A 121,896-nucleotide genomic window follows, 5' to 3' on the forward strand; every position below is an offset into this window, starting at 1 on the left:
TTGCCATCTAACAGTCTAATAGCGGCGATCACCATTGTTAGACTGATGACGAAGCAGAGCTCCATCATTCAAGCAGGGATGCGCACGCATCGGCATGCGCGTAATCTCCTGCAAAACTCCACCCCAGGACTTGATGCCTTTTGGTGTTATGCGGTCCTGGGGCTGCCACCTTCTCGACGCAGATCGGTGTTAGGCGGTTGAGGGGTGGTTAAAATGAAATTGAGCCCTAGGAAAGGTAGTAGCTTTGGCTTATCTTGACAGTCCTTTTGCCAATCTGATGTGGGAGACGGGACAGAGAAAGGGGCAGCTGACCCCCCTGACACCCACTAGGTCCCAGGCACCTGCCTAGATTGCCTTGTGGATGATCCTGATCTGAATATATGGTATTTATTTAGTTCATCCAGGAAGGCTGGATTTCTAGAATGGCCACAAGTCAGCAAGGGACAGCTACATGGAATTTATTCATGGAAGAGGTGGCTGGACATTAAATACTTGGCATAAACTTATAGATGTGGTAAACTATCGATATCTATCTGACATTTATCATTTTTTCACAGTGACCCACTCGTTTTTAGATCTCAGCAGGATATCATCTAAGGGCTGGTTCACACATACAGTAAATGCGACATATAGTACAAAAAAAAACCCATGGTAATAAAGACAAGTCTACAAGCAGTATGACTATAGAAGGGCATGCATAAGCTATCGCAAACACTCTTGAATTATGAATCCACAACAATAAAATAGGCATATCTTTGTTTAATTGTATAAACACCGTCATAATCAGAGACATCATCCCTTGCATAGTCAAGTATAATTATAAATAAGGGGTTGTGAGAGGGTTACCTGTACGATGTGCCCCCTGTTGGTCACGTAATCTACTATTTTCTGCGACAGAACTCTCTGTCTCCTGTCTATAGCCGAATCTTTGCAGCCACTGCTAGATTTGGTACTGAAGACACAGGTGTAAGTTATGCACCCTTATTGGTTGACAGTCTGTCTGCAGAGTAATTTAAATGGTATAGTGCTGTCTGGGAGTGAGCATTTTATTCTCTTGTATTTGGCATTCAGCATTCAGGAGCAGTTGTGGGTGATTCCCCTGGTGTTGGGAGGACTGGGGATCACCTGCAGTCCCCCTTAGGTGTCAAATGCGGGGTTGGGGGTCCCTGGTAATGGCAGAGCTCGGGGCCCCCACCTGTCATATGCACCAGTGTTTGTGTTTTTAAAAATAAATAAAGGAACCGCGCAAAGCACAGAGGGAGAGGATGACCAATCATTGGCAAGGACGACTGTTGGATAGTGTTGCTGTTTGAATCTGGGTTGCCTACTTCAAAAACCTGGATTATGGCACACAACACACTTCAGATAGTGGAGAAGGGCAGGGGAGGTTACATGGTCATGGTCCACACCGCGCTTCATGTGACTCTGATGCTTCCAAGTCGTGAAGTGTGGCCCGGGCCGCGTCAGTGACCTCCACCTGCTACATGAGGTTCTGAAGTGTGTTGCGTGGCATAAACTGGATTTCTGAAGTAGGAAACCTGGATGTGAAGATGTCTCTACCCCAGTCCATGAGAAAAGCATGGTATAGCTTCAAACAAAATTGTTGTGAGGTAGGTGGGGTTAAAGAAATCCACCCCTGTGGAGATTAGTAAATCAGTACCTAAGGCTTGCTCCACCAGGGAACAAAGTGAAACGACTATACTGTAGCAACCCACAAAATGGTTACATTACCAAAATCAGAGATGGTTTTTGATTGATTGCCATGGTTTGCTATACACTGGTTTTGTTGCCTGTTCTCTTATATTAGAGAGCCTATAAAGCACTTACCAAGCTTGTATCTAATCATCCTAATACCTTACAGCTAGGATTCCTGGAAAAGAAGACCAGACTTTCACAATTGTGAATAATTTGCTTATGTTTGTTGTCCACTCAACTTAAAATAAATTCAATTAATACTTGTAATATTCACATTTGGGGAAGTTTGAAACCAGAGGGAACGCTTGTTATGATTTTCAAGTCTTGACCGCCCATAGTTTAATTTGTATCAGAGCTGACTGTCTCCCCAAGGACAGAGACCGAATTCTGTTCTTGGCGTCCATCTCACTTTCTCGTGTTGTGTAATGGGAACCGTGCCCTGCCGTGTCACATGACAGTTGCATAGCAACCTCTGCTCCGGGGCTGCACAATGTATGCTGCTGAATGAAAGAGCTGTGCAAGAAAACAAGAATGACATTTTTTGGCTTCCTGAGTGCTGCGCTCTATTATACGAGCCTATTGTGGTTGGCATTACAAGGCTATGATCTGTATTTGCATGCTTTGTACGTCTTTTTCTTCAAACTCCTTAATAAAATTTCATATTTTGAATATATATGTTGTAGATAAAGGATTACATTGTAGCATACAAAGCAGAATTACTGAGCCTGAAGCATGATTTGTATCATTCTCTGCTGTTTGCTTGCCCTATCGGGTATGCCATAACCAAATCTGTTCATTACACGCAATATAACAAAAAAAAAAGAGAATCAGCTGCCGTTCTGTACTCTGCATATGCTTATGTATTACTGTATTTGCATTTTACAAACGCTCTTAATTAAGGTGGAAGGGAGTTGACTTTTATTTACCTGTTGTTTCTTCCAGCCCCAGTAGTCTTTGCGGTCCCTCTGTGTTCTCCAGGTTTCCCTCTGTTGTGCCACTCTCATTACAATTAATATCTGTGACTGGCTTTGCCGAGGACTACGGCGCATGTGCCATAGGTCATGAACCAGCTGGGCCACAGACTTTAGTTGTGGTGACAGTGGCACAACGGAGGGGACCCGGAGGACACAGAGCGATCTTAAAGACTACAGGGGGCTGGAAGAAGCCCGGTCAACTTTTTCCCTCATCTCAGGTTTCTCTTAGAAACTTCACATATGCATTCTCAATAAACAAATATTTAAAAAAAAAAATAAAGTACAACCCCCCAACTTGACTTCTCTTAATTCCTTTAAAAAGAAATTAAAGCAAGTTTGCATGTGTAGCCTTGCAGCCATTTCCTTTCTCCTCCGGCCCCCAAACACCTCTGTGGGAGTTCCCAACCATTATGCCAATGGAGATTTCTTTCTTTTACCCTCAACAATAGTTTCCAAACACAACTTTATGTTACCAACAATCCTCTAAAACCTCCTGCATGGAGAAGCAAGGAGTACATTCAGAATTATTTAATGAATAGTATTGAGTAACCTCAGAGAGGGAAGACAAACACGGAGAACCAAAAGCCTTGTAACTGCAGTGTTTTCCTAAAAAAAAAAAAAATTAAAGTCCAACTCAAATTGGATGGTTGCCCAATTACAACTTCTTTGTTCACTTGTGGGGAAGTCTCGTCACTCGCTCGGTCTCTGTATCTTAAGTGGTTCATCTCCAAGGTGCAGGTTCTAGTAGTGGGAGGAGTGGGGGGGAGACAAGAGGTGTGCATATTGTAAAAGGTTTTAGTCATTTTGCCACATAACTTGAGGAAGTGTGCCTTGACCCATGAAACATGTTGTTGCAATAGCTGACGTCAAACACTTTTGCTTGATGAATCATTAGGAGTGACCACTGCTTTTTCCTTAAAAATAGATAAGTAAGAAGAGGGAAGACTCTGTATTCTCCAGAGGCTTCCCACATCCTCCTGGAGACCATCACTGCTGACCAGGACCCTCTCTAAGATTACGACTGTACTTCTCTTTATGCACAAGTACAGCTGTACTGCGCCTGCACAAGTACGCCCACACCTCCGTAGTAGTATTGAGCCACTTGTGTATGAGAGGCTTTCATGTACTGCGGAGGCATGGCCATACTCGCGCAGGTGCAGTACATCCTTGTTTATGCATGAGGAGTAGCGCGGACGTGATAACACATCTGACAAGCTCTTGTCAGAAATTTTACAGGCCTCTGCGTGTGCATACAGTAGGGCCAGGAGGTTGTGAGAAGAGGATCCAGAAGCTTCCCTTTGGCATGTGCTTCATTTTGTTTGTTTTTCTATTCACCTCAGATACACTTTAATGGTCATTTATTTTTCCACAAAGGTAAGTGAATTAGCAGGTGCACACACACCTCCTGTAAAATGTACGTTTAATTAAAAAAAAAATTGTAATAAATCTAGAACAACCAGGACTTATTACAAAACATTTGCAACAGTGCGTCCACAAGACTGCAGTCACATTATGGCTATTTCAGTAATCCATCAGCCGTCCTTTCCATGTTCTGACATAAGTGGGAGTTGCAAACTTTTGTCACCTCATATCAAATGTAAAAAAGCTCAGGTCTGCTGGAGTTAAAGCCAAAATAAAATAAGTCCTTGTAATTGGACTCTAAGGGCTCAATTCACAAAGCGGTGCTAACCCAGTTAGAGACTTTAGGCGTGATAACCATTACATCACGCTGGTGAAAAGCCAGTTTAGGTGTGATAAGTTTAGGCGTGATAAGTTTAGGCGTGATAAGTTTAGATAAGTTTAGATCGCGCGCAAAGTCCAGCACGCAAAGCAGCGCCGTTAAACTCTATGCGAAGTGCACCAGACTTCGCTAGCGCAAAACTTTTGATCAGCTGTGCACTGCGGTGCTAACCCAGTTGGTGCTTAAACTTATCACGCCTAAACTTATCACGCCTAAACTTATCATGCCTAAACTTATCACACCTAAACTTATCATGCCTAAACTGAGTTTAGGCGTGATAAAGGGCTTTTCACCAGCGTGCTAACTGTTAGCACCGCTTTGTGAATCAAAGTGTGGAAAGGGGTGGGGTCCTTTGTCCCCACTGTCTCCTGATACTTTCTGTCCCAGGATCCTCCATGGGCATTTAAGGCTTTGGCATGAAAATTGGACAGAAAATGAGGCACATCAATAAAACAACTTGGTGATTCTAATACTTCTTAACGTTACAAAAAAAGGAAATCATTTGTTGCTGTCTCAGACACGTTTTAAAAGATTTCCACGTTTCTTGTCTTGCAGGAAGTGATGCAAATTCTCATAGATGGTGACACTGGACAGCAATACAAATCTGAAAAGGGTTTTTGAACCCTTACCCCACTATCTCAGACTACAATCATTTTTTTCTTGGAAATGGGCTTTACAGTAAGCCTGTAGTGAGAAGGATATGAATTCTGCCATTTTTATTTATTTTTAAACAATGCAAACTGACTGATTTTTGGCTTCACTGGTGTCCGAATCTAACAGCTGAAACAGGATCAGCAGGGCAGCCAGACAACTGACATGGTCTAAAATGAAATAAATATAGCCACTCATTGGTGTGTATCCCTCTCACTAGAGGGTTGCTTTAAAATGGCATGAAACTCAACATCTGTGCTTTATTAAACACAACATAAAATGAACAGAAAGCAAAGGAAGACTGGTATAAAGTTACTGGAAGGCAAAGTCCCACTTTGCTGAAGCTACTTTATAACTTTGTCTGTTACAGGACACATTAATAAATTATCAGATTGTCTTGCAATTAAGTAACTGCTGAGCAACCCCCTCCCCTCCACTGAAAAAAATCTCCTATACAGCCAAAATACAAAAACCACAATCTGATTGTAAAAATAATTATGATTAGTTCTAATTTTTTGTGACTCTCGTGACTGATTAAGTTTAGTTTAGCTGCTCTGTATCTCCACAGTAAGCTCCATAGATCACTTCAGAAATCTGCACATGCATAAATAATGAACCCCACAACCTAAACACTGTCAGTAACTTTCTTTTAAGTGCCCTTAAAGTGAAACTTAAGTGAAAATAAACTCATGAGATAAATTATTGTATCTATCCTCCTACTTATAAAAATTACTTTTAGATATCCCACAGTTTTATGTTGTGTTTAAAAGCTTAAAACATAGATTTATCGTTTTGTCTCAGCTAAATGAAACAGTCTGTCTTATCACTGAGTGCTAAAATACATGAACTTTTTATCTATCCCCTTCTCTCAGAAGCCCGGTTTTCTGCCAGGAAAGCTGTAATTCCCTGTCAGTGAAGGAGGCTATAGCCCCACTGGGTCCTGACTGGAGAAAAACTGTCAGTTGCATAGCTGAATATTAAATCTTTCAAGTGGAGAAAAAAAGAAAAGCAACACAGCATATTTATTTGTGTGCTTGGCACTGTACTATCTCATTGTGTCACATGTCACTTAAGCTTCCCTTTAACGTACACTTTCCCCCAAAAGTAAGTTACTGACTTCAGTAGTTGGAAGTCTCTGGATGATCCAGAGGCTTCCCAGATCCTCATAAATACAACAGTTCCAGTGCAGGGACCCTCTTTATTTTCTGCATGCTCTCCTGGCTGTGGACGAGGGCATCCAGACTGGGCATGTGCAAGTATGGTCCTCACATGCTCAGTACAATGAAGCCTCTGTGCATGAGTGCTTTATTGTACTGGGCATGCTTGGACCCCGAGATAGGGTGGTAGGTTGTAGGAGCCTCTGGACTATTCAAAGGCTTCAAATTGCTGAGGCACTAACTATTTTTTTTTTATACGTTGCTCCTGGTACCCTTTAACTGTGCTGCCCCCTAAATGTGGACGTGAGTATGAAGTCAAAGGTTAAAACACTGACAATTTTAGAGGGTGATAAACTGCAGTTTTCTTCCTTTAAAACAGTACATGTCATAAAGTTCCCCTTTCAGATCTTTTTTTGACTGCTGCTAAAGGTTTCCAGTACTTTTCCATGTCATGGCTGCTCCCGCAGGTACTGGGGGACAAGGGATTGCATGAACCAGCATTTGGTTTATTTGCCTTTCTGCCGCTGCTTCTTCCAGGCTGTATCATCAGTTAATTGGAAGATATTCTACACACTGAACTATTCTGAGGAGCCATCTACTTCCTACTTAGCAGCACAACCTGGCACTGCATGTAGATAAAATCAGTAAATATAACTGTACAGTTATCGGACCCCAATTGTGTACAGGTGCAGTGAGGGAAGGGGGTGATTGTGCAAGAAACAGGGACTTTTAAGGGGGTAAGAGAAAGTGAAGGAGCCATGTTTTAATGAGTGTACTTTATAAGTACTGGGGGTTCTCAACCCAAGTCTATTTGCTTTATGCATAGCGAAATAATACGATGATCTGAATAAGCTACACTATTAGATTTAGGTTTCTCTTCTAAATTAGCACCATTTCCCCCCAAAACAACTATATAAATGACATTCTCATTCCTGAAAAACATGATGGCGTGTGCTTCCTGGAACACAACCTAAGCGTAAATTGAGAACTCTCTCTACAAATATCTGTAGAGCTCAAAATGCCAATTAACGATAAAATATTTTCATCAGACGTGATTATTTGCTTAGATTTGTGGCATCGTAAGTAATCAGAAGGTAATTATCAATTGTTCCCATGAACCAGACTTTTGCTCTTCGGATATAATCACGAAATCCAACATTCTGACCCATTAAATTTTCTATTCCAATCGACCATATAATCGTTTACATTGATTTTCTCCACTTACTGTGTGGTTTTCTGTACAATTCGATCATAAAAATCTGAGATTGCATCGGAGGAAAATATTGAGCCATTAATGGGCACCCTGGAAAAAGTCTGAAGGGAAATTAAAAAACAACAACAAATACTTACCTAAGGAGAGGGAAGGCTCTGGGTCCTGTAGAGTTTTCCTGTTCTCCTCACAGTGTCCTCGTTCCCCCGCAGGCTCCTCCATTTGAATCTCCCGGCGTTGGAGACTTCAGAAGCCTTTAGAAGCACTCGGGCTCCCGAAGACTGGCGGCTCTGTACTGGCACGCGCAAGTGTGTGAGAGAGGGCCCTCATGCATGCACAGTACGGAGCTGCCCGCCTTAGAAAGCCAGAGTGCTTCCAAAGACTCCTAAAGCCAGCCCAATACAGAAGAGAGAAATCTACAACCCATGGGTAGTAGATTGTTAACGGAGGAGCCTGCCGGGGAATGCGGGGACCATGAGGAGACCGGAAAGTCTCTATAGGACCGAGAGCCTTCCCTCTCCTTAGGTGAGTATCTGTTTTTTTTACTTTTAATTTCACTTCAGACTCCCTTAAAGTTCCCTTTTACACTTGCATTAGAAATCTGTGTTGCGTTACCCTGTTTTGCTGCATGGTAACGCAAAGGCAAAACTGCATCGCTTTGCGCCAGATTAGCTGCCAAGCCACTGCAAAGTAAACATCGCATTACCATCAGACTTCCATGTTGACGCAGCAGCGGCAGAAGTAATTTAAGTCAATGGATGATGCAAGAATTTAAAGTAAGTTGGCGGTGGCGATGCACATGTGCGTAACGATAGGAATATGATGGGAAAACTGGGAATCCCTGTGAGTACATCACTGGGGGGAGGGAGGGGGTGCTATGCATATGACCCTGTTGGCGCACTGGGCCGCAGGGTCATATGAATGATGTTTTGTGTGTTGCGGCGCGATGGGATGGGGCGGGGCATCGCACCACAAACGCAACAGCCATTTGTAAAACTGGCCTAATAGAGTTAAAGCTTCGGATGGGAAAAAAATCTCCAAGATAAGCAACTGCTGAGTAATTTGCTCACATCTATGTCTATTAAAGAGAGACTTTTAAATTTTTATATTAAATTGAAGCAGAATGTGGGAGATCCATCATGTGGCTTCATCTCAGGAGGTTTTTCAGAACAAATGAATCATTAAAAATCCCCAAGTACCTCAAGTCCCAGTGTGCATAGCTCTTCACAGACACAACATCCTGTATAGATGGCTCTTTACGAGATGACCTATCACTGACTGTATCGCAAATGAAGACCAGCCATGAAAACATACTGTACTGTACTGGATACCAATGATATTATGCAGTATGAATGGAAGATAAATTATAACATTAGTGAATAAAAATAAATTAAATCATAGATGTTGTCCAAGGTAAACAAAAATAAATGTTTTATTTATACAGCACTGTACGCAATACAAAACAAAATAAACAAAACAAATAGTGGGAAGCATAGATACATGAGGAGTTCAAAACACTGTACAATCAAAGCATCTATCAATAAAGTACAAATGCATACATAGTTGATGTGTAGTTTCAGACATCAGTAATGGATGTGTTCATATGATAAAGTACAGCAGAAACAAAAAACTTAATAGGAGGTCCCTGCCCTTGTGAAATTACAATCTAGAACAGGTATGGGCAAACTTGGCCCTTCAGCTGTTGAGGAACTACAAGTCCCACAATGCATTGCAGGAGTCTTACAGCCACAGTCATGACTCATAAAGGCAAATGCATTGTGGGATTTGTAGTTCCTTAACAGCCGGAGGGCCAAGTTTGCCCATGCCTGATCTAGAAGGTAGTGGGGTGGCGACAGTAGGGGAGAAGACAAAGGAAACAGCAGATGAGGCAGTATGTCTCCAATGTCTATGACAAGTTATACGCCTGTCTGAAAAGGAGTGTTTTGAGAGTCCAATCTTGGATGACAATCATGGGGAAAATCGCATAGCAAGGTGTTTGCTATGCAATTTTCCTTTTCCACTAGTAGTGTGTTATAATTCGAACCCAATCCATTTACTGCAGTAAAAATGGCGTTTTTCTCCAGGGAGAGAGGAAAGGCGTGGCTAGGCGCCAGAAGTTGGGTGATGGGGGATCTTTGGCACAGCTTCACGGGACAAGCCTTCTCAGGTGAATATAACTTTTTTTTACTTGCAGGCTGCAGGATTTTCTTCTTTACTCTGGAGGTCCACTTTAAGTGTTTAAGAATGTCAGTGCCGGGTGGCCCTTGATGCCGAGTGAGGCAACCTGACTGCCCCCCCCCCCCCCTCTGAGGCATCCTGCCCGCTACCCCCTCCCTCTCCGCGGCCGCCGCTCTGTTGCCTTCTGAGCTGGCAGCGGCGGCTTCCTCTATGGTCCTCCCCGGCCCCTCTCCTCCATGTAAGAAGACTTCCGATGTGCAGATCAGCCTGTCACAGCAGCATGACCCAGCTTCTGTGTGAAGAGAAAACACAATAGCAGTTCCCTTCAGCATGATATACAGGAAGTAAATACATTAGTGTATATCGCATTACCATGGGAATCGCTGTTGTGTTTCCTCTTTACACAGCAGCCGGGTCGCGCTGCTGTGACAGGCTGATCTGAACATCGGAAGTCTTCTTCCAAGGAGGAGAGGGGCCGGGGAGGAACAAAGAGGAAGCGGCGACCACCGCAGCAAGCTCAGAAGGTAACAGAGTGGCAGCCGCGGGGGAGGAGGGAGAGGGGAGCGGGCAGGCACTGGGGGCAACTATACTAGCTACACTGGGGACAACTATACTAGCTACCTATACTGGCCGGGGGGAGTTCATCGTCACAAGTTTGCCTCAGGTAGCAAAAAGTCTAGAACTGGCCCTGAAGAAAGTAATTCTTGATAAACAACAAATACCTCTGAACTCCTCACCTCTTTATCCAAATACTCCTACTGTCTTTTCTCTGTATATTCATATTTAGGTTTATTTACATATATGTTAATGTATGTATTTGTTAGACTGCAAGTATTAATCCACAGATTATTTGTTCAGTAATACTTCAAAGTCCCTCTCCATGCATTAAAAAAAAAACACAAAAAAAAACAATAAAAGCAAATACTTGTTTTTTCCAGTGTTTAATAGTAAAGTCAAGTGACCTGTGGCGGTGTGAGTATTTTTCTGCCAAAACACAGGCTTCTCCCACAACCTCTGGGAGCTTGTCCATGGAAACCTTTAGGGACAATTTCCACTAGTTATCGCGAATATTTCAGATTCGGCCAGGGCACCCGAGCATCCGAGCAAAACCGGGGCATTTGAGCCGCAGCCCGAATCGCTTGGCTCTGCCATAAACGGCTTTAGGGATTCGTGTGTGTGCTGCAGAAATCTACAGCATGCCATCCAGATCTGCACTGCAGTGTGAACTGGCCGAGAAGCCATTACAGGAATAGGCAGAGTTTCCCCATGAAGCTCACATGAGGGAAAAGGGTGCAGATTACAGGTGTAGTGGAATCGAGCCCTTAACCCCACCACTTTTCTTCCATATACAGCAACAGCAGGGAGGCCACATGCCCCTCCCTGATAACAAACTGTGAGGAAAGTAATATAGCAGCCCATATCATGCTTCTCTCCATAGGTGAAAATGAGTGGAGGACAAGTGGCAGCTGAGCCACACACCCTTCAAGAAGGCAGCATGGTGTGCTACAGAAACATAGGGCTTGATTCAGTAAGCAGTGCTAACTGTTAGCACGCTTCTGAAAAGGCCATTATCACGCCTTAACTGAGTTTGGGCGTGTTAAAATCAGATCGCGCGCAAAGTTTTGTGCGCGCACAGCGCAGTGCGCGCGAAGTACTCATTCACATCTATGCGACGTTCCGCGCGCACCGCGCTGTGCGCGTGCAAAGTTTTGCGCACGGGTCTTTGCGCGCGATCTGATTTTAGAAACAGTGCTAACCTACTTAGCACCCTGGTTAACACGCCTAAAGTCTTTAGGCGTGCTAAGAAGGTTAGCACCGTTTACTGAATCAGGCCCACAGTGTTTTAAATCCAAAAAGGAGAAAAGACAGACCACATGCAGCAGCCAGTGTAAGTCACGGAACAACGCAATTAGAAAACTATGTAGACATATCCACAATTTTTCTAAAAACAAAACATGTATATTTATAGCCTCAATGTTCTAGTCTTTCCTAGAAGAGAACTGCTGCCAAGGATGTGAACATAATTCCCAGATGTACTCTTCTATGTGCAGGTATGTGCAGTGAACCATCACCTATTCTGAAGTACCCACTGCAAGACTGAATCGCTGGAAACTGCCGATTAACTAAGTTTCCATGATCTTTACACTCAAGCTCTTTAGTAATTGGATGTGGACAACCGCAATAGCAGCACCTTGCTGTTGCCTGCTGTCTGCTGAAACACCAGCAAAGGATATCATCTACATGAAGATGTTTTCATAGGTATGCTAATCACTGTAAGCTTGGCTCTCTGTTTTAACATGAAACCTTATGGAAAACCTCAGTCAATCAATCTCAATTTACCTGGGGGCTATATTCTCATAAGCATTTCTCACACTTTTTAGCTTTTAGATGTGTCTGGAAAATAACCATGAAAAGTGACGATTGCCTTCAAAGTATTCGGAAAGCTTGCAGACACCTTGCTGCAAGTGTTTTGTAGGTGTCCTCCAACATCCACAAAGCCACCAAAGTAGAACTGATGCATCTTTTTCTCAGCTTCCAGAGCTTAGCAACCAAAATATTGTTCAGAATGAGTTGTCTCAGTTACACATGTTTAAAGTTACTTTAAAAAAGTGTTGAAAGAATATTACCTTAATATAGTGTGAGAGAGATGAGAGGCGGTAACTCATGAGAGAAAATCTACGATCAGAGCCATATTAAGGAGGTATTCCTCTGCTAGATTTGGTGCTCCAGCCTGCCCTACCAATTCCGGGGCCTCTATAGCCTTTACCCTCTGAACACCACTCTCCCATGCTTTTCAAGTCAGTGTGTTGCTGTGTAGTCAGAGTGTGGATTAAATCTCTTCCAATGTTAATTGTGTGGTCAGATTCTCCATAAAAGGGCAGTTAGGGTGCTTGTCTGTGGTCAAAGTGAAGTAATAATCTCGGTTGGTGGTCACAGAGCGCACACAGTCTCTCTTCTGGGGAGGAAGGACATCTGACAAAAAACAGGGTAATGAAAACAGTCTTGACCAAAATCAGTTGACCTGCCACTTCCTGGACCCAAATTTTGGATACAGGCTAGATAGAACTCTGTGTATCTGGGCAAGAGCCAGAATCTAGCATGTGTACAGGTGTTCCCCGAGTTGGCTTACACATGAAGCGTGGATTAGTATAGGTTCATACCCACCAGAAGATTTTCGCATCGAATCGTTAACGATAATTGAAAGTTTGCGCAATATTGCGTAACATTGTTTAACGAAAGTTATGTAAAGAGAACCCGAAGTGAGTTTGAAAAAACCTATTAGGTACACAGGCGGGGAGCCACGCTATAGAGGAGGCTGGGGAGCGACGGTGACTAACAGCCTTCAGGTAAACAGCCAGCTAGCGACAATCTGCGTGTGGCTAGCCTGGCGGGTTTTTTATGGGGGACAGCAGAGCCCGGGGAGAGCCTGGAGACAGTGTGTAAGGACACAGAGGCTGCTCATTGTATACAGGACTTGTCTCTGTGTCCTAATAGGATTTTTCAAACCCACCTCGGGTTCTCTTTAAACGATGTTCAGCGATGGCTGATTACCTGCGACAAGCTGTTTGTTTTGAAAGACCATCATGACGGATCCTGTCATGGACAGTTGTTCCGATCCCCATTAACCTCCACACAAATTACCGCGATTGTTCAAAGTCACGTTTTTGCCCGTCATTTGTTCCTGTGGTACGCAATTGCGGAAGATGTATCACCTCACCTGATAGAAGCAACTCCATTGTGCACTGCCCCTTTGCCCCTCCTCCCCTTTCCATAGAATTAGTACAAACAGTACAAACTGCTGTATATAACACTAATTGCCCACAGTGTTACCCTGAATATGGAGCACATTCCTTTTAAATGAAACTGACTGAAATGATATGTATAGATAGACCTTTACAGAGATCTCTAATGGGATCCCATGTAAACTTTTATATTTGCTGCCTTGAGACAGTAATAAAATAATTGTAAAATAATATAAAAATAAACGTTACTGCTGTGCAGGTAGTGATTAAGCTAACTTGGCATTGCTGATTTTTAAAAAGAAATATCTCATCCAAGTGCCTACTAGTGTACACTTATAAATCGCCACCAGATTCCACTATCACATAGATTCCTGTCAAATAAAATCCGACAGGGATCTGTCTGATTTGTGTCACACACTAGGAACAGATTTTCAATAGATTTCAGAATGAAATCTATTACAAATCTATCGAACAGCAGTGTTGTACTGTTCCATCCAGTGCAACACTATGACCCACAGATCTGCCAACGATCTCGACCTGCCACGGATTGACTTAGATTTTCCTTGTGGACCAATTCATCTGCTAAACCGATTTTGGATGAAAATCAGGTGGGTGATCAATAGATCAGGCTGCCTGCTGCATCGATTTCTAGCAGATATGATCAAAGGGATAGAGTCAGACTGTATATAGATGGCAAGAATTAATGGGAAAATATCAATGAGTGTATGGCCACCTTTAGAGCATACCAGAGACTGTGCTATACAAAGATACCCATGGCTTCCTCCAGCCCTATAAGCACGTCTGAGTCCCTCGCCGTACTCCCGTGCTCCTCCGTTTGTCTGCAATCAGCCCCGGTAACTAGCTCAGTCGCGTCAGTTGGGGTCTTCTGCACATGCATGGGAGGTCCGGGAGGTCTGCGCATCCACAGAAGACCGCGACTGAGCCAGTTACCGGGGTTGATCGTGGCTGCAGCAGACCGTGGGAGGACGGCGAGGGAACCAGACCTGCTTATGGGGCTAGAGGAAGCCCCGGGTAGGTATCAAATCTTTGTTTAACACCATCTCTGGTTTCCTTTAATCAGAAAAATTATCATTCTGCTTTATAACTGAATGAACAGATTTAAAAAATCATTTTCAACTGAAGTAATCACATAAATTGTTTGCGAAAATTGTGTTGAAACACTCATTAATGGACCAGTGTAGATAACAGTAATGCCCTTTTACACTTCTATTCTATTTCTTGTTTTTATTGCGTTTCCAGCTAGAAATAAGGATGCCATTAATATAGTTGAAGAGGTTTTAATGCGTTTTTTTTTCTTCAAAGCAGTGCATTGTAAAAAAAGCTTCAGTTTTTCAGCATATAATGTGAAAGAGGCCACAGGGAAACATGGACACTGGACTGTACATCAGTTGTCCTTGTCCTTTCAGTTACAACTGACAACAACTGATACAGTGTAAAAGGACCCTAAAGCTGAAATAATAGAAATATGGATACTACCATTGTTATCCCATCTGTCATAGTGAATGTTTGCCTTGAGTGGCTTTTGGCTTACAAGTGTGTAGGCAGGGAAGTCAGCCTGGTATCAAATCACCTGATCTGCATATGTTTTATGGTTCAAGAATTCAGAACATTTTAGAGGCAGAGGATTGGCAGCATGGTAAGCAGCATTTTTAACAGGAAGTCAGCAATGGTGCCTTCTATAATTAACTTTTAGTTTATATAATACCTGCATTGCACTAAAATTTGTACTTTTATATGTAAAGTAGAAATATACTTCCCAAGTTAATTGGCTTCCTAGTAGTCTTCCATTAGGAACGATGTGAAAAAAGCACTGTTCTGTTCAGTTCTGTAGTAAAAATCCTCCTCATATATCTAATTTTACATCTAGGCAGCTTTGAATGAGGGACTGTTCACTGTGCAAAAACAGGGGAATAAGTGTTACATGTCTGTAATGCAGGTATTAGAACAGCAAGTAAAGGTCATCCATCAATGTACAATCACTGCCATAAGCATGTTTCCCAACACATGATTTGACATTATCTACAAAGCTGTGTTATTCTAAATAATTGCACTTTAAGCACACTGTGATCTTTGTTATATGATAAGCTCCAATATCTGTGTGACTGGAGTTAACAGTAAAAGTCTAGTTTTGTTAGAAATGTTAACAGTAAAAGTCTAGTTTTGTTAGAAATGTATGTAACATTTGTCCATGCAACATAAACCATTTTTTACTGCTCCACTGCTTGGAGTACAGAAGATACCACAATTCCCACCTTCCTGCGTAAGGCTCCCAGCAATGTAAATAATATCCATACACCCAAGCAAAAGTCCTATGCTTTTAGCAATGTGTACTTCATGTATAAGAGAAAGGAACATGCCCATCTAAAGAGATTTTACAGAGATGCATCTTCTTTGACATAGCCTCGGAGTAATTATGGGCCAATAACTCAAAACTATCATTGCCTCTCTGGTGCACTGCTCATGTGTCTCAAAATATTTAAAAAGATAGAAGTAAAAAGCATGCTGAAATCATGTTTAATTGTTTTGGATGGATCTTTTTCAAAGCAGATCAATTAAGCACCAAAAGTGTTTCGGTCAAATAGGTGCAGATATCACCGAGGGGTGTGTTTAGCGGTGAAAATACCGCTAATATTGGTGGATATTAAAGAGGGGGGGGGGGGGGTGGCAGTTAGGATTAGGCATTGGTACAACGACGGTTAGTGTGAGAATAAGGTTAGGTGTAGCGATTGCAAAATATCTGTAAAGAATTGCAGATATTCTATTATAGTATTACCCATTGTCTAGTAGCAAAATATTGGTTATTGTACCGATAGTCTACTACTCTACTAAGGCCTGGTTCACATTATACCCACTGTTGTGCACATTGTGGAAGCGCGCAAGAACGGCAGAAGTGCATAAACAGCACCTCTGCCGCTCAGATCATAAGCTCTGCACAGCAGTGCGATGCACTATCGTACTGCTGCATGCATTCTTCGTCCATTTTTCGTGCAGTGCAGCGCACAGAGGTGCAGGTGGCATGCGATCGTGCGCATTGTGTTCCATCCACACAGCCATTCTGCGCTAATGATGTGAAGGAGGCCTAACAGCTTACTAGGGCCCAAATTACCATGGCGCCCTTTTTAGATATACACATTTTTTTCTCTGTAAAAAAAACCCTCTATTATGCCTACAAAACTTCTCGGAAATTGTCTCCAAGCAGAAGGCACATGGATGCGCAGAAAGTTCATTAATCAAATAAAGTACCATGTTTACACCAAGTCTGTCATTGCCTTGATTAATGTTACAGAATAATCCTAAATTGATTCTGGGTGCCGCTAGTAAAGTGAATCCCTTACATATGCTGTTATACAGCAAAAAGAGGACACGTGAAAATCAATTACTTTATAGAGCCAGTGTGCCATTCCTGTGCTATAAGAAGACTAATATGAGATGTTTTGGTAACTATAATTTAAAACCGACCTAACTTTTGTTGCAAAAAGATAATTACTTAAAGCGGTTTAACACCCAGCATTACAACTTTGCTTTAAAAGATTCCTTACAGCTTACAAACTATTATGCCAGATTTTTTTTTAAGCAGAAATTCACTGAATGGGTTAAACATGACATTTTAGTGTTGGATTTAACTAGGAATCCGAATCCGTTCTTATCTTTAGTTACAAATGTATCTTTATTTGGAATACAAATAGACCTTTGAAAAGCCTGCAGGGGAAGCCCTCTTTGTTCTCTCAGAGCAGTGTTTGTTTGTTACATTGTAGATAGATACATTTGTAACTAAACAAGCAAGCACGGAGGAGGATTGCTAGCTAAATGCAGCACTAAAATGTCATGTTTAATCCATTCAGTGAATTTCTGCTGAAAAAAAAATCTGGCATAATAGTTTATAAGCTGTAAGCAATCTTTTAAAGCAAAGTTGAAATGCTGGGTGTTAGACCACTTTAAAGTCTTCCCTACAACATGCTACTGGTTGGTGTGTAGAATGCTCTCTGTGTTGGTCCCAGCAGCTGCTGCATAGAATGTGGAGTATAAGGTTTAGGCATTGCCCTCCTCCCACATGACCATGCTATGACCTCCGCATCCATGCAGAGGACAGACAAGGTATGGGCAATAATTGGGCTCACGGGGGTTCACAGAGATACATTTTAAAGAGACTCTGTAACAAAATGTTCAGCCTTATTTCTTCTATCCTATAAGTTCTTATACCTGTTCTAATGTGGTCTGGATTACTGCAACCTTTCCTAGTTGCACAGTGCCTGTATTATCTCTGTTACATAATCTAATCGTCTTTCCTCTGACGGCTTTGTTGGGCTCAGGCACTCAGGCAGGAATGTGCTGGTCTGCTTGTGATAGGATAGAAGCTATACACACCCTCTCCACGCCCCCTACAGGTTCTGTGTGAGTCACAGACTTAGCTACTCTCAGCCTATCACACTCTGGTTAGAAGCCATGTCTTTTGTTTGTAAACACTGCTTAAAACTGGCAATTACAAGCCAGGATTGCAGCAGGGAGTGGCATAAACAGCACAGAGGGGCCCAGGAGAACATAATGAATAGAATGGTATGCTTTTCATTGTAAGAATTTTAGAGTACAGATTCTCTTTAAAGGCAAGCAACAAAAAGTGGTAAGTAAGCTTGCAGGCAGAAGCATCACTAGGGTTGGTCTCACCCGGTGTGGCACCTCATGATGTCACCCCTCTCTCACCCTATGAACCTCCAATTTCACCAAGCTAAACAAAACCAGTAATACTTTTTTTTGTAGTAACGTTACTTGTTAACATGTGGGTTGAGGGTGGTACATCAGGCACTAGCCTGGTCTATATTTAAATAGCCTTACTCCACTCTCCCTTCCCTGATGGTTACACCTGGTGCGGTCAGCACCTACCGCACCCCCCTAGTGACGCCGCTGCTTGCAGGTGTTGAGGTAAAGAGGGCTAACATAATTTTTTTGTTAGCGGTGTACTATAGCTTGAAAATATTTTAGCACGCATTGTTTTAGTTTTGAATATTAAATTGAACCCAAGCTAACGGGAAGTTTATTAATATGTGAGTCATCAGAATCCAGAGTCCTAAAGTGATCCTAAAGTCCTAAAGTAAAGTATGCTAATCATGGAACAAACTACAAATGACCAATAATATACCTTCTACAAAAAATGGTATAATGCTCCACTTGTGTATTATTATTTATTATTGCTATAGGACTGACATCTTCTGCAGCGCTTTACAGAGTACATTGTCTTATCACTAAATGTCCCTCAGAGGGGATCATAATCTAATTCCTATCATAGCCTTAGATGTTCATTGTAGTCTTGAGCCAAGTAACTTATTTGCATGTTTTTGGGATGTGGGAAGAAATGGGAGTGGCCGGAAGAAACCCACGCAGACACATTAAACTATACCTTTATTAAATTTACAAAGGGTGAATAACACAAAAATGAAATTAATCACACCCATGCCCTCAAGTCCAAAACAAGGCTAGAGCAGAACCTATACACAAAGTTCCCCTTATTTAATTGCCTCCATACATAGTGATGCCACAAATTATAGTGCGGCCACACCACCCCATTTATTGTGACCTCATTTATAGTGCCGCCATACATAGTACCCACAAGTAGTGATTCATTATAGAGCTTCCCTGTGGTATCCCCCTCTTTTTCTCATCAGAGTCTGGTAAGTGTTACATTTACCTTTCCCATTGCTTGTTGTATCTTGACTAACATAGAGTATTCCATCCATACCTGGTTTCTGTTACAACTCCTCAGAGTTTGGACCTGATGACATAATTCATATGACTGCTGAGGAGACTAGCTTAGATGACTAAAGAGCAACAAAACAATGACACAAGAATGGGAGATGTTAAGACTGTATTCTGGCTTGTTGATCTCTGTGAGGTAGGAATGGAATTGGACATCAGAGGGGGAATTCTAGTTTACTACGTTTTCAATCCTTGGGGTAAATTAACATGCACCCTGTCTTTATCAATGGCTACATCCAGGTATGGCTGAGGTTTAAACCTATCCGAAAGAGGAAATAAACTGATGAGATAAACTATTGTATCCATAATCGTAATCTTAAACAGAATTTTCCTTGATTTTCACTGTTTTATTTTGGTTTAAAAGGTTACATATCTTAGTTTAAAGCTTTGACTGCCTCTGGTAAATAATAATGATTACTCAGCTCCCATACATATTCAAATGCTAACTAATAAACTTTTCACCTGTTCTGTGCTCTCACAAGTGTTTTTTTCCTCAGCCACTCAAGAGATCACAACCTGTAATTACTTATTAGTAGTGATAGTTATGTCTTGGAGAACTCATGGAGAAGCATGTGATCAGTTCGGTCAGGTGATAGATATCTAAGTCTCTGATTTGCTAGTCACAATCATGTGCTATAGCAGGATGTGACCACAGCAAATCAGAGCTTTACAAATCAACTGATCAAACAAATGCTTCTCCATTAGTTCTCCCAGACATGACTATCACTACTTATCAGTGAGAGTTATGCAGTACCCACTGCAGTCCAACTTCAGAGAAATAGTTGTTAAGAGCCCTGAATTCTTAACATTAACAGCTAGAAAATAGAAGCAAGGAACACAAGCTAGTTCTAAGTAAGATGGGGACTTTACATATACATTTTTTCCTCGGTAAGTTAAATGTCACCTCAAGTACCCTTTAAATGAAATCTCAAATGGCGTGAATATAATTTACTGAAAACTGAAAGTGGTTATAGTAGAATTACAACAAGCAGAGTTCCTGTTTTGTGTGTCATCTGTTACTGGGACAGACAGTAAGGATTCATGAATTGGTATAAACAGTAAGAAACTAAATTCTAACTCTTGTGAGTGCATTAAATCATTTAGTGCAATTTTCTTTTTGAAGAATATTTACTCTCCCCTCTTGTTAGAAGAAAACAGGAAGTAAAAGGAAATGGAGGCGGAAACGGCACTCTACAGATAGTAATAATTACATATGTTTTATCCCCTCCCTACCTAATCCAATACACGATAAACAAATTCTATAGAGTTCATAGGGTTCACAATTTGCTGCTACAATAAGGGGATATGTAAATGTGCTACCCTCTTACCGTAGGCTGAAAACTAAAACATCAATAACGTACCTTCTCTGGTCTCTAATTTATGAGTTCAGCAGAGTGATTACACATCTAGATTTAAAGACATGTTACTATGTCACACATTTGTTACCCCTTGATAATGAAATGGTATAAGACTCTAGTTCTATAACAGCTATGTACCATCAATAAATGCTGAGATAAATACATTAATTATTATTCTAATTAATCATACTGTTGTTAAGGATTAAAGCAGTCCTTAAATTCCAGAATGAGTGTGTCTAAATTATGCCTTGCATAGTATTTCCCTAAAGTAACCTACATAGATAAGAAACAAAATCTGAAGCATGCCATATGTGTAGAGTTATGCAAATGAAACTGTCATCATTGTTCCTTACTAACCGCGCACACGTACGCATGCACATAGTCACATGATGCATCATGATCTTTTAAAAAATGTAAAATGATTCTTAAATGTTTATCACTCACCCCATGTTTTCATTGATAACAGTGTTACTTATTGTGACAGTGACCAATGAAAAAAAAATTAAACTGACATAGAAATATATTTTCTCTACATTAACTTTGTTTTATTTAATATGACGTTTACTGTGTTGACAAACAATATAAAACCACGAACCTGAAAATATCAAGTAACACAAAGAAACAGGAAGCTGTCACAATTACAAGTTGGACAGTGAACTGCTTAGAAACATTTATTGCATTTTTATGAAAAGAGAAGTTCCTCCATCCTGTGAACCATTTTGCAGTTTTTTTAAAAATGTTTTAGTTCTCCAAAAATTTGTGAATATGCAGAATTATACTTCCTTCTTTTAAAAGTGTCTGTATCTTGTTTTGTTACATAAAATTCAATCTATAGTTTGTTTTATTAAATTAGGAGCGTATTAAATCTTTCATATACATTCATCATGTTCGTAGCGCCACCTTCTGGTTTGACTGGCATGTTTTGTTGACAAAGAAAAATCTTGCTTTACAGTTCCGGCACAAAAAAAGTTTTAATCATTACAGAGGACAAGTCTTCTTGACTTGATAACGCATTCCCATGATCAAATTATGATATTTGTCATATTTTTATTACACAGAAGTAAAGCAATAATGATTTTCATTTTCCAACAAGCCAACAGGTGGTGCTTCATAGTAAAATGAAACGTGTATCTGTAATAGTTCATATTTTTCTAAACAAAACAAAAAAACTTTAACATCTATTTTTAGTACTAACCTGAATAAATACATTTTTAAACTACATAGAAAATCCAAACATAACTAATTTTGCTCCGCAGAAAGCTGTATTTTATTGTTTCAACAAAATGTTAAATATATTTTGTATCGTGTGTTCGGTTTTGGTATTTTGATATTTCCAATAGAATAACCAAGACTCACTATCCAGTGTCACTATATTATTGTGAAATCAAGTTTTATTGTTTTCCCAAAGTGATGCAACCTCATGACAAACTAACAACAAAGTAAAGCAAACTGAAGAAACTTGTGCAAAAACAAAACTGAGAAATAAACGTGAAATATCTCTAATCATGATTCAGATTACAATTTATTTTAGGACTTCTGTGGATAATCACTTAAAGCTGAATTCACGTATTATAAAAACATTTCAAGCAACAAAACATGTATAGAAAGTAGCAAATTTGCACATTTTTTTTTTTTTTTTAAAAAGCTGCTTTTCTCTTATCTAAAGATTCAAAAATGTCTTGTGGACTATAGGAAGGCAAAGGACTGTAATTCTGTTTCAGGAGATGTATGTTTGAGGAAGGAGACTTTGCCCCTCCCTCCTATACATTGCTTCTATTACAAGCAGATGTTGTTGTCTGAGTGAGTCATTCCCACCCCAGTCCTGACTGAGCACAGATTCCTGACCTGATGAAGACAGTAATAGGAAAATAGGTCTACCTTTACCCATAACAAAAATTCTTATGCTTCAAGTAAAATAATGTAGAATTATCTTTTGTACTTGCAGTACTAATTTGTTGAGTAACTTTAATTCAGCTTTTCCCGATGAGAAATGTATAAACATTTATTAGGAATTATTTCAAAGTGACTAAAATCTTATTGGAGTTCCTTGTAGCAATATATTTCTGTGCTAGATAATTCTCAAATGTTGTAAGCCAAAAGCTGTTTAAACAACACAATCTACAACTGCACATTAAATGGTTAAAATGGACCTGCACAGGACAGAAGGAAAACATTGAGAAATGCACCCTGTGTGTATATAGAGAGTTTAGCCTGTCTAATTCACCCTCATTTGTGTCTAATCACAAGTTGTAATTTGATTTCTCCCCTGTGGCAGCTGACTGCCATGGCAGATAAGCGCATTTGAAAGCACAGGATGTTAACAATAGGTCTGCTTCCATGAAAGCAGGAAGTAGAAACAGTACAGAATTATTTCAGGATTTGTATCAGCTGTAACAAATAAATGTTTTTCTTTAAAGGTTATTATGCTGTTGTGTATCTTTTAGAGCAGAGAGGAAGTTCAGAGTTCAGGTCCGCTTTACAGCATAATTCTACGTTTTATAAAATATAGCTAAAATATGTCTACAGTATATCAGGAAAGACTCATGTTACTTTGCAATTTAATGTTATTAAAATAATCTTTCCATTATAAAAATCCCAGTTTACAACCAGATGGGATTTTTTTTTTATTTGTCAAGGAGTTAAAATGTCACCTCTTTGCAACCATAGTAACTGAACACTGTTCGGTTTAAAGAATACCCCCAAATTGCAGCTTTCCTTATGAGGTGTGTAAAGCAAGACTACTTTTTTTTTTCTCTGCACACATATAAATAATAAAGGAATGTCAACACTTCTATCATCGTCTGCTAGGTGCCACTTGGAGCGGCTGCATTTGTATATGCAGAGAAATCAAGTACAAGAAGTTGAAATAGTGTTTGCAAACTCTTGCAATTTATGAGCGCTTATGTGGCAAAGATTGTATTTTTGTCAATAAAACCGGAGTTAGACTTTAAAGAGAATCTGTACTCTAATATTCTTACAATAAAAAGCATACCATTCTATTCATTATTTTCTCCTGTGCCCCTCTGTGCTGTTTCTGCCACTCTCTGCTGCAATCCTGGCTTGTAATTAACAGTTTTAGGCAGTGTTTACAAACAAACTAACCAGCTTCTAATAGGCTCAGCTAAGCATAGTGTGTGAGTCATTCAGAGTGTGCAGGGGGCCTGCAGAGGGTGTGTATCGCTTCTACCAATCACAAGCAGCCCTGCACATTCCACACAATCAAGCCTTAGCCCGACAAACAGGACAGAGGAAAGATACATTGATTTATTACAGAGACAGTGCAGTTAGGAAAGACTGCAGTAAGCCAGAGCAGATTAGAACAGGCATAGGAACTTATAGGATAGAAGAACTAAGGCTGAAAAATTTGTTACAGAGTCTCTTTAAAGCAAACCTGTAGCAAAAATAAACTTATGAGATAATAAATTGTACAGGTAAAGCCTAGTACACACAATGAGATTTTCAGACAGATTTTCTTCCAGATCAATTATATTCAACATGTCTGATTTGATTTTGATCGATTTTTCGTAGAAGTGAATGGAAAATCGATTGCAAAATCGATCAAAATCAGATCGGACATGTTGAATATAATCGATCTGGCAGGAAATCTGCCTGAAAATCTCATTGTGTGTACTAGACATAAGAAGTAGAACATTAGTATCAAATAAAATAGTCTCATATTGTTTTCCAGTACAGGAAGAGTTAAAAAACTTCAGTTGTTGTCTATGCAAAAGAGCTTCTATGAACTATTCGAGCCACTGGGTCAAATAGAGTCCTGTTTTCTAAAGCACTTAAAAAGCCAAGAAACTGTAAAGGATAGCTTGAGATAAGGTTTTACTGCAGGAAAGTTCAATGGGTCATTATGTCTGCTGTGTTTTATAGCTTAAAAGACAGAGACCCATATGCAATTCACTTTTTCTCTTGAGTTTTCTCCTAGTTGATTATTTAACACCTTGCCATAAAAAGCCCTTGCTGCAAAAAATACTCAACTCAACAATTTTTATAGTACTTTTTCACCAACTTTTAGGTCGTTTTTCAATTGTAAAATGCTGGAAAGTTATTTTAAAGAGAAGATAAAAAATGATCTCCTAGGAGCTAAAGTTAAAGAGGAACTCCAGCCTAAACAAACATACTGTCATTAAGTTACATTAGTTATGTTAATTAAAATAGATAGGTAATACAATCTCTTACCCACAGTTTTAAAAGAACAGGCAAATGTTTGATTTCATGATGGCAGCCATCTTTTTGGTTGAAAGGAGGTGACAGGGAGCATGAGACACAGTTCCAACTGTCCTGTGTCCTGAGCACCTCTCCCAGTTGCTAGGCAACGTGAATAACAACATAGGAAATCCCATCATGCTCTGCACAGCATCAGGGAAAAAAAGCCCGGGCTTCTTTTCTTTGATGGGTGGAGCTTAGCTAAAAATGCAGCTAAAAATGATGCTTTGGTAAGAAAAACAACGTTCTGATGCTGTGAAACTGTTAAAGAAACACTAAGCCTTTTCAGTTCTGCTGAGTAGATTTTTAGTCCGGAGGTTCACTTTAATTGCATATGGGCCAGAGTGTGGTTTTAAAGAGACACTGAAGCGAAAAAAAAATTATGATATTATGATTTGTATGTGTAGTACAGCTAAGAAATAAAACATTAAGATCAGATACATCATAGTTACATAGTTACATAGTTACATAGTTATTTTGGCTGAAAAAAGACATACGTCCACCGAGCTCAACCAGTACAAAGTACAACCCCAGCCCGTCCCCCACATACCCCTGTTGATCCAGAGGAAGGCGAAGTCTAATTGTTTCCAGTACAGGAAGAGTTAAGACTCTCCAGTTGTTATCTCTATGCAAAAAAGCCATTAAGCTCTACAACTTTCAAAGTCGTGGAGAGGGCTGTTATCTGACTTTTATTATCTCAACTGTTTTCTTTTTCTCTGCCAGAGGAGAGGTCATTAGTTCACAGACTGCTCTGAAAGAATCATTTTGAATGCTGAGTGTTGTGTAATCTGCACATATTATAGAATGATGCAATGTTAGAAAAAACACTATATACCTGAAAATAAAAATATGAGAATATTTTCTTTGCTGCTAATCTTCTAGTAATTATTCATAGTGCAAAACCAATTCATTATATCATATTTTTTTCCGCTTCAGTGTCTCTTTAAAAAATGCAACTGTGACAGTATGATGCAAGGTTATAAAAAAGCTATATAACTGAAGACAAAAATATGAGACTATATTCTTTGCTACTACTGTTCTATTCATTATCTGTAGTTCACATACAATTTATATCATAAGTTTTTTTCGCTTCAGGTTTGCTGTAAACAATATAGGTTGAGGTGATTTTTTTTTTTTGGGGGGGGGGGGGATTATTGCTATAATGTTTGAGATATTGATACACATAAATAGGAATGTTAAAAAATAATACACATTATCGCACAGTTTTCATAAATGATATGAATGCCTGTTAGGTAGTCTTAGAAGATGCACCTTTTTGAGCCCTTTAGTGCATTTGCGTGTGGGCTCCTTTCCCAGCAATGTACAGAGGTTTTAGACTTGCAGGGGTTACACACAGACATCACCTCTAAGAGTAAAACATACCTTGTTTCATTTTTTTAAATGTTTTCCTACTGGAGAACCATGAAAAACAAGCCTGTCTTAAACTCTGTAGAATCCTCTGAGGAATGGATGGCTCATGGGGTAAAGTAGGTTTTCTTCTGAACAACTGGTAAGCTTGTGCTTTTGCGTCCATGCTATTTGTTGATGTGCCATGAAGTTAAATATGTTAATAGTAAATACTCCAGTAACATCTGTATGAAAGTGTATCATCTCGAGTGTCAAAATAACTTCCTATCCAGACATAAAGCAGATAAACAAAAATTATTCCAACAAGTTGGGCAGGAAATGCAGCAGCCGCCAGAGAGATACGTAGAGAGCGCACTTCTCTTGCGCAGACTGGCCGAAGTTACGGGACCCGGTACTGGCGATACAGAAGGGGTAGGACGGCGGCATGGGAACGATGCGTGCGCATAGGGCTCGAGGAAGCCCCAGGTATGTATAAAACTTTTATTTTATATGGTCGCTGGTACACTTTAAGTAGATCAATTCATTAGCTGCCCAGGTTAAGGCTGGATTTACTCTGAAACATTTGCTGTCAGCTATAACACAATGGATAAGCGATGAGAAGGAATTTTCCATGTTTCTCTGTTAGTCAGTGTACATGTACGTTATAAGCCACCCATAGACTATGATCACAGTGGTGAATTGCAATGGCCTCTTTGTAACGCAGATCAGCGCACTGCAAGGCACCACCTATGCGACATTCACTGTGCAGCAGGTGCATTGTGGTATAATGGGTTGCAGTATGGTAACGCATTGCATGCAGTTCATTAACAGTAATAGTGTAGCATATTTTTCATTGACTGTATGCTTCACTGTACCTGATGGAAGGCAAGCATAACGTGCTGTGCCGATGTCTCGATCCATTGCGTTCCTGCCGTCACAGAGACCCAACAGCCACTGTGAACATGACCATAGATGTAAACTGGAAATATTCTTATCAGTTGTGTTATGGCTGACAGCATCTGATTCAGTTTAAACCAGCCTTATTTATCATTCGTTACAGAATTGAATGAGCCTTCTCAAACTCTGGTTCCTGTTGAATTGGTATGTGTGTTTTTTTTAATATTCACTGATAGCAACTAGTCAAAATATACTTTACATTCTTTCATACTGCAAAGGGAAAACAAGTGTGTGAAGGTTTGTTGCAGATTGGCTCTTGGAGTCCTGCCTTACAAGTTTCCACATGCCTACTTCATATTACATGCAAAACAAGAAACAATGTGATGTAGTTTGGATGATGCAATGTTCTGGCTTGTATGGGAGAGTCTTTTGATGTATTAAGGTGAGAAGGTTATTCTAAGAAACAGATAAAGGAACACAAACTGGCAGATTACCTGGTATCTAATTAATCTGGCACTACTGTGTGAGTGTGTCATTGAAACATTACACTATGTGCCCTTTTAACATAAAGCTGATGTCAAAATGCAAAGCCTACAAACATTAACTGGCCACACACAGCATGTCTTAAAGGGAATGTCCAAGCAAAATAAAAAAATGAGTTTCACTTACCTGGGGCTTCTACCAGCCCCATGCAGCCATCCTGTGCCCTCGTAGTCACTCACTGTTGCTCCAGTCCCCTGCTGGCAGCTTGCCGACCTCGGAGGTCGGCGGGCCGCATTGCGTACATTTTTAGAAACAATGGTAAAAAGAGTGGCACTCACAAAAGCAGGGATAAGGGTGCCCAAGCCTCAAAGGATCCTCACACCATTGAATCCAGATCATGTAGTAAAACAACGTTGGAGGCTGGCACTTCCAAAAATAGAAAGCTCTTTTATTGAAACATTAAAATCAGTGGTAATACAGCGACAGCCCGCTGTTTCAGGTATCAGCCTTTCTTCAAGCTGTTTCAACCATCAGTGGTTGAAACAGCTTGAAGAAAGGCTGATACCTGAAACAGCGGGCTGTCGCTCTATTACCACTGATTTTAATGTTTCTTTAAAAGAGCTTTCTATTTTTGGAAGTGCCAGCCTCCAACGTTGTTTTATTGCGTACATTTTTACGCATTCCCGCTAGTGCAGGATCATTAACACATATTTTTACGCGTTACTGATTCAATGCGTAATTGAACCAGTAACGCGTAAAAATGTATGCGTTAATGATCCTGCACTAGCGGGAATGCGTAAAAATGTACGCAATAAAACAACGTTGGAGGCTGGCACTTCCAAAAATAGAAAGCTCTTTTAAAGAAACATTAAAATCAGTGGTAATAGAGCGACAGCCCGCTGTTTCAGGTATCAGCCTTTCTTCAAGCTGTTTCAACCACTGTAACGCATACATTTTTACGCGTTACTGGTTCAATTACGCATTGAATCAGTAACGCGTAAAAATATGTGTTAATGATCCTGCACTAGCGGGAATGCGTAAAAATGTACGCAATGCGTCCCGCCGACCTCCGAGGTCGGCAAGCTGCCAGCGGGGGACTGGAGCAGCAGTGAGTGACTACGAGGGCACAGGATGGCTGCATGGGGCTGGTAGAAGCCCCAGGTAAGTGAAACTCATTTTTTTATTTTGCTTGGACATTCCCTTTAAACATCTTAAGAACAATTATTATATTTTTTAATCTACTATTTATCATATTTGTTTTCCAAAATATTTGTTCCATAATTAGTTCATAGTGTAGGAAGATTTGGTTGCTCTTCAGATATAACCACCTATTTTCCCTACTCTTTGTAACATGCAGTTTATCATCTCTTTCAAGAATTTCTTTATTTTTATCGCCTGCTCAGTTTCATTAGTAAAGCCACATCAAAGAATTCAGTTAACTTCTTTTTCCTTCTTTTTCAATTACCTGCATTAGGATATTTTTTTTCAAAAGTTGTGGAATTTGGTTAGCTTGTTGTACAGCAAGGTGGTGCAGTGGATAGTGCTCTTGCCTTGCACTGATATGGTCCCAACCTTATCTATAGAGTATGTATAGTATCCCTGTATTTGTCTAAAGTGCTGCAAAAGGTGTCATCGCTATATAAATACATATTAATAATAATACTTCATTTTGAAATCTAATATATATATATATATATATATATATATATATATATATATATATATATATATATATATATATATATATAGTAAACATTTAACTATAGACAATAATATAAACCTTTTAGATTCAGTCTTATACATGTATAGCTTTAATATGTCAAGAGGAGATTTGAGGATGCTATATTTTATACAAAATTGCCTACCAAACATTTAGAATATTATCTATGAGATGAAAAGATTCCTGAGAGGTGAAAGCAGGTGACAGAAGGTGAAGAGAAACATTTGCTGAATAACTAAAAAATAAACACACAGATTTCAAGTACACTTTAAGAAATAAGATAACAACAGACATGAATGTTTTGTGTGCTCAGAAAATCCTGCAAGTGGCTCCATTGTTGCCCAGCTGAAAAACAGCATTCAAGACCACCTTGTTCGTATTGACAAGAATATGAGGCAAAAGGATGTAAAAAAAAAACCATAAGCACAATTATTAAAACTTAATATAACAAGTAACTTGTCTATATATCTTATCTAAAAATCTAGGTGCAAATAGCTTTAATAGAATATGATTGATTATTCCTGTGATACAATGACAGCAGCCATGTTGTTTGTAAACATTACACAGAAGCAGGCTTATCTGCATCTTGAGCAAAAAAACCTAATCCCCCCTCCTCCTCTCTGCCTCTGAAATCTCTGGCTAGTAATACCTCCCCCTCCTCCCGCCCAGACTGAGCTCCCATGAGCCCTTGCTACTGTTTGAAAGTGCCTTGGCTCTCTGCAAACCTGTGGGCGTGGCATCTTTAGTTTATGGGGAATTAGAGTATTAAGACAAAAACAAAAAAGTATTTGGCTTGAGGAATGCCCTATAAACAATAGGAAAGGAACACAATTATGCAATGAGTAAAAGTTCACCTCGGATCCACTTTAAAGTGTACCCGAGGCAACATGTGAAGTGATGAGATAAAAGTTTATGTACAGTGCAAAACATTAATAACCAGGCTGTTTTACTTGTTTTATTGTGCTGCCTGAAAGAGTTAATTTTCAGGCAAGAAAGTGAAAGCTTCTGTCTAGCCGTTACCTTGTCAGGAATGTAGAAAACATCACCGATAAGCAAATTACAGCCAGAAAAGTTTTCCTGACAGACTACAACTTCTAAGAGCAGGGGGAAATAGAAAAGGGTCAATAGTTCATGAATTTTCATTTGGGGACGCTTCATACGCTGCCACTGAGCAGAGACAACAAAACATTCAATCTACTTTGTAAATGTTTAAATACAAAATAAAGGAGTTTTATGGAGTAGGAGGATAAATACAATTGTTAATTTCATTAGTTTATTTTTACCCCAGGTTTACTTTGAGTCTGTTGGCTTACAATATCCTAGGCTAGAGGTGTGCATTGTGTCTCCATGGAGGCCCGCCTCTCTCCCTCTTCCTGAAAGCGCACATTTGGCCAATAAAACATGCCCCAGGTAAGAATATAGCATGTGTACCTGAGCCATCCCTGCAGTCACCTAAAGATCTGAGCAACCTCTGAGAGCATTGGTCTCGCCCTACCCATGTGATGCTGCTCTGTCATGTGCCCCTTGTTCTCCCCCCTTCATAGCAACAGATGCGTTGCTAACCTGCAGGTCCTGAAGTATCACTTGAGGGATCGAGTCCTAATCCCAACAGTCCTCGCATGTGTGTATGAGGCTTTACACCGAGCTGTGGATTACAGCATCCCTCTGGTTCTGCCACCTGTAATCAGTGTTGTAACAATAGGGGAGCAGCCCTTGAGATTGCTGGTGTGCCGGGGGGGGGGGGGGGGGGACAAATTACTTACCTTATGTCCAATACCAGGGTCCGCAAACATTTACTATATGCAGTAATTATTTTGTCGTGAGCTGATGATAGTATTAATATTGGTAATTTTACATTAAAATATTGTTAACAATATTCTCATGTCAAACTCATCTCCCAGTCCCTTCTCTCACACTATTGCAGGCTATGTTACTGATGAGGATATCACTTACCGCCTGTGTCGAAAGGAAGTGCAACGCCAAAGTCCATCCCATCGTCCACATTACATATTGCTGTGGCCTCCCGGTGGGGAGATCATAATGAACACATTTGGTAAATGACCCCTGGCAGAAAAGTCTGTTGGCTGTAAGAGTCATCATGGGAGGAGGTGGAAATGGGTGTGGACTATGGGGAGGGGGCATCAAATTAGCTGGGGAGGTTCTATGATTTGAGGATACTTCTCTGCCTGTGGGAGTCTCTTTTTCATTAATAATGCAACATCATTCTCTCTTCTCATCGTTCCTTTTTTCTGTTCCTGCCCTGCATTTTATTAAAAAGGGCTGAATCATTTGGTTATTGTGTTAGCATATCAACATACCTCTCTTATTTGTTCATGACATACTACGGTTCATATCTAGAGTTGCACTGGGGAATTTGCATGTTAAAAAGCCATCAGATTAGAGACAGAAAAAGTATGTCTCTGCATTCTCATGCTTTGAGAATACATAAGTGTTTTATAACCATGGAGGGAAAGAAAGGAACTCTCTTGACTAATGGCCCATACTCACGGGCTACACGCGTGTTGCGGCGACATGTCGCCCGTGAGTATGGCGCGCGCGCCCCGAACTGTCGCTCGTCGCTGCGCGGTCAATCGCCCGGTGACAGTTGCCGCAACTTCGCCGCAACTGTCGCTAGTCCACGTGTGTATGCGGACTAGCGACAGCAACCAATATGCAGTGCACAGAGTTTCCGGCGGGGGGGAGGAACATCGGCGACAGCTTCCGTCGCACCACTAATCCCTCTTCCGCAGTGTGAATGCGGAGGGACCCGGCGACTAGCTGTCGCCGATCTGTCACATGCTCCCGTGTGCTAGCGACTAGCGACAATTGTAGCCCATGAGTATGGGCCATAAGAGTGTTGAGTCCCATTTTAGTGTAACACAAGCTATGGCTTCAAGGTCTACAAGCATTCAGAGAATGTGTGGCATTCAGTATGGCTCCCTCCATAATTACATCCCCAGAAAATGAAATAACGTGTAAAGCAAACACAAGTGATTGCCTATCTGATAACATCTCCCAACCGTCCCGTTTTCATCGAGACGGTCCCGATTTGGGGGGCCCCTCCCGCAATCCCACGCTGCCCCCCCTTCTGCCCCGGCCACTGGGCAAGGGGGGGGGGGAAACTGATCGAGGCACCAGCCCTGGGGATGCCGTATCCTATGTGGGATGGGTGGCCGCTATTTCTCCCTCCCTCTCTCCTAATGTGCCCCCCAGTGTGTCCACCCATGCCTGCAGAGAGTTAAATGCGCAGCGGAGCAAGCTGTCATTAATCTTACCATTGCCTCTCTCCATACCGGGATCTGGCTCTTCAAGGCTTCCTGCTTCCTGTGACATCACAGGAAGCAGGAAGCCGAGAAGACCAGATGAGATCCCAGTGCGGAGAGGCAATGGTAAGATTAATGACAGCCCGCTCCGCTGCGTATTTAACTCTCTGCAGGCATGGGGGGACACACTGGGGGGCACATTAGGAGGGAGGGAGAAATAATATTTAGTTTTACAAAATTGGTGGGCGTGACTAGGGGGTGTTGGGGGTGTGGTTAGGGGGCATGGCCTAAGTGTCCCATTTTCAGAAATTAAAATGTTGGGAGGTATGTATGATTGCTGCAATTTTGCCATGATTTTAGTGCAAGGCAATAGGAAAGGTTTATTTATTTAATTTTTAATTTATGAAATCACACTGCAAGAGCTTTTCCTAAGCGCTTGTGAAAGCTCTTGCTAATGTAATGTAATGCTATGTTATGTGTATATTTTCATTTGAGCAATGTGATTTAACCACTTAAGGACCGGGCTCATTTGCTGTGATCTGTGCTGAATGGGCTCTCCAGCCTACAGCACAGATCGTGTTTGAGCCAGGGCGACCAGACTTCCCTCCTTTTTGGGGGATGTCCTGCTGGGGGGGGGGGGGGGTCTGATCGCCGCTGGCTATCTTTGTGTTGCGGGGGGCTCATCAAAGCCCCCCTCCGCAGGGATATTGGGCCTCCCTCTCTTTCCCTCCCTCCTTCCCCTGGGCGGCACAGGACGGCGATGCGTCCTGCAACGCGTCTGATAGGCTTCAGCCTATCAGATGCCGGCGATCCCCGGCCAATCAAAGGCCGGGGATCACTGATATCCTTTACGGCGCTGCTGCGGTGCCGTATGATGTAAACAGCGTGGATTTCTTCCCCGCATGTTTACATTTAGCCTGCGAGCCGCGATCGGAGGCTTGCAGGTTGTTCACGGAGACACCCTCTGTGAACTGACATGGAAAGGCTGCTCGAATGAGCGTTTCCATGTAAAACCACTAACGACCAGCCGCCGCCTATCGGCGTTAGGCGGTCGTTAAGTGGTTAATAGAGATGACCCATAGCATTGCATTAGCAAAGGATTTTTAAAATAACTAGTGCTTAAAAAGCTCTTGCAGTGTGAATCAGCCATAAAGTGTATCTAAAGTGAAATGGGATATGATTGGATAAACATTGGTACATATAATAATAGCCCTAGTAGTGAGAAATTCTCTGTTTTCCAGTGCAGCAAGAATTTAAAAAAGTAGTTATCTATGAGCTTGTTGACAGCTTGTTGAATTCATTCTGCTTTCAGACAAACATCGAGATCCTGGGCCAGATTTATCAAAGCATTATCGAGAAACATCTCAAATCCTCTGTAATAGCGGCAATTTAACATGGATTTCTAGAGTTACACACCAGTAAAGAAAAGTGCAAATCCATCCCTAAACTGTCACAGAATAAGAAGTGCTTAATAGCAGTTCTACAGATAGTGCAGCAGTGCAGGCTAGGCATGATTTTGTGAAGTGCTCCTCCCCCCTGCTGCCAGGTGTCTTGTGAAGCTGTTCTGTGCTTGCCCTTCCAGTGCTGTGCATTGATGCAGTACAACAGATCTATTGGTTACCTCAGCAACAGCAATTTCCCTCACACACTGCACTGTCTGAAAGACCCTTTCCCTCACACAGTGCACTGTCTGATGTTCACACTGCATGCGTTCCGGACCAGTGCGGTCCGGGAACGCATGCTGCACGCATTTTTTACAGAAACGCGCGGCTGACCCAATCACTTCAGTGAATGGGATCAGCCACGCAACGCATACAAACGCGGATGGCATGTGTTCATATGCATTGCGTTCCGAATGCACGGCTGTCCGCGTTTGTAATGTGAACAGGGCCTAATAGTTTAAGAAGGAATCTGCACTGTTTAGTGATTTTTTTAGCATGTCTGAGACAGTTTTGCACGGATTTCTAAAAACCTACCAATATTTAGTCTCAGACACTCTTGTTAAGTGTTCCTCACTGTTCCCAGTGCTCAGTTTTGTTGCAAAATAATTCTGCATGTCAACTGGCATTACAGTATAATACTGGGTGTTTCAAGTCCTACTCCATACAGTGCCATGCACTGATGAGGATCAATCTGTCTGAAACAGTCTGTATGCACGTTGGAATATTTTGGCTCTGTACAATTAACAAGCTGGCACATCATTGCATTCCAGCGGATCTGGAGGTGTATTTAGCTTCTAATGGCAACAATAGTTGATTTACATATTTCAGCAGAGATGCACTGGGAGTCATCTCAGAATTATCGCAAATACTTTCTGTTTTAAGATAGCCAACTTTTGTTTTAAATAAAATAAATGCCTTTTAATCCCCCTGCAAGCAAAAACATACCTGGAATAATTTTTACAGTACTTTTTCACCTACTTTTTGGTACCTTTTTACACGCAAAGTGCAAAAGTTATTTTAAACAAAAGATGAAAAATGATCTCCTTTTCTAAGGTGCCCATGAACGTTACAATTTTTCACTAAATGCGATCTTTCGATGTGATTTGAATCATCGAAATCTGAAGGCAATTATTGAATGTTCACATTTACGGAACGATTCTTTCTTCAAATGCGATATTTTCCAACTTTCGGATCGATTTTGTCCTATAAAGCAATCAACCAAAGAATCTTTCACTATCGATTGCCTTCATTAACGGCTAATTTTCTATATAATTCGATCGTAAAAATTGCATCGAAAGATCGCATTTGGTGAAAAAATTGTACTGCTAATGCGCACCTTTAGAGAAAACATATGAGAAAAAGGGAATTTGATCAGGCCCATTGTGTGTGTGTGAACTGCAGGGACATTAAAAATGCTATATATCGTCAGACAGAGTTTGCACTTCTTCATACAGCGCAATGCTTTCACTATAACTAAACAGGGAACAAAGCTTAATAGTTAATCCTTCATTATAGCAGCCTGTAATAATATTCAATGTTATTTATGTGATTTAATAAGGTTGGAATCATCTACATTACCTGCAGACCTGTTGGAAATCCTGTTAGTGTGTGATCCTGGGCACCATCCCAACCGAGTTGTGCACATGTATGAGGAGTCTGGTGCTTCCTAGTGTGAGTCCTAGTGTGGCCATTTGCACACGTGCACAGATGTGAGCTGCCATACGTCAAAGCATTTCCTAAGGCCTGCAAAGTTATCTTGACCTTTCAAGGAGCAGGTGCTGATAGCACTGACCAGTTGTAGTTGGAACTTTACACTGTGTTCCTCACCCAGACTGCTGTCCTCAACATGTCTATTGACTTGGTTGCCAATCTCTGTCTACCTTATTATTCTGCCTGGCCTGACTTGACCATAGCCTGTTCAACAACTCTGCCTTGTCAGTTACCTGCCCTGGTCTGATTTCAACCTGTTCAACAACTCTGCCTTGACAGCCCCAACCAATCAGTCCAAAGAAATGTCTCATTGCTCGTTACCTGCAGTGTTGAATCTCCAGTGCCCTGGTGGTCACCAACAGCAAAGAACTTGCTTCCAGCTAGGTGAGGCAGTCCATTTTCCCTTGTAGAGTGCTCTAATGAAGATTGGGTTGCCCCTTGGATTAATTTACTTTGGAGAACCTGAGTCACCTGCCAGTGGCAGGTAACTACTGTCCATTTTTATGAACAGAAAACAATCTTCACCTGATCAACTATATATTGTACATTGTAAGTATTTTGGCAAACTGTGTTATACTGACATTCTCACTATGCTCTGGATCTGAACCATGCAATACACTAGATTCACTTCCTGGGATTTGCAAAACATGCGTTCTTCTTACCTGTGTAATTAGTAGGTCAGGGCAGTTGGGCTAAGTTCACAGTGGGGAGCTGCTTTGCGTTCTCTGTAAAAACAGGAACACCATGGAGGGGAACATTCGCATTACACGTTATGCGAGAGTTGTGTGGTATACATTGAAGCATGCAGCCAATGAAAAGTATGCTTCACTGGCACTTTTAAAGGGACACTTAAAGCTAGGAAAAAAAATGAGTTTTACTCATCTGGAGCTTCCACCAGCCCCCTGCAGCTGTCCCATGCTTACGCAGTCTCGCTCGGATCCTCCTGTCCCTGCCGGCAGCCACTTCTGCTTTCAGCGACAGGCGCCGACAGGCCTGGGAACGCGAGTGATTCTTCGCATTCCTGGCCGCAATAGCGCCCTCTATACTGCTGTTGTGGCCAGGAACGCGAAGAATAACTCGCGTTCCCGCGCCTGTCGCCGAAAATGGAAGTAGCTGTTGGCGGGGCCAGGAGGATCCGAGCAAGACTGCGTGGGCACCGGACAGCTGCAGGGGGCTGGTGGAAGCCCCAGGTGAGTAAAACTCATTTTTTTTTCCTAGCCTTAAGTGACCCTTTAAGGCATGCCTTATGCAGTAATACACAACAGCAGAGTCCCAGTTATCCAGAACTCAACTAACCAGAAGTCTCAACCAACCAGAACAAATCGCCAGCAGTACTCACAGTGGTGAAGGCCAACTTCTTAGGCTTTTTGTGGGCTCTGCTGAGCTTAAAGGCTGGATTCCATAGCCCTCACAAAGTTAATATACTTTCAATTACTTTATTTCATATTTATTACAGAATTCATGGTATGCATATTGAGTCGGGATTGTACTGTATTAGCTAGGCCTATTTTTAACATTCAGTCTCAAGCAACTAGAAAGCACACACATTCGACATCAGCCAATCCCTGTGCTGGATAACTGGGACTTTGCTGTACATGCTGGGCGTTGGGGTACCACATGCACTGTAAACATTGCATAGGCTTACAGCTGCTGCAGTGCAATTCTAGGAGTTCAATTTTCTCTCTGTGTGTTACAATCCGCCGGCATTTCCGGGAAGAGGCAGAGCTTTCAGCTTCAGCTCTGCCCCTCCTGACGTCAATCACAGCCTCTCCCCACCCCTCTCTGTGAAGGAAGAGTGGGAGGGGCCAGAGCTGAGACAAGGTCCTCCAGCACCCAAGGCTGAGACACCAAAGTGCGCCCCTCCATCCCTGCCACCCCAGCCATCACACACTGATTGCTATGAGACTAAGAGGGCCACAGGGCCCACAACCTCCCCAACACCTTAATATCTAGTTATATGGCTTGCAGTCACTGCCATGTATCCCCTTTTCTTATTTCTTTCTGCTTCAAACACAATTAGGAATGACAGCTGAATGAATTCTGCGCCCCCTCCTACACTGCGCCCTGAGGCTGGAGCCTCTTCAGCCTATGCCTCGGCCCGACCCTGGGAGGGGCGGGCAGAGGCGGCGATGCGCCGCAATTGTGAAATTCCTTATGCGGCCCAGCCTCATCCTGACTTTGCCTCCTGCGGCCCCCCAGGTAAATTGAGTTTGAGACCCCTGATTTAAAGGGTTCATTCATACAAAAGGTTGACAGGCAGTTCACTGTGAGCTGATGCATGTGTGGTATTTTCTTCTAAAGTATTAGAGCAAGACTGTTCCCAAGTCTGTAACATCTAAGTGTACTGAAACTGCCTACCGGAGATCACATATAATGTTTCATCCAAACGGCTGATCATCGCCCTGCAGCTGCTGGCTCCGCCCCCAACCATAAGTGTGATCGACTCCTCTGGGCAGCATGGCAGTGTAGTGGACAGCACTCTACAATTGCAACACTAGGGCCCCTTGTTCAAATCTGGGCAGGGACACTATTTGCATGGAGTTTGTATGTCCCTCCTATTTTTGTGTGAATTCACATACGACAATGACTGACTGTGGTAGGATTTAGATTGTGAGCTCCTCTGAGGGACTGGTAGTGACTTGAATATACAGTATATACACTATGTAAAGTGCTGCAGAAGATCTCAGCGCTATATACATATACAATAATATTTTGGCTGCATATGTAACAACCAGGTGGTAGTCTTGCCAATGAGTGGATGAACCATGTGGTTCAACCATTTATGTAAACTAGCCCTAACAGTAGACATACATTATACAATTTGCTTATGGTAATGACTTTGTATTCAATAAAAGTATTGACTCAACCAAAAATCCAATAAAAGGAAGGCTCTCTCCACCAATGACTGGAACATGAGATTGAGGTTCCATATCTTTGTATAGTAGCTAGAAGGACAAAAGTGGCCATTTGCTATGTTTTTATATATATTTCTTTTTTCAATTCAAGAATTACAGTCACTTTTTCTGATTGATTGTAACAATTCAAAAATCTGACCAATGTATCACGTGTGGTCAAATTATCCCCAATTATAAATAAAAAAGGATTGAAAACTCTGAGGGTAGGAACACACTAGGCAGAACTGCATTTGCATTTTCCATAGCACATAGTGGAAAACGCCTATGTGATTCTGCCTAGTGAGTTCCTACCCTGAAAAAATCTGCTTAGGTCTATAAGCTAATATAATTCAATATTCATCCAGATTCATCAGAAAAATCAGTTACTCCCGATCGACTTTTATCTGAAAAAAGTAAAAAAACTTTCATTTTTTTTGCACAACCAATCATTTTTTATAAAATTTCTGTAAAATTGGATCATTTTACTGTATCGTGTTTGGCCACCTTAATATGCAGTGGCTCAATGTAACAAGTTGGTAAATGCTCAGTATCAGTATCAGGTAAATACTGTATGAATACTTAAAGAGAAGATCACATCACACCACAACACCCCACTGTGAATATAGGCCAAGCTTAAACTTCTGGGTAAACCCTGGACACACAATGATGAAAATACTGTGAAGCCCTAACTACAAATCTGTGTACTGTTTCTTTAGTTTCTAGCAGAATTAGTTATTTGTATACACATTTAAAAGTTACAGAATTTGCAGAATTAAATAGAAAAATAGATTATAACATTATTTTGTTTCCCTTTAAGGTGTTTAGAAGTTCACAAGTATTATTTAAAGTGATGTCTGTTTGACCAGTTTTGTTTTCTTCTTTTACCTTCAAGAAAAAGACCAAAAAGGCTGATGAAAATCAAGATGAAACACAGGTAAAAGGGTATGAAAAATAGATAAGCACATATTTCACATATTTCAGGTGAGCGGTACCTTTAAGTTAAAGTGAAAGAAATACGAAGAAAACTTTACACGTGCTGTAAACAATGCATGTTCATTTCCACTTTAGGTTGTTTCTGAGTCACATGATCTGCATAGTCATTCTGGGTCAGCACTGATCAACAACTCAAAAGCCAAACAAAAACATTTTTCTGAGGAAAGTCAGCAACAACACTTCCCATATCCCTCTCCAGATCTATGCAGGTTTTCTATCACTTGATGCCATCTCTACCTATAAAAACACCACTAAATAGACAGTAAAGTCATGACAGCAGAATGGCGTAGTGGTTAGCACTCTTGCCTTGCAGCGCTGGGTCGCCAGTTAAAATCCCAGCCAGGGCAGTATCTGCAAGGAGTTTGTATGTTCTCCCTGTGTCTGCATCTCACATCCCAAAACCATACAAATAAGTTAATTGTCTGCCCCCTATAATGCACATATATGACTATGGAAGGGAATAGATTGTGACCCCCTCTATTGCTGGGAATAGACGGTACGTTTGTACCGCTCGATTATGCCGCTCGCTCATCCCCGCTCGTGCCTGGATCGATTCCCGCTCGTCTCCGCGGGCGCTTCTCTAATATTCTGCTCGTTTTTCCTTATCTTTTCCCATTGTCCCGCCCGCGGTGTCGAGCGGAATTTATCAATCGAGCCATCTAATGGCTCGATTGAGCGGTACACGTTTGTACCGTCTATTCCCAGCATAAGGGCCCATTTAAACTTAATCTGTTGGTGTGCGTTAGTACACGTATTTTCCATAGCAGTGCATTGTGAAAAAGATTTCAGTTAAAACGCGTTAAGTGTGAAAGGTGCCATAGGAAAACATGGGCATTACTTTGAAAATCAGTTTTCTTTCAGTTATAACTGAGAGCAACTGAGTGTAAACGGGACCTTAGGGACCGTTAGTAACATGACTATATACTCTGTAAAGTGTCAGTGCTATACAGCTGACAGAGGAGCACTGAGCTGACCAGAGGATCGCATAATGACAGTGAGGGCACAGGTGGACTATACGGGGTTGTTAGAAGATCCAGGTAATATTTAAAACTGCTCATTTTTCAGTTTAGGTTCCCTTTAAGGCAGTGTTCCCCAACCCTGTCCTCAAGGCATGTTTTGCACTGTCCTTCAGTGCATGTTTTGTGGAAATCCACAGAGGTAGTTAATCAGCTCTGCTTATATGCTAATTACCTCACCTCTGCTCGTTTGTGGTTTTCTACAAAACATGTGCTATTGGTGGGCCTTGACCCTTGAGGACAGAGTTGGGGAACTGTGCTTTAAGGCACAGGTGTCGAAATCCAGGCTGGGCCAGATCCATGCCAGTGTTTAGGATAGACTGAAAAATGGAGAAATGTGTTCTACCTGGTGATGGACCACACTTTTCCTGATTCAGTCCCATCAATTAATTTAAGCTGTGTCGAAAATGTGTGAGGACCTCGGCCCTCGAAGGACCGGTTTGATATCCCTGCAAGTAAGGACTGCTTGAATAGGATTGCCGCTATATACCGGTATTACGGTATATCACAGTTTCAATGTGCATGGTAATCATACCATGCACATTTACAAAATACAGTTTTTTCCTGCTGCCTTCCGCGTCATCGCCGCCACCGCTTCGCATTTCTCTTCTCCCTGTCTGAAAAAGAAAGCTCCCGAAGCTTTTTCCTGGTTGCGGGAGGCTTGCTGATACAATGCACAGGCGCCGGATGCTACCTCTGCTACGGCCACCTACTACTGGCTACACATATCCCTGGCAACCTATACTGCAGCTACTTATTACTGGCTACACTTATTCCTGCCTACCTATACTGTGGCCACCTATTACTAGCTACACCCATCCCTGGCAACCTATACTGCAGCTACGTATTACTGGCTACACTTATTCCTGCCTACCTATACTGTGGCCACCTATTACTAGCTACACCCATCCCTGGCAACCTATACTGCAGCTACTTATTACTGGCTACACTTATTCCTGCCTACCTATACTGTGGCCACCTATTACTAGCTACACCCATCCCTGGCTACCTATACTGCAGCTACTTATTACTGGCTACACTTATTCCTGCCTACCTATACTGTGGCCACCTATTACTAGCTACACCCATCCCTGGCAACCTATACTGCAGCTACGTATTACTGGCTACACTTATTCCTGCCTACCTATACTGTGGCCACCTATTACTAGCTACACCCATCCCTGGCTACCTATACTGCAGCTACTTATTACTGGCTACACTTATTCCTGGCTACCTATGCTGCGGCCACCTACTACTGGCTACACCTATCCCTGGCTACCTATGCTAAGTCCACCTACTTCTGGCTACACCTATCCCTGGCTACCTATGCTATGGCCACCTACTTCTGGCTACACCTATCCCTGGCTACCTTTGCTGCGAGCACCTACTACTGGTTACACCTATCCCTGGCTACCTATGCTGCAGCCACCTACTACTGGCTGCACCTAAACCTGGCTACCTATGCTATGGCCACCTACTACTGGCTACACCTATCCCTGGCTACCTTTGCTGCGAGCACCTACTACTGGCTACACCTATCCCTGGCTACCTATGCTACGTCCACCTACTTCTGGCTACACCTATCCCTGGCTACCTATGCTATGGCCACCTACTTCTGGCTACACCTATCCCTGGCTACCTTTGCTGCGAGCACCTACTACTGGTTACACCTATCCCTGGCTACCTATGCTGCAGCCACCTACTACTGGCTGCACCTAACCCTGGCTACCTATGCTATGGCCACCTACTACTGGCTACACCTATCCCTGGCTACCTTTGCTGCGAGCACCTACTACTGGCTACACCTATCCCTGGCTACCTATGCTGCATCCACCTACTACTGGCTACACCTATCCCTTGCATCCTATGCTGCAGCCACCTACTACTGGCTACACCTATCCCTGGCTACCTATGCTGGGGCCACCTATTACTGGCTACACCTATCTCTAACACCACCAGGACTTTTGCAGGAGCAGGGTGGGCCATTTTACAGTTCCAGTGGGAGTAGGGCACCCCACACTGGGATGGGCGGGCACATTATTTAATGTAAGGGGGGCTCCCGGGTCCAAATAATTGTATAATACCGTATACCGTCATACCGTGGTATTTTTTTTTATGGTTATCATACCGTGGAATTTCATACTGTTGCAACCCTATGCTTGAATGAGTGAAAGTGTACCAGAGAAGGTTTCCTAGCCCTTATTTATACTCTCCAGGGGCTTCCTCCAGCCCCATGAGCACTGGAGCTTCCCTCGCCATCCCCTATTCTGGCGCTACTGCTCCGGATAATCTGGTCAGTCGCAGTCTTTTGCGCATGTGCGACCGCACGTGCGCCCTTTCTCTGGAGCGTACTACTGCGCAGACACAGAACGCTCCAGGGGATAAGAGCGTGATGAGGGGTGCACGCATGGCCGAGAATGCTCAGAAGCTCCAAGCACGTCATTGGTTGAAATGCGATGGCGTTACCGAGCGGCAGAGGACTGCAACATGAGCATTGCTGTGGCTGCGCTCAAATGTGACTTCATGGGAGGCTGCCTATACAGCACCAGTACTGAGTGCTAACAAGCACCTAGCGCAGGAGAGCAGCCGACAGGCCTGTTAGCTGCCCTGAAAGAGGCCTTAGAGCTCAAACCCATACGCATACGCAGGGGGATTACAGCTGTGCAGAATCACCCTCAGACCAGGGCCGGTGCAGTGTCTGGGGACAGGCACAAGTTGAGACACCAGAATATCTGTAGGTATCCTGCAGCTCACAGCACTGCCCCCTTTCTTTTCCTGCTACAGTTGAGTTTCGATGTAGCAGCAGCGTGTGTACAGAGCATAGAGCAGCTCTGGGGAACTTATTATGAGCACAGCCCTGTGCCCTGCTGTGTGAATGCTTCAGTTTCACCTTCATTACCAATGGCGGTTGTCCTAATTATTATCTGCATCCAAACTGCTCCTGATTGATCCCGTTGTCGGTCAGACAGGAAATTGCATTATGTGTACGCAGCATAATGTGCTACCATATTATTATACTGTATTGTGCGGGGCTGAGGGAGACCTTTTAGGAATCCCCCCCTTGAAAATCCTGGGTTCACCCTGAAACCCCCTAGCAGCCTTTTCTAAGCATTAGTGAATTGAAAAAGCCCTTGCTAATGCAATGCTATGGGGGATTTTTATAAAATTGCATTGCTCAAGTGGGATCACACTAGGGTGACCAGGCGTCCTCTTTTCCCCAGACAGATCCTCTTTTTCAGACCTGTCCGGGGCGTCCGGCTGGCTTTTTTAAATGTCCGGGTATGTCGGTATGAAAAGCTGTTTGGGAGCCAAACACGAACCGGCTCTTTGGGAGCCGAGCGGCCAAGCGCAAGCCAGAAGAACCGATGCTTTCTAAAGAGCCGGAATTCCCATCACTAGACTGAGTCTCAGTCTAGTGATGGGAATTCTGGCTCTTTAAGCATTGGCTCTTCTGTCCGCTTGGCTTCCAAAGAGCCGGCTCATGTTCGGCTCCCAAACGGCTCTCTCTCAGCGGTGGCTTCCCGGTTTCCATGGCTCCCAGTGTGATGTTGGTACTGCATCACACGCTGCCAACCGCAGCGGCGCTCTTCCCCGACGTCACGATGCAGGCATGGACATCACGTCAGTACGTCCATGCCTGCGAGGGTGAAAGAAGGCGCCCTCTTGCTGCTTGGGATGGACTCAGGAGCGGCTGCGGGGCTGGCTGGCTGGCTTAGACGGACGTGCTCGAATGCCGCTTGGTCAGGGTGAACTGAACTGTGCAGTGATAAGACAACGATGTACCTCTGCGCAAACACGGATATAAGTCTCCTGTATAAGATGGTGAATGCAACCAGTAAGCCCCGGGGTCCGTTACACCAAAGGCAATACAGTACCTCTTCCTGGTGAGATGTGGGTAAAATACCTCTCCAAATTCAATATCCGATCTCCTGATGTTCCTTATTGGCAATAAACTTGCTGTAATCCCGACATCCAGGAGCAGGCGGAAAGCTCCGCTCAGCGTGTAGTCAGCCTGACCGTGGCGTCTCCTGGTCAGCTGATACCCGAACTTCCTGCTTTCGTCTTCCTTGCTCTCCAGGGTGGTTCCGTCCCAATGCTAATAGTGGCGACAGCGGCACTTCCTGGCTCAATGAAGACAAACGAATGTGACAATAAGAATTTATTATGCACAGGCAACGCGTTACATCAGTCCAAGCCTGCTTCCTCAGGCCAATACAAGTGCTGTTTGAAAAGATATAAAGTCTTCTAAAGTGTTGATCCAGCGAGCTACCAAGGTGTGGTCAGTGCCTCAAACAGTCACTAGTTCCAAGCATTTATTTATCCTGTGTAGTATACACAATTCCTTATTTGTAGAGGGCTCAGATTTCCTACAAACATCCACACAGCAGAAGTTATCATCAGACTGCAGTCTGATGATAACTTCTGCTGTGTTGCTGTGTGGATGTTTGTAGGAAATCTGAGCCCTCTACAAATAAGGAATTGTGTATACTACACGGGATAAATAAATGTCTTTTCAAACAGCACTTGTATTGGCCTGAGGAAGCAGGCTTGGACTGATGTAACGCGTTGCCTGTGCATAATAAATTCTTATTGTCACATTCGTTTGTCTTCATTGAGCCAGGAAGTGCCGCTGTCGCCACTATTAGCATTGGGACGGAACCACCCTGGAGCGCAAGGAAGACGAAAGCAGGAAGTTCGGGTATCAGCTGACCAGGAGACGCCACGGTCAGGCTGACTACACGCTGAGCGGAGCTTTCCGCCTGCTCCTGGATGTCGGGATTACAGCAAGTTTATTGCCAATAAGGAACATCAGGAGATCGGATATTGAATTTGGAGAGGTATATTACCCACATCTCACCAGGAAGAGGTACTGTATTGCCTTTGGTGTAACGGACCCCGGGGCTTACTGGTTACATTCACCATCTTATACAGGAGACTTATATCCGTGTTTGCACTGAGGTACATTGTTGTCTTATTTCTATCCTTTAACTAGGGGCTTGGGATCCGCCCCCACCTCCCAGCTGCAAACTTTTCTCATAGCGCACTGTATCTTATTAGTATTATTTGAACTGTGCAGTGGCTGCAGCTGGCTAGCCTGGACGGATGTGCTTGACTCAAGACATCTGAGGTGGTGAGTCAGGCAGGTTGCGGGGCAAGGGGGGGGGGGGGGGGGATACACATACAAAGGTGAACTTAAAGTATGCTATCTAATCCTAAATTAAAGAGACCCTGTGGTTGGGGGGAGGGATATGCATGCAAGATGAACTTTGGTTTAGAGCTTAATCTTATCTGGCATGCATAACCCCCCTCCCCCCCCCCCCCCCCACAACAGGGTCACTTTACTTTAGGGTTTAGATAACAGGATTCAATGTGCTGCCAATAAGATTGCATTTGTGGGGAAATGTGCTGCCAATAAGATTGCATTTGTGGGGAAATGTGCTGCCAATCTCATAGTATTTATGGGGAAATATGCTGCCAATCTCATTGCATTTGTGGGGAAATGTGCTGCCAATCTCATTGCATTTGTGGGGAAATGTGCTGCCAATCTCATTGCATTTGTGGGGAAATGTGCTGCCAATCTCATTGCATTTGTGGGGAAATGTGCTGCCAATCTCATTGCATTTGTGGGGAAATGTGCTGCCAATCTCATTGCATTTGTGGGGAAATGTGCTGCCAATCTCATTGCATTTGTGGGGAAATATGCTGCCAATCTCATTGCATTTGTGGGGAAATATGCTGCCAATCTCATTGCATTTGTGGGGAAATATGCTGCCAATCTCATTGCATTCTGTGGGGAAATCTTTTGCGAATCTGATTGAATTTTGTGGTCGACCGGCCCTCCCCCATGTGGTCTGGAAAAAAAAACGGCCCTCCATGCCCGCGAAGTTGGACAGCACACTGCTAAGGTCTTGTATATTTGGCCCCACCCATGACCATGCCCACATACTGTTGTGATCCTCCTCTTTTTTGGAAATCAAAATATGGTCACCCTAGATCACACCTATAGAGCATTACATTAGCAAGAGCTTCTTTAAATCACAAAGCGCTCCTAGTGGGTTCCAGCCAGGCCATAATCGTGTAATTGCATTCATATGTTCACGCTACAGTAGAGATCAATACGCCTTTTTTGTTAATGAATGCACAATATGCATAATCTAATGTAACAAAGCTTCCTAGCATTAGGAAGTAATCTTGCTATAGACGGCAGCCGGTCAATATGGAGCCTCGATACTCCTCATAGATGAAAACACGTCTACTTTATCTGGAGAAGTCACGTGTCTCTCGTGGGGCTGAAATCTAAAACCTGACATCAGATTCACCCGCCAAAAACATGACAAAACGTACTACTCGGATTTCCTCTCTAGCAGAAGGCTGACAGGACGTCTCCCCGTATATTGCAGCCCCCTGTGTTGTCCCCAGGAGCAGGGACCCCGCTTGTGACAGGCAGCCCCCCATACACTAGCTGCGTCCCCCTGCACCCAGCCCATGACACGCACGGCTCCCCTGCACTGGAATGTACTTAGATAAACACTGCATAGTAAAATACCTCCCTTTTTATACTGCCCACAGACCCGCCAGCCAATCGCAGCCTCGCTCGGTTTCAAGGCTCCCCCATCACACTGCCCTGCTCTAGCAAAACAAAGCTTCATTTCCACCAAATCTTTTATTTTCCCGCCTCGGGAAGATCATAGCCTTTAATTGCCGTCCAAGCTAAAGCTCCGGGGTGCGGCTCTACCGAGCCTCTCCGCGCAGGGCAGGCCGATCCGGGGAGGTTGTTTATCTATAGTATTTGGGGGGGCCTTGAAACAGCCGATGTCCCATTTCCTCTGTTGTTTTGCTTCTCTTTAGTCTGGATTCTCCATGTTGAACCAATTCTGAGATTTGGGTTGGGACCTGCCTGTGTTATGTATGTATAGGCTTTTCATTTCAGCGACGAGCGAGTGGCATCTTCCCGGCGGCGGCGCAAGATTGCAGCAGGGAGAGGATCACGGATTAGCGAGAGAGATCAGCAGCAGATCAGAGCTGGGAAGACGAGATCAGCACTGGATCCGTGCAAGTGTTAGATGGAAAGCAGCTGTATCATCGCCCAAGTGCAGAGAGAAGAGGCGCTTGTGCATCCAAAGCAAGGTGAGCTCCCCTACAAGTGCTGCCCATTCCCCCTGCATGCTGCACCCCTCTGTTTACTCCCTGCTGTCTCCAAATTAATTGCTTGTTCTTCTCATTAACCCTTAGGGCGATCTGTAACCCCCCCTGTGCCTGTCAGTGGCAGTCTCCAAGGTAGTGAGCCTGTAAAGGTAGCCATACATCTAGCAATTTTTAATTGTTGACTAAAGGTGGCCACTAACAGACCAATTTTTAGTGAATAATCGTTTGAACGATTGGATGATTTCAAAAGCAAATAACATCATAAAACGTAATTTATTCCACCATCAGTGAACCAATCTGTACTTCCTAGCCATCACAACCGATTATGAAAAACATTTTTCCGATCTGCACTACTGCTGTCGAACGATCGCTTTAAGAATTGTTTGTAGTCGATTAGGGATATGATCGGAGTTTATTTTCTGATCGCTCCAATGATTCTTCACTAAAATTGGACAGTTAGTGGCCACCTTTAGCCATCAACTTTATTGGACGATCAAACTCCAGAGTGGTTGATCGAAAGTCGATTGACTAGTGGCCCCACCAACTACAAGCGATATCCTATGCGATTCACTAATCGATCTGACCAATTTTGTTCCTTCATGCTCTGAATGCAAAAACAGATTCAGTGTCGATAGAATGATATGTAAACAGGAGCCAGTTCCTGTGCGATCATCTAATATCTTCCATCCTGCTCGATTGACTAGATTGACATGCTTTTCATCGATCAGGCATACTGGAACACATTAGATTCTTTCTCGAATCTAATTTTTAAAGAATATATTTTCGTTCTTGTTTTATCACTGTTTATTATATGTGTTTTTATTTTGCGTTCAGTTTAATCAGTCTGTGTACAAGGAAGGAAGCCAGCAGAAGCCAGCCCCCTCCCTATTATGTAGGCTTGTGTTGAGTATACATTTTAAATAATGCTCTCTGCACAGGCTGCGTCTTTAATGAGCGCTTGCATGGGAAACATGCCTGCCCAATCATTTTATGGCCATCCTGTCACTTGTGCTTATTGTGCTGCTTCCCAGAATAGCATGCCCTGTGTATATTATTAATGGTGCACAGGTTTGGGCTCTTCTACTAGATCAGTGACAACAGGGCACTTGCTTTAAATTCGCTGCTTCCAGTGTCACTTACGCCAGGCAACCTGTTAAAATGCAGCCATTAGAGAAACGAGGGGAAATTCAACAAGGTAGTTGTTTCTGCTCTGTGGCGGAAAGTCCCTCTGGGCTGGATTGGATCTTTGCGGAGGTTAATCAGATTCCAGAGGCTTATGATTTTTTTTTTACCTGACAGCTTGTTTGATTAATCGGCTGTCGTGTAATTAATCTTTAGATTCTGAATCCGATTAACCCCGTTGCAAAGATCCGGTGCTGGTTCTCGTGGAGCTGAATCGATCAGGTTCTGCCCAGGGTATTTCTGTTTTTTTGTGGAGCAAAAAGAATATCCTTAAGAAGAATTTCAAGCTCCTCTCTAATAGCCATTCAATATACAGTCTCTCACACCATCAATCAATCAATCAATTCTAATCAGGGCGAATGAAAGTTAAATGGTGATCACAAATTAAAGATTGTGTCTTTTGGACGATTCGTAATCTATTACTCGTTCTGATCAATCCTCTAACAAGGAACAGTTAATGAAAATATGATTTGAGACAGATGAAAGCAAATTTTGCATTTGATTTTGTGGTTGATTAATACTGTAGGATCCGATTGCTCTATCGAGCATTTAGGTTGTGTTGTTTACTGGCCCAAGTGTAAATGTGTTGTATTTGTAGTTTAGGTTTCCGTTGTGGTTACCACTTTTGCTTGTAAATGTGCATCACGTGGTATAGCAGGACTGTTTACCTTGTTGCATATTGACATCTCTGTAGAAGGCAATGTTCTGTTAACCTGCATTGAGTATTTTAAATAGACGATGATGAACGCTCTTATCTGCTATCTTTTCTGATTACTTTCCATTAAACTGATTTTCTGAAGAGGCAAGGTTCTGTTGACCTGTGTATTTTATTTTCTATACTAATAAAAATTCAGCTTAATTTATTTTTTTCTTCTGCATAGTACAGTAGAAACTGGTTTTGCTGCTTGTGCAGTACTTAATAAAGGCTTTGGTAAACATTTGACCATTGATATCAGAGTTCCCTCTGCAGGAGCCTGCAATCTAATGCCTCATTATCACATGCTAACTGTTGTACTGGACATGATAATTGGGTACATTTGATAAGCATGAAGTGCAGGCTTCTCACCTATGGAGTGACAATGGCTGTGCTGGTAGCAAGTGACATCTGTACTGTGCAGAGATGTTGCCATCCAAGAGGAACTCTGCTATACTTTTCCTGTGTTACTGAAATCAGATGCATTCACTATTCCTTTCTTTAGCTATTAAAAGCAAACCTTTCCCAGAATCACAGATGTACCCGTGTTTAACAACAAATACTGTTTTGTACAGTGCCATTGAAGATGTTGGTGCTATAGAAATCACCAATGATAGTACCGGTAATAAACAGTACTGACTGGCATTTACACAGAGATGATTGTATTCCATAGGTTTTATGACACACTTTGAAATGGAATGTTTGGGCTGCCAGTTCTCAATCCTTTCAGTGTGCTGAAGTTTTCCAACTGACTTTTGTAGATCTCTCATAGAAAAGAGAAACTGACAGACTGGCAGTTTATTCTATGAGCAATGTCAGAGTGAAATGCTAACACCAGTAGCATGCAGTGTCATTTTGCTTCAGCCAGTCAGGTTGTTGACGATTCTTTCCTAAAGGTGGCCATACACGTTTAGATTGCCACCCAATTTGACAAACTGATCAGTCTTTCGTTGACCTGAATCTCATTAGATTCACTTCACACAGATTTTCAGCAGAATTCCCCTTGAAATCTATTGAAAAGCTATCGAACTGCAGCGTTGCACTGTTCCATGCCACCTCTTCCCCGCTACGTCCAATCCATTTTAAAATTTTTGTTCTTATCGTAATTTCAATTCGATCACAATGTTCTGATCTGCAGGTAAAAATTGATGCGTGTATGGGCAGCTTAAGTTGTTGCTATGAGTTACTGCACTTTTTAACTTAGTATTGTTAGTTTGCATTGAAGCTAGTCATGCATTGGTCATTTCTTGTTCTGTTTTTGACCCATCAAAACCGCATCAATTGATAGATTTCCAATTAAAGTTCAGCAACTGATGGATCTTTAGATTGATGGGAACTGCCTCTCATATGCATATACAATCTTACCAACATCTATGTACACAGAGGACCAATAGATTGGCTGTAAGGTGGTAAGATTGTATGGTGTATGTTCTGCTTCAGTAAATCTTTACGTGTTGGGCGACAGGTCAGTTTGTGGGTTACAGGCAGTACACAAAACTAGCAGGGAAGCAGGGTTGGTGATTTGTGGCTGAGATTTCTACAGAAGTGACTTAACATACATGCTTGGCTTAGCTTGGCCTTGACTGCAGATTCCTGACTATATAAGAGGAAAAACAAGGGGGGATGGGGGATTCATGTGATGTCATTAGATCGTTTGCCTAATCTGGCTGCAAATGGTCACATCAGTTGACGCTCATCGACGCTGCATCTGTATAGAACGTAACAGAGAGTCAGATTGCTGCAACTCGCTGGTATGGACAAAATGGATCCTCCGCTTAGTTTTGTTGACGTAATGGTTTCCTGCATACAGTTACATGTCGGAGGCATGGCATGCAGGCAGTTTCATAGTTAGCAGTGTTAACTGAAAATGTGATGTAAACATGTGTTGTGGGATAGTTCCAAGACTTCAGACAATGAAAGGGTCAATATGTGAATAAGTAACCTGTCCGTGTTGTTTACTGATTGATGGCCCTGCAGTCCCTTTGATGTGCTCTTATGGAGTGTGGCGGTCTGTTCACAATTTTTCCTTTTTCAATGTGCTGGAGTTAACCATCTGTCGTCCATACTGGACACTTCTGTTGCAAACAGTGTGAGTTACATGTGCCCTTATGTGTTAGGCATGCCTTTTGTAACTCGCTATGCTGTTGTTGCTTTTTTTTCCAGCAAATTACATGTGGGTGAAGTAGCTAGACTTTTCTATTGGCATTTAGAACCCACTGTTGTACAGGAAACTGTCCCACCTGTAAAAATAGTCTACTTTGTTTCAATGGCACATTGTTTGGGGAAGTCACAAAAGCCTGGTACACACATACATACAATTTGGATTGGCCAATTTTACCACTTTAATTTAGAATAAGAACTTACCCACACAACCTGTTCATAGTTTTCAGAATCTTTTGGCCCTCCTACTACATTGAAGTGGTAAAATTGGCTCTGTGATTGGCCAATAAAAATTGGATGTGTGTATACACCCTAGCCTCTTGATGTAAGAGAATAAAGCCTGGTACACACCTTCAATTATGACTGGCTAATCCCTGACCATTTTTAACCACCTCCCTGCAGTATGAGGGTCAAGAGGTATTGAATACTATGAGCAGATTGTGTAGGTAAACCCTCTTACCACATGGAGGTGGTAACATTCGTCAGTGATTGACCAATCATTATTGATAGTGTGTACCAGGCTTAAAGGGGAACTGAAGAGAGAGGTATCTGGAGGCTGTCATGTTTATTTCCTTTTAGACAATACCAGTTGCCTGGCAGCCCTGCTGATCCTCTGCCTCTAATACTATTAGCCATAGCCCCTGAACAAGCATGCAGCAGATCAGGTGTTTCAGTGGTTCAGACTTATAAGTCTGATCTGACAAGACTAGCTGCATGCTTGTTTCTGGTTTTAATCAAATACTACTGCAGAGAAATAGACCAGCAGGGCTGCCAGGCAACTGGTATTGATTAAAAGGAAATAAACATGACAGCCTTCATATACCTCTCTCTTCAGTTCCCCTTTAAGAGTTTTCAGTGACTGTGAGCAAAAATGGCACTTCTCTTTATTCCAGGAATCTATACCCTGTTGCCGTACAAGACAGCCCGGGTATTTTCCTCTTTCTCATTAGCTGCACAAAGCAGGAACAATTGTTACTGATTAATTACATTATGTAATGATACAATGTGTAGCGCTGATCCCATGGGATTTTGCCTTTTTTCTCCAAAGAAAACCTGAAGTTTCACATTAAATGCTGCACTTTATTTCCAAGGATATGATGCCTGTCTTTGCTATTTGATTGCTTTCATATGGAGTGTAATAAGCCAAACATTGCTTAATAATATCAGCTAAAGGGTACGTCCACAACACAATAGTTGTTTATCAAGCACGTCATTACAACACTCACTGCCATAATGTCTTAGTGCAGAGCTGAAATTAGAGAACGTAAGCAGCCCAGTTTATAGCGAGCTGTGTGTAATTACAGCTTTTTAGTCTTACCTCTTTAAAATGACTAAGTTTTTTAAAGCACCATTCCAGGCACATATACCCTCAGACTGGTGTAGGCACTCTACAGAGCTTATTTTGTTTGGCTGTAAGTTCCTAAGTTAGCTGATTGTAAAAGAAAGAAAAAAATAATAATAATTTTTTAAGTACACGGACAGGAGTCTGGCAGCCCCTGGCCGCTGATTGCCTTGTTGACTATCATTGCTATTGCCTGCAATCTTTTTAGAGAGATTCCATCTGTTGTATCCCCCTTGCAGCGTCAACAGCAGGATGATATAATGCAGATGCTAGGAGCAGCCACACCCACAAGCCTGAAACTGACTTTCTGCACTCATCAGCTTGTGGTCACGTGATCAGTGTCAATACAGGTAGTCCCTGACTTAGGGCTGGTGCACACCGAGTGGCTTTTTCAGCGTTTCTGCAGCCGCTTGCGGCTGCGGATACGCTTGGTCAATGTATCTCAATGGGGTGGTTCACACCAGAGCGGGAGGCGTTTTGCAGAAACGAATCCTCCCGGGGTGAGGCATTTTTTGGATTGCGGATGCGTTTCTGCCTCAATGTTAAGTATAAGAAAAACGCAAACCGCTCTGAAAAACGCCTGTTCAGAGCAGTTTTGCCGGCGTTTTTGTTACAGAAGCTGTTCAGTAACAGCTTTACTGTAACAATATATGAAATCTACTACACCAAAACCGCTACACAAAACCGCAAAACGCTAGCTGAAACGCTACAGAAAAATAATAAAGTGTTTCAAAATCTGCTAGCATTTTGCGGATCTGCTAGCGGTTTTTGGTGTGCACCAGGCCTAAAAGAACAACCTGCCAATACGAACACCGCTGATTCATCGCAATTACATCACAAAGTAGGGGACTACCTCTCCATTAAAAAGATTTCCCCTGGTAAGTTTAGCACCTTCTAGTTTCCTCCAGACCCTGCATAAGAAAATATTTCCCCTCCTGCAGGGTACTTTTTGTTGCTGCTAATAGCCTGCTATCACTCATTTTAACTGAGACCCTTTCTAGTGTTTATATATTCCCCTATACAGTAAAGAGGTGTCACTTCAGTGCCCATGTGGCAGCAATATAACTCACTGACCAGGAGGTTATCTTATGGTACATCTCTGTTGCTGTCTGAGTGATGCTCTCTACTTGTCCTGCCACCGGATGGATTGAAAGCTGCAGGTACGAATAACATACTGCCCCCTGCTTTGCAATTAATCTTTTATCGTCCTGCTTAGCTACATGACACTTATACAGCGGTGCTTTCCATGGCTTGTTATCGGTTTAGTAAATAATATTGAATGGAATTCCCCTTTTTTGTGACTTTTTAGTATGATCCATGTGCAGGTCTACCATTATCACTCTCAGCCTAATGCAAAGATATTCCTTGGAAGGATTACTCAGTGTTTGGGTAGCAAGGAGATGGCCATCATCATCAGAGGGTAGTCAAACAGGCAGGGTAGTAAGGAGCTTGCCATTACTGTCAGAGGGTAGTCTGACAGTCAGTGTAGCAAGGCGCTGGCCATTAGTGTCAGAGGGTAGTCGGTCATGCAGGGTAGCAAGGAGCTGGCCATTAGTGTCAGAGGGTAGTCGGTCAGGCAGGGTAGCAAGGAGCTGGCCATTATCATCAGAAGGTAGTCAGTCAGTCAGTGTAGCAAGGAGCTGGTCATTACTGTCAGAGGATAGTCATTTCTAGAGAACCGATCTGAAATCAAACTTTTCTAGAGACACATATTTTGGTTTAAAGGATAAACATCTAGGTTTAAAGATTTTACTGAAATCATCTGCTGCTCTTTATGTTTATTTAGTTTGCATACAGAGCATGAAAACCCACACCTCATATCCCCCCCCTCCTTTCAGGAATATTTGTCAAAGCATCATACAAGTTATTAGGTAACATTATGCTGCAATCCAACTGATTTACAACAATTATTTCCCCTTTTAGGTAGAATATAGTTCAGATCCTACTGCTTGTCACTTCAGCTACCCTTTGATTTGCAATAGCTGTAGTTTGTAAGGTGCATTGACTGGCTTCTGGGATTTTCCAAGCTCTGGGTTATACTGTGGAGTGCAGAGAAGGCAATGCATGCAGTTATTTCCAGCCTGGAGTGGCTCTGAAGCGGCCAGAACATGTAGACATTTTTGGGAAAACCTCTAGTATTGCTCTCACTCCTCCAGATAACAATCACTGGTGGTGTCTTGTGTCTGGCATCCCAAGTCTATGGCTATTTTTATTCTGTGGATGGCCATTGATAATTTCCAGCATGTCCGATCTGCTTCCGATCGAGAAAGGGATCACTACTGCACAAAACTGATTCCTTTCTTGATCTGAAAAACAGATCAGACATTTTGGAAATTTCCAGTTGATCTGACAGGAAAATTGAATTCTGCATACCCAGCCCAGCCCAGTAATTTGACCACCCCCAGAGTCCAACTCAAAACCTTTGGAGCCAGAGCCATCTGTCATGCTGCCCCTACCCTTTGGAGCGGCTTGCCACACCCAATCAAGATAACTCCAACCCTGGAAGCATTTAAATAAAAACTGAAAAACCTCTTGTTTAATCCTGGCATTTATGATCACATAACTTTTTCCCTGTAACACATCACAAACCGCAAATATGTATTGATTTGAGACAAGCTGATACTTTGAGTTCCCTACAGTAGCTATTTAGTCATGTGTAGGCAGTCAGTGTTAGATAGTTTTTATCTTTATTTAATAATCGGTTGTAGAGATACCAGGTAAAATGCAGCAGAATCTAGATGTGCATCTTCATGACGCCATCCAAACCATGTCCACATGAAGAAATTGGGTCAAGCAACATGACAGAAGACGTCCTACAGCTATTATATTTATAAAGCACCAACATCTTCCGTAGCGATGTACACAGCAATTTGTGTATCATGTGAATTTTTGGACATGATGAAAACAGTATGTGATAATAATAATGGACTATGTCCAGGCTGGATAAATACCAGGAGCTTTGTAACAAGGGCTGCTTTAAAATTACAGCTAAAGCCTAATTTAGAGCTGTTCTATAACTGTTATTACTATGTCAGCTCCTACATATTTCCTTGTGGCTCCTGATTTAAACAAGACTGGCTTCTGAATATCATATGAATTTCCCCATCCTTGGTCTGTATATTCCATAAGCTTCCCCGATTCTCCTTGACTCCTCTGCCACTAGCTGCTACCCTCTTCATGTTCAAGGCCGTGCGCCAATGCATGTGCAAGCACAGGCACCAGTAGTGTTCACTGATGTGCAGTACCATAGAGCTGTTTGTGCATGATTGACTGTACTACTGCGCAGGCTTGTGCTGTACTTTGCACCTGTGCATTGTAGCTGCGCTTGTACACGGAGGGGAGCGCGGCCGTAAACAATATTCCATATTAATAAAGGAAACGTCAGGCAATCTATGCTACCCCCAAATCCACTTACCTGGGGCTTCCTCCAGCCCCTTGCAGCCGACATGTCCCTCATTGCAGTTCTGCTCCCAGCCGCCAGCCCGGGGTCCCTGCTGGGGGACAGGCCGACCTCGAGAGGTCGTCCTCCACTGTGCCTGCGCGAGCATCACTGTCAATCGCTTGCATGTAGGCAGGGCCGGATTTAGGCCAAGGCCACCTAGGCCATGGCCTAGGGCACCACAGGAGCAGGGGCACCAAAACAGCAGGATAAATTGGTGCAGCATTTGCAAGCTTGCAAATGCTGCAATGCAGGGAGATCAGGTGAGAGCCTGACCTCGGTACTCTGCTGCCAGCCGCCTGTGCAGCAGCCCCCTTGCTCTCTGTGCACGCTTGCATTGTATGGACTTGGGCAGCATTGGAGACGGAAAGGAAGAGGAAGCTTCTGCAATGGAGACTAGTGGAGAAATGCATGACACTGATGGCTGCTGCGATGTGAAGGCGCGCTGGCTACCTATACTGAAAGGCGGGGGTGGGAAAAGGAGGGATTAAGGGAGTCATCTGGCTACCTATACTGGAGGGAAAGGGGCAGGAGTCATCTGGCTACCCTTACTGGGGGGGGGGGGGGGTCATCAGGCTACTTACACTAGAGGGAAGGGGGGTCATCTCACTACCTATACTGAAGGGGGGTGGCTGGTGACAGTGGCCTAGGGCGGTAAAGAGTACAAATCCAGCCCTGCATGTAGGCTGAAGTGTTCTGCGCAGACGCAGTAGTTCTGCAGCTGTGTAGAACACACCAGCCCACATGCAAGTGATTGACAGCGGTGCTCGCACAGGCGCAGTAGATGACGACCTCGCAAGGTTGGCCTCTGTACTGTGTATGCCTGCATGTCGGCTGCAAGGGGCTGAAGGAAGCCCCGGGTAAGTGGATCTGGAGTAGCATAGATTGCCTGACGTTTCCTTTCATGTTAAATATTGTTAAGAGGGTCCCAGCCTCTAGACTACCCAGAGGAACCTACTAAGGTAAGTGTCTAACTTTTTTTTTCTTTTAGTACGGTTACCTTTTAAGAGTGGGAGTGTATTATCCTGCTACAATGTCGGTTAATTTCATAACCATGTTAGTCTCTTGGTGGCGTCGGAAACATTCGATACTGCGCGGAAGGCTCTCTGGCGTCCTAATTCTCGAACGCCAACAGCTGTTTCTAGAAAGCAGCTTCTGTACTGCCAGTGTGACACTTTGTCTCCAACCCCCCCCCCCCCCCCTGAATGTTGGGATTTCATGGCACGGATCAGTGTTTTGTTTTCATTGATGCATTCATATTGGAAACTCAGTTTATTTGCAGTCACCTTACTGGGTATGGAGATGAGCTAGTATTTTGCACATTTCATGTACTTTGCGTATTTTGTAGTTGGCTATTTAATAAGGCAGCCACAACTATTTGTTTGCTTCGTTTTGGTATCTTGTACATTTTGTCAGTAAACCAGTCACAGGAGATTGTTTTTACCTTGTCATTACATTCTGAAAGTGTGATGAAGGAGTTTACAGTCACACTGCTGAATTGGGCACTTATGCAGAGGATTGGTGAACGGAAAGATAACCACTATGAGTAATCCGTACAAACAAGGATTGACATTCACATGTCTTATATTCAGTGGTCAGTTATTTAATGAATTCCTCTGTGCACCTTTAATTATAGGATTAATGCCAGGACTTGCAATGGCATTCAGTGTACTGTGACAGTGGCTGGTGACCTACTGTGTGTAATAGTTTGGAAATCACCAGTATTGGATTTTTGTATGATCACTCAGCTGGTTTTACATCTCTTGGAGAATTGTTATTCAAGTAGTGAATGACAGTGTTGCCTGTAGCAATCCCATTTTTCCTCATAGGCTCACATTGCATCATGGGAAAGTCAATGATTGATGTTACTTCCTGCTATGAGTAACACTAAGCACAAGTTTTCAGCCTGTACTGGGGTACAGCTGTTCATTAGTATGAATTCATCATTCAGTATAAAGACTCGACCATCAAACCACCTATAAAAAAAAAATCTGAGTATGTAAGCATCTTTGGAACAATATGAATGCAGTGTGCTCCCTACAAATGTATTTTAGTTGGGTGTGGTGAAGCCTTGTGACCATTAGTGAGTGGTGCCATGTGTGACACGTAGTGTGCTAACGTTTCAGTGTCCCCCAGGGCAGGTTTATGAAACCACCGACTCTCTAGGTACCCAAAATTGCTCCAACTCCTTGACTCCACAGCCCTTGCCGGGCTATGGGGTGGGTACAAACATCATCTGACTCCTTGGTTTATGAAACCACTGACTCCCAAGTACCCAAACATTGCTTCGCCTCCTCAGCCCTGGTGCCCCCAATAGTGTGGTGCGCTTTCCTTTGCTACATTTTTATAGGGTCTTTCAGGTCTGTCCCAAATGTTAGTGCCCCTGTATTGTAACCCAGTTTCTGCACCCCAAAATCTTTTCAGATTTAAGCCCCTATCCCCCAGAGTGTGCCCCTGCTTTTTGGGTCCCTTACAGTATGCCCCTAGCAAGAGCTCCTGTGCCTGCTGACACATTGAAGGAATGCCCTTGAGACACCTGGGTGTTCAGCGTGATGTACACTACACTGAACTGTATAGACAGTATATTAAGGGAGATGAGTTTGCTTTTAAATAGGAGATACTTTGTAAAGAGTTTCCTTATAGAGAAGCATGTAGCTTAAAGCTGAACTCTGAGAATAAATGGTTTCCAGTGTAGGCAATTGAAGGTAAAATGTGTATTTATTTATTTGTATATAAATTCATAATTATTATTATTTATTTAGAAAGCACCAACATATTCCATGGCACAGTACAAATTAGGAATTCATTATCAGGAGCCCCATTACAAGTCATTTCCTACAGCTACCAGCTGCAACCCTCTCACATAACTCTGTGCTTCTTTATCTTGCCATTGGAGTAATATGATGATGCAAGCCAATAAGCAGCAGTTGCCTCACCCACTGAGTTTTTAGTTAAAGTACCACTCCAGTTAAAAAGAAGTAGGCAGTTAAAATCTGCCAGAACCGACAGGTTTTGGACTAGTTCATCTCCTCATAGGAGATTTACAGGGTTTCTTTGTTTTCAAAAGCATTTCCTGAATAGCAGTCTAACTGCCAGAATGGTAAGATACATGCCAGCCTCCCTACTCACTTGCACATTGTTTTGGCAGTTAAACATAGCAACTGCTGTTCAGGAAATGCTTTTCAAAACAAAAAAAACCCTGAGAATCCCCCATGAGGCGATGGACTAGTCAAAAACCTGTTGGTTCTGTCATATTTTAACTGCTTACTTTTTTTCACTGGAGTTGTCCTTTTAATGCCTTTAGCTGAGCTGGTTCGGGTCATTTTAGCTGTTAAAACCTTATTTATATTATATCTGTAGTGGGACATACATAAATGTGAGAAACTGTCACAGGCTGAACTTTAGATAGGCTGACTGATAAAGCCTCCTGAACTTTGTTGTATAAAAATCATTTTAGTAGTGAGCTTTCTCCATGTAGTTTTTGGTGTTTATGACCCTAGAGGGGATCAGCTGTATGGAAATTCTAATTACAGAGCACTGAAATGAGTGATGCAGATATGAAAAGAGTCCGCAGGGGATTCATCTAATCTAATAAGAACTTAGAAAGCCAGCCAAAACTGTATTTAATTTTGCGAAGCTTGATGTTTAGCTTGTTGGTTTCTTTGTTTGGTTTTGTCAGTGTGCCCTTTGGTCACATTTCATGATGATTTTAATTACCAACATCAGAGATTCAGCGCCTTATATCTAACCACGTCTTATAATGTGTGCATGTTGCAAATAAAGCAAATGCCTGTAAGGAGGGAAATCTAGACTGGCTCACACAGACGGTGGAACCAAATGGCATCCATGCAGGTAACTGCTTATCATCTTTAGATCAACCCCCATTCAGCTGCTGCATAGTGCATGGTAATGGGGGTGGGGTTTGTGTCAGTAGTTGATGCGCAGTGCGGTTGCTGTGTGGTGGACCAACACTTCCTAGGGTTGTATGAGCAATTTTAATGTCCGGAAGTGAGATGACATCACATTTGTATTACTGCAGGAGATTAAGGGGAGAGGAGTCATGTGAGACGTTTGGAGAATTACATGATGTATGTAAAAGTACCACCATTGACACATCTGCTATTGCAAATAATCTTTGAATATTGTTTTCCATTGCTTATATTATGACTGAAAAACTTTTGAAAACTCACATTTCAGCTATTGGTAAGGCCAAGTATCATAGAATGAAATAGGCTTTCTTTTTTTACATTATCTGTTGTGTTGAAATGGCTATAGCTGTTTTTCTCAGGCATACTTTTGTGTTGAACGTAGACTATTGTCTTTACTGCTGTAATGCAGTTTATCTGTTTGTTGCACTCTCTCCATAATCATTCAGCTAGCCGTTTACTACTTTTGCAGCTGATTTGTGAAAAAAAAATGTTTTTGTTTTTTAAGGTGTACATTACAAAATACTATTCTCAATGTACAACCCTGTGACCTTTCACAGAGTTCTCCTTTAATCTTTCAGGGATATGCCAGAGTAAAACTAAATCAGTGACTAATCTCCTTTGCCATTCAAGTGTATAGAGAAAGCAGAGGAGATTACTCGCTATGAATCTGCCATGTGACTGAAATGTAACCGTGTGATTCAGGGAGAGAACTGCACATTCTAATCTCACATGTAGACCTGTCACCATAAACTATGTACAATTGGGATTTCTAGTGGAAAACAGCCCAAAGTGGCGCTGCCTGTTCTAATGACAGCCGTCAAAGAAAAGCTTTCCCATAAGGCCCTGTTCCCTCTATACACAATCCAATCCACTTCATATCGCAGACAATGGGGATATCGCAACAACATGGACTTTTTCATGTAAAGTCCTTCTTGTTGTTTCCGCCAGTGCGATACAATGCTTACTCAATTGCAAATGCACCGCATGCTGCGTTTTTTGACAAAATTGCATTTTTTGTTGTATTTATGCTAGATTCACAGGGGTCCATTGCAAAACTCATGCAATGTAAGGAGTGAGAACTGCAATGCAGACTGGACATAGAGTTTAATACAAAGTCTGCATGCAGCGAATAGAATGAGAGCCATTACAATGCAGCACTGTGAACAGGCCCTATATTTTTTTTTTTGTATCTCTAATGCTGGGAATACACAGTATGTTTTTGAGCCATTAAGATGGCTCGATTGATGATTTCCGACATGTCCGATCTCCCACCCGATCGATTCTGCACTCGATTTCCCATAGGGAACGATGGGAAAAGATAAGGAAAGCGAATGGAAGATAAGAGAATCAGGCGCGAAATCCAGCGGGGAATCAATCGGGCGGCTGAATCGGGCCGCAACCACGCACCGTGTATTCCCAGCATAAGGGCCCATTTCTACTAGCAGCTAATTTGCATCACATCAGAACTGAAGCCAATGCATGAGAATTATGTGATTCGACCCGGGCAACGAGTCGAATGGATGCTGTAGATATCCACAACACACATCCGATTCCCCTAGGCAGTAACAGACTGCCGCATCCGGATTTCTGGAAGTCACCTGAGGGTAGTTATGGCGTGATGCGATTAGATCCGAGCAGTGGAAACGGGGCCCTGAGGCCTGGGACCCACTACAAAGCGCTATCGCTAGCAATTCTAGAAATCTGTAGTGGTGATTTTGGGAGAGATTTCCCTGCTCCTATACAATACAGTAGAATGGAACGCTCACAAAATGCTGCATGTCTTGCGATTTGCCTCATCGTAATCGCTCTAGTGAAATCTGCCCCATCTCTATTTACATTGGCAGAGCGTTTAGGGAAATCGCTAGCAATTGAAATTGATCCCTAAAGACTAAAATTAAACACTCTAGTGAGTTCCAGCCCTGAGCTGTTTTTAAAGTGAAACTTCAGAGACTATGATATGGGAATACCCAAGATTGCTGGCAGTCAGTGGATTGGTGTAGGTGTCAATCATGAGCTACAAGCTCCTTCTCTGTGTAGCTAATGACTTCTGCAGCATCATGGGAAGTTTCTAGGCAGTTCACAAATAGAGGCTTGTGTACAACAAAACAAAACAAAAAAATTCCACTTCAGTCCGTTTTGGAAAATCATCAAAGCTGTCTGGAAAGTAAAAAGAGAGTTTGGCTTGAGGTTGCTATACTGTTAGTGATTGAATGGCAGAACAAAAATGTCTTTCCAGTATGTGTTGGTACGATTGGAATTAGTGTAGATAGTGATAAAGTTAATTCATGTTTTGTGTGAGGCAGGATTCTCTGCATTACTGAAGTAGAGAAATTGATGTGATATATCAGATGATATGCAAGTAATATTGTCAACAAGTGTACCTCCATTTTGTGTGTGACTGAACATGATGGCAAAAATCTTCCTATGGACCCATACATATCATATGAGGTGTGCATAAACGTGATTTCATGCATGCCTTTCCTGAAGAACGGCTTGTGTGACGAGTTCAGTTATAAGGCATATCGGCGGCCACAATGCAACCTGATGGGAAATTGTTGCATTACTTCGCAATGAGTATCATTAAAGACAAAGAAAAAAACAAAACTATTATTTTCAAAACTTGTCAATAAAATGCCTTTTCAACCACCAGCAAAGAAGGAAATACCCCAAATAATTTTTATAGTACTTTCTCCTCTACTTGTTGGTACTTTTTCAACTACAAAGTTCTGAAAAATGATTTTAATTACAAGATGACAGTTGGCTTCTAGAAGAAAACTCAGGAGAGAAAGTTAATTGCATATGGGCCATAGTATAAACAAGGGCATCAGCAATAAAGGGGCAGGAGCCCTTACCGAAAGTTGTAATTTGAAGTAAAGATGGGAAATTTAGACACACGGCCACAAATTACAGGTTTGCGGTGGAGGTAGGTTGGCGGGGGGACAAGTGTTCGGTAGAGGGAGGGTTCTGTGTGAAAGTAGGGTTAGGTTAAAGGAGTTATTAGGGAAATATGGATAAAATAAGTGCTACTTACCGGGGGCTTCCTCCAACCCTAAGCTCCCAGCATGTCCCTCACCGCAGCTCTCCCCGCAGCTCGCTCCCGGTCCCTGGCGATGACTCCAGGTCAGCCTGTACTGCGCCTGCGCGAGCGACGCTGTCAATCACCGCCACGGGGGCCGGAGCAGACGGCGCACGCGCAGTAGTTCTGCACCTGCGCAGTCCGCTCCGGCCCACGTGGCGGTGATTGACAGCGCCGCTCGCGCAGGCGCAGTACAGGCCGACCTGGAGTCATCGCCAGGGACCGGGAGCGAGCTGCGGGGAGAGCTGCAGCGAGGGACATGCTGGGAGCTTGGGGCAGGAGGAAGCCCCCGGTAAGTAGCACTTATAATATTCATTTTTCCCTGATAACGCCTTTAAGACATAGTAAAACATTGGTAAAGATTAACAGTATTTTACTATTGCAATTAAGTAGCAGAATATCGGTAAAAATTTAAAACACACTACAAGGCTTTTTTTTTTGTTTTTGTTTTTTTGTTAAAGAGACTAACAAAATTTTGAGCCTTTATTTCTTCTATCCTATAAGTTCCTATACCTGTTCTAATGTGGCCTGTCTTACTGCAGCCTTTCCTACTTGCACTGTCTCTCTAATAAATCTTATCTCCTTTCCTCTGTCGTGTCTGTCGGGCTGAGGCTGGAATGTGTGGAATGTGCAGCACTGCTTGTCATTGGCAGAAGCTTTACACACCCCCTCCAAGCTCTGCATGAGTCACACAGTAAGCTAGTTCTCAGCCTATGATACTGTGGTTAGAAGCCAGTCTTCTGTTTGTAAACACTGCCTAAAACTGTTTATTACAAGCCAGGATTGCAGCAGGGAGTGGCAGAAACAGCACAGAGGGGCACAAGAGAAAATAAGGAATAGAATGGTATGCTTTTTATTGTAAGATTAGAGTACAGATTCTCTTTAAGTCTAGGCTTCATTGTAATTTCCTGACTCGCCCAAGAGCAAAACAAAATCTGTTCACACAAGCACAAGCTTAGTCTTTAGTAGAGATGTAAACATGTACTTCCCCTTTCTGCTTTGTGTTGTTGTCAGGCTCAGTGCCCACCAAAACCTGCTAGCGTATCCGCAAACGCTAGCGTTTTTTGAAGCGTTTTTCAGAGCGATTCTAGGCATGTGCAAAGCAATTTTCTACACATGCCTAGCGGTTTTTGGAGCGTTTTGGTGTAGCATATTTTATTTTTTGTTACAGTAGTGCTGTAACCGAACAGCTTCTGTAACAAAAAGGCTTGGCCACTTTCCTATACTCCAACATTGAGGCATAAAAGCCTCAGAAATCCGCAAAAATGCTGCAGGACCCGCGTTTGCTTTTGGGGAAAAAACGAATCACTGGTGTGCACCAGCCCATTGAAATACATTAGCCAAGCGTTTTTAAAACGCTCAGAACAGCTCTAAAAGTGGCCACTAATGGTCCAATTTCTAGCGAAAAATCGTCCGAGCGTTCAGAAATTCTGATCGGAAGAAAAATCGTTCACTACGCCATCAACGACCCAATCATGGCTTCCTATCTATCACAACCAATCAAGAAAATCCAAATTTTGGTTTGATAAAAACTTAGTCGGGCGAGATTTTTTTTTTTTTAAATCTTATAATCGTTCATAATTGATTGTGCCCATCAACTAAGATTTTTTTCAACCAATCCGATCAGAATTTCTGATCGATTTTTCGCTAGAAATTGGACAGTTAGTGGCCACCTTTAGAAGTGTTCCTCACCTTTTTGTGGTACAGCCAAGGCCAGTAAGTGTGAGCAATCTCTCTAATGCTTGTTCTGCAGCACGTCACAGAGTGCATTGAGCACATGGCATCACCCCCTCAGAAGGGCTCACAGTCACAGCTCACAGTAAAAGTAGCCATGTGCACAGCTTGTCTGTCACCAGCTCACACTGGAAATATTTGCTGTGTGGCATATCTGTGTATGTGTTTCATTGCTTGCGGTTTTCCTGGTGAAAGAGTTGCAAAGCAAGTCACTGATGACAGGTTAGTGCCTCCATGTGCCAAAAACAAAACACAACACTTCTTTTGTGCCGTGTTATTGGTGTTGCTGGGTGTGCAGATATTGGTGCATCATTTGTAGGCACAAGTCAGCAGTTTGATGCAGGCTGGGCTATGGTTCAGCAATATCCACGCTATTTAGAAAATAGTTACCTATTTCCTGCAGTAATTTTTCTCCCGACTATGAGGACGTGAGGTCCCAGTTTCCATATTATAGGCAGTGATGGTTAAAGTACACCTGAAGAGAAAAACAAAATGGATTGGATAGACCGCATAGTCCTAAATAAGACTTCCCTGGAGTCTCCTAGTTTTATTTTGTATTTAAAGGTTAAACTCTGCCTTTAGACATTTGAGTGTCTTGGGTGAATGATAGTTGTATATTGTTTTCAGCTCCCACACAGACAAATGTTCAAGTACTGTATTTAATTTTTTTTTTCTTCATATCCATTCCCTGGGCTCACAAGTGTTTCTCTGCCACTGATGTTACCAGTGAGAGTTACCCTGTAGTTCATTAGACAGTAGAAAAACTATGATTTGGATCCCTGAATTCTTAAAGAGAACCTGTACTGGGTAAAATTATTTAAAATAAACACATGAGGTAACTTCAAATGAACATTACATAGTTACCTTGCCATCAGTTCCTCTCAGAAGCTCACCATTTTCTTCTTACAGTGATCCCTTCCAGTTCTGACAACATTTTGTCAGAACTGAAATATATCAGTTGCTGTCAGTTATACATCAGTTGCTGTCAGTTACAGCTGAGAGGAGAACTGATGTGTCCATGTTTCCCTATGGCTCAAGTGGACGATGTTACAGTTTAACAGTGTTCTGACCAGGAAGCTCTTATGGGGTAACAGCCATTTTCAAAATGGAGGACGGAGAATTCCATTGATCACAGTGGACAAACAGAACGCAGGAGAGGAAAAATAGATTGAAGAGTAGACTACAGAGGAAGTAAGTATGACTTGTGTATGTTTATTTTGACTTTTAATTTTCAGTTCAGGTTTTCTTTAACCCTTACAGTGAGAAAAATTAATAAAGTAATTCAGGCTAGTTTTAAGCAGGGTTGGAACTGTACACACATTTACCTAATCATGTCACGTGTCTTCCGGTACTATTTAAGTGGCTAGCACTCTCCTTTCTTACAGCGTTAGGATACAGTTTTGAATTCCAACTAGAACACTCTATGCGTTCTGTCTGTGTTCATGTGACTTTACTCGAGGTGCATCAGTTTCCTTCGACAACTCTAAAATGTAGGTTGTTATCGTGGCTAGCCAAGTACTACACATATATGATAATTGTTGTCCAAAACAATTGCCAGTGATCATCCGGGGTTGCAGTTTAGGAAAGAGCACTGTATAAATGCTGCATGTTCTGTACCATGGAGAGGGAGGGGTGGATGAGAGAGTGGTAGACCAAGGCCGGAATGACAATAGAATAACAGCTGTTGGCCGAGAATTATCCAGCTTTTCGGGTTGCGGAAGGGGAGGCTGAAAATGGGGGATGCCTGTACACCATCTACATTTTTGGCAAGTGTGATCATGAGTGATTTGTTTCTGTCAAAGGAAATCTTAAAGAGACACTGAAGCGAGAATAAATCTCGCTTCTTGTCTCATAGTCAGCAGGGGCATGTGTGCCCCTGCTAAAACGCCGCTATCCCGCGGCTAAATGAGGGTCCCTGACTCCCCAAACCCCCAACCCCCCTTCCCCCCGCAAAATCTACGACCAACTTGGTTATTGATGAGTATTGTTTTGCCCTTTCTGTGAAGTGCTGCAGGAAAAGTGTCAGCTTTATATATAAATGTGCAGTAAATGAATGGCTGGTTATGTGATTACCTTAGAGAACCTATTAGGGAGCGCATGGCACCATGCTTTGGCAGCTACTGCATGTGTCTGTCTTTGTGTTTTATCTCTTTGGGAGGGAAGTGCTTAGTGTTACTGTGAAATAGATGAAGTGCTGTTCTGGTAGCATGCATTAGCTCACCATTTGTGCAGATGGTGCTCTGTTTCACATGAGTAAGAATGAGACTTTTGGAAATGCTTCTGGACATAGCCAGTTAGTTGGTGTCACAGAGGTCCTTGTTAAAACTGTAAACATTGCTTTTTTTTCCTGAAAAATGCCGCCAATTATTTTAGTAGCCTTGTAATTGCCCTAGCCCCTGGCTGAATAAGCAGGAAGTTATACTGATGTTGTGGTATGTTACTTGGTCTGTTGTGTTTTCTGATGTACTGCACTGCCACTGCTGTAGGCTGTAGTCTCCTCAGAGAGGTCAGCTTGTTGCTCTGCCCCCTTCCAATGTGACCATGCTAAGCCAAGCCCTCCATGCTATTAAGACTGAAGTGAGAGTGATATGGAAGCTGCCATATTTATTTACTTTTAAACAATACCAGTTGGCTGACAGCCCTGTTGATCCTCTGCCTCTCATACTTTTAGCCATAGACTCTGAAAAAGCATGCAGCAGAGCAGGTGTTTCTGACATTGTCAGATCTGAATAGATTAGCTGCATGCTTGTTTCTGGTGTTATTCAGACACTACTTCAGCCAAATAGATCAGCAAGGCTGCCAGGCAACTGGTATTGTTTAAATGGAAATAAATATGGCAGCCTCCATATCCCTCTCGCTTCAGGTGTCCATTAACACCTTAAAACTCAGCTGCTGCAGTTCATCTGAACACATTTTAAGAGGTAGTTCTTTGCTGTATGATCCTAAAAGCTGAAATGTGGGCACTGTGACTACAGTTAGGAATATATTAAGATTTGTGCCTGGTGATCAACTTTACATCCCATGTTTATGATCAATAATGGTAGCACAGGATGACGTGACTGACTCTGTAAAAGTGTCCTTATTCCTAGTGATGCAGTGTTTCATGGTCATAGTTGACCCCTTCCTCAGAGCAACAACTTTGGTTAATTTATTGCACATTGAAAATAAGTAACTTGGAATACGTGACGAGGTCTGTCAGCTATAAATTTGAACACCTACTGCATACTGTCCTGTCAAATTCCTCTCCCTTGCGTTTCCTGCGAGTATTAATATCCGAAAGAAACTGCATGCAGAGAATCCATGTGTATTGAAAATTGTGTTTTTGTTTTCTTTGTTTGTTTTTTGCAATATATTTGCTTGGCAGGGACAATTTTTACTTATCCAGAAAATATTTCGGCAGAGGTTGAAAGCACTTCCACACCCGAGAGCTATATTTACACATAGAGAACGTTTTTGTAGATGGTAATTTGATCAATAATATTTATTTGCTTTCGATTTTAGCCTTATTTTAACTCAAGCCATACTTCTCCCTCAGTGTATGTAAAAGTGCAGGTAAAGATCAGCACACAGGAGATAAAGAGTAGAGAGAAATACTTTACATGTGAGTACAGGGGAGGGAACACCAAAGTGAGAAGGTTTTAGAAACAAACTTTTCAAGCAGGGATTACCGCAGTTTTAGTTTAGGTATGGAATATAGTAGTATTTGCTATACAAATATATAGTATATCAGAACCCAGTTCTGAGACCTGAAAAATTGTATCAATTCATGTTAATTTTAAATATACTAGTCTAAAGTTAGGCTTAAAGTGGACTTATGTCATTAATAAATGTTAATGTATACACCTAAACTTGCTTAAAGGGAACCTAAACTTAGAAGGATATGGATTTTTCCTTTTAAAACAATACCGGTTGCCTGACTCTCCTGCTGATCCTGTGTCTCCAATACTTTTAGCCACAGCCCCTCAACAAGCATGCAAATCAGGTGCTCTGACTGAAGTTAGACTGGATTAGCTGCATGCTTGTTTCAGGTGTGTGATTCAGCCACTACTAAGGTTGCATAACGTGTACCTAACGCAACGCATAGTGAGCTAGAAGCTGGACGTCTGATCGAGCCGCATTAAGCGGCTCTTCATGCGTCCTGTGATGCGTACTCTTGCACGCATGCGGCATCACGTGGTCCTTCCGGCCAATCGCCACACAGAGCGGCGCTCCAGGAAGTAAACACTGCACGTCACACCGTGCAGTGAATATTAATTAGCCATGTGCCTGGCCGTGGAGGAGGAGGGGAGACCTCCTCTTCCAATATCACTGAGCATGTGCAAACAGTCTAACGTGGCTTAGCCGCGTAGAATGCACAGCATGCAGCACTTTGGTTTTAGCTGCTGCGTTTACATATGTAACACAAAGTGGGCACTGTGAACAGCCCATTGATTTTTCATTGCTGTGCGGTGGGCTGCGTTACAGGCTGCACTAACATGCGCCTGTAACGTCTCACCTTAAAGTAATATGAAGCTCAAAAATATATTTTTGCACTAAGCTACTAACACCGCAAAAAAATTAGTAAACCTGTGATTATGACACAGATTACACATCACTAAAACTAATTTATAACTTTTGTAGAACAAATGATCAGATTGACTTTTTAATGAATTACTGTTTAAAGGAATGGTCCAAGCAAAAAATAAAATAAAAATCCACTTACCTGGGGCTTCCTCCAGCCCCTGGCAGCCGTCCTGTGCCCTCGCCGCAGCTCCGGTGGCTCCCGGTGTCCTTCGCTGAAGAGGTCGACTTCGCCAGGTCGGGTTCCGGGTCGGCTTCTTGTGCGCACCACGGCGCTGGTCACATGGTCCCGCCGACGTCATCAGGTCTGTACTGCCCAGGCACAGAACTAGTACGTCTGTGCAGTACAGACCTGATGACGTCGGCGGGACCACGTGACTCGCGCCGTGGAGCGCATAGAAGCTGACCTGGTGAAGTCAGCTTCTGCAGTGAAGGACGCCGGGAGCCACCGGAGCTGCGGCGAGGGCACAGGACGGCTGCCAGGGGCTGGAGGAAGCCTCAGGCAAGTGGATTTTGACTTTATTTTTTGCTTGGATGTTTATTTTAAACAAAATAGAGAGAGTTCTCTGCTTCCCCCTTGGATACAGCAGTAGCTACTTTGCATTGTTTACACAGCTTAGTATGGCTCAAGTCAATCAGATTATGGTATTTTAGTAGGTACTCTGGTAGATACACTGTAAGTACACTGCGGACAACGTGGACTTGATTGACAGCGGTGCTTGTGCAGGCGCAGTGGAGGAGGTCGGCTTCTGCACCAGAGCCCCTGGGCCGGCGGTTGGGAGCAGAGATGTTGCTTGGGAGGGCTGCAAGGGGCTGGAGGAAGCCCCGGGTAAGTATATCATGGGGCAGCATTATTTTGGCGCTGACAAGTCTTTTAATCATAGTACATTATAATTGGTTCTAAACAATTTCCAAGCATTTACTATTGTTTTTAATTAGCTAAAATACTAATTTGGTGTTGTTTTAAATAAGATCTATCATTTTCTAAAGCTCTAGGACCCCTATGCAATTCACTTTTTCTCCGGAGTTTTCACCTAGGTGATATTTTCACAAATTGTCTTTAAAAGCCTTTTAACCATCTTAGCGGTATGGACGAGCTCAGCTCGTCCATCACCGCCGATGTCTGCCGCTCAGGCCCTGCTGGGCCGATTTTGATGAAATAAAGAGGACCACACGCAGCCGGCACTTTGCCAGCCGCGTGTGCTACCTGATCGCCGCCGGCGAAAGAGGGTCCCCCCAGCCGCCCAAGCCCTGCGCAGCCGGAACAAATAGTTCCGGCCAGCACTAAGGGCTGGATCGGAGGCGGCTGACGTCAGGACGTCGGCTGACGTCCATGACGTCACTCCGCTCGTCGCCATGGCGACGAGGAAAGCCAAACAAGAAAGGCTGCTCATTGCAGCCTTCCTTGTTACTTCTGATTGCCGGAGGCAATCAGAAGAATGCGTCGGGAGCGCCCTCTAGTGGGCTTTCATGCAGCCAACTTTCAGTTGGCTGCATGAAATCGTTTTTTTGTTTTTTTTTATAAAAAAAAACCCCTCCCGCAGCCGCCCTGGCGATCTTAATAGAACGCCAGGGTGGTTAAGCCACTAACCAGTTAGAAAATACGCAAAATAAATTTGATGGTACTTTTTCAACAACTTTTGGGCACATTTTCAATTGTAAAATGCTGAAAAGTTAGTTTAAAGAGAACATGAAAAATAATCTCCTAGAACAGTGATGGCTAACCTCGGCACTCCAGCTGTGGTGGAACTACAAGTCCCATGAGGCATTGCAATACTCTGACCCCTCTAAGCATAACTCGGGGAGGCAGAGGCATGATGGGATTTGTAGTTTTGTCACAGCTGGAGTACCAAGGTTAGCCATCACTGGCCTAAAAGATAACTCAGGTGAAAAAGTTATTTGCATATGGGCCAAAATTTGTTATTCTTGGTTAAGTATATCAAGCACGAGTACCCCCAGAACCAATCTGAAGTACCCCAGGGGAAGGAGTACCACATGTTGAGAACCTAGGCTTTAGAGCATACATGAGATTTTTTTTTTTTTTTTACCACTTTAATGTGGATGTGTTATTGCAGGGCTGGACAGATCCCAAGAGTCAGGTAACCTAGTACTGCTCTCCATCGTCTGGCTGCAGTGGTTGCCATAGACGACAATAGCATACAAGGGGAATATTCTGTGGATGACAAAACATTTTTGTCTCTTGCAGAGAGAATTCCTAAGCCTCACAAGGTATAAGTGAGGTTTTCAGTGGTACGGTACATGATTTGCTTGTTTGAACCCTCTACCACTGGTATAGGGGGAGTTGGATGAAGTAACAGAAATTCTCATGCTGATTGCTGATATATAAATATTTAGCGGAAATTGTAAATATTTAGCGGAAATTGTAATGCATTATCACATCTATGTTCAGAAGCTTAAGTAAAATTGCTCCAGATCTGCTTTAAAGTGATGATCTAGTGAGGTTAAAGTAACCACAGCACTGTGACTGTACTTAGTCAGTGCTATCCATGTACTGATCTGCACTGGTATATTGGAGTATTGCGCAGTGCCGAGCCCCATGCAAATCTGCACAGTAGCTGGAACTTGACCTTGATGTAGAGGCCGCAATCTGCCACACCGATTTCACTTCTCTTCCCCCTCCCCCGGGCAACCTGTCCATTTGACACCAGTAAATGAATATGCTTGAAGCATGAATTATGCACTGTAGGAATGTTAACTAAGGGTCCGTTCACAAAAGGTTCCATTTTATTTATACAGATACAAAAGAGAAAAAAATACTACAGAACAAAGTAGCGTTACTTGCGTAGAGGAACCAGTTCTAATACTACTAAATCAAATTGTGAAAGTGTGTTATTTGTTGCTCTAGTTTTCTTTCTACTTCTCTTGATGAATCAGATGCAAGCTGCATAGGGATGCAAATCTCTACTTCAGCTAGAGAATCAAAGTTTAGCATGCTCCCTCTACCACTTACACCTTTATGGCTTATTGCTGCCCACAAGAACATCTGTCCTGGAGTTAGCAGAGGCATAACGACAGGAGGAGCAATAACTGCAACTGCAGTAGGCCCAGAGCTGTGAGGGCCCCAATGTCTTGCCCTCACTTCTGGCAGAACGGCTGCCTCTCCAAAGCAGGTTTTGTTGTGCCCACATTTGTTATGGATGAGAGCCGTTTTCATGGAATTGCTCACATATGGGCCCTTTGGTTGTGGGGTCCTTCACAAGTGAAAGTGGGTGTGAACGGTGGGGTGGGTGAGGTGGCCGTTATACTTTTTTTTCTGGGGAGCCCATGATTTGGAGTTGCATCCCTGGAGTGTGGTCATTGCATTCTGCCCATAAATGTACAATTATTACCAGATCTGACCAAATGACAGTGTGAACACCTTAAAGCAATCTTAAACTTAAAATTTAAAAGCTAAAATAAACATACACGTCATACTTACCTCCCACATATAGTCCTCAATTCACTAAGGTTAACTCCTGTCTTTAATAACTCTTCTGAGCTGCTTTACAGTTATCACCATGGTGATATAATTGTGATAACTGTAAAACAGCTCTGAAGAGTTATTAAAGACAGGAGTTAACCTTAGTGAATTGAGGCCAAAGTCTACTCACTCCTCTCCAACGTCCTGTTTGTCCACTGCTATCAATGGGATTCTCAGTCCTCCATTTTGAAAATGGCCATTATCCCATAACCGCTTCCTCGTGAGCACACTGTTAAACTGTAATATTGCCCACTTAAACCATAGTGAAACATGGACATTACCTTGTTTCAGTTGTCTTTTCAGTTATAACGAACAGCAACTGATATATTTCAGTTCTGACAAAATCTTGTCAGAACTGGAAGGAATCGTAAAAAGATAATGGTGAGCTTCTGAGAGGAACTGACGGTGAGGTAAGTACGCAATATTAATTTACAGGTACATGATGTGTTTATTTTAAATAATTGTACTCTGTTTGGGTTCACTTTAAGCAGTACATTTTCTTGTTTTCATAAACCTTGTACCTTCCTGACCAGTGCCTGGAGGTGCTGCTATAAAGTCTTGGTAAGTATAATTCTGTGTAACCATCTGATGTGTTGAAGTCCTCATGATGTCAGCAGCAGAGCCTGTTTTGTCCTGTTATTTTTCTTATGACAACAGGAAAAGTCTTTGTTTGTTCCTGCCTTGTGGTTTCTTTTGAAGATGACACAGACTTTATTTTTGGCTTGTATAGTGTAAATAAAGCCATCTTGTGGTGACTGCACAGCGCAAGTTATTTCTGCCGCCTGTAACTCAGTTTAGCATGTACTTTTGATAGTATAGCGTGATGTTCAGTAACCAAGGCTGTTCCTGTTAGAATAAACAACCTGCTTCTTATGTCCAGACTGTTGTGGAATTTGGTATCTCCTTGCTTGCTGTCAAATGAGCGCACTAAAAATATTCTTCAGGCATCACTGGAAGAGTTCAGGATGAGCTAGGGTTACATGAATGCCGTGCAGAGTGCATTCATATCAAAGCTAATATTCTGTGTCATTTCATAGGACATCTCTATCACTAATATTGGAATAGGTTTTACTGTTACTTCTAATGCGGATTTAACTGTCTTGGACTGTGGAGTTGGTACAAAAAACATCCGACTCCTTAGTTTATGAAACCTCTGACTCCAGGTACCCCAAAATTGTTAAGACTCCAACTCCACAGCCCTGACTGAGTGTCACAATTTCTAGGGGAAAAAAACGGGAGAGACTTCTAGACCATGAGAATGCAGGTGTACATTTCATAATACAAAAAACAAGACATAATTTATACTACTATTAGAGATACCCACACTTCTAGCCTTTTTGAAGTGAATCAAAAGCGAGATGTGGGAGGAAATTTGATACCTTTAGTAGAGGGAATCCTTGGCATATTAATCTGAAGCCATTTGTACATGAAGAGGAGCATGTCCATGAATTAAAATAGGGTCCTGGCCAGAGGAGGTGGGGTTGAGGAGAACACCGGTTTCCAGAGGCTTTCCTCTTTTGGGGTAGCTACCATTTTTTTTAACAGTTTGTGTTTGCTTTCACCCTTTCTAAACCACTGTCTGATTTGGTCCGAGGATCGATTATTCCACGCCAGCTCCAATCTTAGACATATTTCAGCTAGGAGCATAATGGCTGCTGAGAGGGGAGGTGGTGTTGGAAAAAATCCAACATGATGTTAGCCCCTCCAGATCAAAGTGTCCGCCTAAATATTATGGGCATTTGAGCTGCCTGCGCCGCTGCTGAATCTAAGTCCAACACTATGATCCTCTTTGACACCTCACTGTGCCGTGTAGTTACATATTATGCTAGTGTGAGTGCAGTGTGGGGCGGAGCTTCAGTACAGGAACTGGTCACACACACACACACGGGTCACTGCCTCGCACTAGTGCACTAGACTAATAGGCAGATCACCCATGCAGCTCCATGATCGGGATTATCATTACTTTCTCTGATGAGCAACTGAACTTTACATTATAGGTTCAGTTGAGTAAATTGAGGTGTGAGGAGTATCTGCAGTTGCACAGTGCTCCCTGTACAGTCATATTTCTTGGCACTGTCGGTTTTATGGAGGAAAGTTCCAGGATGGTTCCTGCATGGGTTACAATAAGAATTGCAGTAAAATATAAAACACGGCCGGCTAAGAAAAAAGGGAGGAGAGGGGTCCTGTACAGATCTAAGACTGTCAGCCAGAAGCACCCGAAATCATAATTTCAGGTGACAGAAGTCTATCATCTGTGTGAGGCCTTGGTCTTTGATTTGAGCAGATAGCAGTGCTGTTGGTAGTCCAGTCTGTGCTTTTCTCAGCTGTAATAAAAGGGTATGTTGTAGAGCTTGGCAGGGTGCAGCGGGAACAAGACCTAGTTATGTCTGGCAGAAGAAACTTGCTTTCTAGCAATCTCTAGATGGGACCAGAGAGGCGTGCACAAGGCGAGCACCGTTTCCTGGCTGCTGTACTAAAAGTTCCTCTGTTTTAGATTTAGCCCAAAACCAAGCTAGTTCTACAAGAAGTTATACCGTATAAGAGTGTATCAGCATGTTGCACTTTATCTCGTGCTATGTGTGTGTGTAGATAGGTATATGGATTCTCCTTTCTGGGTCAATTATGGAACCTCTAATTACTTGTTCAGTTTTAAGAAGGGACAAAAAGTATGGATAAAAAAAATTGCACCCTGCAGAAAGAAAAAACGGAGACAACAGGAGCCCAAATGGTGCAGTATGTCACAGTACCAGAAGTATGTAAAATATGCGGATGAATTATGCTCACAAAGGTGGGTTGCAGAAGGGCAACTGACCACTAACCCCGACTCCACTTGGGTGACCAGATGGAGCTGGTAATGGTCGCACTCTTCATAAAAACAAACCTCAAATGACCTAAACTGGTCAAAGAGGGATGATCCCCCTCCAAAAGGAGGGTGAAGGCACGGGATAAAGAGGAGCCCAGAGAATAAAATGCGTTAAAAACAAATAAAATGAAAAAAAGTGAGGTGGCTTACCTCCAATGAAGACAAATTCACGTATTAGTAGAATTTTATTGCACTGGCAATGCGTTTGTGGGTGCTTACCCACTTCCTCAGGCCAAATAGCAATGCCTAATAATGCTTATAGCCACAAGTAATGCACCATACCCTCTTATTACAGCTGAGAAAAGCACAGACTGTGCTACCAACAGCACTGCTGTCTGCTCAAATTAAAGACCAAAGCCTCACACAGATAGTAGACTTCTGTCACTCAAAATTATGATTCCGGGTGCTTCTGGGTGACAGTCTTATATCTGTACAGGCCCCCTCTCCTCCCTTTTTTTCTTAGCCGGCTGTGTTTTATATTTTACTGCAATTCTTATTGTAGCCCTTGCAGGAACCGCCCGACTAAATAGCAGTGCATAATAGTGCCGCCACAGCCACAAATAAGGTGCCTCTTGTTCAGGGTCTATGGCTAAAAGTATCAGAGGCAAAGGATCAGCAGAACAGACAGGCAACTGGTATTGTTTAAAAGGAAATAAATATGGCAGCCTCCATATCCCTCTCACTGCAGTCGTGCATTAAACACAATGGCCTCAATTCACCAGAGAGGATTTACTAAGAGAAAAAAGGTAGGTAGTTTATCTCATGAGGTATTTTAACACTCTGGAGTCAATTCACCAGTGTGAGAGGACAGAGAGAAAAGTGTTCGATAGCAGGGGATAATGGAGAGATATGCATGAGGAAAGTGTGAGAAAGCAGAGAGTTAGGTAATCAGTATTAATGATTTACATGGGATACTTTTCCTCTCTGTAAGCTTGAAAGTGAAGCATTGTGGGTAGGAGGCGGAGTTTTACCACTACCTGACCAGAGTATTCCCGCCTTTTACTGCCGGATCATATCATAAATCATATCACGAGTGAGTCTGAACTTCTTCACCACCTCTGTCTCAGTAAAATTATCAACAGTGTTCTCTCAGGAAAAATACGAGGGGCGATTAAACAGACCCTCCTCCTGCGCCTTCGTCTCCTCATAATAGAAGCAAGCTCTAAGGCCTAGTGCACACCAGAGCGGTTCGGCTGCGTTTTGCGATCCGCTTGCGGCTGCTGATACACTTGGGTAATGTATTTCAATGGGCTGGTGCACACCAGAGCGGGAGGCGTTTTGCAGAAACGCATACTCCCGGGCTGCTGCAGATTTTGGATTGCGGAGGCGTTTCTGCCTCAATGTTAAGTATAGGAAAAACGCAAACCGCTCTTCAGAGCGGTTTGCCAGGCGGTTTTTGTTACAGTAGCTGTTCAGTAACAGCTTTACTGTAACAATACATGAAATCTACTACACCAAAAACGCTTCACAAAACCGCAAAATGCAAGCTAAAACGCTACAGAAAAATAAGAAAAAGTGTTTCAAAATCTGCTAGCATTTTGCGGACCTGCTAGCGGTTTTTGGTGTGCACCAGGCCTAACAGAGTAAGCTCAAAAGGCTCCATCTTCCTCAGCAGCAGCTGCTGTGTGAAAACTACGATATCTCCAGGTTCATTCAGGGGATAAAGAGATGAAAATATAACGAATGGCCACACCCCCTTTCTTCCCTGGTGAATTGTGATTTGGAGAAAAACTAACTATCACTCATTTATCTCCTACTTATCTCACATTTATCTCTTGCATTTCTCTCTGTCGATATTTTCCCCTATACTTCTGGAGAATTGCTATTTGGAGATATCACAGGAGGTAAATTACCTCCCAAGAGATAAATAGGTTGGTAACCTCTGGTGAATTGACGCCAATGTATGCTGACTGTGATTAGATACACTATGCCTGTGACATTTCCACAGGGAATAACCCATTTACTGTGTGCAGTTAGGACAGTGGCAGCTGCTAATCAGTGGCTGCTGCTGTTATAGTGGTGGCTGATAACCTACAGGTGAGCAAAGGGGGAGGCAGAGCAGTGACACAAGGTGGCATGGCATTAACTGTAGAGAGCTTTGGGGGCCATATTTGGCCTCCGGACCAGACTTTAGACATGCCTTCCATAAACTGTCTAGTACTCTCCACATCTAGATCCACAAGAATCAGACCAGTTATAGATTCATGTCAAATGCTCAGTTGCTTTACAGGTACTACTATATAGACTGCTTCAAAGACCAGAGTAGGTGGGTTGTGACTTGGAGATCTTGTAGGGCAAGCTTGTCCTAATGCTAGGTACACACCATGGGCGTAACAGGGGATGCAGCCAATGCTCTCGCGGGGGGCTCAGGGCCATTTTTGCGGGCCTGGAGGGGTCGCAACATGAGGGGAGAACTTGGTGGCACGTCGGGGGGGAGGGGGGATGGTCCTCTTCCAGCCCCCCCCCCCCTCACCTCGGGCTCTCCCCTCTGCATTCCCCTCCGGCATTGAATAAAGTGTATGCAGGCAGCGGTCGATACATACATTCCGTGCGTTTCAGCGCGGATGTTTCTCCCTCTAGTGTCTGACACGACTTCAGAACTTCACGTCAGAAGCTAGAGAGAGGAACATCCGTGGAGCGCACGGAAGGTATGCATCTGCCGCTGCCTCGCCGCCTGCATACACTTTATTCAATGCTGGAGGGGAGCGCAGAAGGGAGAGCCCGAGGTGAGGGAGGGGGGACTGTCCCCCCTCCCCACCGATGTGCCACCAAGCTCTCCCCTCATGCTGCGACCCCTCCAGCCCCCCAAATACAGTCCTGAGCGGGCCCCAGGGGGGAGGGGGGCCAGCTCAGAATTTCTGCAGGGGGCCCGGCGATTCCTAGTTACGCCCCTGGTACACACCATGCAATTTCCCGTCAGATCGATAGGTCGAATCGATAATTTCAGATATGATTGATAGTGGGATAGATTTTCAGACCAGAAATGCAGAAAATCTCATTATTAATTTGATCCACCAATCTGATGGGAAATTGCATCATGTGTACCTAACATAATACAGAAAATATTTTTGAACTGATACATAGCTGTTACAAGACTAAAATGCTTTTGATTTTGAAAGCAGATTCCAAGCCAGTGAAGGGTAGTTAAAAAGCGGTTTAATTCTGGCTGCTACACTCCACACTTCCTTTTTTTCTGGGTTTAATAGTAATAGAGACCTAATTTAATATGCGATATAAAAGATTACCAGAGCAAAAGTATGAGGAAGTGGTTTGAGACGCTGGTAAACCGTTCTCTGTATTGTTTGCATAAATGTAGTGTTTTACATTTTGTTTAGTTATCTGGCTGTTTTTGTGTTGTATTTTATATTCCAATCAATAAACATTAGCATTTTCACATTGCATTAACAGTGCTTTCTCCATAGGCATTTTACTCTTAATACAAGTCCATTCGATGCATACAGTTCTGACCGGCCATAGAAACCAGTTATGGGCATTGTGTAATTTTCACGGCCATAACAGAACTGTAGCTCTCCTTACTGACTTCTGCATGCCTCTGCCTCACCCTCTGGTGTGCTCTCTGGCTTCTGTTGGGGGGGGGGTTCTTCCTGTGGCCTCTCCCTCCACAGCCTCAGTCAGGCCTCCCTGCTCTCTGACACTGGAGCTGGAAGCCAGATTGAAGAGCCATCTGCCGCCATAAAAGCTTTGTCAGCTCGCTTTCTATCTTACTGAATAAATTATGTATACTTTGTGTAAGCATTGACAAGTAGCTCAGGGCTGTGTTTTTCCCTTTCTTATTACTAAATAATTGAAGGTTTCTGATAAAAAAAACAAAAAGCTGAAGCTGCTCCTTGCTGCAGTAAAGCTGCATTCTTTCAGTGTAGCAATGGCTGAGCAGTTTAGTTGGAGAACCTGACTTGCTTTCAGGTGTGTTCCAGCACTTACGTGATAACTGTACATAACAAATCCTCTCAGCTGTAATGCTGTCCCTGTGGTAATGAAATGTGTGTAGAGTGCGGTCCCCTGACCATGGTGAGACTTTATGTACTTCCTGCAACAGTAAATTGTTTTGAAAAATGCTAAGCTTCCCTTAATGATGTGCCTTTCAGTTACAGATGGGTGTGTTTTCAGGGGAACATTGTGAGAAGTGATCTCATCGCACTCTTCTCCAGTCAGTAATCTGATGCCTGGGTTTGGGCAGAGACTGCTGGCTTGTATCCGCCATCAGTTTCTTATATCTGTCTTTGGACACAACAAGGAAGTTCCCACACATGCCAGAGTTGTGCTGAGGAGCAGGTGGATGGACTCATGGCTTGGGAATCCTGCTTGCTGTTGTCACCGAGTGACACACAAATGCAAGCGGGTCGTTCGGCTACAGCCATCCACATGTTTCAGCATTCCTATTTCATATTTATAGTGTGGTAATGGATTAGAACTTTAGAATATTTATTGCTGTTTTGCGTCCACAACTGAAATTTTCCATCATTTCTTGTCCAGAAAGTAGTACAATTTTTTTTTTTTTTTTTTTTTTTTTTTTTTTTTTTACCCCTAATGTGATGAAGTTCTATTGAGGAGTAGGACTATTTTATTATTATTATTATTTAGTATTTATATAGCGCCGACATATTACGCAGCGCTGTACAATGTGTGTGTGTGTGTGTGTATATATATATATATATATATATATATATATATATATATATATATATATATATATATATATATATATATCTCTATCTTGTAACTGTCCCTCAAAGGAGCTCACAATCTAATCCCTACCATTGCCATATGTCTATATTATGTAGTGTAAGTACTGTAGTCTAGGGCCAATTTTTGTTAGGGGGATCCAATTAACTTATCCGTATGTTTTTGGAATGTGGGAGGAAACCGGAGTGCCTGGAGGAAACCCACGCAGACACGGAGAGAACATACAAACTCTTTGCAGATAGTGCCCTGGCTGGGATTCGAACCAGGGACCCAGCGCTGCAAGGCGAGACTACAGATGGATCTGTTACCTCATCCGTTTACTTTTACATCAGGCAGTGTCGTAACTAAGGAGCTTGGGGCCCCACTGCGAGTTTTACACAGGGCCCCAAGCACTCTATTGATATGGAGCCTAAACACTTAGGGCTTGTTCAGACTATGCGCGCTGCCGTGCGCATTTTGGCAGCACGCATAGTGTGCGACACGCAAGAACGGTGGAAGGGTATAGACAGCCCTTCTACTGTTCCCATTGTATTGCAATATGTGCAGCAGTGCGATGCGCTATCGCCCTGCTGCTGCATTTTCGGGAATCGCAGAGCAGATCCCATTCACTGTAGTGAATGGGATCTCTAGCGCAGCGCATAGTAGCGCAGATGGCGTGCGATCGGACGCGTTGCATTCCAATCGCACAGCCATCTGCGCTAAATGTGAACAAGGCCTTACCAAGGACAGCTGCAGTGTCAGAGGTGTGTTTAGCATAAAGAAACAGTTGCATATATAGAGGTGTTCGCTATTAGCATTGCTCCAATGAAAAGCTAATAAGATGCCCCCTAGTGGGCACCTCATGTCCAGGGGCCCCGGTGTGGTCACAACCTCTGCATCCCCCTATTGCTACGCCACTGACCACAGGTTTGCTTTAAAGGGATTCTGAAGTGAGAGGGATATGGAGGCTGCCATATTTCACATTATGCAGTTTGCCCGGCTGTCCTGCTGACCCTCTGTTTCTAATGCCCGGCACACACAATGTCATTTTCCATCAGATTGACGGTTGAATTGAGTATTTCCAACAGGTCTGATCTAATTTCCGATCGTTTTTAAGATCGATTTTCTGATCACACTTATACAAGATCGATCAGACCTGCTGGAAATAATCATTTTGACCATCATTCTGATGGAAAATTGTATTTTGTGTGTACCAGGCATTATACTCTACACGATGCGATTTTTCCCGACAATCTTCGATACCTTGAGCAACAAGTGATAGTTTTATGTGATCTTTCAATGTCACGAGATTGCTTTTAGCATCGTGCAGTGATAACGACCATCATGGTGGATCGGATCTTTAAGATCCCGTCGACTCCACGCGGAGTACCGCGATCGCTTGACTTTGCACCCGTCGCATGACGTCATGAGTACCCACCGGCCGGAATATGGATGGTGGAACACACGTTGTGAGAGGGACGTTACTGGATCCATCTTCCTCCGTCGTGTGAGGGGTATTCAGCTTTAGCCATAGGCACTGAACAAGCATGCAGATCAGGTGCTCTGACTGAAGTCTGACTGGATTGTTGTTTTGAAGATATTTTCAAACGCTCCCCACCCATTTTTCTTTTTAAATCGAGCCTTTTTGATGGTATGCAGTTGCTCCATTAGATGTTGCTCCATATGGTGAGAACCTGCTCCGTTTAGCAGCTCTCTTTGGCAAGGTGTTGAACAGATGTGCCTAGTGGGGCTGACCTGCTGTTGTTTTGGTGGGCAGATCAGTAATAGAGATTGAATAGGACGTTCTGTCTCCCAGCTGCTCTCTCTGCGCACAGTCTATATCGCAAGAACAAGTGTGTGTGTGAGAACATTCCATACCTGCTTGAAGAGTCTTGTCCCCCTGCAGGCAGATGACTCTCGCTACGAAGAATATACCCGAGCCTATGCTTTACTGCATGCTTTAATTATTACTCTGGTGGTTTATGAAATGTTTATGAACAGTGCAGGATTGTGGTGTAGAATTCTGCTGGCTCCCAGGGATTAAATTAAAATTCACAAAGCATGAGCTTGCTAACTACAGCACTGAACCGATCGTATAGCCTCCGCTCTTCGAACAAGAAAAAGGGAACGCTAGCTTATGTATGACCTGCAGTGGGCAGAGTGGATTTAGTTTATGCTATTGTGAAACATTTAGGGGCATGGATCATTATTTGTGTTTATTTACAAAGAAAAAGCTAGGGCCATGGTCAGGCTCTTATTGCTGTCAGGATTCCTGTGTTGAAGAGGTCCTCTGAATTCCTTTTCTGTGTGATTGCTGTTTTTTTTTAATATGTCTATTAGATAGAACCTAAAAAGAGGAGGGGGGGGGGGGGGATGGGGCACAACAAAATGTACCACTGGATGAAACGTGTTGGGCCCATAATTGGGGGAGATTTTGCTCACTTCCTGTTTTCTGGGACATTCCATATGACATGAAGGGAGGTACAGCGTCAATCAGGAACGCTGTAAGAACAGTGCTGGAGACTATGGCGCAGCCAGTGCCACCATAGGGCGTACTAGGAGTTATGGCTAGAACTCCACTCCACAGTAATTTGGGCGCCGTCAGAAGCAGGGCTTTGGAGGTGTCGAGGAGTCGGATCAATTTTGGGTACCTGGAGTCTGAGTCGGTGGTTTCCTGAACTGAGGAGTCGGGAGTCGGATGATTTTTGTACAAAATCCATAGCCTATTATACTAAGGAGTTGAGGAGTCTGAGCCATTTTGGGTACCTGGAGTCGGAGTCGGCGGTTTCATGAACTGAGTCAGAGTTTTCATTTTGTATTTAAATAATTTTCCAGCACTTTGTAATTGAAAAAGTATTAAAAAGTAGGTGAAAAGGTATTATTCAATTTTTTTTATAAGTTAGCAGATGTCACCTAGGAGAAAACTCAGGTGAATAAAGTTAATTGCATCTGGGCCTCTGTACTTTAACTATATGGTAAACGTCATTGTCACTAGAGATAGTCAGTGAGATGTAAGTAATTCTGGCTTGCTTTCAGATTTCATGCAAATTGTGTACACTGCTGAGAATTGGACCAATCATTAACGACAGGAATGGCATTTGTTTGGCCAATTACAAGGGGCTGACTTCTGATGCCTCAGTTATTTATCTGTTCTACCTTCTGGAGAATCTATTGGTGGAGCACGCCACCTGGTGGCTGTACAATGAGGCTGCACTGGGAATTTTTAGTGAGCTCACACAACTGTAGAATCGAGGAGTTAGAAGAAACAAGCATTTAATTCAGTTTGTTAAAATAATTATGTTGGTAAATATCAGTGCTCTGTGTCCTTGCCCTTTTTACTGGAAAAGAATGAGCTCCAGCCTCCATGAATGCTGGCATATATAACCCACACTGATTGAGGTTAATGGCAGATTATAGAGGTTTCTATAAGCAACTCTAGGGTTAATTTACTAAGTTTGGAGAACAGCAGTGATCAGCACTACTGGAATGGTCGCTGTTACAATGCAAATATGTGCAGTCCTCTCCAGTGTCCTATCGGAACCTAGTGAGGTTTGCCGAAAGGTTACTAGTAAGTTACCAGTTTTGTGACTGGAGATGTGTGCATATCCTGGCTGACTGTGAAAGCAGTTGTACAACTTCAAATCACTAACCCTTCCGCACTCCTCACTGTAGTCCGATATGACCTGGGCTAGGACTGCCTTTGTTTGCCCTCCCCCCATCCCCACCACCCCCGATAGCGGACACAGTCCAGGTTTGTGTTGTACATGTTTAGTAATGGTGTGTGAGCCTGCCATATAGGCTTTGCTGAAGGGCAGTCTGTGTGGATACAGCAGCCATTCTCCCTGGAGGTGAATGGAGGGTTTATGCTGGACAGATGTGCCATGGAGTCCTATGTGTACCTTCGGGTCACATACAGAAGGGAAAATCTCTCGTAATTGCAAGAGAAATTGAAGGCAGATAAATTGAAATAGTCATACAAAAGGAAGCAATTATTCTTGCAAAGGAACTTGATCCTGAAGAACATAGTGTGCAGGAACTCCCAGAAAAGGAAACCCTAGTACTATAATTAGGGGCTTTACTACAATGGATTTATATATAGTGCAGGACGTCATTAGGCAGGTTTGAAGCTGGTACTCCCAATACTTTCTGTGCATGTTTGTTAGTCACTTGCCGGTGAGCACTTTATATGGCAGTCCGTGCGACAATAAAAAAAAGATTTCCATATAAAGGTCTCTTTTCCATGTGCTTAGAGTTGACCTCTTCTTTATACCTGCTACAAACCATGCATGTAATGACTTCCTGTATCTATATACAGTATAGCTGTATAGATATGTAACCCCGCCCCCCAGTGATGTTTAGCTACGTGGAATTCTCCTTCCTGAGCACTCTGGGAGACCAGGTATAGTTCCTACTGCCCTTTAGAACTCTCAGTAAACAAACATTCCACAGAGATCACCTGACAGGATTAAAGATGTCGCCACCTGTGATAAATGTCAGAATGTAAATTGGGATGAAGAAATATTTTACAATGAGCAAACATTAACTAAACAATTTACAAATAAATATAAATAAAGCAATTTTATTCATTATGTTATTTTCCCTACAGTTCCTCTTTAAAGGAAACGGGTATCTACCAAACTCCTCCCCCTGCAGTAGCCTGAAGTCATTCACCTCCCTGGCGGTACGCGGGTTCTGAGCCTGCGTCCACGGGAGGGATTTTTTAAATTAAATTTGCTTTAGCCTTTGTAGCGAGCACTCGGCTAGCTACCATTGTCCCCCAAGTCCCCTGCACCCTTCTGTTCTCCCCCGATAGCCGCCGCTATATGTTACCTAGCCGCGAGAGCCGCAGCCTCCCCAATGAGCTTCAGTCGTCGCTATGGCGACGGTCGGACATGACGTCATGCGCAATTCCGATCCTCCCCATAGCGAAGCCTGGAGCTGATCGGAGAGGCTGCGCCATCGCGGGATGGGGGGGGGGGGGGGGGGTGCTACGTATATCGGGGGCAATCCAAAGAGCGGAGGGACTTTGGGGACAATGGTAGCTGGCGAAGTGCTAGCTACAAAGGCTAAAGCAAATTTAATTTTAAAAATCTCTCCCGGGGCAGAGAAAATCTCTGCGGCGGCTACCCCAAGTGTAGGTCGGGGTTACCGCCAGGGAGGTTAAAACATTTTAACTGGGGTGGGTCATACATACAGTGGGCTTATTTTTTAAAGAGAACCCGAGGTTCTGCATACTATCACCAGCCTCTGTGTCCTTACAGTGTGCCTCCAGCCGCCCCCGTGCTCTGCTGTCCCCCCCCTTATAAAAACCACCAGGCTAGCAACACACAGATTGTCGCTACTCGGCTGTTTACATTCAGGCTGCCACTCACTGCCGCTCCCCCGCCTCCTGTATAGCGCGGCTCCCCGCCTCTGTCCCTTCCCTCCCCGCCTCTGTTAGCCGATTGGAGGAAGGGACGCAGGCGGGGAGCCACGCTATAGAGGAGGTGGGGGAGCAGCGGTGAGTGGCAGCAAGAATGTGAACAGCAGACTAGCAACTGTGTTGCTAGCCTGACATTTTTTATAAGGGGGAACAGCAGAGCACGCGGGGCGGCTGGAGGCACACTATAAGGACACAGAGGCTGGTGATAGTATGCAGGATGTGCCTCTGTGTGCTAATATTGACTGCAGAAACCCACCCCGGGTTCTCTTTAACCACTTGCCGACCGCGCACTCATACCGCGCATCGGCAAAGTGGCAGCTGCAGGACCAGCGACGCAGATCTGCGTCGCCGGCTGCAGGCTAATTGATCAGGAAACAGCCGCTCGCGCGAGCGGCTGTTTCCTGTCATTTCACGGCGGGGGGCTCCGTGAATAGCCTGCGGGCCGCCGATCGCGGCTCGCAGGCTAAATGTAAACACAAGCGGAAATAATCCGCTTTGTTTACATTTTTACAACGCTGCTACAGTAGCAGCGTTGTAGTAGATCAGCGATCCCCGGCCAATCAGCGGCCGGGGATCGCTGTCACATGACAGCAGGGAGCCTGTTAGAGGCTGCACAGGACAGATCAGTTCCTGTGCAGCCTCCGATCTCTCGGGGGAGGGAGGAGAGGGGGAATCCTGCGGTGAAGGGGGCTTTGAGGTGCCCCCCCGCCACCCACAGCATGCAGGAGCGATCAGACCCCCCCCCCAGCACATCATCCCCCTAGTGGGGAAAAAAGGGGGGCGGTCTGGTCGCTCTGCCTGTCATTTGATCTGTGCTGGGGGCTGTAGAGCCCACCCAGCACAGATCTGAAAAAACAGCGCTGGTCCTTAAGGGGGGGGGGGGGGGGGGTGGTAAAGGCTAGGTCCTCAAGTGGTTCAAAACAAGTAATTTAAAATGGCCGAGCATATAGTAATTATGACAGCCTTGCCTTTTTAAAATGACACCATTTTCCACATGTTGTCTATAAATGTAATGGAGGTTGTTTCATTTGTCTTCAGTGCTCATGGCAGAGGTCATTGCCCTGCCCCAATTGTTCTGTGTAACAGCTTTAGTTGCTGCAGCACCCTTGTCCCTCCCCGCACCCTTCTATGATGGGTTCCATTCAGTAGTTGCCTGAACCATTGATGACCTTGGCTACCAGACACCCTTCAGGAAATCCACCTTCAGGCAAAAGGAAAGAAGTGCTAAGACTTGTTTCCTATTGGACATTAGTGTGGCCTTGCATTTAATTCTGATGTCTCAGTTGCAGGGTCCCTTGCTAAGACCGCTGCAGGTCTGTAGCAGCCAACAAAATCCACGGTCTTAATAAATGTGTGCAGCAGGACTTTCCTGCAATGGCTGAGAACAAAACTGAGAAATGTGAACTGGCTCATAGGAAAGCATTGCAGAGTTCAACCTGTTCACTTTCAGTCCGATTACCAGTCCATCAAAATGCAGGGCACAGTACATAGCGCAATACCAAGCCCAAAAGCAAGTACAGATATCTATAATAACAACTTTTGTGGCCATCTGCCCTGGACATATGCCCTCCTGCCCAGCCCCGCTGTGATTGCCTGCAGTGCTCATGGGATGACGTGTGTGCACTACGGCCCCATGCAGCACTGCATATGTCAACAGCTAATAATGAATTATAAAGACTTGGCTGGTTTCTTTGTGCTGTCAGCTTTTCATATGAAGTCTTTTACATCTGTATTTGGTCACAAGTGAAACTGTGTCTTTGTATTTACTTTCCCCCGTGTATGTGACTACTTTCTTTTTGGAAGGTGTGTGTGTGTGTGTGTGTGTGTGTGTGTGTTTTTTTTGTTTTTTTCTTCTTTAGTATTAACAGAACGAGACCACTGCAGTGGAGGTAAAGAGCCACATCAGAGGCAAGTCGACTCTCATCACTCATATCTGTGCAGGCTCTTGACTTGTTTTTGACATAGTTTGAGTTCACGGGAAATAGAAGTGAGACTACACATAGGCAGACATTCATCAGCTGGTGAGACAAGCTGTATGCACAGCAGCTTCTCAGTTATTGCTCTAGAATATGATGCAATGGAGTGCCTCATAAGGACCTCCTTGCAGATGGTACTTTATATAATTATACTGCTGCCAAAACACTGATGGTTTTCTGCACACGGGCTTGCTTGACGTGACTTTTTCTCCTTTTTCACGTTCCTTGACTTATAACCCACTTCCACAGCTAGCTTCTTCTTAAGTGCATGTTCAGATAATAGGAAGCTAGAAGCAGTGAGAGCATCCAGTGGCTGTTTGCAGTCATTTTTTGTTTCATAGACTTGTTATGTCTCTGTGACACATGGAATTCTGTAGGGTTAATGTACCAGTGATTGCTGTTATGACTTGAAGGCATTTACTGATGAATTCAGAAATGGAAATGATTCTGATAACTCTGGTGGCTACACACCAGACACGCACAAACACACAAGCCAACAGACTTCACAACTCAGTGAACCCATCACTAAGGATGAGATAAGACTAGTGATAAAATACTTACCTAAGAAAACTGGCCCAGATGAGCTTTCTTAATTACACTGGTCGATTTGCCATCAGATTCGACCAACAGATAGATCCCTCTCTGATCGAATCTGATCAGAGAGGGAACGTATGGCCACCTTTACTGCAAACAGATTGTGAATCGATTTCAGCCTGAAACCGATCACAATCTGTGGAGCTTCCGCTGCCCCCCCCCCCCTGCATACATTACCTGCTCCGGCCGGTGCGAGTCCCCTGGTCTCTGCTGTCTTCTTCTCCGCTCCGGGCTCCGGACCGTTCCTGCAGCTACTGAACTTCCTGTCCAGGGGAAGTTTAAACAGTAGAGGGTGCTCTACTGTTTAAACTTCCTGCCGGGACAGGAAGTTCTGTGTAGCTGCAGGAACGGCCGTGAGCGGAGAAGACAGCAGAAACCAGGGGACTCGCGCCTGCTGTATTGCGTCGGTCGTCGGGCATTCGAAAGCCGCTATCGACGCACTCCCGACCCGCCGGCGATCGAGAAAAATCTTCCGCACGGACAGATCAACGGGAATCGACGGAAACGATTGATTTTGGACGGAAAATCAGCGGTCTGTCAGCGGTGTGCGCTGCGATTTCACAGCCGATTCGATCACTGTGATCGAATCGGCTGTATATCGGCGGGAAAATCGTTAGGTGTATGGGCCCCTTTATGCTTATTACAAGAGGTTTTTGAATATCTTAAGGGGCCCATATACCTAACGATTTTCCCGCCGATCCGATCACAGTGATCGAATCGGCTGTGAAATCGCCGCGCACACTGCTGACAAAACGATCGATTTCCGTCCGAAATCGATCGTTCCCGTCGATTCCTGTTGATCTGTCCCTGCGGAAGATTTTTCTCGATCGCCGGCGGGTCGGGAGTGCGTCAATAGCTGCGTTCGAATGCCCGACGACCGACGCAATACAGCGGGTATACATTACCTGCTCCGGCTGGCGCGAGTCCCCTGGTCTCTGCTGTCTTCTTCTCCGCTCCGGACCGTTGCTACACAGAACTTCCTGTCCCGGCAGGAAGTTTAAACAGTAGAGCGCCCTCTATTGTTTAAACTTCCCCTGGACAGGAAGTTCAGTAGCTGCAGGAACGGTTCGGAGCAGAGAAAAAGACAGCAGAGACCAGGGGACTCGCGCCGGCGGAGCAGGTAATGTATGCAGGGGGGGGGGGAGGGGGGGGGGAGGCTGCACCACCTCCACCACCACAGATTGTGAACCGATTTCAGGCTGAAATTGGTTCACAATCTGTTTGCAGTAAAGGTGGCCATACGATCCCTCTCTGATCAGATTCGATCAGAGAGGGATCTATCTGTTGGTCGAATCTGATGGCAAATCGACCAGTGTATGGCCACCTTTACTTCCATATTCAGACATATTCACAGGCCCACACATATACATATTACACACACAGTTCACCAATACACGCACGGACACACTACCACCACCACACACAGGCACACACATACCGCCACCACAGGCGCACACATACCACCACACACACACAGGCACACACATACCGCCACCACAGGCGCACACATACCACCACCACACGCACACACAGGCGCACACATACCACCACCATACATACACACAGGAGTACACATACCACCACCACCACACACACGGACACATACACACAGGTGCACACATACCACCACCACACGCACACACAAGAGCACACATACCACCACCATACATACACGCAGGAGTACACATACCACCACCATACATACACACAGGAGTACACATACTACCACCACACATGCGGACACATACACACAGGTGCACACATACCACCACCACACGCACACACGAGCACACATACCACCACCACCACCACACACACACACACATACACACAGGCATACACATACCACTACATGCACACATACCACCACCACACATACACACAGGCGCACACATACCACCTCCACATGCATGCCCACATACCACCACCACCACACGCACACATACCACCTACACACACACATACACACAAGCGTACACATACCACCACCACACGCGCATGCACACAGGTGCACACATACCACCACACGCACACACAGGTGCACACATACCACCACATACACGCACACATACACACAGGCGCATACATACCACCACACACACACACACACACACACACACACACACACACACACACACACACACACACACACACACACACACACACACAGACCACCTCACACACACGCATACATACCACTGCCACATGCACACACACACAATACTACTTCTACTACTACTACTACTACTACACATACCACCACCACAAGCGCACACCTACCACCACCAGATACACACAGGCAGACACATACCACCACACGCTTACAGAGGCAGACACATAATACCACCACATGCACACACATACACACAGGCGTACACATACCACCACATGCACACGCATACACACTGGCGTACACATACCACCACCACACGCGCATGCACACAGGTGCACACATACCACCACCACACGCGCACACACAGATGCACACATACTACCACCACCACACACAGGTGCACACATACCACCACCACAAGCTCTCATAAACACAGGTGCACACATACCACCACATGCACGCACACATACACACACACACAGGCGCACACACACACACACACACACACACACACATAATACTACTACTACTACTACACATACCACCACGACACGTGCACACATACCACCACCAGACGCGCACACACATACACACAGGCGGACATGTACCACCACACGCTCACACAGGCAGACACATAACACCACCACATGCACACACAGGCGTACACATACCACCACATGCGTACACATACCACCACACACACACCACACACTATGGGACAAAGTGACATTTAGGTTGTGATTCAATCACTTATCTTGAACAAGTATACAGATGTGGTGCTTTGGACGTTAACATTCACTATCTGTATGCTTGTTTAAAATGAATGGTTTGGAGATTTAGCATTATAGCCAAGCAGCATAGCAGGTATTTTAACATTTACCCAGCTATCCCCCAGTTACAGTAGTTAGTTGATTTCTTACATAACAGCTAGGTAAACATGCTATATGACAATTGCCTGGTGCGCTATTCAGCACTGTCTCAGCCAAGAATCTAGTTTGTGTACAGGTGTCTGACATGGGACCTTCAACATTAGTGACACTGGAGCCCATTGTTCCCCTTCTTCTCTCTCTTTCTGGAAAAACGCTGTGTTGTGTGACACGTTTGATCCACCACCTTAGCAACAAGCAAGGCTATAGCCTTTCCAGCTCTTGGTCCTGAACTGTCACCCAAGGGATGACCATCGTTGTGTGTTCACACCTTAACGCTTTATATTGAAGATATGTGTTATACAAGTGAGTCTATGAAGTGCATCTGTTACGTAATTAGAAGTCTGCCTTTTTCACTTCTGTTCTGGCTGGCAATTAAGAAGGGGGGAGGGGGGTTTGCTCAAACCCTGGCAGCAATATTTTCCTCCAGGGTTTAATTGGTCTTTAGTGTTACTTTCAGTTCATTAAAAATTGAATTTCCTAAGCAAAAGAAGACTACCACTGAGGGAGCACGCAACGCAATAATCGAGATAAATTGTTAAAACTCAGGTTTAGAAGATCACCCCAGACAGACAGTCATTTTTATTTTTTCCAAATGTAAAACTGATGCGTGAATACTAATTTATCAGCTGTGCCATAAAACATATAAATATTGGGGTTTAGTATATTGCAGTAATGTGTTTTCCATAAGACAATGAAAACCCATAGGCATTCCAAATCCATTATGTATATTGTTATGTGTGTGTAACAGGTGTGGAATGTGGACTCTTATCAGTATAATCGCTGGAGTATATGCACATTACCAACTATACGCTTTCAAGCCTAGTTATAAATCTGCTCATTACTAAATGTATACGCTCTCAAGCCTGGTATAACATCTATTATGTTGTACTACAGTTCTGCTATCAGCTGTGTAGGCGTAAATAAGAAAGTGTTGCTCTGGTATCAAATATTTGCAGTGCGTTGCTACTTCCATTTTCTTTAATGGCAGATTTGTTTGTGTGTGCAGAGGACTATGAGAGTTCACAGTCCTGTCACGAACACACACCTTCAGAGGGAGGTGGGAGAGTGCCCTGAGGAAACCCACACAAACACATGAAAAAACATAAAATTAAAGGGCTTGTAGTGTCCTTGTCAGTATTTGAACCTGGGACAAGGATGCTCTTCCCAACACCATCCATTTTGTAGAGCATTATTTTAAATTACTAGTTCTCGCAGCTGCAAGTCTTTTCTGGAAGATGAGATGTGCTTCAGGTGTTTTACAGTAAACGTGAATTTTTTTTCCTTCATATAAAACTAAAATCTGTACTTTACTGTGCCTGTTTTTTACTATTATTTGTGCACATTTTGTGTTGTTAGCCGTTATCAGTTGATAGATATTTGTAGATGATTGATGTTAGTCCAGTGCTTTCTGAAAATGAGAGAAGAGTAACAGAAAAAATCTGACTTACTATTATTGTGTTTCTCTTATAGGACTGGTGTCCAGGTCCTCACCAAAGAAGCCCAGAAGTCGGAGCATCTTCAAGGCTCTCTTCTGTTGCCTCAGTGCACAGAATGCTAATCGACCAGGGACACCATGTGAGGCTCCCACCCAAAAGGAGGAGGCCCAATCCACTCCTAAGGTATGTCCTAGAGTTGAACGTCTAGCATCTCTTTATGTGAGCATGCATCTAAAGAGAAGCAGTCACAGTATTTCCAGTCATTGTACACAGTTTGCTTGAAAGCAAGCAACAGAAGGTACCTCTGGATACAGCTAGAATCATGTACCTCACAGGTTTGCCCTGTCTCAGTATTCCAAGAGTGTGAATGCAAGAAAGCTAATCCTTTCAGCCTAGGCTGAGCTTGTAGGTTGCTTCTGTTCTTCTAGACCTCACAATTGATTTATCCAGCTGTCAGATCCTGTTCCAGCTCAGGCTGACGTATCTGACTGACACCAGTGATCTCATCAACAGCTACTCTAAATGGCATAACTTGTATCTGCAAACAGTTTATCAGCGCCAAGAAAATAGAACATATGATCGCTGCCGAGAATGAACAACGTCCAAAGTCCAAACAAACTTAGTATTAAGGTAGCGCAGATCAAAGAGAAATAAATACAGTCAATATAACTTCACCACGGTGATATTCCAACCTCACATGGTCTCGTGGCCAACCATCACCAGAAAAGAGTAAGAGGGGCTTACCAGCTGCCAACAACCCACATTATAAGGTTGTATGTCTCACATTCAGTAGTAATCCTAACGAACTTCGAGCAGATATGGATCCAAACTTCCACCATTCCCTCACTCCGATATATGGTATGGTATCCAGGAAGGCCAATATATAAACATAACAAAAAATGGCAACTCTAAGTGTAAACTGTTTATTGTAAAAACAAAGACTTTCATACGAGGCCCAGGAGCTGGGAACCCCTAATAAAAACTTGCGTGTGTAAGCTGGTCCACAGCCAATAAGACATTAAAGGTGCCCCTGTCTTCTTTCCCAGGAAAGAAGACAGGCGGTATCTGACTGACACCAGTGATCTGATCAACAGTTTCTCTAAATGGCATAACTTGTATCTGACTGACACCAGTGATCTCATCAACCGTTAGCCTAAATGACATAACTTGTATCTGACTGACACCAGTGATTTCACCAACAGCTACCCTAAATGGCATAACTTGTGTGTTTTGTATATATACCTTGCTCACATTCCTTACATCTGTGTTATCTCTTCCAGTCGGAACTGCTACAGTGTCTACAGTACCAGTTTTACCAGGTAGGTGGCATCCTTTTATGTGTCCTGGTCACATACACTGATTTCATGCTCACAAGACACCCTCACAAATAGATCTCAGGTCAGCTGCTGCTTAGACATATTTTTCCTTTAGTGTGGACTGATGTAAGCTCGGAAGTGTATCGCTTAATGAGTAATTATCCCTTAGACCCAGTTCACATTGGCACTAAAAATGGTCCATTTAGTGGAGCTAAATGGACTGAATCCTAACGAAGGTGAACAGATCCTATGTTAATCAATAGGATCCGTTCATATTGCTCCGTTAGAATGGATCCGTTTGGCAAGTTCCGCCGAATGAAGGCAAATTTGGAAAGGCTGCGATAAATCCGCAGCAACGTTCGCGTCACATTGTGTACTAATGGAACGGAGGGTCACGGATCATAAACTGATGCTTGCTACGGATCAGTTTCTACATGGATCAATTTTTGATCTGTCCAGTGTGAACCAGGCCCAACTGATGTGGTTTTAGTGCACAAGACAGTAAGTGTTCCTTCCATCTCGCTAGCAGTTCTGGCTTTCTGAATGAATAGCTGTTGTAGTTTAGTGTCTTCGGTATTCTTGGTTGCTTGTCCAGCTATACCTTTCTCCATAAGCTCTCTCGCCGTGAGTGGATGTTGGGCTCTCACAGTAAATGCATGTACTTAAAGGATATTTACAGCCCATATCTTCCTATCTTTGAACCCAAGGAGTAGTCTTTAAGGTACTTAAGCTAGCCTTTTGCTAAGTCCTGCAGGTCTGCGTGATAGCTGTGTTGTATCCTTTATGTATTGCTGAGGCTTTTAGTCTATTGATTTTTCTTGCCAGACACAAGGGTGTAATTATAGCTGTAGCAGGCATGCAGCTGTGAGGTGCAGGAGACCTAGCATTACCTGGCTACATAATAGTCAGTGCACTTGGCAATACAATATAACAATAAAGGACATTTTTTGTTGTTATATTTGGGAAACTCTGAAAGCAGTTTAGTATCGAGTGCAGCGATAGACCTCTTCTCTCACATAACACGTATTATGCCCGTGCAGGAGATTTATCACATACAGCTTTGAAATTCCACCAGCTGTATAATGTTTTGCTGTGGGACCCATTATGTATATATTTCAGGCCCTGGACAGATGGCTTTGCTCAGTACTTTATTCTGTGCTGGTTTTATTTACACACTAGATGGCAAATATTTGCAGTCTTTGCCTGAGTCATATCTTATCATAGCCAGGGTTCTTGAATTGTTAAGACAAGGCACAGAACATTTATATTGCGCTTTTCTCAAAGCGCCAGAGCTGCAGCCACTAGGACACGCACTAAAGGCAGTAGCAGTATTAGAGAGTCTTGCCTAAGGTCTCCTCACTGAATAGGAGCTGGCTTCCTGAACAGAAAGAGCCAAGATTTGAATCCTGGTCTCCTGTGTCAGAGGCAGAGGTCTTAACCAGTACACTATCCAGCCACCAGTTAAGCCCCATTCACAAGCTCAATTTAATGCGGCCCCACAGGGATCAGGACCCGATCCCTCAGGTGACATTCCAGGGCTGGGGCTGTGCAGAGGCATCGCTCACGAGCAGGGGTGGCGGCGCAGAAGTGACATTACAGCGTGCGGAGTAAGTGGGGGGAACAGTGCTCCTCAAACCGGCAGAACAGTTCTCGATGGCTGATGGGTCTGGAGCTTTTCTCGGCACAGGTGGCTGTTTTTGGTGGCCTTGCCCGAGTTTCATCTGACGTATGTACGGAGCTTTAGGGAACATGACAACAGAACCGGTTTTCAGTAAATTAGCACTGATTGGGCTTGATTCACTAAACCGTGATAACTCAGGTATCACACCTTATCAAAGTTAACATGCCTTATCAGAGTAGCATAGTGAGCGCTACGAACCTGCAGGGGCACAGGGCAGGATAAGTGCCATTGCCAATTAGCAGGCATAAGTTTGTAGCGCTTGCTATGCTACTCTGATAAGGCGTGTTAACTTTGATAAGGTGTGATATCTTTGATAAGGTGTGATATTTGAGTTATCACGGTTAAGTGAATCAAGCCCCTTGTCTTGATAGTGTAATGGTTAAGGGCTCTTCCTCTGACACAGGCGACCTGGGTTCGAATCTCGGCTCTGCCTGTTCAGCAAGTCAGCACCTATTCAGTAGGAGACCTTAGGCAAGTCTCCCTAACATTGCTACTGCCTATAGAGCGCGTCCTAGTGGCTGCAGCTCTGGCGCTTTAAATCCCCCAGGAGAAAAGCAAAATATAAATGTTCTGTTTTTGTTTGTTTGTTTGTTTGTCTGTGTTTTGTCTCCAGTCTGAGAGACCTTTAATATGAGGCCTTCAGCATTAGAATATATGATCTAATAGCTATTGGAAATCTTCAGAGGTGGGATTATCAGAACACAACAAAGCTGTGTCTGTTAGACTTCTCTGGGACTTCCTTTGGTCTTGGTTTTCTTGGTTAAGCTGTAGGTGAGCCTCCTCGGATTGTTACACAGTTGCTGTAGCTCATTGAGGGCGTTTTTGATTGTGAATAGGCAGTCAGTCCTTAGGGTGAATTAAATTCCTGAATTAAGAAGCCTTCGTTGCATTCCTAAGAGCTTCCTCTACAAAGCAGCCGACCACTCTCTCCATTTACAGCCTAGTTTTTGTAATCATTGCATTTTTGGCTTGATATTGCTTGTGCTCATGAAACCATGCAAGTGACTTTTATTTGGAGCATATTCCACTTTTATAATCCCTCCAATCCTGTCCCCAGTGTTTTTTTTTTTCTTTTCTTTTTCTCATTTTATTCCATGTTCTGTGCATAGTTCTTAAGTCTCAAGAAACTAATTTGTGAAATGCTCCTTCACCAATAAGCTTCTTCCACCTGCACTTTTAATGCTTCAGCCAGTGGGAACGAAGAGGTGGCTCAGCCAGCTGAGACTGCTGCCTGGAAGCATCTGTGTGACCTGCAGGTCGCAGGATCTAATCCCGGCTAGGTCTGCTCACTCTTTCATCCTTTCCAGGTAGATAAAACGCAGAGCGATGATCATTGAAGTGCTGTCTTTCTGTATTTGTAAATACAACTTTATAGGAAGCATTAGAATTGTGGCATAGATTTCCCCTTGTGTGACAGAAACCTAGAGTGAGCATTCTTTTTTTTTTTTTTTTTTTTTTTTTTTAAGTAAAAACTTATAAAATATCTTCCTGTTTAGACCCACTTAGACTTTAGAACATTTCTAGTTGAGTCGGTAGCATGGTGCCTCTCCATTGAAACATGCACAATAAATGGCAGAGTTGCCATTGGTTATCGGACAATAAATCCAAACACAGCACTTGGTTGAGCTGTCGTATGGTTCTGCCCTCTCTTTGGATAGGTTACTGTTTTCTGACGGTTGGAAAAAGCACAGGAAGTGAGGGAGCTATGGCCATTTAAATGCCATCACCTTGTTACATATAGGCACATCACTATTGTGATTCTAGTTGATGCATGTTTCATGCAAGTGGGACAGGAAGCAGGAGTAGGTGGCATTAGTACAGCTAGTTCCAGTGTTGTCTGTCTTTTCCTCTTCTGTGATTTACTTTAGTGTTGTGTCCACTTGTGCCAAGTTGTTTTGTGTGTTTGAGCATATGCTTTTCCCGTTGCTCATTTCTAACTGTCGGCAATAAGCTAACGCGTTGATTGTTGTATTTCAGATTCCAGGTACCTCTTTGCTCCCGGAGGTAACGCCCAAAGATAAGGGGAAGATATGCATGGTGATTGATTTGGATGAGACGCTAGTTCATAGTTCTTTTAAGGTAAGATGCCGTTTAGACCTGAAGAACTTGTCCAAATAACTAATATATTTTAGAGTCACTCTATATTAGGGCAAGGGATGCTTGGATAGTTAGAATACACTAGAGAAACACACACAATGCAAGAAAAGGGATGAGATTTCGTACTCAAAATTATATTACTTGCCTACACAATTTGCTATTGGGCTTGACTTGCCAGTTACATCTCCTGGCTCTAGATCATAAGTGATCTGCAAAAGTTGCTGAAATGTATTCATCACAATATAGATGTAGATACACATGGTTTCTAAATTTCTATAAGGTATGAAACTGGAGTGGAGAGTGCTGAGATGACACGAGGGAAGTAAGCTGATCAGAAAATGCTGTGGGTCTGACTTATTGTTGTAGCTGTTTATCACAAGTTAGTATATATGTTTTTGGTTTTTTTTGTTTTGCTTTTTTCCACCAGTTTCACCATAAGCCTAAAGATGATGATTAATGTCAGTGTTGTGGCTCTCTAATAGCAGCAAAAGCTGACAGTTCCTGCACTGGCCACACACTGAGTAAACTGCACATTTGGCTGGAGTACCTTCCAGTCCAGCTGCAGACCTCACACACAACACCAGGTGGCAGAATTCACTGGCTCGCTCCATGTTTTGTGTGCAGCTATATCTGGCATGTGTGGTGTGTATGTGCACATGACATATATTACTGAGAATTACTGAGGCACATTGGCCTCGATTCATCAACACTTAGCAAATTTGTTAACAACAGTTTGGTAAAATACCGAATTTGTTAACTTCATTTCAGGATTCATCAAAGTTATCTACAGCTGTTAGCGAGCATTCGGTAACGATTCGGTAACGATTCGCTAAAACGTAATAAAGTGCAATTCATGAAAAAGAAAGTGGGCGTGGTTTAGCGTTACATTTAGGATTAGTTATCTCCTTCACGGCTCTGTCGTTATTCCTGTCAGATCATTGCTGACAGAGAAGATGGAGCCATTTGAAGTGGTTATGTGTCAGCTGAGAGTGATTCAAAGGCACAGAAGGGCAAGAATAAGGTCTGCAACCATATAAATTTGTAAGAGAATAGATTTATTTGCTATAACACGACATCTGCAGTGTCAGGGTTAACTAATATGCTAGCTGCACTATAATTTTTTAGAAAAGGCTCCTATCAAATTGTGGGATTGTCCCAACCACTTTCAGAATCCTGGTCCAGGTGTAAAGCCCTATTCAGAATGTTGCTACGTAGTGCTCAAAGGACTGCCTTTTACCCACAATTCCATGGGAATCTTATGGCCTTGTGTTAAAGTACCACTGTAAAATGGAAATATCGACACGTTACCGAATGGTTACCGAATTGTTATCGAATTCACACCGAATGAGGAAAAACCTTGATGAATACAACTAGAAATCGCTAAACTTCGAATTCGGTAATTTAACAAACTGGAAAAAGTTATCTCAAAGAGAATGATGAATCGAGGCCCTTCAATCTTACAGTGTTGCTTTTAGTGGCAGACTGTAAGTTCTAGAACTATGAGAGAAATGTTTTTGATGGCTCCGTAAAGCTACATTTCCTCTGTGTAAAAGGCATTCACCCTTCCCATTACTGTACACATACCCATCTGTCTCCCTAAGTGTGTATCCTTCATGAACATGGACCTTTGTGCTACACTTAGCAGACAAGATATTGTGAATAGCCACATTTTGAAGCCAGGAACGCTCAGAAAACTCATATTAGAGGAAAAATGTCAAACTCTTTGTATTTCTTTGCTTTGTTTGCTTTTGGTGGTTCTAATTCTTGTCTTGCTCATTTAGCCTATCAACAATGCAGACTTCATCGTACCGGTGGAGATTGAGGGGACCACACATCAGGTGAGATGGGACACTGTTTGTGGTATTAGACACTAATCATTTTTCCTCCCTACTAGAAGAAGCTGAGATGACATGGCTGGGGCCTGGTTCAAGTAATCCAGGATAGGCTGTTTCCTCACAGTGCGGCCTACTCTTGATTACTTGTTTCAGGAGACGGCTAATATTTCACCTAATCTTTACCTCACCATTGTGAAAAATACATTAACCATCAGACTGGCTGGGAGAATGAGATGTCTCAGAATAAAGATGCATTGTGATGAGAAGTCCTGATGTATAACTTGTATGCTCTAAGTACGTTGTGTGCCATGTAGGCAGCCATTTTTGTGTTAGTTGTTGAAATGAAGAAGAATGTAATGTTCTACTAGCTTCTCTTCCCATCATGTGTAAACATGTATTTGTATTCTAGAGTGCAGTGCTCAGCTTGTGAAAGCAGTGATTTGTTATCCTGAATCTCCTCTCTGCCCAGTACATGTAATCTGCGAGACGTGACTTGTATTTTGATATTTTGTTCCTGTGTTTTGTGGCCATGTCAGACCTCTAACCTTTCACCCTTATCAGGTGTACGTACTGAAGAGGCCTTACGTTGATGAGTTTCTGCTGAGGATGGGCCAGCTCTATGAGTGTGTACTATTTACTGCTAGTCTTGCCAAGGTAAGGAGGAACTAGGCTGTGTTCCCAATGTGCAGAACGTTTGTCACACTTGTTTAGTTTCTTGGCTATTTTTTGATGCATCTGTTTATAGTGTAATGTATGTTATAAGCCATCTGCTGTACAATATCCCCACTCTTGTGATGGAAAGAGTAAGTTAGACAACACTGAGACTAGAGACATAATAAGGGGTCTGAACTGAGAGGTGTGTATAGAGGGAAACATTCCAGACTCCATTTTAAAATCTATTGTGCCTGGATGTTGTGCTAATCCATTTCCCTTAAAGATTAACTTTATTGAAATACAGTAGTGGTGGTAAAAAATAAATCAATACATTGCAAAGTGAGAAGTTAAAGGCAACAGGCAAAAAAAAAAAGTTTCACTCACCTGGGGCTTCTACCAGCCCCATTCAGCCATTCTGTGCCCTCGCAGTCACTCACTGCTGCTCCAGTCCCCTGCCGCCAGCTAGTTTCGATTTTGCCGACCTCGGGGTCGGCGGGCATCATTGCGTACATTTTTACGCATTCCCGCTGGTGCAGGAGCATTAACACATACATTTTATGTGTTAATGGTGCAACGCGTAAAAATGCGTTGCACCACTAACGCGTAAAAATTTATGTGCTAATGTTCCTGCACCAGTGGGAATGCGTAAAAATGTATGCAATGGGGCCCGCCAACCCTGAGGTCGGCAAAAACGAAACTAGCTGGCGGCAGGGGACTGGTGCAGCAGTGAGTGACTGCGAGGGCACAGGATGGCTGCATGGGGCTGGTAGAAGCCACAGGTAAGTAAAACTCATTTTTTTTTTGCCTGATATCCTTTAAAAATGGAAGATAGATCACGAAAAAGATTGATACTTGCCATGCAATTCATTCTGGACTTACTACTGGCAGACATGAAAAAAAAACACCACCAACTGCCATTATTTATAAACACACACCCACTATCAATTTGATAGGCTAAAAGGTTGTGTGTATGTGTAATATAAATATACACACTGCTTGCTTGGCAGTTGGAAACAGTTATTTTCCACAATGCAACAAGGTTCACAAACTGGAATCTGTCTGGGCCATGGCCCTGACATCACACTGTGGGAGGGGCTTCACCACAATATCAACCATATAGATAGCCCTTAAGATCTATGTGAAAAAAGGTAAAGTTTGTAAAGTTTTCTCATGTGAAAGGGGGTATCAGCTACCGTTTAAGATGAAGTTCAATCCTTGGTTAAAGTAACTAATACTTTCTAAATCACTGAGCCTGAGCTGGTCTGCAGATCAAGTGTCCTAACTCAGCTCTGTCTCCGCTACCAGCAGGTTTGTTGCTTCCTAAAAGATCAGCATGATAGCCAGGCATCAGAAGAGGACAGGCACCATATGCCTGCTACATCAGCTTCTATTTGTTGCTTAACACTGTGAAAACTTTAAAAGTAAAGCATCATGCACACAGGAAATAAATGTCAGCTTAATGCTTGTCAATTGATTGTTAGAGTGAAATTTCAGGGCATGAGCGCTGTACAGACATTCTGTTTGGATAGCCAAGCAGCATGTACTGTTAATGGAGAGGGGCGCAGAAACGTTGTGTGTCACATGAGCGAATGCTGTCCTGTAGCATGTCCAAAAAGAAAAATAATAGAAAAAAAATGGCTGCATGCCGCATTGTCCCGAATGCTGGTTTCTTAAACTTCCTGTGGGGAATGTATACACATGCCAGGTTGCAGTCAGACAATTTTCTCAGCCAAGTTTGTAGAAAAGAACCCCTGTATGTTGCAATAGCCAACCTCTCACATAGCATAAACTAGTCACAGGACTTTCTCTGATGAAGTTTCTCTATTGTTGCTGTGATTGCCTGGTTGTTCCTCTGTTTTTAACATTTGTCACACTTTTTTTTCTCTCTCCATTTGTGCCTTAGTATGCTGATCCAGTAACAGACCTTCTGGACAGAGAGGGGGTCTTCTGCTCCCGGCTCTTCAGAGAAGCCTGTGTCTTCCACCAGGGTTGCTATGTCAAAGACTTGAGCCGTCTGGGAAGAGATCTGAAGAAAACAATCATCTTAGACAACTCTCCAGCATCTTATATTTTCCATCCAGAAAATGCAGTAAGTGATATTAGCAATATTCACTGTTAGAGTCCCCAGATTATTTGCCCCATGTAGTGGAGGGAGAAGAACAGAAGTAGAATAAATGCTGTGAAGAAATATCAGCTCAGTATAAATTCTTAAAAGTAACATTTGAAAGTGCAGTATGAAGAAGCACCTCCTCCTATGGCACTTAGCACCCCCTCCCCCTATGAAGGCACACTTCCTCCTCTTATGGCACTAAGCACCTCCTCCTCCTATGAAGGATCACCCCCTCCTCCTATGAATGAGCACATCCTCCTCCTATGCCACTTAGCAACCCCTCCTTCTCCTATCAAGGAGCACCTCCTCCCATGGAACGAAGCACCTCCTCCTCCTATGGCACTTAGCACCCCCTCCTTCTCCTATGAAGGAGCACCTCCTCTCATGGCACTAAGCACCTCCTCCTCCTATGAAGGAGCACCTCCTCCTATGAATCAGCTCCTCCTATGGCACTTAGCACCCCCTCCTTCTCCTATGAAGGAGCACCTCCTCCCATGGAACTTAGCACCTCCTCCTCCTATGAAGGAGCACCTCCTCCTATGGCACTAAGCACCTCCTCCTATGAAGGAGCACCTCCTCCTCCTATGAAGGAGCACCTCCTCCTCCTATGGAACTTAGCACCTCCTCCTATGAAGGCGCACCTCCTCCTCCCATGGAACTAAGCACCTCCTCCTCCTATGAAGGAGCACCTCCTCCTATGGCACTAAGCACCTCCTCCTATGAAGGAGCACCTCCTCTTCCTATGGCACTAAGCACCTCCTATGAAGGAGCACCTCCTCCTATGGCACTAAGCACCTTATCCTATGAAGGAGCACCTCCTCCTCCTATGGCACTAAGCACATCCTCCTATGGCACTAAGCACCTACTCCTCTGCCTATGAACGAGCACCTCCTCCTCCTATGGCACTAAGCACCTCCTCCTATGAAGGAGCACCTCCTCCTATGGCACTAAGCACCTCCTCCGCCTCCTATGAAGGAGCACCTCCTCCTATGGCACTTAGCACTCCCTCCTCCTCCTATGAAGGCGCACCTCCTCCTCCCATGGAATTAAGCACCTCATCCTATGAAGGAGCACCTCCTCCTCCTATGGCACTAAGCACATCCTCCTATGGCACTAAGCACCTCCTCCTATGAAGGAGCACCTCCTTCTCCTATGGCACTAAGCACCTACCCCTCCGCCTATGAACGAGCACCTCCTCCTCCTATGGCACTAAGCACCTCCTCCTCCTATGAAGGAGCACCTCCTATGGCACTAAGCACCTCCTCCTATGAAGGAGCACCTCCTCCTCCTATGGCACTTAGCAGCCCCTCCTCCTATGAAGGAGCACCTCCTCCTCCCATGGAACTAAGCACCTCATCCTATGAAGGAGCACCTCCTCCTCCTATGGCACTAAGCACATCCTCCTATGGCACTAAGCACCTCCTCCTCCTATGAAGGAGCACCTCCTCCTATGGCACTAAGCACCTCCTTCTATGAAGGAGCACCTCCTCCTCCTATGGCACTAAGCACCTCCTATGAAGGAGCACCTCCTCCTATGGCACTAAGCACCTTATCCTATGAAGGAGCACCTCCTCCTCCTATGGCACTAAGCACCTACTCCTCTGCCTATGAACGAGCACCTCCTCCTCCTATGGCACTAAGCACCTCCTCCTCCTATGAAGGAGCACCTCCTCCTATGGCACTAAGCACCTCCTCCTATGAAGGAGCACCTCCTCCTCCTATGGCACTTAGCACCCCCTCCTCCTCCTATGAAGGAGCACCTCCTCCTCCCATGGAACTAAGCACCTCATCCTATGAAGGAGCACCTCCTCCTCCTATGGCACTAAGCACATCCTCCTATGGCACTAAGCACCTCCTCCTCCTATGAAGGAGCACCTCCTCCTATGGCACTAAGCACCTCCTCCTATGAAGGAGCACCTCCTCCTCCTATGGCACTTAGCACCCCCTCCTCCTCCTATGGCACTAAGCACATCCTCCTATGGCACTAAGCACCTCCTCCTCCTATGAAGGAGCACCTCCTCCTATGGCACTAAGCACCTCCTCCTCCCATGGAACTAAGCACCTCTTCCTCCTATGGCACTACAGCCCGATTTGAGCCTTGGCCTCCTTCAGTTTCCTGCCCCATCCATCTCTATCTCCGTTTTGATTTCCAAGGCTTGTCTGAGGGTTTCTTAACAACTGAAGGAGCATCACAGCAGGTTTTAAATGGTGTGCCACAACCCCTGTCCCTGTCCCCCAAGGGACATTCAATAGTAGACAATAAAGATGCGATCGCAGTATGATTCCGATTTACAATTCTGATTTCCACTGGACGCTAGCAACACAAGAAAAAAACTGCAGCATGAAATGGAAACAATGCAGTGTAAAAGAGCCCTGAACATGAGACTTAAAGAGGAACTGTGAAAATAATGAATAAAATTGCTTATTGTTTACAATATTCATTGATAGATTATTTAGTCAGTGTTTGCCCGTCCTCTACCTGATTTACATGCTGAAATTTATCACTGGTGGTGACATCTTTAATTCTGTCAGGTGATCTGTACGGAATGTTCGTTACTGAGAGTTCTATGCACAGAGGGAGATATTGCTTGCTTGGCAGTTGGAAAAAGCCATTATTTTCCACAATATGCCATGGTACAGGGAGAGCAAACGGTCAGGACCACAGTCATGACATCACACTGTGGGAGGTCTTTCACCACAATATCAGCCTTAAGGTGGCCACTAATGGTCCAATTTCTAGCAAATAAATTCGTTTCTGATCGCATTGGTTGTAAATAATCTCAGTTGATGGGCACAATCATTTACAGATGATTATAAAATCAGTCGTCCGATTGGATTTTCATTGAACCAAAATTTGAATTTTCTTGTTGGTTGTGATAGATAGGAAGCAAAGATTGGTTAGTTGATGGTGTAGCGAACGATTTCACTTCCGATCAGAATTTCTGATCGCTCAAATGATTTTTCGCTAGAAATCGGATCATTAGTGGCCACCTTTACAGACCCCCCCCCCCCCCCCCGATCTATTCAAGAAAAGGTAAAGATTTCTTGTGGGAAAAGGGGTATGAGCTACTGATTGGAATGAAGTTACAAACTTGGTTAAAGTTCCTCTTTAAAGAGGAACTCCAGTGAAAATAATATAATAAAGTGCTTTATTTTACAATAATTATGTATAAATGATTTAGTCAGTGTTTGCCCATTGTAAAATCTTTTAAATCCCTGATTTACATTCTGACATTTTATTACATGGTGACATTTTTACTGTAGGCAGGTGATGTAGCTGCTGCTAGCTTTTTTGGCAGTTGGAAACCGCTGTAAACAGCTATTTCCCACAATGCAACAAGGTTCACAGACAGGAAACTGCCAGGAGTACCACGGTCCTCAGTTTCTTGTGGGAGGGGTTTCACCGCAATATCAGTCATACAGCGCCCCCTGATGGTCTGTTTGTGAAAAGGAATAGGTTTCTCATGTAAAAGGGAGCATCAGCTACTGATTGGGATGAAGTTAAATTCTTGGTCGGATTTTCTCTTTAAAGCGGAATATAACCCTGCAGTTCAACTTTGCTCTAAAACATTATTTACAGCATATTATATGCAAAAAGCATTTTTTTTTTTTTACTAGACCAGCATTGGAAGGGTTAAACACAGAGGTTTTAAGTTCCGAGCAGAGGTTCAGATAGTTACATTCTATTTAGTTATATGTATATATTTAGAAATGTTACACACTCTTTGGCTGTCTTCCAACTCCTTCTCTGTGAGAGAGATGAGTCACAATAAACACTTAGATACATTTGTGTAAACAAAAAGTATCTAACTCAAGTTCGGATGCGTCTGCAAAAATCTCCAGGGACTTTAAAGCCCTGTGTAACCCTTCCAATGCTGGTCTAGTAAAAAAAAATGCTGGTTGCATATAATATACTGTAAATAATGTTTTAGAGCAAAGTTGAAATGCAGGGTTATGTTCCGCTTTAAAGTTAGTGCTTGCCCGACTAGAGACATGCTTTTGTGTCTGTATGGGAAGAGTGGCCGTCATTGGATCCTGTAAATGCTGCACATTATGTCTCTGCTAAATTGCTGCTATTACAAACGGGCACACTCAGTATGCATCCAGTTTATTGATTTTTTTTTTTTTTTTTTTTTTGATTTTTTTTTTTTTAATTCTCTTCTCTGAGCTTTGAATATATTTGTATACAACATAAGCATTTGCCTGTCAGCAGTGCAGATGCGGAGGTTTTCCTCTTTCAAAGAGCAGGTCATTAGGAAGTGGAACATCTCTGTGTTATTTTCCATGCTTTCTCTTTTAATTATTGCACACTGTAGTATTGCTGACAGATTGTATTGAGGAGCAAATAGGATCCAGTTACTAGGAAACCATTCACAATACCAGATGTCGAGAGCTGTGCCATGCATTGATTAAAAAGTTTTCTTCAGCTTTATAAATGTTGATGCATTTAATGTACACCACCACCAGGAATTGAAGCCGTTTTAACCACCATTGTCGAGCAGGCCGCAGGTGAGAGATCTGGCCAGTTTTGCAGTGGGGCCCATGGTTATGTAATTACGCCACTGCTAACCTCCCTTAAAGCAAGCCTATGACTTTCAGAAAGGAGAAAATTCAGATACCTAGCTCAATAGAGGGATGCCTGTGAATCCACCAGAGGCTTCTTACATCCTCCTTGAAGCCACCGCTTGACTCCGGGACCATCTGGAAGTTTGCGAGCGATCTCCCATCTGTGAACGAAATAGAATACACTGTGCAGGCTGGCTTGCACTAACATGAAGCTACTTGTGGAGCTTTGGGGGGTCCAGTGCTGGATCAGTAGAGGCGAGGGTGGCAGGGAAAGCCTCTGTATTACCCAGAGGCTTCCCTCTACTAAGTTGAGTATCTTAAAAAATGATACAGCGCTCACCACCTCAATGTCACCAAATTCTAGTTTTCTGCGTGCTGCCAAGAGAGGTCAAACAGAAGTCCTTTCCTCACACCAAAGTCCGTGTTATACAGCTGTGCCTCTAAGAGGCGCAGCTGTATAACGCAGGCTTAAAGGAATACTATCGATACCCAAGTGTTCTAAAATGACAGTGTGCAAATAATGTCTAAGTAGCTGTGTAAACATTTTCCTACTTTTCATGTTAAATATCAGAGGCAAAAGCTGTAATTTATTGAGGGTAGGATTTAGCTATATTGGGACAAATCAATTGCAGAAGGGGTGTCTGCTTCAATGCACAGCCAGAGTTGCATATCAGACTACAGAAAGCAAATATCAAACATATCAAACTCTGAAAGCAAAAACAGTATGAAAAAGCTGTGACAATTAGTTACATTTCCTCTGCTCGCTTCAGACAGGTCAGTCAGAAACACAGGACACAGGAGCTGCAGCTGTTGGAGCTCTCTTCTCTGTCACACATAGAGTTAACTGATCAAGTGTGAGGGGAATTTCCCCTCTCCTCATTGCTCAGTCAGCGGTCAGTTTTGGCGTCAGTAAAGTTTGAATGTATATTGATAACAGTAAACAAAGAAGTTGCTACTAAAATGTATACACCAGTACTTAGCAGCACTTCCCAAACAATTCCAGTGTCAATTGAAAAAAATATGTGAATCGATAATCTTCCTTTAAGTTGAGTATCTAACTTTTGCATTTTCTAAAGTCAGAGGTACCCTTTAAGTTTTTTGTGGCACCCTCACTCCTCCTAGATTGGAGAATCTAGCAAGAAATGTATGGTCAAAATAAACTATTTGAGTGTTATTTTCTAACAGATTTTGGTTTCATTCTTCTCATGCCATTTGGTTTGTTTTGTTTTTCAGGTGCCTGTGCAATCTTGGTTTGATGACATGGGGGACACAGAGCTTCTAAGCCTCATCCCAATCTTTGAGGAGCTAAGCAACTCTGAGGACATTTACACAAGTCTTGGCCAGCTGAGGGCCCCTTGAGTTTCCTCCTCTGCCTTGATTTTTTTCAGGGGACATTTTTATATCTTTGTAATATTCTTTTTATTATTTTTTTCTGTTTAAAGTTCTCACACTCGCAGTGCCTTTGGCCTCAGAGGATGAGGAACACAAATGGAGATGGATGATGGGGAAGGCTACGGAAATTCCCATGCCCTTTCCAAGCAAACTGGCTACAGTTCACACTCCTTATGGCCTGTGTTGCCAGTGGCACATAGGTGGTGAATGCAGGGATCTATAAAATGCCATTACTTTGGTGCACTAGTAGGAGAAAGTGTCCTTTTTTAATAATAATGGTACCATGTACCTAGGTTTTCTAGTTCTCTACTACTGTTTAGTCTTCATATCTTCTAATTTTAATTTTTCAAACTACGGAACGAAGTGGGAATTTAGTAGAGACACACATGCACACACACACACCGGTACTTTAAATAACTTGATACATACAGGGATTTAGGGACCTAAAGGGAAAGTGGGAGACTGTGTGATATTGGCACACCAGTGTTAGAAGGCAGATTGAGGTGAGTTCTTTCTCATCCTATTTACTCTGATGCCAGGTAGGTGGAACACCAGTTTCTTTATACAGGTTTTCCATACTGATAGCACTTAATGAGTTGGAAGTGTATCAGGTTATGTGATGGAGAGAGCCATTCTGTAGACTGAAGCAATTGTGATAAATATTCAGCCAGTGGTGGTGGTCATGTCTAGGAGAACTCATGGAGAAGCATGTCATTTGTTTGATCAGCTGATAGATTTGCAAAGCTCTGATTTGCTGTGGTCACATCCCACTTTAACACGTGATCATGACTAGCAAATCTTATCATGACTTGCATATCTATCACCTGACCTAACTGATCACATGACATGACCATCACTTATTGGACAGCTCACTGGGAGTTTGGTGACATCACCAAGACACAACTTTAACAAGGACTTGCTGTATAATATCTGTAACACGTGGAGATTATAGACTATATTTTTTCTGGAAGCTGTTTTTTTTTTTTTTTTCTTCTTCTTCACCTTTCTACATAGACCTCTTTAATTGTAATAACACAGCGGACAAAAAAAATTCTAGCTGAAGGCAGCACAAAGACTGCTGTGCTGTCCTTGATATACTGTTTGGGAGAGCTCCATATCATTTAGCATTCTTTAGTAGGCGCCAGCTGCTTACTTTACATGGGGTCCCCTGTCATATACTGATGCTGAATACATTTATTGTAAGTGCATGAAATGGACCAACTAATTGCATTGAGTAACTGGAAGAGAAAAAACACACACATTTTAGAATAAACCTGTAAGCAGTAAAATATATATTGGGCAACAATCCCATATGACAGCGGTCACCATATGATTATGATGTACCTTAATGATCACTATTTATGCTGCACAGTGCTCCAGGCAGCCTTTCAAAGTTAATATACAAACAGTGACTTCCTCTGATTTGGTCTTTGCATGGCCCCGAGGCACCCATGTGACGATGCCTGGACCTTTTAATTAGTCACTTTACTATTCAGTTTGAGATCAAGAGGCGTGTCTCAGCCAGCCAAGATCATGTTGTTATAACTGTTGATATGGATATTACTGCCTACAAGTTTTCTCTACTCATCAAGTGTTCTCCTATTGACGATTAAACAACCCATATTGAATGCTGTGCTTCCCGCACTCTTGGTTCAGCCAGCCCAGTTGCTGCTTTTCTGGCATCCTCACGGATGGTACAGTTTTAATGTTAATGTGGTGGCACTCTGGAATTTCATCAACTTTCCCTATGGGATGAACAGCCATTTGGTACAACAGCTACCCTCATGTGTTATCCTTTGTAAACACAGGGATGTCTTCCTAACATTAATAATAATAATTCCAGTATTTGTATAGCGCTTTTCTCTTGCAGCTCAGTGCTTGTGAGGCATCCACTAGAGCGCACTCAGTGGGCAGTAGCAGTGTTAGGGAATCTCGCCTAAGAACTCCTTACTGAATAGTAATTCTATTACTATGAAATTAGGAAGAGCTGAGGTTTGAACCCGGGTCTCCTATGTCAGAGGCAGAGCCCTTAACCACTACACTATCCAGCCACTGGTTATGATCTCAGAACAACCAGCAGAGATGACCATGTTATTTCCGTTACAATCTTATAACACCGGGGTTTGCAAATGGGTCAGTGTTGTAAAGGGTAGGTCTCCCAGCTCGAAAGCTATACAGCTTACTGTAAGGTGATGACGTATATAGGAATGAACAGTCATGTTGTTGATAGTATTTATGGAGGTAAAAGTTTTGTTTAATCACTGGTTATCTTCTTGCACCCTTTGCAACAAGATCATTCTATTTCAATTAACTTTCTAGTCCCAAAAAATTATATTACTCAGTCCAAAAATATCGAAACCAAAGGGATTTATAATGTTCAGCCTTTTTGAGATTATTGATATTTTTGTTTTTTGTTTGACTCGAGACAAAGAAAAAAAATTGTCCACTTGACTCCTATGAGAGTCTTGATAGCTTTACGTTGAGGTCATTGCTGAATTTTTTTGTATTTTTAAAATTGTGGAACATGGTGCTTGCTAGCTTAAGCCAATGGCTAGCATATACACTACAAGGGCAGTGCCTTACTACAGCACAGGAGACGGAAGGCTTCTTACAGGTTTCCTCTGACCGCATATCTGTGCCAGTACAGACCACTCCCCAGAGGAGCTCATATGAACATTCTGTACCAGTACAGGCAACTCTGCAAAGGAGCTCATGTGGACGACCTATAGAATCCATGCACACATCCAGGTGAAACAATTTCCACATGGCTTTTATAATTCTTTGAAATGGAAAATCAGCTTTTAGTCAGTATTTAATAAAGCAGGGTTAGCGATGTCCAGAACTGGTGTATTTCAAGTGGTTTTCCAGATAAAAGTTGATATTTTATCACTGAGGTATTTTTTAGCTGCATGAAATAAACACCACATAGGATATAAACTTTTCTGTACATAACTTCTAAATATCTCTCCAAGACCAGATTTTATCCAACTCTGGTCAAATATGGAGAGTTTTGATTTTATAAAATTGTATAAAGTACTGGGAGCAGACCCCCCCCCCCCCCCCCCCCCCCATAACATGTTTGAGAGGAGTCAAATTGTTCTCTTTTACAGTGCTGGATTTCTTCAGTAGGTGCCTAGGTTGGAGAAGTCGATACCTGTTAATGGGAATATGGGATGGTGGGGTCAAGCCCACAGACAAGACTAACAGTCTCTCAATCCCTTATTCAATTCACTTTTTCTCCTACATTTTCTCTTGAGTCATATTTTTACACCTTATCAATAAAATGCCTTTTAAGCTTCTAAAAAGCAAGAAAATACTCAGAATTATTTTATTTTATATTAGGTTTTCAAGAGAAATACATGCAATCATATCATGCTAAGTAATAAATAAGTACTAAAGCGTACTAAAACTGTTTTGTAAGTGTATATATGTGTATATATATATATATATATCTATCTCCATTACAAAACCGTTTTATATATGCATAGGCCGAGCCAGGCTGGTAAGGGTGGTTAGTAAGCTAGTGAGTTTGTTGTGAGTATGAAGGAATGATCAGTGTGTCATTCAACTTGGAGGAAACTTAGGAGAAAAGGTGATTCCATTAAGGACACTCTCTCTTTTTTTTATATATATATATGGAAATGTGTAAAAGTCAGTGATCATTTATCAAATTGGTCTGGAAAACTCCTTGAGAGGATAGGAAGTATGACCATGCAGTGCCTTTTGGCTACCTTAAACCACATTTAAAAAGCATAGATTTGATGTATAAAACCTATAGATGCAGATAAAGATGGTCAATGAGATGATAATCCCAGCTTGCATGTATAGTCAATGCTAATTGTTTGTGGCTTGGAATCAGGCCACACAATTTTGATTGGTCTAGTTCCAAACTGCATACAATCTGCATTAAATTTGCACGCACGTCAGGATTATTTGCTTGTTATTGACCATGCCTAGTGACAGACCTCTTTAATAAGAGCCTGAGGTGAATATTGGGTGAAGGGTGAAATACCTAAGGACAGGGAAGCCTCTGGATCCTCCTACTGTTGCCAGGGACCATCCTGCATATTGCGACCATGCTCCACTTTATGCATGCTGGCGCAGTACCGCCTTGCTTGTGCTTGAAGAGGAGCATGGTTGCAAATATGGAATCCAACAAGAGCTTTTTAGACTCCTTTGGGGGGTTTGCGCTCGTCTATGGGGAATCGAAGGATGATGTGGGAAGCCTACCGGATCGAGAGGCTTCCTTCTCCTTAGGGTAATTATTTTTTTACTTCACCTCGGGTACACTTTAAACCTTTTATTTACCACCACAGAGGGTATCTGTGATCGCTTGCCCTTTTATTTTTGCTGCCTCAACAATTTTGCATAGGACTGTTACAGAATACCAAGTGGACCTCAGGGGAATCTCACCAAGAATGGTCTGACCATCACTATATGCCGGCCATCTCTTGAACACATCAGAGATGTCACTCTTGCACATGTGACAGGCAGACGTGTACATTCCTGTGTGTGTGTGTGGCTTTGTGTGGTGTCAGGATGCGTGCTTGGGATCTGACCTTCAGAGAGGGTCTGTGCAAGTATTAGCTTTTATTCTTTTTAGAACAATCAGATGATGGATGGACTTTCAGCACATTGCTGTATTTATGGTTTTTTTCCGGACTGGATGGACTGATCATCAAACTATGTAAACCCTCTAAAAGAGCATGTAATAAAATCTATTTTTATGCCCTATTTTAGATTTCTGTGTATTCTGTTATTGTGCCATTGTGGGGATGATGCTGACTTTGAAGTAAAGCGGTGACAGGTCTTCAGTAGGGAGTGCACTCACCCAGCCGCTGTCACATTTCCACTTTCACTCATGCTGCGTTGCCTGTCACACGGCTGAAATAATTGTCACATGAAAGCTGCTATTGGCTGACACACTAGTTGCATTCATTGCGGAATTCATACACGCACTGCATAAGGCAAGAAGCTATTGTTGGATGATGTGCCGTGTGTGACAGTAATAATATGTCAGTAGTCATTCTAGGGAAAGGAATTTATATTCACAGGCCTGCATTATGGCACTAAACTAGGTAATAAAGTATACCATACATGACAGCTAATTTACTAATGGAGGTGCACAGCGGAGTGTCACTGGGTTCACCTTGAAGCAGAACTGCAGGTTCACAAGTTAAAGGACAGAATTTTCATGAGCAGGAGAAAAATGGAGAACCTGAATTGAACATTTTAGCAGGAAACTAATACTGGAGAGTGCAGATATTTTCATTAAAAAAATGCATACTTGCATGCTAAATATATTTACTTGGCTCCACCCCCTTGTCATTACTGCTATGGAAGTGCCTGGTCCTCTCTTCCTTGCCTCCTTCACATCACATGTTCCAGGCTAACCCCTTTCCCTCAAGACTCGCCTATCCTCTGTACATCAAGGTGGAAGCATCAGACAGTCTGGTAACCCAGGGTTGTTCCCTTGTGGTCCTCGTGTGATGACATTGTACATGCATGGCACTCTGTGGTCCATGTGTGAGGACATCATTGTGCATACATGGCCCTCTGTGGTCCACATGTGAAGACATCATTGTGCATGCATGGCCACTGAGGTGTCCCGAAAGAGAACCCTGGAGGAGGCAAGAGAGAGGTATGTAGTACCTATGGATAGAATGTGTGCACAGAAGGGAGAGCCTTTATGATTTAATCAAACGGGTTTGAGCATACAAAAAAATATCCATATTAATTCTTTATAACACGCCAAATGTGGAGGATATGAATAAGTGGGGAAATAGATCCGCAACCTACCTAGCAATATTGTACAAAAAGGAGACAGACTTCCCTACCATAAGGGTCCACCTGCAAACCAGTGCCCAAATGACAATGTCAAAGTGAACAATAAGTTTATTCAAACATCTACACAAAAAAAATGTATAAAACAAGGCGTGGTCACATGGTTCTTGAATATCGTAATGGTAGATATGGGTAATGGGAAGCTTGGGGTCAGTTTTAAATGTAGATATTGTCCTGCGCTAGGGAGAGCGTGTTGAGCGCAGCGTGGCCCGCAGGGACCTCTCTATCTCCTGTGTGAGCGGACATACCATTTTCTCTTTCTGGTCACAGCAAGTGTTTTTTCATGAGTGGTGTTCTAGTTCTCAGTTCTTTCCTAACACTTTTTGCTACACTCATTTCACAAGTAGTTCCTGAACCTGGTCATATTATGCATTTACACCTACATCACACTACTCTGAAATGCTTCTGAGTGCAGCATTGTTTCTATTGTTTCTTCCTTGTGTGAACAGATTCTTAGTGTCGTCCTGTGTGCCTCAGCAGACAACTATCTTTGTTCTGAAGACATCGTGTAGTCTTGCGGGGAAAAGGCTGGTACCACTAGGCTCCCCACTTCCACTTGGCCTCTGTGCCAATGCAGTGGGTCGGAGAAGGGAGCGGCTTTGCATATTGTCATGTGGGGTCAATTGTGTGAGCGATTGCAGTCTAACAGAGATGGCCATACTTCTGTAGAAGCCTATAGACAGGAAAACCAAAAACGAGGGATGGTTTACACTTCCATCCTTGGAAACCAGTGGTTTTCCACAGATGATGCTTTGTTTGCAATGCGTGTTGTAACACGTGTCAACCACAGCTGACTATGGAAAGTTGGAATCGTACATGGTGTGCTGCAAGCAGTAAACACCTTTCCCTGCATGCGCAAACTGCATTAGATGTGAACAAGCCCATTTATTACCACATCTGGTGCGATGCTGCATGTGGGGAAACCGCATGTGATTAACTCAAGTGTGAACCCAGCCTAAAAGATGATGCACATCAGGTAAAGCACACATTTAAAGTGAGCCTTAACTGAGTTAAAAATAAGTTTCGCTTACTTGGGGCTTCCACCGGCCCCCTGTAGACGTCCTGTGCCCACTCCGGGACAAACTGACCTTCCGGTCCCCCGCAGCCAGCCAGTTTCGTTTTCGGCAACTGGCCGGGCGCGTCTCTCGATCGCGCTCCCGTCTTTGTTTGATTTTCCAGTTCACAGGCTTCTACAGAAGTGTGAGTGACCAGTTGTTAGACTGCATTCACTTTAAAGGAGTTCTTTCGCGAATGAGGAAAAAAATAAAAAGTGGTTTATGCATAAACTATTAAACATCCTTCTAAAATAGTGTAAAAAATTTTTTTTTTTTTTTTTTAATGAATGGTTCCATCAATACAACATGTAATGTAAATATTGACGGACTGGGAGGCTAATCCATTTGTAAAGGGTGTTTTGTTTTTATTTTTTTACTTTTATTTCACATCCATAACTGCTGCCTACCTAGTTTTCAGTGGTATAACCCACTTCTACCAGGAATCGTAATTGCCGTTATAGCTATAACAGCTGAGCTCTGCTGAGCTGCTCAATATGTGTTTACATTGTTGCCAGGCAACCACACAGACCCCAGGGAGTGTTTGTGCAAGGAGTCATAAGCTGCTGGGAGAATGAGCCAGAATCAGTCCCATCTACACCATATGATTCTTTGTCAGATTCGATTCAATATGATTTGATTCAATCTGACATGTCCGATTCATGATTCGATTTAAATTGAATCAAATCATGAATCAGACATGTCAGATTGAATCAATGAATCGATTCATATTGAATCTAATCTAACAAAGAATCATATGGTGTAGATGGGACTGATTCTGGATCATTCTCCCAGCAGCTTATGACTCTTTGCACAAACAACTCCCTGCCAGGGGTCTGTGTGGTTGCCTGGCAACAATGTAAACACATAATGAGGAGCTCAGCTGTTATAGCTATAACAGCAATTCCTGTTAGAAGTGGGTTATACTACTCGAAACTACGTAGGCAGCAGTTATGGTTGTGAAATGAAAGTAAAAAAAAACACCCTTAAATGGATTAGCCTCCCAGTCCGTCATCCGTCACTATTTACATTACATGCTGTATTGATGAAACCATTCATTTAAAAAAAAACTTTTTACACTATTTTAGAAGGATGTTTAATAGTTTATGCATAAACCACTTTTTATTTTTTTTCCTCATTCGCGAAAGAACCCCTTTAAAGCAGGGGTCCCCAACCTTTTCCGGCTCGGGGAACGCTTTCTGACCAAATTTTCTCTGGGGACCGGGGGGGGGGGGGGGGGGGAGAGGGGTCCTCGGCGATGCGCGACCTAGTGGACAGTGTCATATGCAGTGGGTTGGGGGGGGTGGGGGGGGGGGTTGTTGCCCCAGTATGGGGAGATAGAGAGTTTAGTTGCCCCAGTATGGCTAGTATAGTTGCCCCAGTATAGCCAGTATAGTGCCCCAGTATAGCCAGTATAGTGCCCCGTGTAGCCAGTATAGTGCCCCAGTATAGCTAGTATAGTGCCCAGTATAGTTAGTATAGTGCCCAGTACAGCCAGTATGGTGGCCCAGTATAGCTAGTATAGTGCCCAGTACAGCCAGTATAGTGCCCCAGTATAGCTAGTATAGTGCCCAGTACAGCGAGTATAGTGCCCCAGTACAGCCAGTATAGTGCCCCAGTATAGCTAGTACAGTGCCCAGTACAGCCAGTATAGTGCCCCAGTATAGCTAGTACAGTGCCCAGTACAGCCAGTATAGTGCCCCAGTATAGCTAGTATTTTGCCCCAGTATAGCGCCCCAGTATGGCTAGTATAGTTCCCCAGTATGGCGCCCCAGTATAGCTAGGTGAGTGCCCAGTGTAGCGCCCTAGTATGGGTGGGTGTGTAGGTAGTGCCCCTCTCCCCAAACGGCCGCGCGCCTGTTACCTTTTGAGCGGCGGCCGCTTCCTTCCTTATAGTCCCCCAGGCGCCGCTCTCCTCTTATCGGCAGCATCTTACAGCAGCGCGTATTGCGACTGCTGTAAGGAGGGAAGGAAGCGTGTCAGCGGTTCCCATGGTAACGGCGATGCATATCGCCGCTACAGGAAGCCGCTGATGCGCTTCCCTCCCTTCCTTACAGCAGTCGCAATACGCGCTGCTGTAAGATGCTGCCGATAAGAGGAGAGCGGCGCCTGGGGGACTATAAGGAAGAAAGCGTCCGCCGCTCATAAGGTAACAGGAGAGGTGGCCGCGGGGGGAGGGGCGAGAGGCCAGACACGCCGCGGCCCGGTAGGAGACTGCCAACGGACCGGCAGTGGGTCGCGGCCCGGTGGTTGGGGACCCCTGCTTTAACCTCCTTGCCGGTCTAAAAAATCCGGCAAGGAGGCAGCGCCGCACATTTTAAAAATTTTTTTTTTTTTTTAAATCATGTAGCGAGCCCAGGGCTCGCTACATGATAGCCGCTAAGCGGCGGCATCTCCCCACCCACTCCGATCGCCTTCGGCGATCAGAGTATGCAGGGAATCCTGTTGAGAACGGGATTTCCTGCAGGGCTTCCCCGGCCGCCATGGCGACCGGGCGGGATGACGTCACCGACGTCATAGACGTCGTGACGTCAGAGGGAACCCCGATCCGCCCCTTAGCGCTGCCTGGCACTGATTGGCCAGGCTGCGCAGGGGTCTGGGGCGGGGGGGGGCGGCGCGGCGGGTAGCGGCGAGCGGCGGCGATCGCGTACTACACGCAGCTAGCAAAGTGCTAGCTGCGTGTAGGGAAAAAAAAATTATGCAAATCGGCCCAGCGGGGCCTGAGAAATCCTCCTGCGCAGGTTACCCCGAGCTGAGCTCGGGATAACCGGCAAGGAGGTTAAAGGGAACCTGAAGCAAGAGGTATGCGGAGGCTGCCATATTTATTTCCTTTTAAACAATAGCGGTTGCATGGCATATCTGCTGATGATCTCTGGCTGCAGAAGTGTCTGAATCAAACACCTGAAACAAGCATGCAGCCAATATTGTCAGATTTTTGTCAAATATCTGATCTGCATATTTGTTCAGGGTCTATGGTTAAACGTATTAGAGACAGGGGATCAGCAGGAGTCAACTGGTATTGTTTACAAGGAAATAACTGTCAGCCTCCATATCCCTCTCAGTTGTCCTTTAAAGAAAAAAATGAGGTGAGATTAAACGGAGATAAATAATTGTATCTATCCTCCTAAAAATGGCTTTTTTTTAATATATCCCACAGTATTAATTTTTAAGCTTTTTTTTTTTTTTTTCTGTTTCGTTTTGTCTCTGCTCAATGACACATGCATTGCAGTCAGGGCTGCTCAAATCCGGAACAGGGAGACATCCGGATAGTTCTATCCGGATATCTCCCAGTAAACCTGTGCAGGGGGAGGGGGGGGTCAATCTTACCTGTCTGACGTCTTCTTCGGTCCGTCCCTCGGCGCCTCCCACGATGCGGTCCAAGCGGCGGTCACGTGATTACAAACACTTCCTTCTTCCGGGTTGAAGGAAGGAAGTGTTTGTAATCACGTGACGTGCATGGAGCGCATCGTGGGAGGCGCCGAGGGATGGACGAAGAAGACGTCAAACAGGTAAGATTGCTATCCAGATATCTCCCAGTAAACCTGTGCGGGGTTTACTGGGAGATATCCGGATAGCAACTATCCGGCATCTCCCGGTTCCGGATTTGAGCAGCCCTAATTGCAGTATGCCATAGCTAAAATCTATGAGCTATTGATCCTTTATCTCTTTTCTGCTCTCCCAAGCCATTTTCTGCCAGGAAAGTGTTTTATGGTTGTAATTCCTTATCAGTGAGTGTTACGCTATAGTCCAACCCAGTCCTGACCCAGTCCTGTTACTTGTATATTTGATTTTTAACTTTTCTCAGTGGAAAATGGCCCATAGGCATTCATTGGAGATGGAGTCAGTTTTTCTACATCCAATCTGCTTGTAGTGGATACAGGCCCTTAACGTACACCCAAAGCGAAAATAAACTAATGAAATAAATCATTGTATCTATCTTTCTTCACCTAAAAATGACTTTTAAGATATTCCAGTTTTTTTTATTTTTGCGGTGCCAGGTGCTACCCAGACATACTGCTGTTGTGTGCTCCTTCCTGTATATGCCTGATGAAGCAGGCTTGACCTGCGAAACGCGTTGCGATCCACTTTTGGAGTATACCAATAAATATCCCTTTTGTGAATACACAGTTTGTTGTGTCTGCTTATGGGAGGTAAGTCCACCACTGCCTCCTAAGCAATAATTTTTAAACTTTTTTTAAATACTGTTTTTTATTCTTTTGGCGCCTCTGTTCTCAAATATAACACGTTTATATCCACCCTTGGTGGAGGGGGATACCCCTTCTTGTCTTTAAGTCTACAGAGAGCGACTTCTCAATCCTGAGTGGGGACAGGCTAATCTCCTCACCTGCCTATACAGTGGTTGCCTGGAGGTAACCCTGGTTTGTGAGTATTCAATTTATACTCGTTCCAATTATCCATTTGCCTTTACATACTACACCATATTGGGTTCTCGGTTCTTCTCTTTCTCATTTTTTATTTATGTTTAAATCTACTTATTAAGTTTTAACTGTTTTGTTTTTGCTCAATGATGCATTCATTGCAGTATGTCAGAGCTAATAGCTATGAACTATTGATCCTTTTTATCTTTTTCCTGCTCTCAGAAGCCATTTTCTGCCAGGAAAGTGGTTTATAGTTAGAATTTCTTATCAGTGAGGCTCACATTGTAGTCACTTCCTGTCTGAGTCAGGACTGAGTCAGCCACTTACATACCTGATGTTTAACTCTTTCAGGCAGAGAAAGAAAAAAAAGGAACATAGCATAGTTATTAGTGTACTTGCCACTGTACATACCCATGTCTATCTCATCATGTCACATGTCACTTCGAGTATTCTTTAAATAGAGAAAAAGAGCACAACATAGTATTTGTATGCTTGGATTTTAGTACATACACATCTCATCACGTCACCTCGTGTATAAGTGTATCACCGCGTTCCCTAAGAAAACACACAATGCTTATTAAACTATCACTATGCATTTTGACAAACTACACTACACTGTGTGATTTCTGCTGTCCGCTCTCTGGTGTTTGGCATATGTTTTCAAAAGCTGCTTAGCATAATACTACTGCCGCTACTGCCGCTACTCAGCGGTGAATTATTACTGCAACTGCTGCGCACGCATAGATAGCACCCATAAGGATGTATAAGATCCTTCCTCCCCGTGGAGTAAATGTGTTCTTGCAAGCTGTAGGGGTCTAAAGCAGTGCAATAACATTTACTTTGCTTTATGCAGATTTATGACAAACAGAAGATTTCTTGGTATCTGTAACATCAAGGCATATTCTGTTGCCATGGCATCTAGTAAGTTTCATAGAAAATTGGAGTGACAATTGCCGTTGAAAGAGAATATGGGATCCTGTTATAAAATGCCTTTTATGTTTTCTGCCCCCAGCAGGACAGCTTTCTTGTGTCTTTCCTTCCATGTGTACTAGCCCCTCTCCCATTCCATGTACAACCCACGCTTCCATAACGTACATGTACAGAAGTCCCTCTCTTTTATGTACAGCTCCTTTGGGCAGAAGATCTCCCTTTTTAGGTACCCCTCCCAATTTGCAGCCTCCACGCTTTTCCACTGAGGCCCAGTTCACATTGGCTTTAAAGAGAACCTGTAACGGGAGGTATATGGAGGCTTCCATATTTATTTCCTTTTAAGCAATAACAATTGCCTGACTGTCCTGCTGATTCTCTGTCCTCTGAACAAGCATGCAGCAGATTAGGTGTTTCTGGCATTTCTGTCAAATCTGATGAGATAAGCTGCATGCTTGTTTCTAGTGTGATTCAGACACAACTGCAGCCAAATAGATCACCAGGTCTGCCAGGTAACTGGTATTGTTTAAAAGGAAATAAATATGGCAGCCTCCATATTCGTCTCTCTTCAGGTTCCCTTTAAAAATGGGGCGTTTAGTGGAGGTTAAAATGGATCGCACGGCTCGTTCCACCAAATGGACTGCAAGTTTGAGTCTGCAGCAGTTTTTCCGGATCGACACATCCGTCGCATTGACCACGTGCTAACGGAATGGAGGGTCACCGATGAGAAACTGATGCCTTTTCAAAACTGGTCCGTTCCATGGATCAGTTTTTACACCTATCTGTTTTTCATCTGTGCCAGTGCGAACCGAGCCTTACATCTACATA

The 121,896-nt window shown here is 43.3% G+C and overlaps 1 protein-coding gene across 1 annotated transcript; it reads left to right on the top strand.

The window, feature by feature from the left end:
* Window positions 1-46,857: 46,857 nt before the first annotated feature.
* CTDSP2 (CTD small phosphatase 2) lies at window positions 46,858-113,600 on the top strand. The gene is made up of 8 exons (XM_068267404.1): window positions 46,858-47,584; window positions 93,250-93,398; window positions 94,496-94,534; window positions 98,190-98,291; window positions 100,091-100,147; window positions 100,706-100,798; window positions 102,702-102,887; window positions 108,708-113,600. The coding sequence occupies exons 1-8, from the start codon at window positions 47,521-47,523 to the stop codon at window positions 108,831-108,833; spliced, it is 816 nt and encodes a 271-aa protein (XP_068123505.1). The 5' UTR covers window positions 46,858-47,520; the 3' UTR covers window positions 108,834-113,600.
* Window positions 113,601-121,896: the final 8,296 nt, after the last annotated feature.

Source organism: Hyperolius riggenbachi, chromosome 2 (assembly GCF_040937935.1).
Source record: "Hyperolius riggenbachi isolate aHypRig1 chromosome 2, aHypRig1.pri, whole genome shotgun sequence".
Classification (NCBI taxonomy): Eukaryota; Metazoa; Chordata; class Amphibia; order Anura; family Hyperoliidae; genus Hyperolius; species Hyperolius riggenbachi.

Excerpts from the sequence above, each read along its gene's own strand:
- CTDSP2 (XM_068267404.1), top strand. The coding sequence starts at position 47,521 with ATGGAAAGCAGCTGTATCATCGCCCAAGTGCAGAGAGAAGAGGCGCTT. Across the intron at positions 93,399-94,495 it reads AGGCCCAATCCACTCCTAAG|TCGGAACTGCTACAGTGTCT; the intron begins GTATGTCCTAGA and ends TATCTCTTCCAG. Across the intron at positions 100,148-100,705 it reads TTGAGGGGACCACACATCAG|GTGTACGTACTGAAGAGGCC; the intron begins GTGAGATGGGAC and ends CACCCTTATCAG.